Here is a 144179-nt window from a genome sequence, read left to right on the forward strand (position 1 = left end):
AGAGGGCACCTTTTGACTATTCTTCTTCCTCCCCCTCTTCCTTTGTCACTATTTTCTTCTTCAAAAAAATAAAAATAAATAAATAAATCCGCTAGGCTGAAAATCCGAAAAGAACCCCAAGCATTGGAAATAAAGGCTAATGGGTTAAACACCTGAAAGGGACCCCGGAGCGATAAAAAAAAAAAAAAAAAAATCCGTTGCATTGAAAATTTGAAAGGAACCCTAAGCGTTGGAAAAAAAAGGCTATCAGGCTGAACACCCAAAATGGACCCTTGGGCGATGAAAAAGAAGAAGTTCTCTCATTCCTTCTACTCTCCAAAGTCTTTTCTCTCTAAACATCTTCTCTTCCTCCCCCTGAGTCAAAGTGGTGTTAAAAGAAAATCAACAAACGTTAGCATGACGGAACATTGTTAAGAACCTAGATCGTCTAAAACTTCGAAAGGTGAGTGGTGGAGGAACGAAATCGGAAATCCAAAGAGATTCTGAACACTCAGGGGTGGTATCCTATATTTTCAATACCCTGTTTCACTCGAAACTCCATGGAACTCTCCTTGAATTGCAATACAAAAGTTGAGGTTGGAAGATAAAGAAATACTTGATGATTCCTCGTTCTAAAGATTCAAGCAAGGATCCGATACGCTCACATAGGGACCACCAAAAGGGGCCACAGGTGGCAAAAATGTAAAGCTCGACCCTTTTAAAAGTACTTTTTCAATCTGATTGTTAAAACCCTCCATTTTCAAAACCCTTTTAGATAGAACTTCCTCCATCACTACAAGAGGTTAAACTGTTAGTCAATTTGGTCTCATTCTCGAAGCCAACTTCCTTCGCATGTTATGAAGGCTTGAAATTAGCCAGGCACTCTATGGTTGTATGAGTATAACTACCAACTAACATATATCGGAGATGGGTGAACCTCGTCAATGATGATATTGGCTAGTCTGGGAGCATTTTTCTCTCGACTAGATTCCCTAAGGCGAAATGAGGCAAACTCATCCCCGTGTGTCCGTACGATGTCTCAAAGTTCAATTCGAAAAATGTCAAACTCATGCAATGTAAAAGAACCGATATAGGATAAGTGTCAAACTTGTGCGACGTTAAAGAGTCGAGACAGGATAAACGTCAAATTCGTGTAACATAAAAGAGCCGAGACAGGATAAACATCGAACTCGTGCAATGTTAAAGAGTCAAGACAGGATAAACGTCAAACTCGTGCGACGTTAACGAGCCGAGATAGGAAAAATGTCAAACTCGTGGGATGTTAAAGAGCCGAGATAGGAATGACATCAAACTCATGAGACGTAAAAGAGTCGAGACAAGTATCATCTAGCCCCGTATGACGTGAAAAGTTGGGTGTATTCAGGGCACAACCATCATTTTTCAATGGAAAACGTCAAACTCGTACGATATAAAAGAGCCGATGCAGGTAACGTCTATCACCGTATGACACGAAAGGTCGGGTGTATCTAGGGTACAACCACCCTGTTTCAATAGAAAGACGTCAAACTCGTGCGATGTGAAAGAGCTGAGGCAGATACCGTCTATCCCCGTATGACGTGAAAGGTCCGGTGTATCTAGTGTACAACCACCTGTTCAATGGAAAAACATCAAACTCGTGCTACATAAAAGAGCCGAGGTAGCTACCGTCTAGCCCCGTATGATACAAAAGGTCGGGTGTATCTAGGGCACAACTACCCTGTTCGATGGATTCTATCTATCCCGTAAAAGGGTCGGGTGTATGGCCCATCACTGCATGACGCTAAATTGCTTAGAGGGCTCTATAGTTGCAGGAGTCAAAACTGCTAACCTTGTTTTTTGAAATATCTTTCTCTTTTCAAAATTTTCATTATATGTCTTGTGTTTTCAAAACTTTAATTTCTTTGTTAAAATCGTAACATGTCCTTGCTCTGGGTTCTATTTCAAATCTTCTCCTACTTTCAAAAATTCTAAAAAAGTCTTAAAAAAATGAATGAGCTTGGACACCCGTATATGATGATTACTGCATTGCCACATTGTTGCCTCGTCTCTCACTTCAGATTCAATCAGACAAGTCTCTTCCTATATAAAATTTTTTCTTATAGACAACCTTAAGAAACCTTAAGGAGATCAAAGAAAATACCAGGGTTAAAAATTCAAACTACAAAAACCCCTGAAGTTAAATGGCATGGCTAGAAAATTCAACTCGAGTTTCAAGCTTGTGCAACTCACCGACATCTCACGCCGAAAACCTTAGGAGGAAAAATATCATAGGTGGGTGAGCTCAGTGAGCGCATTGACTTAGAGGGATAGTTGGTGTGCCCCCTGACCACGTGACCTCAGGAAGAAATTTAAAATGTCTTCTTTATCTTTGACATTCACCTGCCCTCGAAAGACAGGGAACGCCAAAGTGTCTACTTCTTTGTCACTCACTTGTCCCTCGAAAGACAGGGAGTGCCAAAGAGGGGCAACTGTAGACACCACATTTTAAATTTGGCAAATTATATGGTTTTATGAACCCTTAAGACCACGTTATCCTAGTAGACAATTTAATTACCCCAAAACTACCAAATACTATCCCAATTTAAAGTAGAACCCAAGAGCTTTCCAACGGTCTAAGAATCTTCTAAATCAAACCTACGGATAAAAAGATATAATAAATAAAATTTAGTCCTTGTGAGACCAACTGTCGAGCCGCGGGCCGGGCGATAACAAGCCCAACAGGCCCAAACACAGGCTGATGATACAGTCAATGCATCTGTTGATGCAATATACGCGTTTTCTTCAATTAGATAAGGCCAAAACTTTAAGATAAATCCAAAAAATTTTGAAAAACTCCAAAACATTTAGGAAAAATCACCAACTGAATCTTATAAATACCCCATCTCCCTACCCCAAAAAGAGAGAGAAAAAGAGACAAAAAAAAACCTTAGATATTCTCGAAATTAGGAAAATTATTCAAAAATACCAAAAATAAAAAAAACCCTTAGAAATTTCCTCAAAAATTAGGAAAAATCCCCAAAAACTCCAAAAATGTAGAGAAAATCTCAGAATTCATATTCAATATATGGAGATCACAAAATCCTTAGAAAACCAAGAAAATTCTCCTCTAGGCCCCAAAAAGACCAACGGCTTTAGAAAAATCTCCAAATTGAAAACCCCAGAGAAGATAGAAACCCTAGCCTCTTGAAGACCCTAACTCTCAAGCTTGAGAAAACCTAGACCTAGACCAAAACTAAACTTAGGACACAGCAACCCTATATCTAACCCTTCTACACCAGAGATCTACTGATCAACATCCGAATTAGAGAGGCAAAGAGGACCGGTTCTGATACGGGCGAGCCCTCGAAGGCTCGGGAACCCCGGTCCATCCGACCCGATTTGGTATTGTTTCTTCCTCTCTCTTTTTTATTCTTTTATTGTTTTATTTTTCTTTTTATTTATTTTGATTTGTTAACTTTGTTTTAAAATCTTATTTTAATGCTTTGGATCATGGTTTTGCCATACATCTTAGAGTAGATCTGCTTGTTTTCAGATAGATCTGGCCTCAGATCTAAATTCGATCAGTCTCGCTTTCTCTACCACTTTATTTACATCTATTTTATTAGTTTGAGGTTTAAAATTCAAGAGATCTTCATCGGAAGAAAGATTTTCATTGTAAACAAGGCTCTATGCAAACCGCACCCTAGATCTGAATTTGCTTAACTATTAAGCAAGGGTAAATTTGAAATATTTACAAAAGTACAATGGTATTTTGGAAGTTATTATCCTGAAAGTTTATTTTTAGAGTGCTTTTGGTAAAAATTTCAAATTTACCCTTTATGGAGATGACAAAAGTATCCCTTGTCTTGTAGTAACATTTACAAAAGTACCATTACTTAATGATGAAGTTATAACAAATTTTCTTTTAAAAAAATAAACTACAAATTAGTAAATCCTCCCTTCACAACTCTCTCTATCTTTTAACCTTTGTAATTTGAAGGGTTGTGAAGTTTAGATTATATATATATATATATATATATATATATATAGGAAGATACTACAAAACAGTTATAGGCGAAAATGAACAGTGATTTCGCCTACCCTCATTACCATCCAAACTTCATCGCACAGTCACAGTTGTCTGGTAGTATTTTATTTTTTATTTATTTTTTTATTAATCGGAATGATATAAAATTTGGAGCGTGTGTTCATAAAAAATAGACGAATTTACGAAAAATTTCAAAAACTTATTTTACATGAAATAAATCGATCAAAATACCCCCAAAATATTTTAAGGGTATTTTGATCAATTTTTTTTTTTCAAATTATTTGTTTTATATTTTTTATTAGGTACACCTCACTAATATGTACGCATTCTTTAAATTTCAGATCATTATGATTTGTAGAAAAAACAATAAAAATAAAACACTATCGAACAATCGTGACCGTGCGATGAACTTTGGACGGTGATGAGGGTAGGCGAAATCATTTTTCATTTTCGCCTATATATATATATATATATATATATATATATATATATATATATATATATATATATATATATATATATATATATAAGTAATGCTCCTATAGGACCCTCCTTTACCCATGTGTATAGGACCCCAAAAGTTCACCACTAAAGATTAAAGTTCGCACAGATCTCTAGAAAAATTATCACATGGGTGTGGGACTTAACTTTTTTATATATCATGTCAAATTTAATGGTGATCCTTTGGGGTCCAACGCACATGGGTGGCGGAGGGTTTTATAAGATCATATATATATATATATATATATATATATATATATATATATGTATATATATTCTGTCAGCCTACGGGCTGATTGCTACAGTGTCGGCAGTGGCCCAGACTCAATCTGGGCTGATCTGACGGTTACAATCTCATTTCATATTTGAATATTTCTTTTTTTTCTACAAATCTAAATCACTTGAAATTTTAGGTGTTCATTCTTCTCATCAAGACGCACCTAATAAAAATATAAAAACAATAATTTGTAACTATAAATTGATCAAAATACCCCCAAAATGTTTCATAGGTATTTTGATCAATTTATATTTTTCAAATTATTTGTTTTATATTTTTATTAGATTCTTCTATTTTTGAAGAATAGACAATCCAAATTTCAAGTGATTTGGATTTGTATAAAAAAAAAAAAAAATTAAAACATGAAATGAGGTTGTGACCGTCAGATCGGTCCAGATTCAATCTGAGCTATTAGCATAGCCCAAATATCCTCAAATTGATCATCTCGGCATCAAGATACATGAACATGAGAAAAAAGTGGATTTAAAGTTTTGGAAATAGTGTACTTTGTTGTGTATTTTTTTACCGTCAATTATCAAGATTTCAAGTTTTCATATATATGTTGATTTACACTATTTTTGAAGCTTTAAACTTTATAGATAAATATGAAAATATATTTTAAGGCTATCACAAATATTTTCATTATTGAAACAATATTTCTTGACACTATTTGAAGTTAGGCTCTAATTTGATTGTTTAGAGCCTATGCCCTATACAAACCGCACCTATATATATATAGGCTCCTATACAAACCTCACCTATATATATATATATATATATATATATATATATATATATATATATATATATATATATATATATATATATATATATAGGAAAAGTCTTCCTAACGCCTATAGGCGAATATGAATAGTGATTTCGCCTACCCTCATCACCGTCCAAGTTTCATCGTGCGGTCACCATTGTCAGATAGTATTTCATTTTTTATTTTTTTTATAAATTGGAATGATCTGAAATTTGAAGGGTATGTACATCTTACTGAGACGCATCTAATAAAATATAAAAAAAAATTATCTGCAAAACAAAATTGATCAAAATACCCCAGAAAAGTTTCAAGGGTATTTTGGTCAATTGTTTTCATGTAAATTATTTTTTTTATATTTTTCAAATATTTCCCTATTTTTGATGAATGCACACTCTAAATTTTAGGTCATTTTGATTTGTAGAAACAAAATGAAAAATAAAACACTACCGGACAATCGTGACCGCAAGATGAACTTTGGATGGTAATGGGGGTACACGAAATCACTGTTTATTTTCGCCTATAGGCGTTGCGTAGTGTTTTTCATCTATATATATATATATATATATATATATATATATATATATATATATATATATATATATATATATATATATATATATATATATATATATCAATCGATTGGGGAGTTACACTTTGAAAGTATTAATTGGGGATGTCAGTGATAGGACTGGATACCACGATGTGGTAACCGGGTGTGGATACAACCAACACGACCCCCAACACCTTTCCCTTATGTAATATATCTTATATTATAGTATGTATTATATTTCATATATTATATAGTTAATATAATATATAATATATTACATAGTATATAATATATATTATTTCATATTAGTAAATAAAAAATAAAAAATTTGTAATATAATCTTACATTAATGTAATGAACTGAAAAATAATAAATACATAAATAAAAACTTAAAATTAATGAAAAACATAACAAAAAAAGTAAAAAGGTAAAATTAAAAAGCATAATATATTGAATTAAAATATTAAATTCATAGATTAATATTATATTATCCATAACTTTAGTGCTCTATTCATATAACTTTTGTTTGGATTTTGTTACTCCCACGGGTATATACTGTGATTTATTATATTATAACTCCTTGTAAATAATAAAATTTTAGCGTTTATCTTAAAAATGAGTTCTTTTTTAGTACATTTTATTTAAAAATTACTATTTATAGCGCTTACTATTTTCTGAAAGAGCTTCTTTAAAAATAAATATATGTTTCATATTTCCTATTAACATAATATTATATTTATTTCAAAAAAAATGATCTATAATTAGTAAAAATCAAAAAAAAAAAAAATGGAAACTTCCATTATGTCTGTTGACCCTGACGGCATGAAACAAAAAAAGAAAAAAGCGTTATATGATCTACCATTATATTATCTTTTGTAAGGTACACCAACTCATACGCTAGATACCGACATTTCAATCATATCTAGCAAAATTTCGCTGAATTTCGGAAGCTTTTCAATATTATATGTCTCATGACTTCATAGTAAAACCCTAACGCGTATATGAATAAATTAAATAAAATTTAATTGAAATATTAATAGTAGATCATCATATCTATTGTTAGAACAAGGATTGAGGCAGTGAATTGGTTTGTGACTAAGGTTTCCTATGAGTTTGTTTTTATTAAGGCCTGAGCCATGACTTATTTTTGCTTTGATAAGGAGCTTACCGCGTTATTTGGTTTGGGACATAAGAACTGAGCCCATGACTAACGAATCCACCAACATGCAATATCGAAAAACATAGAAAAATAAGAAAACATATGATTTAAAATCTCATTAAATGCAATGCCTGCATCAACATGTAATATTGGAAAACAAAGTAACTTAGCAAAACGAGTCCCCTATGATTTAAAATCCCACTAAAACCAACGAGTGCATCAACATGTAATATCGAAAAACAAAGTAATTTAGCAAAACTTGTACGAGACAAGTCGCCAATGATGTCAAAATATGCATTCCAATGTTTAAATCGATCTTTACAAGATATAATGTCAAGTGATATTTTGTTTTGGAGGAAAAGCAATTTTACTTCAAAGAGATTTCAGACATGTTCTACCTGTAGTTCCAAAAAGGTACAAGAACAGATGTAGTTAACTCTCATTTAACTAAGTCCTTCCTGTAGCCGAAACTTGAAGTCTCCTCGAACTGAAACAAATAAGTGAGTTGTTACTGACCTTGATTTTGCTTCTTTTTTACTGCGAATTGGAAACAGAACTGAAAAAATATATGATATCCATGTTGTTAAACTACCAAGTCACATGATGTATAAAGATAATAGTAACATTAATACAATGTATAATTTCTCAAAGCTAATATTTAATGAACTCAATACTATAGACTCAAATTCTCCACCAATACGTTTATGAGAAATGAAAACAAAATAAAATTGGTTGAGTACATCAAAAAGGTCATGCAAAGCAGTGCCGTAATCTATTTCTTGCTGGATGAGTTCTTGTATTGTTGCCTTTTTCTTTCAATACTAAAATTGTCCCAAAACATTACGTCAATACAGATCCGAGATCGGCCACCAAAATATAGAATAAAACGAATCTTAAAAATAATAAAGTTGATACGCACTGGTTGTAGTGGAATGAGTTTTCTGAAACTAAGAGTTCTATGAATCAAAATCCTAATGCATATAGTGACAGATCCAAAGGCTCGATAAGTAAGATTGTCTAATCCTAAGAGTGCTCTCTGTACAAGGAGTCTTCTTTACATAGCAGTATAGCATAGGCATCAATGTACTTGTCTACAAATATAAATATCAAACCCCCACACCCCGCTCAACAGAACAAAGCGTTTGTTTAATGGCGGCAATAGAGATGCACACCCTTGATTAATGAATTATCTCATTGTTGTCGTGCTCCTACCGCCCAATCCAAATTCTCCACTACTACTTTCCTTTGTCTTGGCACACAACCTGCAATGCGCATTTCAAAGCTCTCCATACTAAATTTAGCACAAGATGGGAACACCTGCTGTATGCATCGGTATATGATGCTACCCTGTTTCCTCCCTCGGCATCGATGGTGGAGCAATACAAACACACTACAGACACCCATTGAGCACTCTCTCTCTCTCTCTCTCTCTCTCTCTCTCTCTCTCTCTCTCCATATTCCTAAAAGGGCATCATTGTGTTATTCCATTACAGTACATAGAAATGCACAAATTACAAGTCCAGAATAGGACGCAATTCACTTTCATTCCATCTCATTTCATTCAGGTTACAAAATTATACAAGTGGCAACAAATGCCTAATAGAGAAACAAAGCTTACCTGGTCTTGTCTCCTCTCCACACTTCCTCTTCCCTACCAATAAAACCCGCCTGAACACCAACAAATTGGTCAGCAAAGTGCATCTTCATGGCTGCGACCGGATCTGACACTACAGTGTTGTCCCCAACTCCACCTACCAAACCTTGACCCACATTCATGTTCATGCTCATCCCCCTCTTCTTATTAGCCATAGAGCCCTGAAACACACCGCTGCTTCGTTTTTGTAGCTCCGACAAAATAGTAAAGGGTTGCATGGCCACCGAGTCATAGCCCCCCTTATACAATTGATGGTGAAACTCAGCAGCTGCATTCAACTCTTTTTTGGATACAAGCCCACCACCCCTACCTGACGAATCATTCCTATTGACAACCATTGCTGATGTAAAAATGGGCGGTTGCTGCTGGTCATCCAGAGCCACCAGGTACTTCGAGGAGAGCATGCTGATGCCTGATTCAGGAGGCGATGGTGGTGGCACCTTGGCACCCCCCAACCTCGATGATGATGACTCAACCATGCCGGAGAAACCACAACTGCTGTTGTGCTTTGTGCTACTATTAAAATGAGACAGCCCAATCCCATTTTCATGAGCGCGAGGAACAAGAGATTCCGCTGATTTTGAGCCCGCACTCTCGGGAGATGATGACTGTTGTGAGGGGACAAGTATATTCTTTCCAAAGAGTTTCAAATCTCCACTCCGAACCAAATCTTCTCCAGACTCGCCGGAAGAATGTGCTTGCTTGCCTGCCACTTTGGGAGGGCATGTCAACAAGTGTTGTGACCCGCAAGAAGGCACCTCACGATTTGGACGCAAGAACAATGTGTCACTGCTGCTGCCATTGCTTTGCCTCTTGTGATATTGCTGCTGCTGTTGGGGATTGGGAAGTTGAGTCACAGTCCTATCGGTGAATGACAATGAGATCGACGAGCCATTCTCCTTCCTCACTGATTGCAGCGATGGTTGGTCACAGCGTAGGATCAACTGCTTTGGCTTCTTGCTATCTAGGGCCACCATAGAAGAAGCAATGTCGCCATTGCTAGTGACCTGCAGCAGAGGATGGCCTCTGAGGATCATGTGCATTGATGGAGAATCAAGCTGCTGATGATAGGAAGGGGAGCGTTGTTGGTGCTGCTTGTAAAAATCCAGAGACCCCATACCTGCAACTACTGGCTGCTGCTGAACCCTGTCTGATGCATCCTGCTGCTGACGGTGCTGCTGCTTGCTTCCAGCCCCATTCCCACTAGTAGCGGGCAGCCCCTGACAGTTACTATTTTGAGTAGGTGCACGATTGTGGTCCTTCGCCACCGAAATCGCATTACCACCACTAAACCCAGATAGAGAAAAATTCTCCTGCTGCCACGAGATGATCTGAGTCTTGGGCTGTTTTAGATGAGGAAGAGATGTCACTCCCACCTTGAAGATCCCATCATCCAAAACATGGTGTCCGGAGACTGGACCAGAACCAAAAGGAGCAGTGGTTTCTGTGTCGTGTAAGACATTAGAGCAATGCCAGCCAGAGATACTACCGCTGCAGGTTTGCATGTCTGCAACATCACCGCAACTTGAAACACATTTCTTCATATCCCCCACTGGTTGTTCCACAGGAGGCATGGCAGATACCATATAACTCATTGATGGACTACTCTGTCGCAGAGGCGAGTCATCGGTCTTAAGGCCAGAAGGCTTGCATCCATCAAAGTCAATTTTCTGCTTTAGGTCGACGCCTCCATTAGATCCAGATGGGGAGCTCATCATGCAGCTGGATTCTTTGTAACCAACACCAGCACCCAGCTGTGCATCTGAATCACACGCTTCCTCCTCGTGATCAGTTTCTCTCCATTCAGCCTCATCATCAACAGATCGGCCGCCAAGATCTTCATCTTCAGAGTGTTGCTGTGGAGCAGAATGAGAAAAACCCACTTCCTCATTCTTCTGTTCATTTGCAAGACTCACATTCAATTGTTCTTCATCTCCCTTGATAACCAACCCTTCATCCTGATCTGCAAATACTGACTCAACCTGAGATTTATCCAGCACAGTATTCTGCTTTTCCACCACTTCTTCGGCATCATGCTCAGATTGACCCATCTCACTCACTGATGTGGCCTCATACAAAGTCTTGAGCCGAGGAAGGGTGGGTTCCAAGTCCATATCCATGTCCATCTTGGAACATGAACGAGCACTGCCAAGAGCTGAGTCCATCTCGACAGCACAGGTGGTGACACCATCTGTGTCACTGCTGTGCCCCTCTTCCTCCTCTTCATCAGCATCACTTCCTTCATTCCCCAAGCCCACTGGGCAAATCACATCAAGACCAAGGCACTTCCGAGCTTTGCTGAAGAAGATGCGGCACTGATCTCTTGATCTTGAACCCACACAGTGCGAGACACTCGTGAAATCCTTTCCATAAGTTCTCACGGCCGTCACGAAGACCGCCTTCTCCTCATCCGTCCAGTCAAGTTCAATGCAGCTATCCTCAGAGCAAGTGTCTTCCACCTCCTCCTCAATGCTGTTCTGCACTATGAGATCAGCAGTAGTAGTAACAGGTGTTAGAGGCCGTTCTGCTGTTCTAAGAGGAAATCTCCTCTCATGACCACCAGGGGTGACTGAATTGGTGATGCAAGACCTCATGGCCTCTGAGGATAGAGCACAACAGATCCCAGCCAATAAATCTGTGGCAGGCGATTCCCTTTCATTTTTGCTCACAGCCCCCACATCGCCACTCCTTTCTAACAACTTGTCATCTGGCCTGAGTATTTTAGAGGAGCTGTAATAGCTGCCCATAATTGATCTCCCCAAATGTTTGTGCCTACTGCTGCTGCTTGTGTTCTTGCCGTCATCAGCACAAGCTGCTACAATTGAAGCTGCCCCCAATACGTCTAGAGAAGCTGCATTTGCCTCATTATGCCACTTCTTCCCCGATGTTACAAGATAGGTATTGGTTAAGAAGCTCCTATCTTGCTTCTTCAGCTCCAACCTCTTCTTTATCTTCTCAAAACTTTCAGACTTCTGGTTCTTATAATAGAACTCAACACAATCTGCCGTTGTCTTGTGTTCCAAGAAGGAAGCAATCTTGGAGAAATCCTTTCCAAACATGGCCAGCATCTCCATAAAAACTTCCTTCTCCTTCGCAGTCCATGGGTTTATTGTGGCCCTTTCCTTCTCCACTGCTATGGGATCTTCAACCAACCCATTCCAAGAAACAAATCTGGAGTATCGCTTCTCTTTCTCATCCATAAACAGTGCCGGCATCTTCAGATTGTTCCTGTACTTCTTTATCAGAAAATCAGACAAGAGCCTGCTTGTAAAATCTACCACCTCCGATGTTGGAACCAGGGTCAAATTACCTGCTGAAATGCCACCAGAGGTGAATTTGAGAGAAAACATAGTTTACAGCATTTTAAATGATTATTTCCAAGACAAGATAACAAGATGAATTATAAAAGACAAAAAGATGCACCATTGCAGTAGATAACCAGCAACTGCTAAAACAAGAATAATTCTCAATGTACAAGGTAGGCTGACAAATCTAACAGGTATAAAAGCCCAAGCATGATAAATACATAAAAAAGATATTTCCTTGTACTTCAATAAAGTCGAGCAAGTACAAGTCAATATCTAATAGTATAATCACAATACACAATAAAACAAATCAATATAGAACTCTTTATCAAAATGAGTGCATTGATGAAATGGAGAGATGAAACAACAGAGCTGCATATTAAATTGTCAATATCATATATATATATATATATATATATATATATATATATTCTATTTTTTATAGTATCTATAGAAATTCTCAACCCAAATTTATGACACTCCATGAGATAGCTGACATCCTAAACATATTTCATCAAGGCAGCCAGCCCAACGGCTGCTGCTATCCAGCTTTGCCACTTCCATAGCATCATATTCATCACCGTTATGGAGTTTAAAACCATTAACTAGAAGCATGAATTCTCATGCCAAGCAATCTGCACAAATGTCGAGTACGTTCAATGTTCTCTCATATGCACAGCACAAGAAAAATTCACACCAATCACTAAATCCAACAATTTGAAACTTCAGAAGAAATTTTAATCACCATGACATCAGAACCCCATTAGGACAAAGAGACTCCAAACCACTCACTACAAAGCCTATTCTCAATCAAGTATGGGAATCTCACGTTCATATATGGAGCCATTTTAAGAAATTATCAGGACCTTTAGGCAACTGCAATAACACATAAATGTGGATCGTTCTCATCAAGATAATCTGTAAAAGACTTCTGTGACTTTTGGTGTCCACTTGTGTGAATAAAGGTGACTACCTGAACACTCTCTGACATGTTCACTGAGACTTGACTGTCGTCACTCAGCACATTAAAAACCTTTAGACCAGCACAAACTGTGTTAGCGGTCTTTTCTCTCAAGTTCCTCATCCAGAACAGAACCAGGCAAATTCCTTGACAAGGGAGAGAACTAGGACTCCCTCTCTGGCAGTTGAAGAGACTCCCCCTTTGTATCATGAATTTCATGATTAAAATCTTGTTGTAGATCTAAAAACTCAAATTGTTTTCTGATACAAATAATGCTGACAGTGAACTATTTTAATAAACAACCACCTACTAAACCTACAACAAATAACAGACTAGCAACTTCTCCATGATATTAAAATAAAGGGCGTGGTTTGTATTAGGTGTCAGTCAATCTTCAACAATCCAAGTAAGGTGCACCTCTAAATTATGCTAAAAGAATTGTTTCTGGTGACAGAAAACTTTGAGATGGCCTAAAAAAATGTTTTTGCCCCTAATCGGGAAATTTAAAGCTCTAAAAAAGTGCAAATCAAATAAATCTACAAACACTTGAAAATGGACAGTCCATATAGTGTGCTACACGATACACCATATTCAAGACTTGAAATACACTTCTTCCTTTTTTTCCATATCCACACATAACGAGGTCAAGATGAGGATATTGAGATGGATGAGTAGCACAAGAACAAATGAATACATTCAAGGGAACTTAGGTGCGGCTTCAATAAGCGATAAGATGAGGGAAGTAGACTTAGATGGGCTGGTCATCCGTAGGATAGGCCAAATAAAGCATTGGTTAGTAAGTGCGATTTGGTTCAGGTGGATGGCTCTAAAAGAAGGGGAAGGACCAAAAGAACATAGATAGAAGTAATAAGAAAATATATAGTGACTTATGGTCTTACTGAAGGTATGGCCCTTGATAGAGCAAAATAGAGGAACAAGATTTGTGCAGTCGACCCCTAATATAAGGCTCAGATGATGATAAAGGGTGAGAGAATATACCCTCTCTCTAAGTCTGCAGGGGAGTCTACCCCAAAAAATCTTTTCACAAGACCCAAATTCTTTACTCAAATCCCCAAATTCTTTACTCAAATCCCTAAATTCTCTCCCTTTCAAAGAATGGACATCTCCTTTTAAAAACACTTAAAAGAAATAAATAAATAAATAAACCCACAGAAATAGTCTCTCTCAAACCTTATCAAACCACCTCAAGTAAGCCTTATCCTAACTAAACCTAATTAACATTTATCTCTTTAAGACCAACTTAATCCTTTGCCTAATATTAAAACCAACCATATCCCCAAAACAACTCACACACTACCCTATTCACTAAAACAAAAATTAATCCATTAAAAAACTAAATAAAATTTTGATAACCACAATTTTTATTTGGATGCAAATAAAAATAGGGGTTATCAAAATTTTATTCTATTTTTTAATAGATAAATTTTTGTTTTAGTGAATATGGTAGTGCGTGAGTTGTTTTGGGGATATTTTTGGGTATAATATTATGCGAAGGATTAAGTTGGTTTTAAAGAGATAAATATTAATTAGGATAAATGTTAAGGATTAGTTAGAATAAGGCTTACTTGAGGTGGTTTGATAAGGGAGACGTGAGTCTTGAGGTTATTTGATAAGGTTTGAAAGAGAGATTATTTTTGTGGGTTTTATTTATTGATTTATTTTTCTTCTAAGTATATTTAATGGAAGATATTCATTCTTTGCAACGAAGAGACTTTGGGGATTTGAGTAAAGAATTTGGGTCTTGTGAAAAGATATTTTGGGGTGGACTCCCTTGGAGACCTAGAGAGAGGGTATAATCTCTCAACCCTTTTTATTTTTATTTTTATTTGTCTACTTATTATTTTCTCCCTGCATCTTGATGACATCAAAAGGTCAAGATCATCATTTGGAGGGTTTCGCAGTGTCAAAACAATATATTTCGGTGGATTTTTTTGGTGCGCCTTACTTCTACAAACCCTAATTAAACTTTTTCATAAAGTAATACGCCTTTTTATTTAGAGAGCAATTTCAGAGAATTGTATGATCCCCTAGTTACCCTCCAATTACAATAATTGCAAATGCATGTCAAGAGGGTTACTAAGTCCACTAAGGAGCAAGCCACTAAGAAACTGGATCATAGTAGCAAGGACACCGACACTTATGAGGGTGCCTGGCACAAGAGTAACCAAGAGATTAAAAAACAAAGCAACAAGCAAAATACAAAAAAACTCTCCCAATGTTTCCACCCATGCTCCAAACATAACACCTTTTTGGCATCAATTCAAACACAACCCATTCATCCGCCATAACCTCTAGCTTGCGTTGATTCCACAAAACATATATACATACATACATATATATATGGGAAAAGATCCTGTCAACCTACGGGCTGATAGCTACAGTGTCAGCCAATGGCTCAGATTGAATCTGGGCCAATCTGACGGTCACGACCTCATTTCGTATTTGAATTTACATTTTTTTTCTACAAATCCAAATCACTTGAAACTTTGAGCGTTTATTCTTCAAAAATAGAAGAATTTAATAAAAATATAAACAAAATAATTCACAAAATATAAATTAATCAAAATACCGTCGAAGCATTTAGGGGGTATTTTGGTCAATTTATATTTTGTGAATTATTTTTTTTATATTTTTATTAGGTGCGCCTTGATGAGATGAATGAACGTCTAATATTTCAAGTGATTTCGATTTGTAAAAAAACAATGAATATTCAAATACGAAATGAAATTGTAACCGTCAGATCAACCTAGATTGAATTTGAGCCATTAGCTGATACTTCTGTGGCAGTCAGGCCGTGGGCTGACAGAATCCACTTCCTATATATATATATATATATATATATATATAGGAAAAGATCCTGTCAGCCCAAGGGCATACTGCTACAGTAAACACCAACAACCGAGATTGAATCTGAGCCGATCTGACGATCTTGGATGTCCGGTAGTGTTTGAATTTTAATTTTTTTTCGACAAATCGGATTTATCTAAAATTTGGAGCATGTGTACATAAAAAAATAGGTGAATCTTCAAAAAATATAAAAAATATATTTTACACCAAAAAAACTGACCAAAATACCCCTGTAAGTTTTGAGGATATTTTGGTCAATTTGTTTTTTGGGGATTAAGATTTTTATATTTTTTATTAGGTGCGCCTTGATGAGAAGAATATACACCTAAAATTTCAAGTGATTAGGATATATAAAAAAAAATTAAAATTCAAACACGAAAAGATGTCATGATCGTCAGATTGGCCCAGATTCAATCTAGGCCATTGGCGTTTACTGTAGCAATCAGCTAGTGGGCATAAAGAATCCACTCCCTATATATATATATATATATATATATATATATATATATATATAACCATTAGAAATGACTCTCTAAAGCATACGACTGTTGCAAGGAATCTGTTCTAAGATGGCAGGACGTCTCTTTCCCTAAGTGGGATAAATATTGCTTCATAGCTATTTTTTCTTAGAATGTATAGCTAACGAATCTATTATTCTAAAGATGAATTTCGTTGCAAAGTCCTTCGAATGTGTTCACAAATATTTCTTTTCTTTAATTGGTTGTTGTGTAGTTCATTTTTTATCTCGAGACCAAATTATTTTGATAGGTTGCTGCATGGACAGACCTTTTTTATTGTGTTGACAAATATTAGAAGGATAAGCTTTGGGAACAAACTCAAAAGATCACGGGCACCTTGATTGTGACTTTATTTCTCTTTGTTGTCCCACTAGAGAACACGAGGAATGAACTAACCAAAACCTCAAATAGAAAATGTCTCAAGTTTATTAAAAAAAATAACTTAATTGATTTGCCTATGGGGAAATCCCATTTCAGTTGGATAATAATAAGGTGCATTCAACTGTGAGAGTGATTGCTAAGGTAGATTCAACTGTAAGGATTCAACAAATTTTTCAAACAAGAAAAGTACGTTGTTTATTGAACTCCCAACATTCCGCCCTATAAAGTAAAGCTGATCTCATAGCTATCCTGTAAAACTTGCCATTTAGCTTCATCGGTATGCGGCTATCACATAAAACTGAGGTTGCAAATCTTCATTTCACCCACCCAACTCTAATTCATGTGTTACATCCTCCTCAATCTCTCCATTTTCTTGGATTATAGACCCAAGATATTGAAAGTGTGATCATTTTGGTATTTCCTGGCCGTCAATCTTAACTACTTCCTCGTATCTATTCCTATTATTATTGAACTTGCATTCCATATACTCTGCCTTAGTCCAGCTAATTTTAAACCTTTAGATTCTAGAGCATCCCTCCAAAGATCTAATTTTGTGTTGACATCATTTCAGTTTCATTGATCAAAATTGTCATCCGCGAACAACATGCACCATGGTACCTCATCTTTGCCTAGTTAAGTCGTCCCTAACTAAGACAAAGAGGTATAGGTTCAATGTTGACCCTTAATGTAGACCTATTGTCACTAAAAACTCACTCATCTCTCCATTAGCTGCTCGTACACTAGTTAGCACTCCCTCATATATATCTCTCACCAAGTCGATGTAGTGTCTAGAGACTCATTTCTTTTCCAACACCCACCAAATCAAATCTCTAGGTACTCCATCATAAGCTTTCTCTAGATCAATAAAGACCATGTTTTCCCTTCGCCCTAAACTACTCAAACAGTTGCTTGAGTAGGAAACTAGCCTTAACTGTTGACCTCCCTAGCATAAAACCAAATTGATTTTCTGATACATTCGTTTCATGCCTTGGTCGTTGCTCAATCACTCTCTCCCATAGCTTCACAATGTGGCTCATAAGTTTAATCCCTCAATAGATCATACCATTCTGAATGTCTCCTTCCCACAATACTTGTTCTCTATTCGTCTGGCATTTTCTTTGTTCTCACCACCTTATTGAACCACTTGGTGAGTCAATCAAGGCCAATCTCTCTGTTGCACTTCTAAACCTCTATCGGAATACCATTTAGTCCTCCTAAAGCCTTTCATATCTTCATCATCTTCATAGCTTCTTTGACTTCCAATATCTCAATCCTATAAATGTATCTACCACGCCGCCCTCATTTATGTCAAGGGTTCCTTCTACTACTATGTTCCCATTGTGTTCGTCATTTGATATTTTTTAATAAACGCGCCACCTTCTATTGACCTATTCATCTTTCACCAAGACCCTTTGATCCTCACTCTTAATGCATTTCATATCGTTTAAATCCTTACACTTTTTCTTTCTCATTTTTGCTAATTTGAAAACCTTTTTTTCACCTTTTCTTGTTCCAAGTTACTATATAGATTATCATAAGCCCTAAGTTTAGCCTTACTATTTGTTCAGCGTTTTTCTTAGCCTTTTTATATTCTTCCAAGTTTTGATCATTTCTATTACATTGCCAAGTTTTAAGCATGGTCGTTTTTCGTTGATGGCCTTCTGAACCTCATCACTCCACCACCAAGTTTCCTTATCGGAATTTCTTTTTCCTTGAGATTTTCCTAAACTTCTTTTGCCACTTTCTTAACACAATCAGCCATCTCATTCCACATAACACTAACCTCATGTTCAGAGCTCCATTTTCTACCTTTAACTAATTATCCCTAAATAATTTTATTTTCTCATTTTCAAAATTCCACCACCTAGTTTTTTGATACCCTATTAATTTCACCCTATCTCTTCAATTTATTTATGCAGATATCCATAACCACAAGCCTATGTTGGGTAGTCAAGCTATCACCTGGGATAACCTTACAATCTTTACATGATGGTCAATCTATCTTCTTAACTATGAAGAAGTCTATCTGGCTATTATGTGATCCACTTTTAAAGGTTATAAATGTTCATCTTTCTTCTCAAGGAAGTGTTTGTTATTGCTAAGTCATAGGCCATAGCAAAGTCTAGAATAGCATCACCTATCTCATTTCTTTCACAAAACCCATATCCTATATGTACCCCCGCATGACCTCTACTATACTTCCCTACATGTCCATTTACGTCGCCTCCTAAAAACGTCCTCTCTCCATTTATGTCTTGCACTAGTCCATCCATGTCCTCCCAAAATTGTCTCTTAATTTTATCCTCTAATCCTACTTGTGGTGCATAAGCAATAATTACATTAATTATCTCTTCTCCAAATATAAGTTTAATTAAAAAGAGCCTATCACCTACTCTCTTCACATCTACTACTTTATCTTTCAAATCTTTGTCTACTATTATACGTACGTCAATTCTATTATAATCCTTTCCTATCTACTAAAGTTTATACTCATCTATTTCCTTATATTCTCGTAGACAAGCTATGTTTTACTCTCCTTCGTATCATTGTATCCACTAACTTCATACTCTTACCTATAAGCTTTACTACATTCCATGTTGCTAGGCAAATTATATTCTCTTGAACTAGCTTCTTTACCTGCACTAGTCCAAAATGTCGTTGTAACCCTTGACTATTTTTTTCCGCAACCAGGAGGTGCTGCGGCACATTGCTTCTAGGGAATGCCCTAACTGACTCTTACTCATTTCTCATTATACCCGGGTTCCAGTACAATGGGTCGCTTACAGGGAACACCCTAGCATTAGCAGATATCATATACTTTGAATTCATAAGAAGTTTTGGCTAAGTCTTACATTGGCTGTCTACCAAACACAACCCACCCCCTTTACCCGGGCTTGGGATGGGTTAAGAGAAAGTTTAAAGTCCTAACCCTTAGACCACACTCTTATAAAATGCATCTTCCTAGTATGTATGTAAGTATATATATATCTATATATATATATATATAGATATATATATATATAGGAAAACACTACTCAACGCCTATATGCGAAAATGAACAGTGATTTCACCTACCCCCATCACCATCCAAGGTTCATCGCGCGGTCACGATTGTCCGGTAGTGTTTCATTTTTCATTTTTTTTCTACAACTCGAAATGACCTGAAATTTGGAGCGTGTATTCATCAAAAATAGGGGAATCTTAGAAAAATATAAAAACAATATTTTACATGAAAAAAATTGACCAATATACCCCCAAAACTTTTCAGGGTATTTTGGTTAATTTGTTTTTCCCGGATAATGTTTTTTATATTTTTATTAGATAAGCCTCAATAAGATGTACATACCCTCCAAATTTCAGGTCATTTCGATTTATAAAAAAAAAATGAAAAATAAAACATTAACAATCGTGACCGCGGGATAAAACTTGGATGGTGATGTCAGTAGGTGAATCACTATTCATTTTCGCCTATAAGCATTAGGAAGACTTTTCCATATATATATATATATATATATAGGTGAAGAAGACACCTTGCTCTTGACCACCTGTGAGGGTGCTTAATGACACCTCCGGCCACCTACCTCTAGGCGATGCACCTAGGGTCTTTGCCTGGCTAGGAACTGACGCAGCCACCTTTCTTAGCATTGAGATAGACTAAAACAAAGAAGAACATTTACAAAAATAAAAGTGGAACATTATTTCCATGATCACGATAACTGATAGAAAAACTTCGTGTTCAAAGCCACGGCTCCTCCACAAAACTTGAGCTTTGGGCGTATGTAGTGACTAGGGCGAGTCTGAATCAGCTCGTCCGAGTCAATAAACACTAGAAAAACAAAAGTAGCAGATAAGATCAAATAAATTTATAGTGTCGCATTATAACTACTATTGAACTTAAGTTTTCTTTAAAGGCACTACAAGTTACTTCAGCAAAATATCAGCTACTAGAAATTCATAACGGACAGATTTCCAAAAGGTATCATGGGAGAACCCCCAAAGGAGTAGCACATCTAGAAGCACAAACACTATCAGTATAACAATCCGAAACACTGTTAGATTAGGGCGCCTCACCAACTAGGTGGTCGGGACCCAAACTGCATCACACATTGCAGAAGGTGGGTGACTAATGAGCCCATTGCAGAAGGCGGGTGACTAATGAGCCCATTGCAGAAGGCAGGTGACTAATGAGCCCATTGCAGAAGGCACCTCCCTTTTGGGCCAAGGAGAAGCCTAGGTGGCAACTAGCAGCCAACGCACCCAAACTCTCTCTCTCTCTCTCTCTCTCTCTCTCTCTCTCTCTCTCTCATGTTAGAAAAATATTTCCAACCCCCCCATGTCTCTTTTTTGCCTGCTAGAAAACTAGGTATCCACCAAGGCAGCCAATTTTGCATTCTTGAACATTGCTCTGAAACCACAACTCAAGGTTTCAAAAAACGGTCCACTCAACGCCCAGGCGCCCAAGAGACCTCAGACCACATGCTTAGGCCTAGGCGCCCCATTCTGGGCAGTTGTACCTAGGCGAACGCCCAACACCCAACATCATGGGCCTCTTTTAAATTTTTAAAGATGCCCAAAAGGGCAAAAGGGGTAATTGTTTACCCCCAAAACAAATTTAAATAGATTATGGGGGTATGTGGGTTATTTTCAACCCCTCACAAAAATTTAAAAAATACTTTCATAAGCCCTAAATCTCATAGCTATACTTATTTCTGAGAATCAAAAGTATTTTTTGTGGCTTGAAAAAACATCCTAAACTTTTTTTTCTCATATGAATTATTTTTAGGGTACCATTGGAGGTTGGAGAATAGGAGTCCATATTATTATCGAACATGGAGAGTTGGAGATTATTACTAATACATAGACTAGACTTTTAACGTTTTAAAAAAAAATTGTGATTTGAATTTTGAAATTTTGAACAGGTTTATTCCTAACATGCGATATGTTTTTTTTTTGGAGGGGTAATTCAGTGGGGAACAATGTTTCAAAAAGCGCTAGGTGGCACCTAGGCGGTCGGGGGGGTCCAAGCCGCTCAGTGCCTAGGCGGGCGCCCAGGGGGGCTCCAGAACCTGAGTGTCCCAATAAAAAAAAAAAAAATTTTGGGATTCTCTTTCTAAAATAGCCTCTAATGGGTTTGAGGTTCATTTGAAACCCAAAACCCACAATTTTGTACCTTTAATATTAAAAAAAATAACCCAAAAATGGCCTCAACGAACGGCATTTCGGCCCCTGAGCGGGGCACAAGCCCTAGGTGGCCACCTGTTCAGGCGGGTTCCCGGGCGCCTAGGCGGGCGCCCGAGGATACCTGCCTAATTTGGCCGCCAAGGCCTGGGCGATGCGCCTAGGCGCTGGGCGGTCCGCTTTTTGAAACACTGGTGAGGAAGACAGGCCCCTACCCATTTTTTCAATAGATTAGGGAGTTACATTTTGAAGGTGTTAATTGGGGGTGTCAGCGGTAGGAATGGATACCACGATGTGGTAACTGGATGCGGGGATGCTACCACCACATCCCCAGCCCCTTTCCTAACATGCGATATGTTTGTCTTGAAAAAGCATGTTACAATACATACAAATGTAATAAATTATGGAATTGACACAAATATATGTATATATGTGCGTTTAGACAGCACATCTATCTATCTATCTATCTACCTACCTACCTACCTACCTACCTACCTACCTACCTACCTACCTATATATATATATATATATATATAAAGAATTTGTAATACAAGACGGCTGAGGTTCTGGGCACCCACCTAGGCGCTGGCCCGCCACCTAGAGTTTTTGGAAACCTTGCCACGACTTGAATTATAAATTGTAATATTCTAATATTCTTCAATAAACTAGAATGGACATTAGAGTAATTATGTCATTTTTTCCAATAAGATAAGAGCTGTTAACAAGATAAAACTTGAGATGCTGGCAGGAGCAAGATTGATAATTCACCTGAATGGGTTGGAGAAGAGGATGGAGGTTCTATTTTCAAGATTCAGGTAATGGCTTCACAGCATTAACCATTAAAACCCCACCTCCTAGGTTCAAATCTCACACTAATCAACCCAAGAAAGAAGCTGGAATTTTTCTGCTCTCTTTTTTTTCTTTTTTTAAAGGGAAGGTAAACAGTAGAGAAAAAACCAACTCCCAAGGATCCTAGAGGCCTTTTCAGCTGAGTTTCAACCCAAGCCAGGACAGCCCCAGAGATTTCATGTGGAGAAATCTTCTTAAACCAAGAGCAAGAGAAACTGAACCCAATGTTGTAAAGTGTCTTACTGATGCACAAGCCCATGATAAGCTAGTGACGACCTCAGAGGTGATGACCTTGGGTCATTACTTTAACAACAAGCTACATGATGATGGCCAAAGACGTCACTACAGTGAACTGAAGATTAATTTTGTTAATTTTTTATTAAACATTAGTTTCGTGAGTTAGATCACAAATGTTATGACATCTCCTATAAGACATGATGATGGAGCCCTTCAAGGCAAAGAAAATCAATTGTAATAAGAAACTCTAAATTGACAATAACACACTTGTAATATGGAACTAGATGCCTATGGCATAGCTCGGACTTTAATATATTTGCCAGCAGAATAATAAGGAGCATCATGCCCCCATTCATTTTTCTTTCTTTCTTTCTTTCTTCTCATTCCCTCGTTTGTCATACTCAATTTTCAAAATACCAACAGTTGTACTAGTACCAAATATTAATTTCAAACTGTCTAGTACTTTCCCAATATTTTATCAATCAATAATCTTTTATTACCATAAACCAGTGTTTAAAATATCAACTCGGTCCCCAAATAGGACAAAGCCAGAGATAAGCCAACTTGACAACTCAGAAAAACTCAGTGAGTTTATCAAAGATCCTTATTTTGGACAAATAGATCTGAAGAAAAAATTAAATAATCAACAGATTAAAGAAGTGAATTAAAACCATTACATGTACTTCCGTTACAATGTAATTTGAAACAACAAAAGGTTACATATAATAAAGTCAATGGAAATTTATTCAAATACCCATGAGAGATTAACTATTTGATCTTATCCATATCTTTCGATTCACCTTCAACATGCCCATCAAAAGACACATGATCACATGTTGGAATAGTTGCAAAAGGGTTAAATGTCATATAATTAATCTCTTGTGTTTTGCTAAATTTCCCTAAAATATATACCTAAGCACTAACCTAGTGGCTCAACCTTGCTCTTTATCTCTGTGTTTTATTGTGAGAGTAATGACTTTGACGCAGAGCAAGGGTGGGAGAGCGAGAAATCCTCCTCGAATAGGGGTTTGAGACCAGTGTCGTGCACTTTTTAGTACCTCTTTCTACCTTAGAAGAAAGATCATGACAAATAATTAGAGAGATGCAACCCAAATTTACCAGTCAATGAGAGCAACCAAACCTTAAACTTTATAAATGAACACAAAAAATGGAGAGAACCAAAGAAAATGGAGAGTTGGAAAGATTTTAATAAGAATGGATGTAGCGAACAAAAGAAACTCACCCCAAAATTCTAAGGGACGCCTAGCCATAAATATCATGAGAGAGAGAGAGAGAGACCCAAAAACTAGAGAGAAGGGATGAGATAAAAATTAGGGAAATTTTACAAAATGCACCTAAGAGATAAACTATTTAAATTATGTAGATGAGGGAGGGAAGACTCCTACAAATAAAAGCACCCACAAGTATCAAACTCAAGACCTCTTATAGGCCAATGCCACCAAAACGACCAAATCCAATTTTCAGCCAGATTTTCATCAAAGAATATTGGATAAATTAAAAGCTTGCCCCAGATGCTTGTTTTGCATTATAAAACAAGCTTAGTGACTGAGTTGAGTTGACTTGGTGGAATCTGATTTTAAGCTTAATGAGACAATTAACTATATCAAATTGGCGACAACCTACTGAGTCAGATCAATACAAACCTAGGACCATTTAATTAGTCAATATGCATTTCACATGGGGGAATATAGGCAATTAACCATGCAAAAATCAAAAACTAAATAATGTATACTCAATAAATATTTTTCCATATATGATTGGGTGATGATAAATAATTTACATTCTCCCAGAAAAACAATTTGCTAAGAAATAGCAGTTATTAGAATAATACAGTACTACAAACAAAGATTAATTATTGAAAAGTTTTTATTTATACCATCAGGTAATAATAAATGGTCAACATTCTCTCAAAAAAAAAAAACACAAATTGCTAAGGAATTTTAGTATTAAAATAAATACTGAAAGCAAGATTAATTTAACACTTACTATTTTTTTGGTTGAATTTCAAAACCAGAAAACTGTTACAGAACCATCAACTACGACAATGATCTCTTAATACAAAACCCTTAATGCTATAATCTCATAATACAAGTCTTAATGCTATCGACTCTTAATTAAGAACGCTTATAATCTTGATAGTACTTAGACAAACTTATAAGAATCCTTATGTTCAAACTTCAATAACCAAGGATGTGAATACAAATAGTACGACCACACACAACAGAATCTCATAAAAAGTATGGAGAAGTTGGTCATCTAATTCATCCTCCTCCAATATCGAGAGGCATGGCCTTATCCGCTTTTGTTTCATTAGTAAAAGTGATCCACACCATCGCCATAAAGACCAGAACAGCATGTCAAACCCCAGCTGAGAACTCCAGTCAAAAAAGACCCAGCTGGTGGGCTTAACGATAGGACCATTCCTGAAACTCTAATTTAAAACTAAGTAACAATAAATACAAATTTCAGGGGATAAAGAAAACAAGATGTAAAGCCTGACTGATCTAACACCAGTTCTAGCTGGCACCCTTTTTTTTAAGTTGGTTTGTTGTAATATGGCTCAGACCCTCTTTAGGTACTACTTTCGGCAGTCTTGTCCATCAAAATATCTAGATCAGGTCTGTATAATGTTATTCCACCCTAGCACCCACTACAAGTAGCAAGTGGTTTGATCCATCAACTCCAAGCTTTTGCATTAAACCTACTCTCTCCAATGAAATAAAAAGGAAGATGCCTCCTTTGGTTGAAAATCTAGTTTCCAGGTTGTTATACAAGCCAAGAAAGCAACCAATGGCCCAATCTTATAAAGAAAATAGTAGAAGAACATTTGTTATGTGAACTGCCTTTAGAAATTTCCCAAAAATAGAAACCAAGGAACCACAATAGTAATGAAACAGAAGATAAAGAAGCCAACTTTAGAAATTTCCCCAAAAAAATAAAAGAAGAAAATGAAAAAAATAAGAAGTATGAACTGCAATGCTAATGCAATATTGTGCAACCAAGTCACCAAAAAAAGTGAGAGCAAAGTCATTGAACAGCTTGAGACCAACTCAAAGTGGAAAGTAAGTCATATACAATTATTAACCTATGTCAACAAAAAGTACAGAAGTTCTTTTTTCCTTTCTGTTTTGAGGTTTATAACACTAGCATTACTATTTGTCAAACTAGAAATTTATTTTCTCTCGGCTTATTTTTCTTCGTTACTTCTGAAGTTTAAAATTGATAAGAATAGAAAAGCAAAAAAAAAAAATTGAAAGAAAACCACCACCAAAAAAGTTAGCCCAAAAGGTTTAAGCATGTAACCATTAAAATTCCTCTCAATCAGAACCTGCAAAGAAAAACTTAACAAACAATAAGGAATACATCTGAGCAAATAAAAAACAGTAAAACAAACAATTTAGCATTGCAACAACCTATTTGTAACTTTAGATCAAAAACAATGTCACCATCATGTAATTGGTGATTGCCAATGTAATTCAAGAAAGAAATTTCAAAAATAAAAATAAAATATAAGTCACGAATGCAAACGGAAGAAATGTTAAGTTCAATAAAGTTGGGATGAAGCCACAGAATCACACAAGATGTTCCAATTGGAGAATTACCCACAATAGTTGCTCTAAACTATATAACAAAAACATTACGCAAGTCATTCTGAACTGATAATTAACATAAACAACCCCAACACACAACCGGGGTGCCACACTAGCTTGGGATCAGACATGAGAGCAGCAAGACAATGCAATTTAAATGAAATAATGGAATATCTCATGGTCAAAAGACAAAATAAAAAGTAACTATCAGGGAAGTCAAAACAAAAACTAACCAGGTGATGTAAATCGTGATCGAATTGATGACCGGTGCTTTTGAAGCCCACTTTGTGACGAACGGCAACTCAATTCAAAGCGTTTTTGTGGTTTTGCCCGATGCTTTCTAACAGACAGCAGTCGCATATCCTCTTTCCACAGATGGCGTAGAGACCGAAATTTGAGTGTCAGAATCCGTTCCTTAAAACTCAAAAACCTCTTTCGCCTGGCCAGCCTTTCCTCTATTTGCTTCAAATCCCTTCTACTTGACATGCTACTGTCAATCTCCAAGGACTTTCTGACTAAAGGAATATCACATGGTAAGGGACCACTAGGCAGTGCTTTGGCTAAGTCTTCCGTAGCTTTTCTTGCTAAATCTTTGTTAGAAGAGAATATCAAAGCATTAAAAATATTGTCATCTCCACAATGCAACTTGACATCACAACTAGTGTTCACAACGTGTCCAACCATATCTACAGCAGATGACTCAGAAGCAATCCCCTTTGGACTTGGTAACCCCACAGGCTCCTCTAAATCAACAACACAACCTTCAGGTTGCAATTCTGATGCATCAGATCCCAACAATTCTCTGTCAGTACAGGGAAGTCCACAATTTTTTGATATGGAAAAATCCAACTCATCATCAGCGACAGTCTCGCTTGGAAGGTGGACCTCTTCGTCCTCATGCCTGGTCACCTCAACTACACCTGGAACCTCAGCAGAAACATTCAAATTAGGCATAGAGTCAGACATCATCTCCAATGCAGCATTATATTCTTCTTTCCTTGATTCTGGAACACAATCAAAAGCAATAGAACACAGTTGCCCAGAATCAATCTCTGTATTCAATGACCTTAATTCATTTTCACACACATCGATCTCGCTCTCCGTCTTCTCCAATGCCTTCAGAATGTCATTTTTCAACAGAAGCATCCTATTTATGGCAGTAGTCCTGGTGAAGTGAGAATCACCAAAGCACAATTCCTCAGTTTGCAGCAAGTCAAGTGCAAGAGAGTTCACATCAGAGATTGGATTAAGCTCCAAATGCTCTAGTTTCGCAGGGGATCCATCAACAACGCCTAGATATTCATGAGCCGGCGATTCATTAAAATGGCCGGTCTCAGTACCAGAGAATTTCACAAAGGATTTGTCCTCCAAACCTGCTTCCAAACATTTAAAATGAACATTCACAACAGCTTAAAAAACTGAATGCAAGAGCAGCATCTAATTATCAATTCTAGTACAACAACTAGCAACTGTAGCTTTATACCCGAGGAAAAATTAGACTCAAAGCACTAAAGTAAATCCTCCAAATTATAGGAGGAATAATTTGCCAAGCTACCAAAACAGTGACACAGAAAGAAATATTGCAAAATAGAATCACTTTAAAGAGCGACAGCAAGAGTTTAGTGCAGCCAAAACACAAAAAGACTTTGTACTAATGTGCGTGGCACCTGACTACAGATATCAGTGTGCAAAAAGGTCCCATATAAGGAGACATAGACCACGAGAGAAGAAGTCCTAAAACAGCAAACATAAGCAGTGTCCCCAATAAAGCGAGGACCATGATAAACCCCATTTCAGTAATTATGGCAATTCGATCAGGTTAGATTGCCCAAAAAGAAGGATGTGCGAAACAGAGACCCACAATCAGAAAGAAAGATTGCAGGAATGGCAAACTAAGAAAGCAAAGAGTAATACTTTGAAAGAGATCTAGCCAGTGAACCAACCGACCAACCTGGGGAGGAACTGTAGGCAACAGAAGATGATGGAGTTGCAGGAGAAGCACACCCGGATCTATCCACCAGTCTAGGACTGCTATCTTGCAAGTTCAACACAGATGTGTTAACAACAACCATCCCTTGTTTATTTGTTGAGTCATTCTTGTTGCCAATACTATCATCTGGACCCTCAACCTTCTCTTTCTCATACTTTGCCAGGCCCTCACCCCAACCAAGCCGTGGTTTCTTCTTGCTAGGGCAAGTCTCTTCCAATGGTGCAGAGGACGAAGAAGCCGTGCCAACAATCCCCGAAGGCGACTGAAGAGGTGGAGAGGATTTCCCTCGAGAGAGATTCTCAACCCCCATGTCCGTCTCTAATTTTATACACTTGGAACTATTTGAATGGTGGCTAAGTATAGATGGGCTCCGAGAAGTTAAGCTTCCTGAACGCGTCCATTTCAGAGGTTTCCAACCGATCGAGCTCAGTGAATGGTCATGCTCCTGTGAGTGACTGTCACTACCAAAGCTCCCGAGCCGCTCAAGGTGGGGCTCTAAGGCCGCCTTCTCTGAATATCTCCTGGTGTTATTGTTATCCAATGTCTTGTGGCCAATCAATAAACCAATGCTCCCCTTGCTGGCATTCTCCTGATCTTTAGAGTTAGACTGATTGTGGGTCTTCTCCAACGAGCTCCCAATTTCAGATGATGGTTGGTGAGTTAGCATGTCAGCAACAGGCCTCAGATCAGGCCTAATCTCCGGGAACCCTTCCCACTTGAAATCCCTATGTTGTTGCATAGACCTATCGTCATTCGTCTTGCTATTAGTATTATTGCTATTACTCCTGTGTTTTGCCTCTGCTGCCCTAGAAATGCAAAGCCTCTCATCCTCTGGATGAGGCATGAAATCAGTGGCCGTTCTTGATGAGCAACCATGATGAGATTCTTGGGGGGAGAACTGATTGCGGTGGACACCTTGCTTGTTTTGACCTTCACAAACCAGTGAGAATGGATTCATATCATCATGTCAGCACACAAAGTCGAGAGCCCAACTACTGGGGATGCAAATCACTAGTGTAGAGAGATTGGAATATAAATTCAGGTATGAAAGAAGCTAAAGGCAAATATTTAGCCTAATTAGGAATACATGCATACATGCATAGAAACCCCAAGGAAATTAATGAGACAAAACACCACAACAAAAATAGAACAAAATGGGTCGATGTATGGAAGATACACGATCAACCTAAAACCATAATCATAATCAGATGATTCAGATCAGATGTGATTTGCCTTTTTTTTTTTTTTTTTTCTAGAAACCAGAATGCAAAGAGGGTTCCAGCTCAAGAGACGTTTCAACAAAAATCACAAGCCAAATATCAAAAGCAATCATTGAAAGAAATAAGAAAATAAAAACAACAGGAAGTAACAAGATTGATCTCAGAACATCCAAGCCCTAAAACTTAACTGAAAAGAAGAAACAATGGAATCAAAAGAAGGAAACAAAAAAAAACAAGGAATAGGAAGGCACTGTTAATACCAGGAGGGCGGAGGGCCTGGGCAAATATACGACTATTAAAGGAGGTGGTGGTGGCATCGGTCCTCTTCTCCCTCAAGTATTCCTTCCGATCCCAAGGAGAAGGTTCTGGAGGCATGTGCAGCAAAGGGCATCTGCACCAATGCCCACTACCACAGACACACGTTGGAACGAAATCAACAGCTCCTAGGGTTTGTAATTATGCCGAAGGAGAAGGGAGCAAAAGCTAGGGCATCAAAGAGCAGGGCGACCTTCCAAAGGGCTTTCGTCTTCTCCGTATAGAATAGATTGAATGAATGAAAGAGAGAAAGAGAGAGAGAGAGAGAGAGAGAGAGAAAAATATGCAGGCCTAGAGTTGAACTGAAAACCGAGAGGGCCTGCAATTTTCCATGACCTTCTCTGGCCTCTCAGAATGATAGAGAGAGAGAGAGGGATGGATATATGCCCTACAGTTAGAATCGAAACCCTGCAATTTTCCTTGACCTTCAAAACTGTCCACTGCGGCGTAGCACAAAACGAGAATCGAAAATGTAGGAGAGCGAGAGAGACCAATGGTGGAAGCAAGACTCGATAATAGACAGAGAGAGAGAGGAGGTGGAGTTGGGAATATGAATGGGGATTTCAATGGAGGGTGGATACATGTGCGTGCGTGCATAGGGTTTCGGTTCCTGAAGGCGCAGCGTAAACCGGATTTCAATGGCTTCCGGAGTCCGCTTATTTTATTTATTTATATATTTTCAGCTTCACGTAACGCCTTTGTAATCAATATATTATGTACAAATTGACGAAAACGCCGTTTTTTTTTTTCTAGGCTTTGACGACACTTTTGAGTAATGATTGTAGTTTTTCGGATATATAAACTTATACTAATGTACGGTACTTAAGCAGCAAACTTGCAAGTGTGAAGTTTTAATTTAGGGTGTGGTTTGCATGAGGTTGCAAAATTAAACAATCCAATTAAATCCTATCTCTAATTTTTTTTGTTATAAATGAAATTTTGAGTTCAAAAATTCTTAAGATAGTTTAAAAATCTATTTTTATCTCAAATTATATAATTTTAAACTCTAAAAATGGTTCAAATCAAGTAGATATTTAAACACATAAAAATCTTGAAAATTGACGGTCTTGATAATGTGTTGCAAGATACACTATTTTGCGAATTGAAATTTTTTTTCTTTTTATATTCGTACATCTCGATATCTAGAAGATCAATTAGACGGTTTTTCAATATCCAAACAACCTTTTATGATGGACTTTTGAGATGCATCTTTAATTCTACATTTTAAAATAGGAAGAGAAGGTTGTGGTTGATTTAATTAAGCAAAGTTGGAACAATAATGTGATTATCGGGGGCAATGGATATAGGGTACATAAGAAATTGGTGATTTTGAAGCATAAGGTGATTAAGTGGAAAAAAGATATTAAATACCATATTAAGCAAAAGATAGAGGAGACTATGCTGAATTTTGGTTTGATTGAGCAGTCTATTCAAAATGAGGGGTCTTTACACTCATCAGCTAAAAGAGGAGAAATTTAGTTTTGTTAAATTCTTTACAGGAGCATCTTAGGGCAGAAGAAATTAATTGGAGACGGAGATTAAGGGTGAAGTGGTTAAAAGAGGGAGACTTAAATACTAAATTTTTTCATGCTATCGCAAACTAAAGAAGAATACATAATGATATCTCAAGGGTCCAGTTTGGTGGAATTTATAATGATAATAAGGTGGCTTGGGAAGAAAGCTTTATTCAGCATTTTAAAAGCTTGTTCACAAGGGAGCTTAATTTTACACTGAATTTGTTGAGTTTAACCTTGAAAAGGTTCTCATAGGAGGAGGTATAATCCCTAGAGTTTTGGGCTACAAAAGAAGAAGTGAAGCAGGTCGTTTTCTCTTTGCCTGGGGATAAATCCTCTAGCCTGGATGGTTATCCTTTGTGATTTTTTAAAATTTTTTGGAACCTTATCAAAATGGAAATAATAATGATAGTGAATGAGTTTTTGGATAAGGGTTCCCTTAGCAATGTGATAAATTCCACAGATATAGCACTTATCCCGAAAAAACACTATGTCTCAAGTATCTCTGATATCCGACCTATTAGTCTCCTGACTAGTCTGTATAAGATAATTGCAAAAGTCCTGGTAGAGATATTGAAGGGGATTCTCAACAGTGTTGTTATAAGTTCACAAACAACATTTATAAAAGGACATATCATACCTTATGGAGTGTTGATAGCACAGGAGTGTATCCATTCGAGGGCTTTGAGTGGTAAGTCAAGAGCCATGATTAAGCTAGATCTGGAAAAAGCTTAAAATCGGGTGGATTGGGATGTTTTATTGGGAGTCATGAGTTGTATGGGGTTTGGGAAGAAATGGTGCGGGTGGATAAGGGGTTGTTTTAGTAGCACACATTTTTCGATTCTGGTGGAGGGAAGTCCCAAAGCATTTTTTAAAGCAACCCAAGGGTTGTGACAAGGTGACCCTCTTTTCACCTTTTGTCTTTACAATCATAAATGAAGCCTTTAGTAGATGTATTCAAATTATGGTGTCACGGGGTAGATTTAATGCCTTTATGGTGATACCGAATGGACAAGAAGCCTCTCACTTGCAGTATGTTGATGATACACTTTTGTTTTGTGTTATTAATGTGGATCAGATTGTCAACATCCGCAGGATATTACTTTGTTGCGAAGCTAGGCTCGGCTTAAAGGTGAACTTTGAGAAAACTTCATTTATTGGAGTAGGGTGTGAAGGGAGTATTATTCCATCCCTTGCATTCCATTTAGGGTGCAAAGTGGAGAAGTTTCCTATTACCCACTTGGGTTTTCCCATTTCGGATGGGAGGCTGCCAAAGTCGATATGAGACTCAATGATACAAAGGGCTAATATTAAACTAGATATGTGGAAAGCTAGACACTTATCCCAAGGTGGACGTACTACTTGGATAAAATCTTCCCTGTCTAAATTGCCAGTTTATCAAATGTTTTTTCTTATGATGCCCTTGTAGGTATCGACGCAGATTGAAAAACTTATGAGATGTTTCTTATGGGACTCAGGTGACTTTGGGAAGAAATATCACATTGTCAACTGGGATATAGTGTGCACATCGGTAGGGGAGGGGGGACTGGGGATTAGCAGATTGAAATATACAAATTGGTCTCTACTAGCAAAATGGTGGTGGAGATCGAGACCATGGAAAGAGGCTTTATGGATCTCTATTCTTAGAGAAAAGTATGGTGTGGATTGGTCAAACCAATGGATAGGAGAGGGGAAGGTGGGGAGCGAAGGTGGGGAGCAAGATTCCAATCCTTTGTATGGAAAGGGATAGTGCAAAGTAGAAGGTTATGCTACAAACATCGAGATGGGAAGTTGGTAGAGGATCAAAATTCTCATTTTGCCATAATAAGTGGATTGGTGATTGCCCTTTGAAGGTTGCCTACCCATTGGTTTTTTATGCCTCAGTGAGTTCTAGGGATAAGGTGAGTGAACTGTATGATTAGGATAGGAACACTTGGGTGGTAAGGTGTCGTTATAATATAGTCAATGATGCATTTATAGAGCAGTACTCAGTGCTCCTACAATAGTTAGAAGGGGTAAGTTTATTTCATAATGCTGATGACGAGATGGTGTGGGAGGCTGAGAGCGACGGTTGTTTCTCTGTCAGATCGGCTTATAGAATACTGTATCATAATCAAATTAGATGGAACAGAACCTCCCTAAGAAAGATTTGGGCATGGAATATTCCTCATAAGGTGAAGTTGTTCTTGTGGATACTTTTTCAACGTAAGACCTTAACTTTGGATAACTTCATAAGGTGAAGTTGTTCTTGTGGATACTTTTTCAACATGAGACTGGAGATCACTTGTTCCTCCATTGCTCGTTTACATATGAACTATGGTGTTGGCTATTTGGAAGATTTGGAGTGGTAGACTCTTTGCCTCAACATCATACTCAGATTATTGATTTTTTAACATTTCATGGGTTACCAAAATTTGGGGTCTTAATTTTTCAATTTGGGAGTTTGCCTAGAGGGGAATAGGCAAGTTTTTGAAGGAGTGGCTATGGAGATCTCGATGATTAAAAGGAGAATTATGCATACCATATGGAGTTGGTTTCCAATCACAAAGGAGGGGTTTGGGGTGTCCAAAGTTCATGTAGAAATGAACCTGCAAAATCTTATGTTGTAGAAAGTTATCAAAATGAGACCAAAAGGGTGATGGGAAGCTCGGGGAGAGGGTAATTTGAAATTGAAGTTTGACAGTAGTTCATTGGGGAATCCGAGTCTAGCTGAGATGGGAGGTGTAGAGAGAGATTCTAGATGAGTAGTTATCCTATGCTATGCTGGACCATGTGGTGAAAAGATGGTAAATGAAGTAGAAATCCTAGCAGCTCTTCAAGGTTTGACAATTCTAAAGGAGAGGAAACTGCAGTAGCCATGTGTTGGGTGTACTTTTATCACAAACAAGACTAAATACATTTATCGAGTTGCTAATGATTCATACTTTGCCTTCGGAAAGTATGAACACTTAGTCCCAATGAAAGACTAAGAATAAACCACTTGGAGATATGTAGCGAACCTATGGAGGATGGGTAGTGTTATCGTCATTTAAGAGTGCCCCGCTTTTGATTATAATCAGAGTATGGCTTAGTCTATGGATTTTGATATTAGACTAAGGATTACGGCAGTTTAAAGCTGCCTAGAGATGGCTTAACCCATCTCAGTTTGAACGACAGTCTAAAGCTGCTGAGAAATGGCTTAACTCATCTCAATTTCAACAGCAATCTAAAGCTGCCCAGAGATGGCTTAACCCATCTTAGTTTCAACAACAGTCATGAACTGTCTGATGATGGCTTAATTCACAGTCAGTATCATTGTCCGGCACTTAAAGCCTTAAAAGCTTTACGGATTGTACGGCCAATCAGTTTGTGCAAAAGGGGAATTGTTTCTTCAACTTCTCAATTGAAGATGAGGTCGCACTTTGGAGAGACACAGTTTAGAAGAGAGATAAAGAGTTCTTCAGAGGTTGTGCCTCAGTAGGAATCAAGAGTAGAGAAGAGAGTAATATTCAAGACACAAGAAGAGAGATAATCATCTCCTACTATTCACTTGGACCCGTTCCCTTTTGAAGACTAGACTCAAGGATAACAAGTCCCTGCTTACAGGTATATGGGCCAATATGCCCTCGACGTTATCTTTTCTCTTTAACATATTTGTATTTTCTTCTTTAAAAATGGATGTATAGGTTTCAAAATCAAAATCAAAGGTGTTCGATGTATTTTAATTGTTTAAGTCGATGTAAATGTAAGAAAGGATAAATCTCTGGAATTGCTCAGTACCAAGTATAAATAATAAAGCATGTGTTTCTGATATTAAGTGCACGAATGAATTTGGCCTCGAATGTGATGTCCTATGGTTTTCTATATGGAGTCTAATGTTTGTTTAAACATTATGTATTTCTCTTAACGCACCCACATTTCGGAGCGACCAAATCTCTAGCGACTCCATTGGAGAGTAATTTACCTCTCGTTTATGATAGAGTTTAGGAAGTCGAAACTCTCTCTCGATAGGTCTCGATTCACAATCTTTTCTACTCTACTCTTGTGTCTTCTCTATTTACCCTGATGAGCAAATCCATGTGTTAATCACCGATCATCAAAGGTAACCATGACTGCAGTAATGACATCTTTATAGGTGGGAATAATGGAGGTTCCATTGCATGCCTCCCCAATCAGGGGTGAACTTGTTTTCCTGAGGTCGCGGCAACCCCACATGTTGAAAAAGCAGCGACTGGAGTGTAAGAAGCCAAGTCATGAACCTTAAAGGCTCAGGCAATGAGGAAATCTTGCCCTCAAGTGGATTTAGTCCTGGGTAGCAGACATTTGAGAATGGTTTTGACTTACCCCAACCAACATATGCAAGCAAAGCGCAGTAAGATCGCTAGCAATATCTTAAGAGAAGCACGTCTATTGCGGTCTGCGAACCCAGTCATCCTTGCACTAGAGAAAAGCGGTTGACCCATTCCTGCAAAGGCTAAGTCACAATCTAAGCCATCTCAATACCGCGCAACTCTGCCTCGCGGCTCCCATTTCTCGCCTTTGATCATACGAGTTCCATGCTCAACTATCACGGATGCCCAGACATCGATGGTTAGATGCTCTTATGAAGCTAACTCACTCAAGTCATGCGACACCCATCGGCTGGCGGTTAGAAATCTGCATGATGCTAACTTGCATTGATCGTTGTATGCAGCTCAGATGCCGATGGTTAGACATTCGTATGGACCTAACTCGCCCAACTCACGTGATACCCATTGGTTGGCCGTTAGGAATCATCACGATGCTAACCTGCATAGATCACTGTATACAACCCAGATGCCAGCGGTCAGACGATCTCATGATGTCGATTCACTCGATTCATGTAATACTCATCGGCCAGTGGCTAAAAGTGGTTAGATGCCTCGATCTCACCCTCAGGTGTTGATGACCTAGTGGCGTGGCTCTAGGTTCGAGATGGAATCGGGACCTGAGACCACTCTCTTAGGAACTGTGTGTGGAAAACACGGGCAGGGATACCAACCGGCGAGAGAGGAAATTAAGATGTGAGGCAGGACTTACCTCACCTGGGTCTATGACACACTCTGGCTAACTCGCGTGGGCGCCCTCTTAGATCACGTTGGAATGCGCCCCTGGCCTATGGCCCGTTTCGAATTCGTATCATTTGATCTCGTTTCTTCCTTCCTACAAACACACACACACATTAGAGTACAGACAAGTGGGTCTGAGGATCCCACCTTACCATAAGGTGAGCACACACATGTGTGTGTACTCAAAAGAGGATGAAAGAATAAGGTCTGTGTCAATTCAGCAGCCTCATGGCATCTCCTTGACAAGGGACTCTTAATACGCATTTTATAATGACGAGAGAGAGAAGAGTGGTGAAAGAGAAAGAAGAAATTGATCGGGTGGCAAGACTGGCACATCGACTGGCCTGGCGTGGTAGGTAGACAGGCACGGTAATTAGATCGGCACGACGGCTAGGCTGCTTGATGACAAGACAGGCGCAACGGCTAGTCTAGTGCAGTGGCTAATTTGACACTGTAGTTAGACGGGCACGGCAACTAGACCGGCACAACGGCTAGGCTGTTCGGCGACAAGACTAGCACAACAACACAAGGATCAGCCTCCCTTCTGGTCAAACAAATAAACAGAAAGGAGATAGGAGGAGGAGGTCATGCTCGACAGTATGCATGCCATGCAAGACAGAGGAGAAGAGGAAAGAAGGGTCACACCCATCAGTGTGCGCTGCCACATGGGATGAAAGTGGGAGAGAAGAAAGGTCACACTCGGCAGTACTTACTATCGTGTGCGACAAAAAAGAATAAAGAAGAGGGAGAGAGTTATGCTCAATGGTGTTCAGAGCCGTCTGAGATGGAGAGAAGAAAGAGAAAGTCATGCTTGACAGTGCTTACTGTCGTGTGTGACAGAAAGAGGAGAGCATAGAGAGTCGTGCTCGACAGTGTTCACTGTCGTGCATAACAGAGAGAAGAGAGAGAAAGAAATGAGGGAAAGAAGTGACAGAAAGAGGAAAGAATAAGAGAGAAAGGAAAGAATTAGAGGGAGAAAGGAAAGAATTAGAAGGAGAAAGGAAAAGAGAAGAAAGAGAAAGGAAAGAGAAAGAGAGAGAAAGGAAAGAAGATGAAAGATAAAGGAAAGAAAAAGAGAGAGAAGGGAAAGAATAAAGAAAAAAAAAGAAGAAGAGAGAGGGAAGCTCGTGCTTGGCAATACTCATTACCGTGCACGACAGACGAAAGAAAGAAGGGAAAGAAAGAGAGAGAAAGAAAGAGAGGAGAAGAAGGGAGGAAGAGAGAGGGCGAAGAGAGGGAAAGAAGAGAGAAAGAGGGAAAGAAAAGAGAGAGAGAAGAGAGGGAAGGAAGAGAGAAATAAGAGAGAGAGAAGAGAGAGGAAGAAGAGAGAGAAAAAAGAGAGAGAAGGTAGTGCTCGACAGTACTCACTGCTATGCACGGTAGATGAAAGAAAGAAGAGAAAGAAAGAGATAGGACAAGAAGGGAGGGAGAAGAGAGGGAAAGAAGAGAGAGAAAAAGGGAAAGAAAAGAGAGAAGTGAGGAAAAGAAGAGAGAAAAAGGGAAAGAAAAGAGAGAAGAAAGGGAAAGAAGAGAGAGAAACAAGAGAGAGAGAAGAAGAGAGAGAAAGAAGGGGAAAGAAGAGAGAGAATGATGAGAGACAGAAGAGAGAGAAATATGAGAGGGAAGGAAGAGAGAAATATGAGAGGGAAGGAAGAGAGAGAAAGAAGGAAGAAAGAGAAACAGGAGGAGAGAAAGTTACTTAAGGGTATCTGTCAAAATTTTATCTCTCCTCTCTCTCTCTCCAAGCCGTGAAACTCAAGAAAAGATGGAATTTTATATTGATCAATCAAGGGTCCTTTACATGTAGATGCGTGCTTGTTTATATAGAAGCGAGGCCTAAACATGGGTGGATGATCAAAACTTAACCTAATTGATGAAAATTAACAATTAAATAAATTAAAAAAAATAAGAAAATACGAGCAAAATGACAATTTTCCCCTGCCTCAACAATTTGTGAAATTTCAAACAGGTCCCTACAATGGCCATGCAATCTTCATGATCTTTTGAGATCTGTTTGGGGTCCTTCTAGTCTTCATTCAACCAAAAGATCATTCTTTTCTTGATCATCTCGAAAAGGTGATCATTTTGATACCCATTTCAAGCCATGGATCAGACTCTCGGGTCATGATCATGAAACGACAAAACATGAGAAAACGTGCAATCTTAGATTTAAGATTCATCATGTTTCTCAGTGTTTTTCTTCGATTTCTTCATCATAGCATGTTGAGCATGTTGCCACGATCATTTTGCAAAAAGAACGGCCCGATTTGGTGCCTAGATGACCGTTTTCCAAGTTGGGAAACTTTGGTCGAAATTTGGATTCCGGTAGCCAGAATTATAGCAAATTCAGACTCTTTGTGTGTCAAATCTGACCATCCATTACGTGCGAGTTTTGGCTCAAATGAAGCCTCTGACATCATGCTATTAGTGGGTCTGGTTTGAGGTCGATTCGACACGCGAGTGTCGTGATATGGCCATTTGATCGAGGAGACGTATTGCTAGAAATTTCCTTCTACTTTTGGAAGTTTTCAGGCGAAATTCTCTCTCTGATTTCTTTTGGCTTGGGTCGTGTTATCATGTGTGTAGTATATCAAATCGACTAGGTCGACGTGAGAACGTGCTCCCAAAATTTGGGCACATTCCGACCTGGGATGAGGAAGATACGGCCATGAAAATTTTACCCCTGAAATTGAGAACCATAGTTTCCATTAATGGAAACTGGTTCACCGAGGGTGCACCTTAATAGTGTACGACCTACCCATTTTGGGTAATGTAGTCATAACTTGCTCTAAAAGCATCCAAATGTATTGAAAATTGGTACCGAGGAGTTTTTGACCATTCTGAATCCAAGGACAATGGTTTGGAGACCATTTAACACTTTGATGATGGTTCTGTTGTTCAGAGTCCATTTTCAACATGATAGAGGCAAAATTTCTCGAAACTATTTTGTTGTCTGTACTTCCTAAAACTTGTCGGATTGTAACAAAACTTGGAAGGTGTTCTTAAGAGATTCTTATAAATGATCATGAACCTTCTTGAGCCATTCTGAGACTATTAGAAATTCACTTATGGATCAGGGCTTAGTGACCTACGGCTTCCGTAGTCCAAAGGCATTTTGATACCTGCGGACCTAGGTCACAAACTGTTCTCTCCTTATTTGCATCGGGGATACAAGTGATGGAAAATGACCTCAAACAGCTTGCCTTGCCGAATGTTGTGCTTTTAGAGAAGCGAGAAGTACAACATTCAGAACAAAATTGTTCCTTCGACTTCAATTTTCTTAATGGTCACCGGACCACACAAACGTCAAATGGATATTGGTGCAAAGCTGCTTCCCATAGGGGTGACCAAGGTGCTCAGATGGCTGAGGGTTTTGTTGGCTTACCCCCTATGTGGATACTTTTAAGAGATGTGTTTAAAGTCCTCACCCATGTTGGACGTACAAGATGCTTTTAAAGTCTTCACCCTCATTGGACTTGTTGGTGGCATTTTTTGCTGCTACATCAAGTTTGCTTTGACAAGAAAGATACCTTTGTGGGCTCCATCTTACTGAGCCCAGTCGGGGGTTTTTGTTGGTGTACCCCGAATGTCTGGTTCGGTCAGGGAGGTATTTTGGTGAGGCGGCCTTGGATGGCTTCACCCTGGTTGATGTTGGCAGGTATTGACCTGATTTGACAATTGCTTACTTGTGTGAGATCTGGAGGGATGATTTTAATGCCTACGTTGGATGTGTGATAAAATGATTTTGTTTTTGAGTCTCGATAACAGGGTATTCTGCTACCGAGGAGTTTTCTTGAAATGCTGGCTGAAGCAACTTATGGTGGCAGACGTTGCATCAACCTGCTTATTGGTCCGAGCGCCCATTTGGGATTTCGCTTGGACGGGAAGTGGTGCCGTAGAGACGGTTTTCGCCAACCTCCTTTTTATTAGGCTCCTTTGCCCATGACATGAAGGCTATGTCTGCCCTTTTCCATTTTTACTCACGGTGCCCTTTGCAGGATTTCACCGTGCCCAGTTTTTATTTTACGAAACACTCTTACTCATGGTTTCATGACCATGCCCGTTCGTCATTTTTACTCATGGTGTTCCCTTTTTGGGTTTACACCATGCCCTTTTTTTGTTTTTGTGGGGGTGTGTTTAACGTCATGCCTCCGGGACTTGGGCAAAGTAGTTTAACGTTATGCTGTCAAGATGTGCACTATAGTTTTAAGGTCATATAGCTGGACCGTTGTGGAGATGGGTGACAGTCTGTGGAGGTCATAGGGTGAGTATGATGGTGGTTTGACTCACTTGAGGGAGATGGCATGAGACCGTTTGTGAATGCTGGATTGTGTTTGTATGGATGGTGGATAAGGGGTGACCCACTAGCTATTGGTGAGTATGGATGATGGAATGACTCACCACGGTTTTGTGAGCATGGGTTCAACTCACTGGGGAATGTGGCGAGTTCATAAAGGGTAATGGAGATGGACTCACTGGGGAGAAAATGGAGATGGTGTGGACGTGTATGGTGGCATGTTTAAAGTCATGCCACGTGGACCTAGGCTAAACAGTTTACGTCATCCGGCCAGGACGTGCATTATATTTTAAGGTCATACAACTGGACTGTTGTGTGAAGCAGTTTAATGTCATGCTGCCATGACATGCACTATAGTTTAAGGTCATACAGCTGGACCATTGTGCAAAGCAGTTTATCGTCATGCAAAAAGACGTGCACTATAGTTTACGGTCATATAGCTGGACCGTTATGCGAAGCAATTTAACATCATGAGGCAAGGACGTGCACTATAGTTTAAGGTCGTACAACTGGACCGTTGCTTAAAGCAGTTTATCGTCATGCGACCAGGACGTGCACTATAGTTTAAGGTCATATAGTTGGACCGTTGCGCAAAGCAGTTTAACGTCATGCGGCCATGATGTGCATTATAGTTTAAGGTCATATAACTGGACCGTTGCGCAAAGCATTTTAACATCATGTGGCTAGGATGTGCACTATAGTTTAAGGTCATACAGTTGAACCGTGATGGGAGTCGTCATGGATGCGGGTCGCCAAATGAGGGATGGACCCACTGCGAGGTGTGAAATGGATGAGGTTTCATGGGAAATGGGCTTGTGGATAGTGGTCTGACTCACTGGGAATGAAATGGCGGAGACCATTTATGGGCAGTGGGTTCAGATGGTGAAGATGGCTCAGTGAGGGATGGTAGGCAGTAATGGACTCACGAGGATTAGGAAGTGGGTATGACTCCTTGGGGATGAGAGATCAGGGCATGAATGTGGCTCTCATGGGGATGATCGGACCTTGCCGATGCTCTCATGAATGGGCCAGCTAGGGAAGGCATGCGTGCGTGGAGTGGCATGCAAAAGGTATTGGCAAAGAGGCAGAAGGGGCACTCTCAGCAGAGGAAAGTGCACGCGGCAGCATCTCATGGGGGTCAGTTGCACTTGCCAACAAAGTGTGCATGACAGTGATGCGTGCACAGTGGTAGAGTGTGCATGCTTGCACACATGGTGAGAGAATGTGCTTGATGACAACAGGCGGCGAGGGTACCTGAACACTCTCAGCTGCAACAGGTGGCAAGGGATTTCGCTCGGTGACACATGCGGTGAGGGAATGCGCTCGACAGTGGTGTGCCGGCCTGTCGTTGTTTGACCTTCTAGACTTGGGTGGAATTTCCATTTTTGCTAGAGGTAATTTTGGGATGCCCCATGTATAAAAGGGGGTGAACCTTTTACCATTTTTACCTTTGTAAAAATATTTTGGTGTTTTTCTTACACAGCAGCACATGGATCTTGGTGAGGGCACAGTGTACCGGAGAAGCTTTTAGTAGGGAAGCTCTGCCGGAGGTCCTTCTGCTAATTGTAGGAAAGCTCCAAGGGAGTGGGAGTCTTTGCGGAGGTTTTTCAGTGGGGTGGACGCATCAGGAAGAAGAGGGAAAGGCTCGGCAAGGCTTTTCGACAGGGCTCAGGGGTTTCCGGGGGAGGCATAGGTCTTGCGGAGGTTTCTTGCTGGGAAGTGAGGAATTCCGACAACCACAGAGGTTTTTTCGGTGGGAAGTCTTGTGAAGACTTTTCAGTGGACTGTCGGTGGTTTTTCGGCAGGACTCAGGGGTTTCCGAGAGTGATCGAAGGGTCACAAGTAGCCGATAGGTTGCAGGGTAGTCGAGGGGTTATCGTTCGCACGTGCGAAGGGAACAAACATGCTAGCAAGGTGTTGTGCGTACAACGCTTAGCAGCCGAAAAGACAACTTTTGCAGAGGCATATGTGTGAGGGTGACATGTGGGAGGGTGACAGTTAGCATGGGGCTGTAGGGTACGCTCGACAGTGAAGAGCGTGCACGACAGCCGGCTGCGCTTGATAGTGAAGGGCGCACACGACAGTGAGAGGTGCTTGGCGGTCTAAGTGATGCGCTTGGTAGTAAGTCTCGCACAGCATAAAGTTGGGCACGATAGTGGGTTGCGTGGCAGAATAGTGTGCTCGGCGGTCTACGTGACGCGCTTGGTAGTAAGTCACGCACGTCAGTGAGTTGCGCACATCAGTGAAGTTCACTCGGTGGTAGAGAGCGTGCACAGCCACTGACTGCGCTGGTAGTGGGGCGCGGGCACGATAGTCAAGCCAAACATTTTGAAGGGACAAGTGTATGCACTCAATGGCCGAGTCTTCAGGCAGCCAGGGTCCTGTCGTCATTTCGAAAGTTAAGAATCTTCCAAGAGCGGGGGAGCTAGGGACCAGTGATTTTACTGGTGAAAGTTTGGTTAGAGGGGACCCCATCTGGCTCACGGAGCATTCATGTAAACTGGAGTGGCCTCTGAGTGACACCTTTATCAGTGAACCAGTACGCTTTGAGGCCCGGGAAAACAATGATGGCACAATTTTAGTTGAAGAGGGTTTTGCACTCCTCCACTATCTTCATAGGGAGATAGTTTCTAGCGAAAAACTACTCACCCTCGAGAAGAGGATGGTTTAGACAACGGGGTTGGTTTGGTCCTCTGCTAGACTCCGACTGCAAGGGGAGCATCAGTTTTTGAGAGGGTATTCTTCTTGGACCCTTAATGTGCTGCAATTATACGCAGACACACTCGAGCGCGCTTGCTTGGTAGCAGCAATTCAATGCTCTATAGGATACTTCGACTGTTGCTCAAACACCATCAAGGTTCTACTGGAGACTTGGAGTCACGTTAGTAGCACGTGGCTCTTTGGCCATGGCGAGGCAGAGATCTCTCAGGTAGATCTTCACTTTAGTCGTGGGCTATCATTGATGGGAGCACTGTATGATGAGTTCATGCCTAAGAACTCAGTCATCTTTTGTGGGGCATCTTTGGGGACCGAAGTGCCTCCTATTGGGCTTAAGGAGATTTTTTAGATCTACCAACTCCTTAGCTCCCAATCTAGTGGTAGCCGTGTAACCTTCACCCAGTGGGTAAGATTATTCTATGGTGAACACCCTAATGCGGTCGAGTTTGATTGCTATTTAGGGAGAAAGGGGATGTTGTTACAGAAGAAACCCCCCTGGCCTACAAATCCCAATCTCGGGATGTTAGCATTTCATGGCTGCCTACTTGGTTCGCTCTTCCAGGGGCAGCGAGCATAATTTGTATAGGCACACTTTACATAGCCTATGACAGGCAAGGGGGCGCCAATATGCCCTTGTGCAGCCAATCCTGTGCAGTATCTACTATGGGCTGAGTGCTGTGTCATAGGGAAAACCTTACAAAGGGAAAGAAGGTGGTCATGGGCTGGTAGGCGGTGAGGCCTTTCCTAGGGACACACCCTTCCCCATTCATTATGTGTTCGGGTGGCTTGCAGCCTACTTTCCTATCACATACATCAGAGACCTATCCTTGGAGGAGTGAATGTCTCCTCATCTGGTGAAGATCGCAAGGCAAAGGGCCATTTTCCATACCCCTGGGCATGGACAAAATTTGTTCGGGAACGAGTCCTCTAGCATGCGTCGAGTCCCTTTTCCAGTGGGGGGTTTCACCGACCGTGCCTTTGTGGATGAGCTTCATAAGGAGCTGGATGGTGCTCCCACAGGCATCCGAGAGCTCATGTATATCCTTAGTATCTGTGGAGGGATCTTGTCCTATCGGACACCATATGGTGCAAAACTTGAAGGGTATTATCCCCACTGCTTTGCTTGGCAGCATGGACGTGATCAGGGTTGTTCCTTCTCAGTTTTGTTTGAGAAGTGTTATGAAGACTGAGATGTTGGGAACCATCCGCAAATCATGGAAGGCGGCCCATGTTTGCACTGCTTGGTCAACTTGCTTGGAGCTTACTGAAATAAACAAGTTTGTCGTACCGCATTTTGACAGAGTAGTCCAAGGAACCGAGGCACATGAGTGTTGTTGGAGGATCACCTATCATGGATATTGGGAAATCGACCACCCTTGGAAAGGGGAGAACAACAACTGGTGCCAAGAGACCAAACCAGGGAAGAATTTCAGACCCCCTCCTTTTGGTCGTATCCTAAAACTTGATTATCCCAGGAACTGGAAATCTCTTGGAGTGCCTCGAGAGATAGCAGCAGATGAATCATCACCGCAAGTACTTTCTTTAAAGGAGAGGACATGAACCCTCTCTGACAATCTTAGTTCCATTTTTTAATGGAAAGAAGGTTGAAAGGTTCCCGACCACGAAGGGCATCCGATGCAGGATCTTAATGCCTTAATAGGAAGTGGTCCTCATAGTGCTCCTCCCACAGGTTCTTTATGTGGGGAGGGCTCAAGAAAGACTGCACCTTCACACGAAAGAAGAAAGAAGAGGAAACGATCTGCACTTGCTGATACTTCTAGATCCCGGTCTACTGCTGCACCTCTTTGAAAACACAAGACTGCTAGACCATTTGTTGTACCTGAGCCAGCAGTTAGCTCCCTATCCCCTACTACTTTAGACACTGAGGGTGGAGATGTCAGGATCTCAGAGCCCATCATCATTCCTTCAGATCAAGAGATGACTCCTGACCTTGGAGTGGTGTCCTAGGCCTCAGAGGTGGGTCCTGCGACGGTCAAGCCAATGAGTTCCGATTCAGGTCCATGCCCCGAGGAGAGTGCCTCTTAAGAATTGAGAGGGGCAAGTGGGCTGCTGATGAAGGCCCAATTATTGTTCAAGGAGAAGAGTTTGAAGTTACTAAGGAATCTGAGCCACATGAGGCCATTGTGGGTGATGGGGGTCCGAGAATTGTTGGAGAAAAGAAGCTAGATGAGAGGTCTGAGCAACCAGTGGCAGTTGCTCCTAGTGATATGGATGGGGGCGTGAGAGATGAAGACCCTGAGATTGCTCAAGGAGATGAGGCTGTCCCTAGTGGGCAACTTGAGGCAATTGCTCCTGATGAGGTGATAAAGGCCTTGGTTCCTGGGTCGCCAAAATTCGTAGCTCGATCAAGGCTTGAAAATTTTGGCGACCTGGGCTTCGAAGTTGCTCCCTAGGAGGCGGCCATAGCTATGGCCATTGTCCCTTCAACTTCGACTCACCACTTCAGTCATGGTGACCTCATCTTTTGAGTTATCCCCGCCTAGACATACTTTCAGCGGGGCATCTGGCATGATTGCGGACATGCTTCGTGCAGTTCTTCAGCGATTAAAGGAGCAGCCTCTCGTCGAGCTGGGCGAGGCATTGACCAAACTCAGGGAGTTTGCCCTTGCAACCACTGTTCTGGGGAACACGTCGCCGTGAGGGGGTGGATTCCTGTGCACAGAAGAAGGCTGCCATGGTCACTCATCAACTCATTCTCAAGATGGAACGAAGAGCTTGTTTTAAGAAGAGGATAGCCATAAGGATGGAGATGCGGAGGCTGAGCAGCGAATTTGATGATCTTGAGCGGGAAATAAATAAGAGGAGGGCCCTGGATGCCTCTTTGGCTGAGGATCTATCAGACCTCATTTGCACCATTTAGTCAGAAACTGCCTCCATGGAACATGAGGCTCAAATGTTGATTGAACTGAAGGAGCGTATTCAGGGTGCTGAGGCCACTTCTGAAGAGTCTAGGGTGAAGATCATTGAAATAATCCATCGATTTTGAGGGTGACTTCACTTGTTGTTTTTTGATTATACACAGACAATTTGTACACACATTTTTCTAACATTAATGAAGTTCCTATTTTACTTTTGCTTGTTTAAGACCAGCATCTCTTTGTTCTTTATTACTGCCTTCCAGGAAACTGTATGATAGTAAGAAGCCCTTTCTCTGATTTTCTCGCGGAGCCTTTTTGGGTTTTCATTGTGCCCCATTTTTTTCTTTTTTTTGACAACTTTTGGCCATGATAGCCAGTGGTGCTACCATGCCCCTCATTTTTGTTTCTTTTCTTTCCTTTTGACACTTTTTTCCATGGTGCCCTTTTAGATTTTTACCGTGTCCGTCTTTTGATGTTTTTGCCCATGGTGCCCTTTTCGGGTTTTCACCACGTCCGTCTTTTGATATTTTTGCCTACGACGCCCTTTCAGGTTTTCGTTGTATCCATCTTTTCAGAGAGATGAGAGGAGGTAGAGTACCCGAGCCCATGTCTCGTGGTGTGGCAAGCAGCTGCGGCCTCAATGACCTCGAACGGAGCAACGATTCCCTTTTCGCCTCTTAGCCCTTGATTAGTCAGTGACTCATAGTTCATCATCCTCATGATGTGATGAGCTTGTTAACTATAGCGACTCCATTCAGGGGAGGTTGTCGCCTCCGGACGAGATGGGTTCTTTGAGGTCTGTTCTCCATCATAGCTTTTAATTCTGGCATGAATCCCTTCTGGGGCTTTGAAGCGATCTGTACTGGAGGGGCTTCTTCTACTTTGGCTCTCCCTTTGCACAAGGCTTCTAATTGGTTTTGAAGGTCTTGTATTTATTTCTTTAGCTCGGCAAGAGCATCTTGATCTTGATGGTGAGCTGGGCAGTTTGCATTTGGCTCCTTTAGCACCAATTGGTTACGTGCCTCGATCTCGCCCTCCGGATCTTTTGAGGATCGGGCAGCATGCATCTCGGGTTTCGAGGGAAGACTCGGGACGTTCTTGAGATCGCTCTCTTGGGAACCTCATCCGAGAATAGGGGCAAGTGTTACCAATCGGTGAGAGAGGAATTTAAGATGGGTTCGGGACTTACTCGGGCTGGCTCGCATGGGAGCCCCTCTTAGATCATGAAGAAAGCCCTCCAGTAATACAACTGGTTTGAAATCGCCTCCATTGGCTTGTATTCTTTTGTTATTTGAAATCACACACATATGGAAAATATTATAAGATAGGTGGGTCAGACCTCACCCTATTCGTCTTTGGTGAATGTACACAAGCCTACGCATTCAAAAGAAGAAGAGAAGAATAAGAGAATAAAGATGGGGGAGAGAAGAATTCGACTGAGTGGGAAGATCAGAGCAGTGACTCAGCTGGTGAATAATTGGCCTGACGTGGTAGCAAAACGGGCTCGGTAACTCAAATCGGCTCACATGATTACTACTAGACATCATTACTAATACCGACTAGCTAGGCACGATGGTTAGTCTGTCATGGCAATAAAGTGGGCCAAGTAATTCTAGCGCAACAACATTACGGCTAGATGATAGGACTACCATGAGAGGTTAACCTCGATCCCTCTTAGTCGAATGAAAGAATAACAGAATGAAGGTCATAAGGAAAGAATAAGAAATGAAATAAGAGAAGAAGGGAACAGAAGGAAGGAGGGAGAGGAAAGGAAGAGAAAAGTGTGAGAGACGAGGGAATAAAAGAGAGAGGGGGAGACAGACGCAGTCGACGTTAGGCATTATCGACTGTGTTAAAAGGAAGAGAGAGAAACGACAGTCGGTGATAGGCTTCGCTGACTGTGTCAGAAGAAGAGAGAGACAGTGCAGTCGACATTAGGCTTCGTCGATTATATTAAACAAAGAAGGGAGAGGAGATGCAGTCGACGCTAAGCTTCACTGACTGTATTGAACATAGAAGAGAGAGGAGATACAGTCGACACTAGGTTTCACTGACTGTATCAGATATAGAAGAGAGAGGAGATGCAATCGACGTTAGACTTCACCGACTGTGTCAGACAGAGAAGAGAGAGGAGATACAGTCGACGCTAGGCTTCACCGACTGTATCATAAAATAAGAAAGGAGAGAAACCCAGCCAGAGCCAGGCTTGCACCGGTTGTGATGGAAAAGAAGAAAGAGAGAGAAATCGAGTCGGCGCTATGCACTGATCATGACAGATGAAAGAGAGAGGGAGGGAGTGAAATCCAGCCGGCGTTAGGCTTGCGTCAGTTGTGACAGAAGAAAAAGAGAGAGAAATTGAGCTAGCGCTAGGCTTCGTCGACTTTGACAGAAGAGAAAGAGAGAGAGAAATCGAGCCGACGTTAGGCTTCACCGACTGTGACAGAGGAGAAAGAGATAGAGACGAGCAGAAGGGAGAGAAAGAGATACAAACGAGAAGAAGAGAGAGAAAGAGATAGAGATAAGAAGAAGGGAGAGAAGAGAAAGAGGGGACGAGAGAGAAAGAGGGGATAGGAGAGAAAGAGGGGAGGAGAGAGAAAGTTACATTCTCTAAGGGTACCAACCCTTTTCTTCTCTCTCCTCTCTCCCTCTCCAATACACCCACAAGCTTAAACAAAATCAGAACTTTATTGATTGATCCAAGAAAAATGAATCCAGCCTTTGTACAATGAGGCATTGCCTGTTTATATAAAATTGGGCTAAAACGTGGGTGTACGGCCAAAAACTAACTAGAATTGAAGATAATTACAATCTAATAGAATTAAAATAAATTCTAAAAATGAGTGAAAAAGGATTGTTTTGCCCCTGCCTAACAATGTGTAGAATTCCAGAATAGTTGCTGTAGTTGCCCGGGAACTTGCGTGATCTTTCGTGACTGACCCGGCGTTGTTTTGATGCTCGTTTGATCGAAAGATTATTGTTTTCTTATAAGGCTCGGCATGGCGATCGTTTTGATACCAACTTCGAGTTATGAATAATGTTTTTGAGCCATGATCATGAGACTTGAATTTTGGATGAATCTTGAAAACTTTGGATCGATTGTGTGCTCCTTTCGTAATGTTTCTGTGTGATTTCTTTGTTGAATTACACTGAGCATTCCGTCACGATCATGTTGCAACAAACACAGCCTGATTTGGTGTCCAGATGAAGATTTTGACGTCTTGAGTTTTTTATTCGAATCTTGAAATCCGGTGGCCAAGATTTACAGCTGCTTTGACACCTTCATGTGTGAAATCCAATCATTCATCGTACGCGAGGTTTGGACCAGAGATAGCCTCGGACCTCACGCACATAATGCAATTGGTTTCGTGCCGATTGGGTATGCGAGCGTCGTGATTTGGCTGTCGAACGAGGAGTGCTGCTACTGAATTTTTTGCAACTTCGTTCACAGATCAGCTACGTCCATTTAGTTTTTCTCTCTGCTCGGGCATCGTCACGGGGCGTACCACATATCGAATTTCTCATCTTGATGGGACGAACACGCTCACCAAATTCGGGAGCGATCAGACTTGGAACGAGTGAGATATAGGCCCCAAAAGTGTCTGCCCATGATTGTAAAAATAGCCACCTTTAATGGTGTTTTAATGCAGGGTGGCCACACGGGAATAATGTGCGACCTACCAGTTTTTGATATTTTACGCATAACTTTGTCTTGGAGTGTCCGATTAAGCTGAAAATTGAACCATAGGGGTTTTCGATCGTGTTGGATTTAATGGTGGTTGTCCCATAGCTCTTTGACACACCAAAAGTATGGCTCTAGTTATGGGGTCCATTTCTGGGTGCTAGAGACCGATTTTGCTGAAATTGTTTCTTTGTGGTCACTGCCTTAGATATGTCTAATCGCAATGAAACTTGACAAGTGGTCTTTTGAAGTATTGATGAAGATCTTGACCAATTCTGGCGAAATTCTGAGACTGTCAAAATTTCCACTTTTTTGTAGGCTTTATTGACCTTCTTCTTATCAGGGACCAAGGTGATGAAAAATACGTTCAAACAGGTTGCCCCATTGAATGTTGTGCTTCAAGAGAAGTGAGAAGGGCAATCATTCAGAAAATTTCCTTCGGCTTTTACTTTTTTCCTTCCTAGCCACAGGACCACATAAACGCCGAGGAGATTCACGTAATGGTGTAACTAGGATGCTCAGACGTAGGGATGCATTGTTCGCGGGTCCGTCCGTGGAGACTTTTGGGGGGAGAAGAGACTTTGTGAGGGATCTTATCGAAGTCCTCACCCTCGTGTGGATTGTTAGTGATTCTGAAACTGAGGATTTTGTATGGACCTTGTCAGTCAGAATCATGCCCGTTTGGCAATTGAGTGACATGTCGAAGGGCATTGTTCCGATTTGGTCTGGGTTTGTTTGCTTTGGTCGGTGTTGTTTGCTGTTACACCATGTTTTCTTTTGATAGTCAGAATACCACTGTAGGTCTCGTCTACTGGGTCCAATCGGAAGTAGTTTTTTTAGCCGATTCCGAAGGTCTAGGCCTACCGGTTAGGCAAGTTGAAGTCTCTAGTAGGTTTCACCCTGGCTTTGTCAGTTTCTTGCCTTTGTAGTGTTTATTTTTAGAGTGTGTTTGTGATCTCGTGGGAATAATGTTCTTCCTCATGAGACTTCTCTTGCCGTCTTGACGAGTCTTTTGTCTTTTGAGTTCTTTTTGTAACTAGACTCAAGCTGTCGGAATCTTTTCCTTGAAGCTCATATTTTTGGATTCTTGGCATGTGCCATCAAGAATTTTCTTTTTTTTAAGTGAGGGCTGAAGTCGCCTGTTGAGACTAGTGTTGCATCAACCTGCTTATTGGTCTAAGCATCCTTTGTGGATTTTCGCTTAAACATGGGAAGCTGCATTGTAGAGACGATTTTCACCAACTTCTTTTTATTTTGGGGCTTTGTTTTTTTACCAATGGCCTTTCGACCATGTCCCCCTTTATTTTCCATTTTTACTCACGATGCCTTTTGGGTTTTCACCGTGCCCGGTTTTTTATTCATGGAACTCTTTTACACATGGTTTCGTGACCATGCTCGTCCGTCATTTTTACTCATAGCGTTCCCTTGTTAAGGTATACACCATGCCTGTTATTTCATCATTTTTTTTTATAAAGGCGTGTTTAAGGTCATGCCTTTGGGACCTGTGCTAAACAGTTTAATGTCATGTGCCCTGGACGTGCACTATGGTTTAAGGTCATACAGCTGGACCGTGGTTGTGCAGTTTAAAGTCATACAACTAGGACAGTGCAGTTTAAGGTTGTGCGACTAGAACTCCGCTACTGTTTAAGGTCATATAGTTTGGACCGTGGTTCGAAGCCTTTCAAAGTCGTGCGGTCAGGATGTGCACTATGGTTTAGGGTCATACAGCATGGACCATGCAGTTTAAGGTCGTGCAGCTAGACCTCTGCCACAGTTTATGGTCGTATATTTTGGACCATGTAGTTTTAGGGTCATGCAACTAGGCAAGAGCTGTGCGGTTTAAGGTCATGTAGCGCGGACCAGGGCTGTGAAGTTTAGGGTCGTGCAACGCAGATCAAGGCTGTACAGTTTAGGGTCATGCAGCACAGACCAAGGCTGTGTAGTTTAGGGTCGTGCAACACAGACGGACCAGGGCTATGCAGTTTAAGGTCCTGCAGTGCAGACCAAGGCTATGTAGTTTAGGGTCATGCAGTGCGGACCAAGGCTGTGCAGTTTAGGGTCGTGTAGCGCAGACCAGGGCTGTGCAGTTTAGGGTAGTGCAGCATGGACCAGGGCTATGCAGTTTAGGGTCGTGTAGCGTGGACCAGGGCTGAGCAGTTTAAGGTCGTACAACATGAACCAGGGCTATGCAGTTTAAGGTCGTGCAACATGGACCAAGGCTGTGTAGTTTAGGGTTGTGCAGCACGGACCAAGGCTGTGCAGTGCGGACCAAGGTTGTACAGTTTAGGGTCGCACAACGCAGACCAGGGCTGTGCAGTTTACGTGCAGCATGGACAAAGGTTGTGCAGTTTAGGGTCGTGCAGCGCGGACCAGGGCTGTGCAGTTTAGGGTTGTGCAGCGTGGAGAAAGGTTGTGCAGTTTAAGGTCGTGCAGCACAAACCATGGTTGTGCAGTTTAGGGTCGTGCAATGCGGACCAGAGCTGTGCAGTTTAGGGTCGTGCAGCGCAGGCTAGGGCTGTGCAGCACAAACCATGGTTGTGTAGTTTAGGGTCGTGCAATGCGGACCAGAGCTGTGCAGTTTAGGGTCGTGCAGCGCAGGCTAGGGCTGTGCAGTTTAGGGTCATGCAGCGCGAACTAAGGTTGTGCAGTTTAGGGTCGTGCAACATGGATCAGGGCTGTGAAGTTTAGGGTCGTACTGCATGGACCAAGGCTGTGCAGTTTAGGGTCATGCAGCGCGGACTAGGGTTGTGTAGTTCAGGGTCGTGCAGCACGGACCAGGGCAGTGCAGTTTAGGGTCGTGCAGCGCGGACCAAGGCTGTGCAGTTTAGGGTTGTGCAGCATGGATTAGAGCTATGCAATTTAGAATCGTGCAGCACGGACCAAGGCTGTGCAGTTTAGGGTCGTGCAGCGAGGACTAGAGCTGTGCCGTTTAGGTCGTGCAACACAGACCAAAGCTTGGGTCGCCGTGTAGGCAGCAGTCTGACTCCCCAGGGATAAGATACGGATGACTGATGAAGGGTCCAAATATGAAGGCTGACCTTATTGGAGAAGGGGTGACAAATGTGGTCCAGAATAATTAAGCATGAGGCAAACCACTGGGGGTTGGAGCAACGATAATGACCGTAACTCTACTGAGGATAATAAACTGTAGTAAAAATGTGGGACTCTTAAAACCTGATTTTGATCTACCTAGGCTCCACTTTGCTATGGATAATAGATCAGAGTCAAGGTACCATCTCAATGGGGATAATGCCATAAGACACACAAGGGTTCGGTCTTCGAAAACACAACAGTCGATGGGTTGTTAAAACTCAGCTGATGCTGTGAATGAGCCGTGACATTGTTTGAACACAACCGGTGCTAAGTAAATGGACGCTAAGGTTGTTGAAATTCACCCAGCGGCAAGTCACTTCAACCGAGTAGCCGGTGATGGGCATGGAATGATACTTGAGCCAAGACCCGAGCCTGATCCGGTCCAGCCCATTTGTTAGAATTTTACAGGAGGCGATGAGTGTTGCCTCGAGCTTTGGGTCAAAGCCTGACCCTGCTCATCGTCGTTTGGCTTCCCTTGGACATGACTGGGATTCCTAGTTTGTGACGGGCGTTCGAGGGTAGTGCAAGCTATATAAGGGGGTAAAACCCCGTTTTCCCTCACTTTTCACTGAAGGTAAAAACTTAAGAAAATTTTTAGCGGTGAGTAAAGGGTGCCCGATAGAAGTTCCGGCAAGTGGCAAGGGAGATTTCGGCAAGAGATCAAGTGTTTCGGGAAACCTTACAGGGAAGGTTTCAGTAAGCAAAGGTTTTTGCAGGAAAGGTTTTTTGGCAAGCAGGACTTGCCCAGGATTTGCAGGAGTTTTGAGGTTAGCACATGGAGCTTTCCGGGAAACAAAAGAACTCTGATGTGGGTATTTTGAAGGTGGAAGAGGCGAGAAGTGTGGTGGTAGGCATTTCCTCAAGTCTTGGGAAGTTTTCAGGAAGTTTTACGAGTTTATCGAGGGTACTTCCCTGCCAAAAACACAGTTGGAAAAATCTCCAAGTGAGTTTTCCAACATTGTTGTGAATTTGCAGAGGTTCCCAAGGACTTAGGGAAAGTTTGCAGAAGTTTTTGGTGTGGTTCTGGTGACATCCTGGCAAAAAACGTAGGCGGGGCAAGTTTTTTTTTCAGTGGGTTTTCGGCCGTGTAGGAGAAGTTACGACAGGAAACTAAAGGGACAAAACGATTGCAGGGAAGGTGAACAGTCGTGGGAGGTGAGCCGTCACAGGGAAGGCATATGGTTACCTCGTTCGTGTGTCAGGCGGTGTTGAAGGACATGGTGACGGTAGGCATTCGCTCGTGTGTCAGGCGACGTTGGAGGATGTGGCTGGTTAGGTGCCTCGATCTCGCCCTCCGGATGCTTGGAGGATCGGGTGGCAAGAGTCTCGGGTTTCGAGAGAGACCCGGACGTTTGTGAGATCGCTCTATTGGGAACCTCGTTCGAAAACGGGGGCAAATGTTACCAACTGGTGAGAGAGGAATTTAAAGGTAGGTTCAGGACTTACTCGAGCTGACTCACGTGAGCATGTCATTCTCACGTTCAGAATCACCGCCCTTGGCTCGTATTCTTCTTATTTTCTGCTTTCCTGCGATCACACACATATATGGCAAAGGTTATGGAACAGGTGGGTCAAGCCTCACCCTTTTCCACTTTGATGAACATACACATGCACGTGTTTTCAAAAAGGAGAAAGAAAAATGGGGGGAAAGAAGAATTCGACCAAGTGAGAAGGTCAGAGCAGTGACTAGGCCGGTGGATAATTGGCGTAACGTGGTAGTGAAACGAGCTCGGAAACTGAGACTGGCTCACGGGATTGCTACTAGACGTTATTGCCAATATCGACTAGCTAAGTATGATGGTCGGTCTGTTGTGGTAGTAAAGCGGGCCAAGTGAACTTGGTGCAACAACATTGTAGCTAGACGACAGGACTGCCATGAGATGCTAACCTCAATCCCTCTTGGTCAAACGAAAGAGTAGTAGAGGAATGGGTAAAGAAAGGCAGGGAATAGACGGAAGGAGAGAGAAGAAGGAAGAGAGGAGGGAGAGGAAGTAAGAGGAGATGCAGTTGACACTAGACATTGCCAACTGTTTCAGGAGATGATAGAGAGAGGAAGCAGTTGGTGCTAGGCTTCACCGACTGTGTCAGATGAGAAGAGGGGAAGAGAACCAACTGGCTCTAAGTCTCGCCAACTGAAAGAAGAAGAGAGGAAAAACCAGTCGGCGCTAGGTCTTGCCGACTGATAGAAGAAGAGAGAGAAGACAAATTGGTGTCAAGTCTCATCGATTGATAAAAGAAGAAAGAGAAGGCCAACTGACGCTAGGCCTCGCCAACTGATAGAAGAAGAGAGAGAAGACCAACTGACGTTAGGCCTCATCGATTGATAGAAGAAGAGAGAGAAGACCAATGGGTGTTAGGCCTCACTGACTGATAGAAGAAGTGAGAGAAGACCAACCGGCGTTATGCCTCGCTATTTGACAAAAGAAGATAGAGAAGACCAACAGACGTTAGGCCTCGTCAGTTGACAAAAGAAGATAGAGAAGACCAACTGGTGTTAGGCCTCGCCAATTGACAAAAGAAGATAGAGAAGACCAACCGATGCTAGGTCTTGCCAATTGACAGAAGAAGATAGAGAAGACCAACATGCGCTAGGCCTCTCCAGTTGACAGAAGAAGATAAAGAAGACCAATCGGTGCTAGGTCTCGCCAGTTGACCAACCGACGCTAGGTCTCACTAGTTGACAGAAGAAGATAGAGAAGAGCAACTAGCGTTAGGCCTCACCAGTTGACAGAAGAAGATAGAGAAGATCAACCGACGCTAGGTCTCGCTAGTTAACAGAAGAAGATAGAGAAGACCAACCGGTGCTAGGTCTCATCAGTTGATAGAAGAAGATAGAGAAGACCAATTGGCACTAGACCTTGCTAGTTGACAGAGGAAGATAGAGAGAAGAGAGAAAAAGCGAGAGAAGAGAGAGGGAGAGAAGAGAGAGAGGGAAGGGGAGAGAAAGAGGAGAGAGATAAGAGAGAGAAAAGAAGGAGAGAGAGGGAGGAGAGAGAGAGGGAGGAGAGAGAGAGGGAGGAGAGAGAAAATTGCCTATCTAAAGGGTATCAGCCCTTTTCTTCTCTCTCCTCTCTCTCTCTCTCTCTCCAAGACGTAGTCATAGGCTCAAGCAAGGAATCAAAATTTTTATTCAATCTTCAAATCATTAATTGAAGGTCGAAGGGTCCTATTTACAATGAGGCAGTGTCTGTTTATATAGAATTGTGCCCAAATATGGGTGGATTGATCAAAATTAGATCTAATTGCTGAAAATTAAGATTTAATTGAATTAAAAGAAATTCTAAAAATGGGTGGAAGTGGACTGTTTTGCTCCTGTCTAACAATGTGTGGAATTTCAGAACAGTCCTTGCTGCTGCCTGAGAACTTGCGTGATCTTCCATGGCTGACACGAGGGTGTTCTGATGCTCGTTTGATTAAAAGATGAATATTTTCTTGTAGGGCTCGGCATGGCAATCGATTTGATACCAATTGTGAGCCTTGGATCGTGTTTCGAACCACGAGCACGAGACGTGAAATTTGTTTGAATCTTGAAAACTTTAGATCGATGATGCACTTGTTCCTTGATTTTTTTTTTGTGATTTTTTCATTGTAGCACACTAAGCATGCTGTCACGATTGCATGGCAACAAATGGGACACAATTTGGAGTCCGAATGAAGATTTTGTAACTTTTGAGTTTTGGCTAGAATTTAGAATCCGACGGTTGGAATTTCAGTTACTTCATCGGCTTCGTGCATGAAATCTATCTGTTGATCAATTACGAGGTTCGGACCAATGATAGTCCTAAACCTTACGTACACAATGGAATTAGTTTCACGTTGATCCGTTGCGCAAGCATTGTGATTTGGTCCATCGAGTGAGGCGTGTCGCTGCTCAATTTTCTCTAACTTCTTCACGGATTGACAACTTCTCTCTAGTTTTTCTCCCTGTTTGGACATCGTCATGGGGCATACCACTTATCAAATTGTTCATCTTGATGAGACAATACACTTACCAAATTTGGGAGCGATCCATCTTGAAACGAGTGAGTTACGGGCCCCGAAAGTGAGTGCCCGTGACTGTAAAAACAACTGCCTTTAATGGTGTTTTGGTGCAGTGAGGCCACACAGGAATAGTGTGTGGCCTCTCCTGTTTCAACGTTTGGCTCATATCTTTGTTTTGGAGTATCCGATTAAGTCGATATTTGGCCCATAGGAGTTTTCGATCATGGCGGCTTTAATGGCGATGATCCCATAGTGATTTGAGACACCAAAAATGTAGTTCAAGTTGCAGGGTCTATTTCAAGGTGTTAGAGACAGATTTTCTGAAAACTGTTCCCTTGTGTTCACTGCCTTAGACATGTCGGAATGCGACGAAACTTGGTAGGTAGTCTTTTGAAGTGCTGATAAGATCTTGACTAGTTCTGGGGCCATTATAAGACTGTCGGGAATTTCCAATTTTTTGTAGGATTTATTGCCCTGCTTCCTACTTATTCCTAATCAGGGATCAAGGTGCTGAAACATACGTTCAAACAGCTTGCCCTGCTGAATGTTGTACTTTAAGAGAAACAAGAAGGACAATCCTTCATAAAGTTTCCTTCAGATTTTAATTTTTTCCTTCCTAGCCATAGAACCACGTGAACGTCGAGGAGATTCACATAATGGTGTAACTAGGCTGCTTAGACGTAGGGATGCATTGTTTGTGGGTCTGTCTATGGAGACTTTAGGGGGAGAAGAGACAAATTGAAGGTGCTGTTTGCTGCTACACCAGTTTGCTTTTGATGATCAGAGTACCACTTTGGGTCTCGTCTATTGGGTCTACTCGGGGGCAGTGTTAGCCGGTCCCAAAGGTCTAGGCCTGTCAGCTAGGCGAGCTAATGTCTCTGGTAGATTCCGCTCTGGCTTTGTAAGTTTCCTACCTTGGAAGGATGTTGACTAGGCTACTTTGTCACCTAGCCTCATGGAGAGAGGCATGCACATTTCATTCATGGGGAGAAGGTCCCCGGAGAAGGACAAGGCATGCACATTTCATGCATGGGGAGAGGGTCCTGGAAGAAAGATAAGGCATGTGCATTTCATGTATGGGGAGAGGGTCCTTGAAGAAGGATAATGCATGCACTTTTCATGCATGGGAAAAGGGTCCTTGAAGAAGGATAAGGCATGTACATTTCATGCATGGTGAGAGGGCCCTTGAAGAAGGATAATGATTGGCGATGTTGTCACCCAGCCTTGAAGAAGAATATCGGTTGGGCTACCTGTTCACTTAGGACTAAAGAAGGATGTTGACTGGGCTACCTGTTCACCCAGGACTGAAGAAGGACGTCGACTGGGCTACCTATTCACCCAGGATTAAAGAAGGATGTCGACTGGGCTACCTGTTCACTCAGAACTGAAGAAGGAAGTCAATTGGGCTACTTGTTCACCCAAGACTGAAGAAGGACGTTGACTGTGCTAGCTGTTCACCCAAGACTGAAGAAGGATGTCAACTGGGCTACCTGTTCACCCAAGACTGGAGAAGGAAGTCGATTGGGCTCCCTATTCACTCAAGATTGGAGAAGGAAGTCTACTGGGCTACCTGTTCACCTAGGACTGAAGAAGGACATTGATTGGGCTACTTGTTCACCCACGACTAGAGAAGGAAGTTGACTGAGCTACCTGTTCACCCAGGACTAAAGAAGGACGTCGACTGTGCTACCTGCTCACTTAGGACTGAAGAACGAAGATGAGGGATGATTTTAACGTCTACACCCTGCTGGACATCTTGATGATGAAGGGAGTGCTGGCTGAGGCCATATGTGGAAGTGAATGTTGCATCAAGCTGATTTTATTGTTCTGAGCACCCTTTGTGGGTTTTCACTTAGACTGGGGAAGCGGCACTGTAGAGATGGTTTCACCAACTTCTTTTTTTTTATTTGGGCCTCTTTTACCCATGACCTTTCGGCCATGTCCACCTTTTTTTTTTCCACTTTTACTCACGATGCCCTTTCGGGTTTTCACCGTGCTCAGATTTTATTCACGGAACTCTTTTAATCATGGTTTCGTGACCTTGCCCGTCCATCATTTTTACTCATAGCGTTCCCTTGTTTAGGTATACACCATGCCGGTTATTCTTTTTTTTTTTTTTGTGAGGGTGTGTTTAAGATCATGCCTTCAAGTCCTGTGGAAAACAATTTAATGCCATGGGGCCTGGACGTGCACTATGGTTTAAGGTCATACAGCTGAACCGTAATGGTGATGGATGGCAGTCTATGAAGGCCATGGAGGGAGTATGGTGGTGGTTTGACGCACTTGGCGAGATGGCTCGAGGCTACCTATGAGATGGACGATGTATGAAATGTGAGTGGATGATGGTGACCCACTAACTTACAACGAGTATAGATGGCGGGATGGTTCACCATGTTGTGAGCATGGGTAAGACTCACTGGGGAATGATGTAGGATGATGAAAGGAATGAACTCACTCGGTAGGTAATGAAGGTGGTGCGTGCACCCTAACAGGTAGGTTAGAGAAGGCATGCGTGAAAGTGAACAAAAAGGCATGTGCGCGTATGTGGTGGCAAGTTTATGGTCATGCCTCTGGGACCTACGCGAAGTAGTTTATCGTAACTTGGGCAGGACATGAACTATGGTTTTAAGGTCATATAGTTGGACCGTGGCTATGCAGTTTAAAGCTGTACAACTAGGACCATGCAGTTTACGGTCGTGCAACTAGACCTTCGCTACAATTTAAGGTCATATAGTTTGGACCATGGTGCTGAGCAGTTTAGGGTCATGCAATATGAACCGAGGTTGAGCAGTTTTAGAGTCATGTAGTGTGGACCGAGGATGAGCAGTTTAGGGTCATGCAGTATGGACCGAGGCTTAGCAGTTAGGGTCATGATATAAGGACTGAGGCTGAACAGTTTAGGGTCGTGCAACATGGACCGAGGCTGAGCAGTTTAGGTCATGTAGTATGGACCGAGGCTGTACAGTTTAGGGTGGTGCAACACGGACCGAGGCTGGGCAGTTTAGGTTTGTACAGTATGGATCGAGGATGTGTAGTGCAGCACGAACTGAGGCAGTGCAGTTTAGGGTCGTGCAGCATGGATTGAGGCTATGCAATTTAGGGTCATGAAGCACAAACCGAGGCTGTGCAGTTTAGGGTCGTGCAGCACAGACCGAGGCTGTGCTGTTTAGGGTGGTGCTGCACGGACCGAGGCTGTGCAGTTTAGGGTCGTGCAACATGCACCGAGGCTGTGCAGTTTAGGGTCATGCAACATGGACTGAGGCTGTACAGTTTAGGGTCATGCAGCATGGACCGAGGTTGAGCAGTTTAGGGTCATGGAGTATGGATCGAGGTTGTGCAGTTTAGGGTTGTGCAGCATGGATCTAGGCTGTGCAGTTTAGGGTCATGCCACATCGATCGAGGCTAAGCAGTTTAGGGTCGTACAGTATGGACCGAGGCTAAGCAGTTTAGGGTCGTGCAGCATGAATCGAGGTTGTGTGGTTTAGGGTCGTGCAACATGGGTCGTGCAGCATGGACAGAGGCTGTGCAGTTTAGGGTCGTACAGCACAGACCGAGGTTGAACAGTTTAGGGCCATGCAGCACGGACCGAGGCTGAGCAGTTTAGGGTCAGGCAGTATGAAGTGAGGCTGTGCAGTTTAGGGTCGTGCAGTATGGACCGAGGCTCTGCAGTTTAGAGTCATGCAGCACAGACCGATGCTGTAAAGTTTAGGGTCCTTGAGCACGGACCAAAGCTGAGCAGTTTAGGGTCATGCAGTATAGATCGAGGCTGTGCGGTTTAGGGTCGTGCAGCACGAACCAAGGCTATGCAGTTTAGAGTTGTGCAGCACAGACTGAGGCTGTGCAATTTAGGGTCATGCAGCACGGACTGAGGCTGAGCGGTTTAAGGTCATGCAGTATGGACCGAGGATGAGCAATTTAGGGTCATGCAGCACGGATCGAGGCTGTGCAGTTTAGGGTCGTGCAGCACGAATCGAGGCTGGGTCGCCATGTAGGTGGAGCTCCATGAGGAATAGGTTTGTGGATGACAATCTAACTCCCTGGAGATAAAACGGTTAACGCCATACACAAGCAGAGCTCTCAGATGGAAATGATGACCCGACGAAGGATGGCCAACAGAAACAGACTTCACTGGGGATATGGGGGCAAGTGTGAACCCGTGAGGTGAAAGATGAGACTCTATGGAGAATTGACTTATGACAGGTAATCCAACTCCCTGAGGATAAGATAGCTTGGTGTAAAACAAATCCACTAGGGATTAGAGAGGTAAGAATGACCCTAACTCCACTGGGGATAATGGGCTGCAGTATGGGTGTGACTCCTACTGGGGGATAAGGGACAGCTCGAAGTCACGGTTTGGGTGCAACAGCCCGTGTGTAACTCCACTAGGGATGACACATCATCGCTTGGGTGCAACTTCACTAGGGATAATGGTAGGGCATACACTGCCTGAAATACAGCATGCACCATTTGTAGCACTGCTGGTTTACTACGAATATTCAATCGGCATTGAGTTCTCACAACACAATCGACACTATTCAGCTCGCATTTTGAATGACCCGTGATGTTATCTGAATTCAACTGGTGCTGAGTTAACTAACGCTGGGGTCGTTGTGGAGACACACCCGGTGCTAAGTCAATTGGCGCTAAGGTTGTATTTGGAAACAAATCCAGCGCTAAGTCAATTGGCATTAGGGTTATTTGGAAATTCACCCGACGCTGTGTCAACCGGTGACGGCGATGGATCAATGAGAGTTACCTCGGGCCTTGTGTCAAAGCCCGACCGGGCTCATAGTCACTTGGCTTCCCTTGAACGCAACTGGAAATTCGAGTTTGTGAAGGGCTTTTGAGGGCAGTGTAGTCTATATAAGGGGGTAAAACCCCGTTTTCCCTTATTTTTCTCCAAGGATAAAAAAAAACTTAAACACAAGTTTTCTTTAACCGTGATGAGAGAGTGCTCGGTTGAAGTTTCCAGCGAGCAGTGGGACTTTAGTAACAGTCTCTGCAGGGAAGGTTCTTCGGCAGGCAGCAGGATTCCAGCAAGGGTTTTGCAGAGAAGACCTTCGACGTGTGGACTTTGCCTGGAATTTGGTGAAGTTGCAAAGAGAGTAGCAGGGAAAGAAGAGACCTCCGGGAAGTTTTCGGCGAAAGAGAGGAAATTTAGGATGCAATTTTCCTTTATGGTAAGGATTTTTAGGGGTTTCTCGACCATTGTGGAAGTTTTTCGACACTGCTCGTGGTGTTGCAGAGGTTTCCAGGCAGTCAAGAGTTTAACGTGGGTTATCTCCATGTTTCGACAATATTAGTGGTGTCGCAAAGGTTTCCCGGCGAGGTTTTGATGAAGTCCAGGCCAAAAGACGTAGGTGGGATAGTTTTCCTATGAGTTTCCAGCTTTGTGGGAGCAATTCCGACGGAAGTCGAATGGTCACAGGAGGTGAACCGTACGGCTGCAGGAGGTGAACCATCGTGGGGAAGTCGTACGATTGCCGAAGACATGGTTACGGTTGGGCTTCGTCCTTGAAAATCATGTGACCATTAAGGAGGCACGAAAACTTAAGTTTTGAGAAACGGGGAGTCTCGAGAGGCGAACAGTCACGACAGGGCCGACGCTAACAGAAATGCAATTGGCGCTGAAACAACAGATGCCAACAACACTTGGTGTGATAGTGCTCCCGATGCCGACCCTTAAACAAAACAACCGGCGTTAGGGGTTGGGCACGCAACCGGCACTGACCTCTAGAGGACCCAACCAGCTTTGGCTTCAATTGGCGCTGATTAACACGTGTGGCTTATCACGATGCGAAGAATGACGCTCGCATGTGTCGGTAAGTTGTGCAGGGTTTGCAGCGTTCGGCAATGAGCTTCATGCGGCAATGTTCATGGGTCGACAAAGAGTGATGAAGGATGTGGCATGGGCTACTTGTTTGAAACCAAATCCAGCAGTACAATAGTGTCGTTCTGTGGAAGGGCCTTCACTGTGAATAGGTTGTTCTTTCCATCATAGGCCAGGTCCTTGCCAGAGGAGCCCATCTTGTATGTTTGATACACACATCGAATGGATCATATGTCGTATGTTTGATATACACGTCAGATGAGGTATCTGACTTGTATGTTTAACATACGCGTCGGATGGACTGAGGCTATCTTCTTAGAGCGGCTTTGCTTTGTCTTTTAGCCTATAATCATCCTCTTACTCAGATAAATTAAAGCTAACTCTCCAAGTGGTTTAACTTCTTTGCCATGAGGAGGTCCTTCCTTTCGTGGGTTTGCTTCTTCCTCATGGGACATGCATTTGTTTTGGCCTGTCACCATCCTCTTACTCTCAGATGCAAGATCAAAAGCACAAGTTTTTGGTTTGTAACTATACTCTTATCTTCAGATGCAAGAGACTTGTAACCTCCCTAGTAATGGGTTATTGTAACTTGTAACTCATTTTTACTGCAATAAACATAAAAAGAGTTAGCTTTTTGTTTGGACTATCTTTCTTGTTTTCACGTTGAGTCCCTTTCTTTTGAATACACATCATGGATAGTACTCCGCCCGTTGATAGGGGGCATTGCTTCTTCTCCATCAAGATGTGCCAATATGTAGGCTTCATTGGGCGAGACATTTTTTATTGTAAAGGGACCTTCCCACTTATGCTCAAACTTCCCTTTACGTCGGCCATGCATAACAATAGGCCTCTTGACAGCTAAGACTAGATCACCACGGGCGAATGATTGGATCTCGACAGACTTGTCAAAAGCCCTCTTCATTTTCCCTTGGTTGAGTTCAAGGTTCTACTGAGCCTCTAGCCTCTTTCCGTCAAGTGCATCCAATTCTTGATATCGGAGCTTGATCTCTCATCTTTGTTTATTCTTTGGTGAATAGCAACTTGCAATGAAGGGATCTGTATTTCGAGAGGTAAAACTGCTTCACCCCCCATAGATCAGAGAATAGGGAGTGGAATCAGTTGCATTTCGTGTAGTAGTACGATAAGCCCACAGTGCTTTGGGCAGCTTCTCATGTCAGTTCTTCCTTGTTTTTGATATTAACTTTCTTATAACATTGCATAGAGTGTTATTGAAAGCCTCAGCTAATCCATTCGCCCGAGGGTGGTACATAGTTGAGTACCTCCACTCGAAACAGAACTAGTTAACTAAGCGATCAATGTGATAACTCCTAAATTGAGGGTCGTTGTCATATATGACCCGGTGGGGCACTCCAAAGGGGTATATGATATGATATCGAACAAAGTAGGACACTGCTGTCCCAGGAACTTGCTTTAGAGGGACCGCTTCAGCCCATTTGGAGAAATAATCTGTTGCAGCTAGGATGAAAACATGGCCCATTGCGGAAGGGGGGTCAATAGGCCCTAAGATGTCCATACCCCATTATGAGAAGGGCCGTGATGCAACCGTAGGGTGTAAGGGCTCTAGAGGCTGGTGAACTAGGCTGGAGTGTATTTGGCATACCTGACACTCTTTAGTAGCTTAATGAATCAACGATTATAGAAGGCCAATAGCATCCCAACCTGCATATTTGTTCATAGAGCTTAGGACTGGGGTGTAGTCCACAGATGCCTGAGTGGACTTCTTCTAACACTTTATTTGCTTCTCGGATGTCGACACATCTAAGAAGAATTCTGTCATACAACTGTCTAAAGAGAACATCTCCTTCGAGGAGAGTATACTTGGTGGACATTCGACGTATGCTGTTGCGTTTGACACAATCTTCTGGAAGCCTTCCATGTTTTAGGAAATTGGTGATGGGCTATCTCCAATCTTCTATTTGCTCAATTTCTGTGCACATTGGGTCAAAGAAATCTGGTTCCCGATTTCGACCCTTAGCTCCTTGATTATGTACAATTTCTTGTTTAGTTTTGATAACTTCTTTGGCTGATAGAAGTGCTCCAAATGGATAATGGGGACACTCGGGGAAGATATTTCTCTTGAGATGGCGGCTGTGCATGGCCTCGAACTCGGGCGTAGGACAACGACCCAATCCGGCCTAGCCCACCATGTACAAAAGGGGGAGGAGAGAGAAAATGGGTCCATCATGCCCTTAATGAGCTCAACGGTCCACCCCGACGGCCTGTTTTGGAGGGTGAGTGTGGCCCTTCTTGACCGGCAAATTTTTCTGCTCGTGATGGCATTGGTTTCGTCCAATTCCGACACCGTTTGACCCTCCATTGACCATTTTTCCCCCGACCCATTTTTTAGCCAAAGAAGGATTTCAAGGGAAAAATGGTCTTTTTTCTTATTGCCTTCCCAAAACATCTTCCTACTTTCTTGAAAATGACATGGAGGTGCACATGGATGTGGGTAGAATACTGTATTTGTGAAGGGCGATAATGAGAAGGCCTTTTTGGATGGGGGTATAAAAAGCTGAGGGGCCCTCAAAGTAATTCATGCTTATGCATTTTTTAAAAAATCATAGAGGGAAATTGGGGGAACAGCAAGGTGGGGCGCAGGCGACTAGAGGACTTCGCAGCGAGCTTCTTCTTCGCGCAGATGGTTGAGGTGTCAAGCACCTGGGAGTTCAGTAAGTTCCTCTCTCTTCCATGCTTTCTTTTCTTCCATGCTTTTTCCTTGGTGCTTATTTTAGCATGATTAAATCTATATTGTTTTTTACCACTGAAAATATCTTTTTGTGCATTCTAAGCATTCTTGCACATCTTTATACACTTTGTAAGCAGTTGTGATACCTTTTAAGTATTTTTAGCACTTTTGGCATATTTAAAATTCTTTTTTGAGCATTTAAAGTGCTTTTGTAGCATCTTCAAGTGCTTATTGAGCATCTTGAGCACTTTTTGGACATCTTAAGTGCATTTTAGGCATTTTTTGAGCATTTTCAATGCCTTTTAAGGATCTCAAGTGCCTTATGAGCATTTTAAGTGCCTTTCGCATTTTTTAGTGCTTTTAATATGTTTTAAGAATTTTTGATCCGTTTTAGGCATTTTTGATGCTTTCCTAAGCATTTTTGCATGGATTTCACCTGATTGGAAGGGGCTCTGTCGGCATTCGCCTGGCTTGGGTGCGTCCCATAGTTTCGTTCCCTAGGCATCCTTTGGGGTACCTTGACTCTTTTTGGCACCTTCTTTGTCAAAAGTCCAGTTTACAAGGGAGATCCAGTTTACAAGGGAGATGCCCTGTGTCTTCCTTTTTGTTGACTCTTCTTTGAATTTTTGCTCACCCTTGACTTTATTCTCCCCATGCCGTTTCAGATGACATGCCCCACTGAATGTCCACCAATCGAGTGGCCAGGACCCTTGGAGTCTAAAAAATGAAGAGTCCAGGGGGAAATAATACCGTAGAGGATGCCATTGTTATTGAGGAAGATGAATCCCCTGTGCCAATGATTGAGGATGAACTGGTTGACATGATTAACGTCAATCTGAATGAACCATCATCTACATCTCGCCCCCCTCAATCGAAGGGGGAAGTTAGACCGCTCCCCCATTCCCATCGGGTGCTCTCTGCCTCTACTTGGTTTACCAATGAGGGTATTGTTTCGGAGCAGTTGAGGATCCCTTTTTCCGTGCAGATAGAGGGGTTGGACTACCTGAGTGCCAAGATCAGCTTCATGGAGTATGTGATGGAGCTCTGGAAGGTTGTTCCTCATCTCATAAGCAGGTCTTCCCATGAGGAGTTGATACAACTTCCTGAGCTCTTGTTGAGGACTGCGGTGAATTTGACAGTTTTCAGGGTTCCCGAGGCTTATAAGCTCAAGGGAATCATGGAGGAACTGTCTCAAATGGTGGGGGAGATCTTGAAGCTGGAAGGGCTAATTTTGCCACTACTGAATCTGTCCGTCGGTCCTCTACTTGACTTTTACTCGGATCAACCCTCTATCTTTGGTTATGCCGAAGGTCTCTTGGAGAAGGTGAAGGAAGGAGAGTACACTGCTCTTGGGGGAATTTCACTATGAGATAGCGAGGCTGGTATGCTTGTTCTTTGACGTCAAATCACCAAGATAGAGGCTTTACTATCGCGGTTCCTTGAGGAAATGGGTGACTTCCCACTGACTAGTTTGGAATCCGACGCTTTCCCTTTGTTAGCAAGGCAAGCAGTATTTCTCAAGGTAGCCGAACTGAAGGATAGGATGGCGATTAGGCAATGCATATCTACCGAGATCTATGCTCACAAGGAGTTATTGGCAGATCATCCTTGCATACTTTCACCCTCACTGCCAGTGCTTGATCAAGACTCTAGCCTTTGTTTAGTTTTGTTTGCTTCCTTTCTTGCGAGGCTCTAAGTTATGCATGTTTGTTCCTTAGAAACAGGCTTTGAGATTTCGAGCCTTCAGCTTGTAACCCTTATTTTGTGATGGAATGAAAGTCTTTTTCTTTTTGCTTCAATTCTCATAGCTTTTCTTTCTTACATGATGTGCACATTTTTACTTCTAGTTGCAGTCTCTTTCAAAGTGATGAGCTATTTCAGAGCCTCTTTTTGGACATGTCCACCCCCCATATGAATTTTACTTAAACACCCTTTCGGGTTTTCATTCAAGCCCTTAGGGTATGTACCATTTATAGTTTTCGCATACCCCGTGAGAGATTTTTTGTTGCACTTTTGCCCATGGTTTTTTACACCATGGCTGCCATTTTCTCATTTTTACTCATGATTCCCTTTCGGGGTTTTCATTGTGCTCAATTTGAATTCTATTTTATTTTTGGCGTCTTTTACTCACGATAGTTGATCGTGCTACTGTGCCCCGTCATTTTTCTTTTTTTTTCTTTTGACTTTCATGCTCATGACGCCCTTTCTGGTTTTCGTCATGTTCGTCTTTTAAGGAGGTGACTTTTAGGGTCATGCCGTCAGCACCGTGTTGATAGTGTGTTTCTAAGGTCGTACACTAAGTCGTACACTAAGACCTGAGGGCATGTTTAGGGTCATGCCTTCGAGACTGTATGTTAAGGTGAGTGAAGGTAAAAGGGGGTGATGGTATTGTAGAGTCCATTGTCAATTTGGCAATCTTAGGGTGTCATCTTAACAAAGGACTCTATGGCGATGGTGGAGATGATGGTATAAGGATCAGGGGTGGGAGAAATGACAAGATAAAAGGAGAATGAGAAGACAAAAAAGAGAAAAGAAGAGTGAAAAATAGAGAGAGAGAGAGAGATCAGTAGGGGAGAGAAAGAGAGCGGGAGGGAGAGAGTGAGAGAGAAAGAGAGCGAGAAATAAAGAGAGGAAGAAGAGCAAGAGATAGGTAGAGGTAGAGAGCGAGAGAGAGTAAGAGAGAGAAAGAGAGAGAAAGAGAGAGTAAGAGGGCGAGAGACCAAGAAAGAGACTAAGAGGGAGAGAGAGACCAAGATAGAGAGAGTAAGAGAGAGATAAAGAGAGAGTAAGAGAGCGAGAGAGAAAGAGAGAGAGAGTAAGCAAGAATAAGAGAGAGCGAGAGAGAGTGCAAGAGAGTAAGAGAGAAAGAGAGAGAAAGAGACAATAAAAGAGAATAAGAGAGAGCAAGAGAGAGAGAAAGAGAGAGAGCGAGAGAGTGAGAGAAAAAGAGAGAGTAAGAGAAAGAGAAAGAGAGATATAAAGAGAGAGTAAGAGGGAGAGAGAAAGAAAGAAAGAGAGAGTAAGAGACAGAGAAAGAGAGAGAGCATAAGAGAAAGAGAGAGTAAGAGGGAGAGAGAGACCAAGAGAGAGGTACGATAAAGTAAGAGAGAGAATGAGAATGAGAGAGAAAGAAAGAAAGAGAGAGACCTAGAGAGGAAGAGAGAGAGTAAAGGGGAAAGAGTGGCTGAGAGAGAGACCACCAAGGCGGAGATGGGTGTGTGGTGGCTAGTACGCCACCCATGCAAGGTGCATTAGTCGAGAGTCCACCAAGGTTAGGAGATGGGGAGTGAGGGACTTTTAAGTCCCTCCTCACACTAATCCAGGTGAGGACTTGGGAGGGTGATACTAGGTCAACGCTCAGAAGGAAGGTTGGGAACGAGGTTCGTGGAACCAGTTCCCGAAGAGGACTCATGAGTGCAGGGATCAAAAAATCCTCGACTCAGATGAAGGAGTTGACCAACCCCATAGTCATGTGTGTGTGTCATAAAGCAAGAACGAGAAGAAAGGAAAGCCAAGCTAGAACAACTCGACGATGGTGTAGCGTGTCTCCAATGGAGTTGTCAAGCTGGTTACGCACCTTGATCTTGCCCTTAAGGTTAGGATGACCTAGTGGTATGGCTCCAGGTTCGAGATGGACCCAGGACCTGAGAACGATCTCTCGAGAACCGTGTATAGAAGACACGGGCAGGAATACCAACCAGTGATAGAGGAATTTGGGTCGTGAGGTGGGACTCACTTCATGGGGGTCCATGACACACTCAGGCTGCTCACGTGGGCGCCCTCTTAGATCACGTGGAATGCCCCCTGGCTTGTGGTCGGTTCGGAATCGTCTCCCTTGACCTGTTTCTTCTTTCTTATGATCACACAAACACACATTAGAATACAGACAAGTGGGTCAGAAGACCCCACCTTGTCTTTGAATGAATGCACACAAATGTGTACATTCGAGGGGAAGATGAGGGAATGATGCCATTAGGTCCATGTCAATTGGACAGCCTTCTGACGTCAACAGGGGACTTACAACATCATTTCCTTGGTGGTAGAACGAAGGAAAGGGGGTAAGAAGAAGAAAGTAAGGGAAGAAATATAAGAGACAAACAGAGAAGAATAATGAGTGAATAGAGAAATGAAAAAACGAAGACTGGATTGACTTTCACCTGGTTCTTCAGAGAAAGAAAGTGGAAAAAGAAAATAGAGACAAAGGCTAGTATGGCTTTCACCTAGCTCTTCAGAGAAAGAGAATAAAAAGTAGAAAGAGAAAAGAGAGACGAAGATGATTTTGGCTTTCACCTAGTTCTTCAAAGATAAAATGTATTTTTGGAAAAGAGAGAAATGAGAAGCGAAAGCTGGTTTGGCTTTCACCCAACACTTCAGAGAAAGAGAAAAGAGAAACGAAGGTTGATTTTTTTTTTACCTAGATCCTTCAGAGATGAAATGTATTTTTTTGGAAAAAAAAAAAACGAGAAAAGAGGGACGAATGCTGGTTTGTTTTTCACCTAGATCCTTCATAAAGAAGAAGAAGAAAAGGGATGAGAGAGGATGAAGGTTAGCTTGGCTCTCGCTAAACCTTCCAAAAGGGAGAAGAGACGAAAAGAATGAGAGAAGAGAAGAGAAGAGAAGAAAGAAGAGAAAGAGAAGAGAAAGTGAGAGAAGAAGTTTGGCACGACGGCGTGACTAGCACGGTGGCAAGATTAGCACGGCGGCTAGTCTGGCGCGAGAGCTAGACAAGCACGATAACTAGACTGGCACGGCAGCAAGACTGGCACGACGGCAAGACTGGCTCGATGGCAAGATTGGCACAGCGGCAAGATGGCACAACGGCTGGTTTGGCACGGCAGGTAGACGGGCATAGTGAATAGATCGGCACGGCGGCTAGACTGCTCGACAGCAAGACTGGCATGGCGGCAAGACTGACACGGTGGCACAAGGCTCAACCTACCATCCTGTCAAGAAAGAAAAAAAGAGAAAGAGGAGAGGAGAGAGAAATGTCGTGCACGGTGGTGTACCCCACCATGCTAGATAGAGAGAAAGATGTCTCGCACGACAGTGTACTCCATCGTGCCAGACAGAGATAAAGAAGATAGGGATACCGCACATGGCAGTGTACTCCGCCGTGCCAGACTGAGAGAGAGAATAGAGAAAGATGTCGTGCACGGCGGTGTACTCCACCGTGCCAGATAGAGAAAGAAGAGAGAAGATGTCACATATGGCATTATACTCGTTGTGCCAAACAGAGAGAAACATGTCGTGTACAACGGTGTACTCCACCGTGCCAGATAGAGAGAGAAGAGAGAGATGTCACGCACAATGGTATAGTTCACCATGTCAGACAGGGAGAGAAGAAAGATGTCGTGCACGGTGGTGTACTTCACCGTGCCAGACAAAGAGAGATGAGAGATAGATGTTGCACATGGTGGTGTACTCCGTCATGCCAAATAAAGAGAGAGAAGAGAGAAAGATGTCATGCATGATAGTGTACACCGCCATGCCAAACAGAGAAAGAGAAAGAGAGAAAGAGAGTAAAGAAGGGGGAGAAAGAAGAGAGAGAAAGAAGAGAGAAAGAAGAAAAGAAAAGAGAGACAGAGGAAAGAGGAAAAGAGAAAGTGGAGGGAAGAAGAGAGAGAAAGGACAAAAGCAGAGAGAAAAGAAAGAAGCAGAGAGAGAAAGGAAAGAAGAAGAGAGAAAAAAATGAGAAAAAGAGAAAGAAGAGAGAGTAAGAAGAGAGAGAAAGAAAGATTAGAGGATAGAGAAAGAAGAGAAAGAAAGAAAGAGAAGAGGAGAGAGAAAGTTACCTTTATCTCGTAAGAGTACCCATTCAAATCTTCTCTCTCCTATCTCTCTCTCCTTCCTCTCTCTTTCTCTCCAAACTGTGACCCAAAACTCAAGAAAAAAGCCAATTTTTAATTGATGAAGAAGGGTCCATGTACAATAACATTACGTGCTTATATAAAGCTTAAGTCAAAACATGGGTGGGTGCTCAATTCTTAACTTAATTTTTGAAAAACAAGAATTAAATGAATTAAAGAAAATTAAGAAATTAGGGGAAAAATGACGATTTTTTCCCTCACCCACAAATCCTAAAATTTCAATTAAGTCTCTATCATGGCCATGCTACCTTTGCAATCTTCCAGGGTCTGTTCAAGGTCCTTTAGGTCTTTATCCGACCAAAAGATCAATCTTTTCTTGATCGGCTCGGGAAGACGGTCGTTTTGGTACTCATTTCGAGCCATGATCACGAGATGTGAAAATCATGAGAAACGTGCAATCTTTGATTCAAGATCACGTCCATTCTCAGTGTTTTTCTATGATTTCTTCGCTGTATTTTGACAAGCATGCCGTCATGAGCGTTTGGCGATTAACGTGGCTCGATTTGGTGTCCGAATGACAGTTTTCCAAATTTGGTATTTTGGCCAGAATTTGGTTTTCGTTGGCCGAAAATTGCAACAACTTTGACTTCATCATGCGGTGAATCTGACCGTCCATCACATATGAGGTTCGGCTCGAATGAAGCCTCTGACCTCGTGCTCGTAATGAGTCTACTTTCGGACCGATCCTCTATGCGAGCGTTGTGATGTGGCCACTCCATCAAGGCACACTCTTGTTGGAAAATCTGCAACCTTGCCTTGGGTCGCAATCTTCTCTCTTATTTTTCTCCAGGCTTGGGTCGCAACATGAGTCGTACCACATATCAAAACGCTCTGGTCGACGAGATAATATGCTCCCAAAATTTAAGCTTGATTCGACCTAGGATGAGAGATATCGCCTTTCAAAATTCATCCTAAAACCCAAAAACGCAGTTTCCATTAATGGAAATTGGTTCACTGAGGGTGCACGGTAATAGCATGAGGTCTACTCGTTTTGAGTAATTTGGTCATAACTTGGTCTAGAAACATTCGATCAAGCCGAAACTTGGTCTCTAGCAGTTTACGGCGTTTCAAATCTAATGGTGATAGTTCCATGATCATTTGATGCTCCGATGATAGGGCTGTAGTTATAAGGTTCATTTTCAGGGCGATAGAGACCGTTTTTCCAAAACTTATTCTGCATTTGCACTGCCTTAAACTTGTCGGATCGCGACGAAACTTGGCAGGTGTTCTTAAGAGACCCTTAAGAACGATCTTGAACCTTCTTAGATATTCTAAGACTTTTGGAAATTTCACTTCTGGATCTGGGTTTATTATCCTACGGCTTCTGTAGTCCATAGGCATTTTGGCACCTGCAGACCTGGATTGCAAAATGTTTTCTCCTTATTCGCATTAGGGATATAAGTGTTGAAAAATACCTTCAAACACCGATAGCTTAGCCGTCGGTCTGGTTGACACGAGAGAACGAGAGAGAGTGAGAGAGAGAAAAGAGAAGAGGAAGGCGAAGAGAGGAGAAGAAAGGAGAGAGAGGGGAAAAGAGAGGAGAATAGAAGAACAGAGAGAGCAAGTCAACAGCTTAACCGTTGGTCCACTTGACTGTGAGAGAGGAGAGAGAAAAAGAAGAAGAGAGAGAAGAGGAGAGAAAGCAAGCTGACGGCTTAACCGCTGGTCCAGTTTATGTGAGAGAGAAGGAGAGAGATAGAGGAAAGAGAAGGAGCCGACGACCGTCAGCTCGATCAAACCAAAAGAGGAAGAGGGGAGAAGAGAAGAAGAAAGAGCGAGACAGAGAAAGAAGAAGAGAGAAGGGGAGAGAGAAATAAAGAAAAGAGAGGTAGCTAAGAGAGAGAAGGGGAGAGAGAAATAAAGAAAAGAGAGAGAGCTAACGGCTTAGTCGCTAGCTCGTTCGAGCCGTGGAGAGAGAGAGAAGGGAAAGAGGGAGTGGGGAGAGAGGAGAGAGGAAGAGAGAGAAAGAGGAAAGTGAGAAGAAGGAAAGAAGAGAGAAGAAGAGAGATAAGGGAGAGAGGAGGACGAGAGAAGAGAGGAAGAAAGAAGAGGGGGAAGAAGGAAGGGGAGTAAGCCGCTGGCTCGGTCGAGAGGGAGGGGAGAAGAGAGAAGAGGGATGAAGAAGAGGAGGGAGCCAATGGCTTAACTACAAACTCTAAATGAATGGTTTAGATTTAATCCACCTTATAGCTAAACTTAAAAACCCTAGCCTCTCACTATATTTCTCCCATTATGGAGCCTATGTTGCTAGTTGGTCTTAAAGCTTGAAAGGAAGCTTTTGGGTGAACTGTAGGCTTGGTTCTATTCCTGTCTCAGACCTTCATATACCAAGGTATTTTGGTCCCTACATCATTTTTCCTTGGTTAAATCATTCCCCCTTTCATGAATAGAACATGCATTGACTTGAGTCCTTTTTCTCACCCCATGGGCTAGTTTTCTTTTTGCTGTAAATTTCTGCAACTTTTAGAAATTAAAGAAGGTACCAGACCGATGCTCAGATTGTACAAACAGAAATTCAAGAAATCTCCTATCAAGAGGGGGCAAAGGAGAAAAAAGTAAAAGAAAAGAGATAGGAGAAAGAAAAGAAGTTCACCAAAACCAGAAGAGGGTTGTGGGGTAGAGAAGAGCTTTACTCAGTGCTAGGCAGCTAATAAAATGAGAAACCTTGAGATAGAGTAGACGGGTGAGGGAAGAAAAAAAGAGAAATTCCAGGGAGTTGTGAAGTAGGATGCACCGAGGTGGTAGGTTGTGAAGGGGAGGGGAGATAGAGGGGGATAGTGAGATACAAGAGTTACACGTGAAAGAGTGAGAGAGAGTAATTAAAAGTTGTAAAGATCTGAAGATGAGATGGAATTTGGTTCAGGGGTAGAAAGAGAGGACAAAATGATAGAGGTAGAATTATTAGACATAGAAGAGAAAGTGACAGGTGGGAATGGTTGCCCGGTCAAAGCAATTGCAAAGCAGCTATTGCTTTGCTTTGCAATTGCTTTGACCGGGCAACCATTCCCACCTGTCACTTTCTCTTCTATGTCTAATAATTCTACCTCTATCATTTTGTCCTCTCTTTCTACCCCTGAACCAAATTCCATCTCATCTTCAGATCTTTACAACTTTTAATTACTCTCTCTCACTCTTTCACGTGTAACTCTTGTATCTCACTATCCCCCTCTATCTCCCCTCCCCTTCACAACCTACCACCTCGGTGCATCCTACTTCACAACTCCCTGGAATTTCTCTTTTTTTCTTCCCTCACCCGTCTACTCTATCTCAAGGTTTCTCATTTTATTAGCTGCCTAGCACTGAGTAAAGCTCTTCTCTACCCCACAACCCTCTTCTGGTTTTGGTGAACTTCTTTTCTTTCTCCTATCTCTTTTCTTTTACTTTTTTCTCCTTTGCCCCCTCTTGATAGGAGATTTCTTGAATTTCTGTTTGTACAATCTGAGCATCGGTCTGGTACCTTCTTTAATTTCTAAAAGTTGCAGAAATTTACAGCAAAAAGAAAACTAGCCCATGGGGTGAGAAAAAGGACTCAAGTCAATGCATGTTCTATTCATGAAAGGGGGAATGATTTAACCAAGGAAAAATGATGTAGGGACCAAAATACCTTGGTATATGAAGGTCTGAGACAGGAATAGAACCAAGCCTACAGTTCACCCAAAAGCTTCCTTTCAAGCTTTAAGACCAACTAGCAACATAGGCTCCATAATGGGAGAAATATAGTGAGAGGCTAGGGTTTTTAAGTTTAGCTATAAGGTGGATTAAATCTAAACCATTCATTTAGGGTAAAAAGGAGAAGGAGAGAAGAGAGAGAAAGAAGAGAGAAAGAGGGTAAAAAGGGGAAGGAGAAAGAAGAGAGAGGAGAGAAAAAGAAGAGAGAGAAAGAGGGTGAAAAGGAAAAAAGAAAGAGAGAGAGGATAGAGAAAGAAGAGAGAGAAGTTACTAGCTTGAGTGACTGTGAGAGAGAGGGAGAGAAAGAGAAAGTGAGAGGGGAGAGAGGAAGAGAGAGAAGCCACTGGCTTGAGTGATTGTGAGAGAGAGGGAGAGAGAAAGAGAAAGGGAGAAAAGGGAGAGAGGAAGAGAGAAAAAGAGGAAAGAGAGAAAAAGGAAAAGAAGAGAGAAGAAAGAGAGAAAAAGAGAAGAGAAAGAGACAGGAGGAGAGAGAGAGAGGATAGAGAAAGAAGAGAGAGAAGCTATTGGCTTGAGTGATTGTGAGAGAGAGGGAGAGAAAGAGAAAGTGGGAGGGGAGAGTGGAAGAGAGAGAAGCCACTGGCTTGAGTGAATGTGAGAGAGAGGAAGAGAGAAAGAGAAAGGGAGAGAAGGGAGAGAGGAAGAGAGAGAAAGAGGAAAGAGAGAAAAAGGAAAAGAAGAGAGAAGAAAGAGAGAGAAAGAGAAGAGAAAGACAGGAGGAGAGAGAAAAGATGAAGGGTTACCTAGTGGGGTCCTTGGATCGAACCGGTGGTTAGGTTGGGAATGAAGAGTTCCAAGTGAGAATAGGGAGATTTCAAGCGAGGAGTGAGAAGTTGCAATGGTAGTGGTTTATGGGGAAAGTTTTCTCTATCCTCTTTTGGAATGGAAATGGGGTAGAGAAAAGTATTGCAAGTCATGGGAAAACTCAAATTGAAATCCTTAAGCTTAGGGGGTAAATCTCATTAATTCCTCCTTTCTTGGACTTAGGGTTACAAATGCTTATATAGAGCTCCCCTTGAAATAAGAGTGGATGCTCAAAATTAACTAAGATTGCTAGAAAGTACAATTTTCGTGAATTAAATTTAAATCCCGTTTTTGAGAAAATGACCATTTTGCCCCTACCCACAATCTTTCAAATGACAAGATGGTCCTCAAAAAGTGGTCAAGAACCATGATGTTCTTTTGGGGTTCGTTTCGGGTCCTTTCGATGAATTTTCGGTGAAAAGAATGTCGCGAAAGTGACGGTCTCAGTGAGGCAATCGTTTTGATCCTCGATTCGAAGCATTGAGCTCTCAACAAGATTCATCAAAAGATGAGATATGTGCGATCTCAGATCTCGGATCTTGGCCATCCTTTGTCATTTTTTATCAATCTTTTTTATCGTGGAACGTAGAGGAAGTCGTCACGATCTTTTGTCGACAAGAATGGCTCGATTTGGTGTCCGATTTGCCACTTGCTGAATTGGGGAATTTGCCGAAATTTAGATTCCGGTCACCAGAAAATGCATCTTTTGCTACCTTAAAATATAACCCTTTTAGCCATTTATCATGTGTGATTCTTAGTTTGAATCGAAGTCCTTGACCTTGTGGTCGCAATGGACTCGGATTCAAGCCAATCCGATATCAGGGCTTCATGATGTGGCCATTTGATTGAAAGGATCTTCTTCTTCCAAAAATTTGCAGCACACAAGTTACCTTGGGTGACTTCTCTCTAAGATTTCTCTTGTCTCGGGCCGCATCATGGGTCATGCCACATATCAAAACGTGCGCGTCGACGAGACAAAGGTCCTTGTGAAATTTGAGCTTGATCTGGCTTAAGATGAAGAAGTTATGACCCTTCAAAGGTGATCTCGAGATCACATTACACAGTATTCATAAATGGAAACTGGTTCAACGAAGGTGTACCAAAATAGTACGTGACCTACCCTTTTTGGATAAGTTAGCCACAGAATGGTCCAAAAGTGTCTGAATGAGCTGAAATTTGATATCTAGGGGTTTTCGGACTTTCGAAATCCAATGGAAGTGGTCTGGTATTCATATGGAGCTCCGGTGATAGGGTTGTACTTATTAGGTGCATTTTTTGCATGCAAGAGGCCGAACCTGAAAACTGGTTTTGTATCTTATCCACCTTAACATCGTCGGATTGCGACAAAACTTGACGGGTGTCCTTAGGTAGTCAAGTGATACCTCCACATGCCTTTTGAGAACAATCCATTCTAGAGAGGGGTTTATTTTGACAGTGCTTCCTTGGTCTGTAGGAATTTTTAGGAACCGATTGGCTTCCTCCTTATTCACATCGGGCATACGAGTGTTGAAAAATACCCTAAAACACTCATTTGCCTCTTAAATTTACTAATTGAAGAAGGATATTTGAGCACTGACTCTACAAGGCTCTCGGCGTCTTCCGCAAGCGCAACCAAGTCCTATAGGGGATCATTCTGCGAAACCTCGACGACTGTGGTAGTACGTGATACTTTGGGAACCTTGGTCTTGGCTTCTCCTGATCCAGTACTCGAGAGGTGAATTGTAGAGGTCACAGCTTCAGCACTTGCCACAGTGGCAGCAGCATCGTCCGTTGGAGCTCCTTGCGGCACAACAGTATCAAGACAGGCTTGAGTGGTCAGAATCATAGTCCCGTCCACGGTCTGAGTGAACACCGAACCTGGAATCATAATGAAAAAGTAAATAGAAAGAAACTGGACCAATTCGGTACTTCTCAAAGAAGAAAGAGGATTTCTTTTTTAGTACTTGGAAGTTTGGTCCTGTCAAACTTGATTGATGGAGCTGGAAGTCCGGACTCAAGCAGATCACCATAGGAGAACTACCTTTTATCCAATAGACCGTGGACCATGGCAAGCCTTGCATTCACGTCAGTTGGGGTGAGTAATGACGTAGCTAACGAACCCACTTTCAACACAACAACTACAGTGGATGAGTCAACCATCGGAGGATCTTTCTCCTCGTTGCAGACTTTTCCTTTTGCCTTCCTCAATTCATCTACTGCAAGTTCAGCCTTCGGTGCGAAACTTTCTGTCCTACTATGATCAGAAGAAGAGCTCTCAGTTGACCCTGGGGAAGGGCCAAGTCCCTTCAAGGCGCCAATAAGCCCCTCTTCTTGATCCACTAAAGTCTCCATTTTCTCGACCTCCATTCTCTCCCCAATAACTGGAGAACTTTCTCCAAGCACCTCTGAGTTTAGAGCTAGAGAGTCAAGAGAGGAGAAGGGGTCTATTTCAATAACCTCTGGCTGTTTGGACTTTCTAGCTGCCACCTTGTGATGAAGCCCTGGCTTAGAAGGAGACACCCTAGCTACAGAGCTCCACGTGATTCTGCTAAGAATGGCTAAGACCGAAGCAGTCGGTGGCAGAGGAGTAGCAGATGTTTCAATGGTTTCTTCCCGAAGGTCTGAACTCTTTACCTTCTTGGAGGACATCTTCAAAGGAAAAGAGTCATCTAGCTTCCTTTCCCTTGAGAGTCTGGATCGGCAGACTCTAGAGCCTCCCACAGGATTATGTCTGATATAAAAGCCTTTTTGGCTAAAGGAACAATATCACGAGCCACGCTAGACCTTTGATCTCTTGATTTTCGAATTAAATCACGAGCACCACTGGTTTCTTTCAGATCGGTGAGAGAGGGAGAATGTCCCCTCCACGTTTTCCTTACCACCAAGCTTCCTCGAACAGAAGGAGGGCTCGACCCCTCTTCCCTTCTCTCTCTCCTGTGCTCAAATGGAAGTTCGCTTGATGGAGCAGCTATACCCTTATGTGACCTATTGCTCTTAAGTTCGACTATTAATCCAAGAGATTGGAGAGGCCCACCAAATCCTCTTATCTTCTCGTAGTTTCGAGACTGATGAGAGTGCCCCGAGGACTTCAACTTAGGAGCCAATAAGTCATTAATGTGATGATAGAAGGAGGTTCGAGTTTCCTCAAGTACCCATCTGGAACAACCTCAACCTGGGGATGATCAGTGCTTATCGCATTCCAACCTTCGACGAAGCGCAACCTGGGTGCCCAACTTGACGATACTCTCTCGCATTTTGTTTTAAAGCGAGTTCGAGAGGATTCATGATTTTCATCTTCTCAAAAGTCAGGCATACCATCAATAAGATCTTGGACGGAGCCTTGCTGATGGTCCTGATACCAGGCACAGTAGTTGTGAGTCATGAAGAATTTTTTACAGTTGTCAGGAATGATGAACAGACAAGATTAACCCAACAATGTGTAGGAGTCCCATGCCGACTTCACATGCAAATTTGACTAGGACCCATGCCTGGTGAAGTCATAGAGAATAGGAGAACCTTGGTCCTACTGTCTTGTCAAGTGATGAGGGTTGTAGGGCTTGATCAACCTATGGTTGTCCACTCTCAAAGGAAGAAGACACCCTCGAATGTTCATGAGGGACATAACCTCCCAGTCAGTACTTGGGGTCCTCTTATTAATCTCGAGGGCACTCTTATGTGAAGAGTCCTTCTTGAGTACCCCCAATGGGAAAAAGCTTGAATTGAAAAAAATTATCCTCCCAAAACAGTTGCCTTGCTTGGACGAATAAATGGAAGATCGCCTTGCAGGCCATTAGGCGGAGCAAGAAGGGGAAGGTATCGATATTGGAGGTTAAAGAATATTTATAAGTGCTTGGAAAGTAGGCATCAAGCCAACCTTAAATGTAATGGATGGGCAAAGGAATCCGGGCATCTCCCAGAACTTTCTCAGAGTCTGTTGTAGTGGTAAGCCCACTGTAGATACAACACAGCACGAGCTGAGCTAAGGCATATATCTATGGCCTTCGGCCATATTGCAAGCAGCATATAATCACTTCGGCTTGACCACATGGCCGCTTGAATCCAAAAGTACAAAGTGGCACAAGAATAAAGCGATGTAGGATGCTAAATAGGTTGGTTGGTCCCAGACGTCAAGGCGACGGGGCATCTTCGTAGTTAAAGGGGGAGAAGTTTCAGAACCATTAAAGAGGGGATTCTTTAGCACCCCTTTAGCCTTCTCCACGTTGAAGACGTGGTTGATCCAGATTTGAAAAGGGATGTCTTTACTCCTGCTCGCAGCAGTCAGTTTCACTTATTCTTTGAAACAACTGGGTCTTCGAAACCCAGGGTAAGAACCATCTTCGAAGATGATCTCATTTGGGGTAAATTCCTCATAAAGCTCTCCCAAGAGGGAAAGGCCACCAATGAAGTAGAACTCTAAGAGAGACATGCTGCTCTCACCATAGCCAAAGAAGTTGGTGTTTGTTTCAGCACACCAGGTCTCCAAGAAGGTTTGCACGACATTTGAATAACTGTTGTATGGGAAGACCAAGCACGCGCAGGCACCAAGAAGCCCTACTCTTTCAAGAATAGCCGGACATTGCTCACATACATTTGGGGTCCAGGAGTAGTTGTACCAGATGAACCCATTCTCGCCATCACATGTGAAGCCTGCTTCTGACTAGGAAGCCTAATAGTCATGGATTTCATGCCCTAGAAATGGAAAGGTTTTGGGTTCAGTGGTATCCGCATGAGCAAAATGAAGCAGGTGATCTCGTCGAGGGAGGGCATGGTAGAAGTTAGGTGTCAATGCCAATGCACTTTTTCTTCTAGAAATGAATGGAACGCATGATGCCCACAACAAAGAAAAGAAAGGAGAGGTCATATGATCGAAAGAATAAAGATATGACTCCAGAAGTTTTTAAGCCTATGGACGATGCCTTTTATGGCTCGGATTGAGGTTGGACCCTTTGGTCCCACTCATCCCAATCAGGATTTTCAGACCTACGCCTGATGCCTTCATGTCTCAAGACGAGGTCTAAACTTCTGAACTCACAAGGCAACAGATGATCCTCTCAGACCAACGAACAAAGGTAACCAAGAAACATCACAGGCATAGATCTAAAGCCTAATGCATTAAAAACAAGTGGCCTCAGTGGCAGAGTCCATCCAAACGACTCATTGGAGGTCATTGACTCCTATATCAACATCTTAGGAAGGTTGATTCCGAAAGAACACCGAAAGGGAGTTGAACAGAGTCTGGTGAACTCACTCTCTAAGAAGCAGTGAAAACCAGGGGTAATCCCTTGAGACCAGAAGATTGAAGGTCGAATTATGCTCTTAGAAGCATCCAACCCGAATAAAAAAGGAGAATGACTGATACTGGAGATAATTAATCTTCTTTCCCGAATAAGCATGTGCTGAAATAAGCAAGTTAAATTCATGTTCAGCTGACCTAATTCAAATATTCAGAACACAATTAAACACAAAATCTCAACTGAATAAACCACGAGGGAATGATTTGCTGCTTTATCTCAACATAAGGGAAACATAACAACATATTTCCTTTTTTATCACTTCCAAGCTTGCCTTTCATACTCACTAGCAACTACAAAATTTATGATTTCATAAACACAGCTAACAAATCAAGATATTCACGTTGAAATTACGAAGGAAAAACAAAACCCATGATGCCATATGCAATTTGCTTTTTTGTAAAAGCAATAGTTGAATTCACAAAATCAGAGGAAATCACAGACAAACTATAGCAAAATCATACCTTCGGAATTGAGAGAAATCGAAACAATGGCTACCCAACAAAATATAACCAGGCAAGGTTGTGCCAAGAAATAAAAAAACAAAATCAGCAAGAGCAAGAAAATAAAAAAAAAAAAGAAAAAAGAAAAAAATGCGGCCATAAATTTTCAGGTCCAAAGTTTAGACGATAGAAGAACCATTTATTCTAAAAAATCTGACTACAAAATCCACAAAATGGAGGGTTGTGCCAAATAAAAAAAAACAATCAGCAAGAGCAAGCAAACCCAAACAAAAAAAAGAACAAAAACGCGGCCATAAAATTTCAGGTCCATAAAATTTCAGGTCCAAAGTTTAGACGATAGAAGAACCATTTCTTGTCACAAATATGGAGAAGGAAAAAATGGGGCCATTGAAACCTACCTGATCTCTCTCTGGTTTTCTTCTTCTCTCTCTCGGTGTTTCTTCTGGTTTTCTTCAGCTGAGTTGATCTCTCTCTCTGGTTTTCTCTGTGACTGAGTATTGAGATGAAACCTACATTTTGGTTCCTTTTTGTGGTTACACAAAACCACGTTTTGTGGCAAAAAAAAATGCCAAACGCGTTTTTTCCCGGAATAACCTGGGTACACACAACCATGTTTTCTTTATCCTAGGATCCAAACGAACCCTTACTGTTTTGCTATTGGTTTAGAGCAGTGGTTTAAAAAGCGGATCGGTGACCTGGATCGGGCATCTCAACAACCTATTCGGATCGACAATCCGGATCGAAAATCGGTCTGACTAAACCTTAAAAAAAATCCAAAAAAAATTATTTAAATTCATTATAAATATTGCTTTTTAGGAATTCATTAAGAAATGATGGTACTTCATTAAGAATTTTTATTTCTTTGCATGAATATGCGAATATTGATATGTTCTTTTCCTGCATGAACTACTGTTTACCATTTAATTTACATCACACAAAAGGATAAACATAGAATTATCATGGATTAAGTATATCATCATATATGGACTACAATAAAGCATACAATTCGTAACATACGATCTACAAATAAAATGACAGACGACATCGTTCTTCATCTTGGTCACGCTGGTGCCATTGATTGAATTCGCGTGACAATTTATTGACTTGTTCTAAAAACGAATCATCCAAATTCGTGGGCACCTGACTATACCCAAATCCCTAAGTGTTAGTGTTTTGTTGTGGTCTTAATCCAAAATCCCCGAAGCTTGTCCATCCTTCATGCCCACCTACATTATCATGCACATCCCTACCCTCTTGTTGCTGGGACTCGATTTGTGAATAATTTGGTTGAGATTTGGTGGCCTCAAAATTATCATCTCTCTCATTTTCCCTTAGACCCCCTTCCCACTTTCCCTCATTAGGTGCAATATCACCGACATCTCCGACGAATTGTGGATATGTTGGCGGGCTCCTTCATCTTTCATGTTGCTTATCACCTTCTTTAAGATCTTCCTCACCGATAGCCTCAAGGAACACTCTCTTGTGCAACACTGGCTCCTCTTCTTCTACTACCCATTGTTCTGTTGTGTCTGTGACAAATATTGTGTCTAAGTCTATCGGCCCATAGTCTTCAAGCTTCCTTTTTATTTGTCGCTCTTGGAGGTTTAAGTTGTAATGAACGTAGACTAGTTTATGAAGCTTCTCTAAAGCGAGTCGATTCTTCCTAGTAGTGTGCAACCATTGGAACGTACTCCAGTTTCGCTCACAGCCAGTAGCAGAACATGTCTGGAAGAGCACCTTGATTGCTATCCTCTTTAGGTGAGGTACATCACTACCATATATCTCCCACCATTCAGCTGGATTACAATGTAAAAAGCATTGTACGGGCAAGAACAATTCATAAGATTAAATATATGAATGAACAAAATATTACTTAGGGGATAACCTGGATACATCTTAGTTCGAAAATTCCTTGCAAGTCTAGTTCCGAACGATCCTATAGCATCCCTATACATAGCAAGCTAAAACAAAATATTTCGTTTTAGTGCATTATTCCTCACAAATATAACAACTCAATCAAGTTCTTACCCAAATATTAAATAATACCTCTTGTATTGCTGCTACCTAGTTTCGTTGACTTCTCTCCAACCTGGCAATAATGTATCTGACCCCTTCCATAATCTTGTGGGGATGTTCAGGTATCCAATAGAAAAATTTTGGGTTGAAGTAGTAACCTAGAAAATATATAGATAGAGAAATGTCATTTAAAACTTCATAAAAAAATAATTTAGAATGAAACATTTTAATGATATAAATATATATTTACCTACATAATGAATTGGACGTCAAAATTTGGTGTTCCACCTTGTTTCTATAATATCGATCACTTTACTAACAAAACTACACTTCTCTCCAATAGCTGATTTGGCCCTCTCGATACCTTCATAAAGGATGCCCATGGTGGCTGTCTTGTCTGCATCCACCATTCTTAACACCGTAGCATTGGCCTCTACGATATAAGAACATCGAGACCAGAACCTCCTATTTGAGACTATGCCGTCCACTTTAGCCCGGTACTGGACTTCGAGAGGCGGTCATGTAACCACTCTTCACTGGGATCTCTTTATTGTACCTTAAGATTCTCGAATGGAGTCCACTGCCAAGTAATCTGTCGCAAAGCGAGCTATGGCAGGCCTGATTATCTATTTTTTCTTAGACTGTTCTCTGAACAAAAATAAAATTTTAGAATGGTTATATATAAATTTTGACACCAACCTCGCTTCCTGTAGAGTCTCCTTCACAATTTTGATCTCACTGATCTCTTCTAACATAAGATCGATGCTGTGTGCAGCATACAGGGTCCATACTAGATGCTTCATCTTATCCATCAACTTGCTGCCCGTAGAAACACATGCACACGTATTGTCCGTAATAAACTGGGCTACATGCTTATCTCCCACTTCCTCCACTATCTGATCATATAGTCATACGTAGAAGTTTGTATCATTCTTCATCCCTGATATATCTTTGCTAGACAAAAAAGCTGTACCTTTTGGGGAATAGGCTAAGAAGTTTACAAACTCCTTTTTACTAACTTTATTCAACCAACTATCACTCATGAGAGTAATGACTGTTCTTGGCCTACTCTGTTTATATTCTTCAATCCACTTTCTAACTTCCTCTACCTCTTCATCCAATATTTTTCTAACTTTATTCAACCAACTATCACTTATGAGAGTAATGACTGTTCTTGGCCAACTCTGTTTATATTCTTCAATCCACTTTCTAACTTCCTCTACCTCTTCATCCAATATTGGCCCATTGAGCTCATATGTCGTCGGGGGTTTTACCCTTAGCCCGACTCTCTGGATTGCGTTGACCATAGGTGGAAAATATGGGCTATTGACTGCATCAAAGGGGATCCCTTTATTGTAGAACCATTTACCAACATATCTGCCCAACATGTTTCTCATACTTTTCACCATGCATTTGAGGGTCATCTTTTCTAACTTAGGCTTTGAGATAAATGAGTCTATACGACCATGACTTGCAATACTCACACTCCTAGATATTGATTCCTCTTTATACATATTGCCACTAACGCCTCCATACATATTTGAGCTGGGCCCGCCATACATGCTCGAGCTGAGCCCGCTATGCATGTCTGAGCTAGGCCTACCATGCATGCCCATGTCATAACCACCAGGCATTCTAAACCTGCGCTCCCTCTGGTATGTTTCCTGTAAACTCATTCTTGTGGCCATTATATTGCTCTTCTGGATCATTCTCGCTTGATGGCGTACATAAACTAGCTCTCTCCTCATCCATCCTCTGCTTTGTAATTTTCTTACCTTTGGTAGCCTTGAGAAATGTCGTCATCTGCTTTCTTACATTATTAGGGACACTATTGTACAGAAACATCTCCCTTAACCCCTGCCAAGTGTTGCTTGAACCTAGTACCCGACTACTTATCACTCTTTGGTAGTAATTACAAATAATTTGTCTTTTTTGTTGAGATCAAGTCTGACCTCATGTTGCCATGCAGGGTCTTCCGCAGATCTTGTCATGGTTCAACTTTGATATGTAAATGATTAAAAATTAACCTGACAGTTCAACATGAAAAATAATCACCATGTGTAGTGATAATATGTAGGGGTAGTTCATGAAGTTATATTTGTTGTTAATGCAAAATACTACTATTGACAATAATATTTTAGTTCCTACTGGGAAAAATAATTTATTTATGCAATATTATAGATAAAAATAGCCTATATCAGCCACTACATATAGAACAAAAAATTTATATTGATATAGTATCAATAAAAATATTTTTACAATGGTATAGTAATTCATAATGCCAATACATATGGACTTGTCACAAATCTTCATTTCAACAAACATGAATTAGTTCTTACTGAGAAAAAAAAAAATATTTATACAACATTATAGATAAATAAAAGTCTGTATAAGTCACACTTAGAATCACGAAAAAAATTACATTAATATAGTCATCCATAATGCCACTATACGTATATTTGACACAAAAAACATCTACAATGATATAGTCATTCACAAGGCCACAAATAAAATTTACAATGATAGAGTGGGTACAATCCCAACTCGATTGAAATGATTACAAATAGTCGTACATCTCAATTACAAATATGGAAGATAATATAATAAAAAATGTAAGCTTCAGACATGGCTATAACTCAATTATCAAGAACATACATTTTTTGCATTAAAAATTTAAAAATAAAATTGGAAAATGCAAGATAATATAATTATCATACATGCCATGATTTTTTTACAATGATATTCACTTTAATTCCTCATGATAATACAGTTTAACAACATATATTTTTTGCATTAAAAATTTAAAAAATTAAAAATACATTTTTAATGCAAAACTGCATTAAAAATATAATATAGTTTAACAACATGTATTTGTTAATGTATTTTTTTGCAATAAAAATAAATTAAAAAATACAGCTTTGCATTAAAAATATAATAACATATATTTTTTTGCATAAATAATCTATCAACATGCAATTTTTTGAACTAAAACTTTAACAATAAAAATTAAAAATATTGTTTAATTTCTCATGATAATCAAATCCTGGTCACCATTTTCACAATTTTTTGGAAAATCAAGATGTTTCAAAAAAATTAATCATGAATTAAAAAAAAAACAAAAGGCAGTTCTGCACAGACCCACCTAACATCAGTCATTCCAACTCAAAAATCCGCCTCAAATCGAATAAATTACATCAAATTGAATACATGTTTTGATAAACAACACTATAAGGAATCAAAGCCCTATAATATTAACATATTATTATTAAAAAATTAAATAAAATTGATTGAATTGAGGAAAAAAACAAAAAAACGCAGTACTTCACAGACGTTAGTCATTCAATCTCAAAAATCAAGCTCAAATTGAATAAATCAGATCAAATTGAATACATGTGATGATAAATAAGACTATAAGGATTTAAAACCCTATAAATTTAATACATTCTTTGTAAAATATTGAGTAAAATTGATAGAATGGCAAAAAAAAAAAAAAAACAGCAGTCTATTTTTTCTTCACAGACATCAGTCTTTTTTCTCAAAATCAAGCTCGAATTGAATAAATAAAATCAAATTGAATACATGTGATGATAAACAACACAATAACGAATCAAAACCCTATAAATTTAACACATTATTTGTAAAATATTGAGTGAATTTGATAGAATGGCGGAAAAAAAAAAAAAAACACAATTCTTACCTATTTTTCATACATCCGTGCCTTCAAATTCAAAATTGATATATATTCCTCCAAAATAATCACAAATTATGAACAAAAACTTCTAAACAAGACTCTTACGATCAATTACCCTGAAATTTTACAAAAAATGATGCCCTCTTTGGCTTGAAATTAGTGAAATGGCGGAAAGCCTAAAACTCACTCTTTGATCTAAATTTTTTTGATCAAAATCGGTAATTTTTATTTCCTTTTACTGACTGAAATGGCTGAAAAATTCGAATTAAAGCCTGCAAGATTCGATTATAAGGTTGAAAAAGATGAAAAATGATAAGAAAATGACAAAAAAGAATGAAATCCGTGAAGAACACTGTACAGCCCGTGTTCTTGGGCGAGTCAATGGTGAGACTCGACAATTCACTATTGGAAATCCCTCGGTTCTATCTAGACATGGGCGATTCTCAGTATTGAAATGGAACCGGTACGGGGTATGCCGATTTTCGAGTCAAATCAGGCGAGTTCAGTTCGACTCACCGAGTTTTCAAACCCTGGTTTTAGAGTATTTGTGTGTCCTCATGAAACAAGCACTTTTGCTTGTATCTGGTTTAAGTAAAACTCTTAGACTTTTTGTCTCCAATAAGTCCTAATCAATATGATTTCTTGCATATATAATGAAATTGAAGTCCCAGTCTCTTATAACTCCTCAATTTTTTATTTCCAAAGTTGAAAGGCACATGAAAGTATACCATTTCCTAATTAATTTACAAATTTTAGGTTTCAAATATATCATTTCTAGAATTTTTTAATAACATTTCAAATATATATTTTCATAACAAATTTTAGGTTTCAAATATATTTTTTAATATATCATTTCTAAAATACTTTAATACCAAATTTAATTTTGGAAAAACAATTTATGTCCATTTAAAACATTGATTTTGGAAATGAGCAACATATGTTTACAATTTATGTCCATTTAAAACATTGATTTTGGAAATGAGCAACATATGTTTTGAATTTTCAATTGTACACAGCCATGGTATGCATGATCCCAGGCTTAACATTCTATTTTTATATTTTATGCATACCTTTTATCTATTATCTTTTATACAACCATTCATAAGAAGGGTGTGAGTAAAATCAACTGCCATAAACAAGACTTGTTAACTTTCTCCTCTACTCATTAGCTGCCATTTCATCAAACACAATGTGGGTCGGAGGATACCCACCGTTTAAGAAAAAAGACCAAAAAAACAGATTGTATTCCTTTATTTGAAGTTACATTGTTCAATTTTATTTTCTAATGTCTTATATAAATTCAGCACAAATGTTTTTTATAAACATAACTTTGTAGCAAAACGATTTAAAATTTAGGAAGGTAATATACTACTCAAATTCCTTTTACTGTGCAAAAGAAAACTTGAGGAGCTTTACACAATTTGGGCTCTGTTATGTAAGAAAATATCATTAGGACTTTGTTATCCAAAGGATGCTAGTAAAATCACTTGAATTCAGAGCCTTTATTGCATTTACCCAAACAAATATCACATTATGATAATAATGAGACGATCAAGCTCTCGTTCATATGTGTGGATCATGATCCCCTTAGCCTCAATTCCACTATGAGAAAAAGGTGGGATTTTACTGAGAATTGATTTTATAGGAAACTAATTTTTGAGATGCAATTGTAAATTGATATAATCGTAACTTAATTGGCTTAAATTAATTATAAACAATAAATGTTTATTTCAAATAGCAAGGTGTCATAGTCCCCATTTTCTGATGTTGCACAAAGAAACATTCGGGCCTAAGTAGTAGAGTGAATCGCAATACTATCACAAGTGAACTTTTTTTTTTTTGGGATAAGTCAGTGGGGGAGAAGGCCTCTACCCGTTTTTTTATTAATATAAATAAAGACGATTACAGCTCATCTCTTTACAACTTTGGAACAAGGCACTTCTGACAAATCATAGAGTAAAGCAAGAGAAATGAAATCTGGTGGACGCGAACGTCAAACGGTGGCTTGTAAAACAGAAGTGGCCCTCTTTTCAAGAACGTCGGCCATTATATTGGCCTAACAAAAAATGTGGAAGATGGACCACCTACGTTTAGAAAGATGTTGTCTACAATTTGCTGCAATCACATATAGCTTCCAAGGAGATCGACATCGTTCATGAATAACATTAACAAGTAAAATTGAGTCACTTTCAATCTCATTGGCTAGGTGTGTTAGATACAAGACTTCTCTAGAGATCTACCGAATATTAGTTTAGCACCAGAGTGTGGCAATCGGTTTGGGAATGGTATGCAGTACTAAAAATTATAATTGGATTCTAAGTTTTCACCTATAGCATGTGGTAGAAGTGGCTCACTAACCACATCTCTCAATGTAAAGTATTGTATTAGGAAAACCCTGAAAGCAGACAATGTTAGAACATAAAAATTATCAATATTTGTAGCATCTAGGGTTTTGACATTTTCCTCTCACTTCGAATTCTCAGGAAATTCATAAAGCCTTGTATGTCTCATGGCCTACAAGCCTCATGCTTTTGAAATTTTATATCATCATGGCATATGCATTATATAGCTTAGAAGCTTTGCATCGGATATAGCATACATTTGCTCAGTGACGGCTCATGGGCTATGCACTTGATAGTCCCTTTGATTACAACTAGACCGACCTACACTTTATTGTTGACGCTTAATTCCTTATAATTTCACGCCTCACACATCTTGTGTTTGCACTGCCCTCAGATTGTAGTCTTTAAGGCACATGCCTCTTATTTGGGTCATATCTCTTGTGATTCATGATTGGTATGGGTCATACCTAGCACCACTTGCGCCTGGAGATAGCTCGTGCCCCACATGGTTTATGTTTCACATGACGCATGATCTATGAGCTTTTTGAATTTTTTTGCTTATATTCTGAAGACACCATATTAGTGCGTTGGATTTGGAGTCCGCCCATATGGGTATAAAGATGTACGTAAAATAATCTATATTTTGGGTAGTTAATAGAAAAGAAGATGTCCATGGGATTATTCGACTTAAGGTGGTAAAGAGAAAGGATAAGGGGATCCAATATGATATGAAATTTTCAATTTGGGATAAAGTTGAGTTGAGGGAATAGTATTCAAAATAAAAAAGATAATTTCATTTTTTTAGTAGGATTCCCTCGTGGGATAGTTTCTATATAAAAATGTTAAGAGAGAGTAAAGTATAGAGAATTCTCATGGGATGTGCATACCTCCCATAAAGAACTCCTCTCTACACCTAAAAGTCTCCTCTTTCTCTCTCTCTCTCCTGGTTTTCTCTCATTAAAAACTTAGAATAATGAAATCTTATAGGTGATCTAAGAGCTTTCAAGCCTTTTATCAAAGGCTCACGATTTACACTGTGTATACCGCATTGTCGATTCTTGCAATCGGTAGTTGCCTTGAGGTCGCGAGCATCAAACTCTCAAATGGAAGGAGATGCACCCAGAAAATATGGGAGCAACACATCAACCGCACGAAAAGAATGAGATCTAGAAAAAGGTATGTGATTTTATCTCATCTGTTTATTTTTTGTGTTTTCCCTACTTTCGGGATTCATGTTGGAATCCTTCATTGGTATCATAGCCATTACAATAACAAGTAAGCCTTTCGGATTTGATAACCAGTGCAGTTGGTGCTCGAAAACAAAAAAAAACCATATTTTCTGAAAGTTTTTTGTCCCTCTTTGTACTTCTCTAGGATTTTTTGGGACATTTATAGGCCCATGAAGGTGTTTAGAGTGGTTCCGGGACGCGTTGCACACACATGCAAAATCGGGATGTGCAAGACTTTCTTGAGCACCCTGAATGTGGCAAGTGCGCGCCTGAGACCCTAGATGGTCATACGAGAGTGTGTACAGCTACATTTGGGATCGATCTTGCACAAGATCAGCAAAAAAATCCACTCTTCAGTGGTTAATTGAACTCAAGTTGATCAGGGTGCACTCGAATTCCAATCCCAAGGTGATATGATCTCATACCAAAGATCCAAAAAAGTGAAATAGAATGAAAGATTCCAAAAAATAAAGCAAAATAAAATAATATCTAACAAAATGATAAGATCAAATTAGAAGTCGAATTAACGCTAAAGAAAAGAGGAGTTACGAACCACCCGGCCTATGATGGCCGGACACTTGGAGCAGATGCCTTGATCATAACATTAAATTGACTTCATGAACTTCTTTTGATGAAATAAATGTTAGTATTTTTGGTTTGAAAAATACTTGAGTGTATTTCAAAACAACTTTGGTTTTATAGTTCTTTCCTAAATTGCTTTGTAGGGAGACAAAGATGTGGGTTTGAGTCCCACATTGAAGAGAAGAGAGTTTGCTGAGTTGTATTTAAGAGCACGCATTCCCATGCAATATACGTTAAGTATAAAGGAGAGAGAAGGTGAATGTGTAGAGCACGCGAAGTGTGTGACGCGCATGTGCACATGCGTGTGCGTGTACGTGTACATGGACACGGCGAGAGAGCTTTGGAAACTACTTGAAACCAAGTACCTCACAAAAGAGTCTGGTAACAAAATATTTATAATCTCTAATTGTTTTAGATTTTAAATTTATTCAAAATAAGCCTATAATCTCTCAAATATATGAGTTGTAGCTTGTAGTCAATGAACTTAAAGATTGTGGTATTTCTTTGGATAAATATTTTCTAGTAGGCTCAATAATTCATAAGTTACCCCTATCTAGGAGAGAGTACCTAAAGAAGATGAAACACAAGAAAGTTGATCTTGATTTGGTCTAACTTGAACGATCTCTTCAAATTGAAGGAGAGAATAGACTTAGGGAAAAGAAAGATGAATCAATTAATTTTCACTCTAAGTCTAACCTTGTTGAGTAAAAATCAAATGCTCCATATAACAAGAAACATTTCTTTTCTAGGGTCCATAATGAAAATTATAAGGACCAAAAGTCTATTGCTAACAAAAATAAAAAGAAAGCCACTTGCTATGTATCTGGAGAGTGCCGACACCAGAAAGGGCTCAAAAGGCCTAAAGACCAAGTGAACTTGACTACTAAAGAAATTTTTTTCGCAATAGTTACCGAAGTAAATATGATCGGTAAAGACAATGAATGGTGGGTCGATACCGGCATTACCATTCATGTGTCTAGTAATCGCGACATGTTTAAGACTTTTGAACCAATGGGTGATGGTAATTCGGTTCAACTTGGAACCCAAGCTATGACAAATATGCTTGGAAAGGGTATAGTGGATCTAAAGTTGAGTTTGGGTAAGTTACTCACCTTAAAAAGTGTGCATTACGTACTTGAAATGAGAATAAACCTTGTTTCAGAATGTATCTTGAACAAAAAAGGCTTTAAATGGTCATTGAGTCTGACAAACTCATTGTGACAAAAAATTGTGTATTTGTTGGCAAGGGATACTCATGTGATAGGATGTTTAAATTTGATCTTGTTAATGAAATGAATGCTTCTGCATATATTGTGACTTCTTGTAATGTATGACATGGTAGATTAGGACATGTTAATTATGCTTCTATTATATTTTTCGTTAAATTAAGATTAATTTCTAATTGTGATGAATTAACTAAAGAAAAATGTGAAGTATGTTTACACACAAAAATTTCTAAAAAACCATTTGCTTCAATTGAAAGAAATAGTGAATTGTTAGGGCTTATAAATAGTGATGTATGTGATTTAAATAATAACTAGAGGTGGTAAAATATATTTTATTACCTTTATTGATGATTTTTTTAGATTTTCTTATGTTTATTTGCCTAGACATACAGATGAGGCTTTTGAAAAATTTAAAGTTTTCAAAGCAGAAGTTGAAAATCAACTTAGAGCAAACATAAACACAAGGGTGGAATGATAAAACAACTACCAAAATTGTGAAAAAATACACATTTTATGAATTAAAATATTAATCCCGTTTTTAGACCAAAATACCCCAAGGCACTTTTCAACAAATGACAAGACCATCCCTCCATGAGGGGCCTTTTGTCATTGCTAAATCTTGGGAGCTTTTTTGGATGCTTATGGTGGTATACGACCTCTAAACCGCTGGCACAAGTCCTGGCCCCATGACGTTAAACTGCTTCGCACAATGATCCAAGTTATATGACGTTTAAATTGTTAGCACATGTCCTGACCATATGACGTTAAACTACTTCGCACAGTGGTCCAACTGATACGACCTCTAAACTGTTAGCACGCGTTCTGGCTGCATGACGCTAAACTGTTTCGCATAATGGTCCGAGCTACATCACCCTAAACTACTAGCACACGTCCTAGTGGCATGACGTTAAACTGCATCACACACGGTCTCGAATGCATGACCTTAAAAATTGCCTTCCCTCGGTCTTGGTGAATGACCATAAAACACATCAACTCTACGGTCTCGAAGGCATGACCTTAAAATTGCCTTCGCTCGGTATTGGTAGAAGACCTTAAAACACACCAACTCGACAGTCTCGAAGGCACAACCTTAAGCACGCCTCTCCATGGTCACGGTAGTATGACCTTAAAACTGCTTCCTCAAAAAGATGGACATGACAAAAACTCGCAAGGACGTCATAGGTAAAAAGACGCAAAAGAAAAGAAAAAGAAAAAAAATGACGAGCATAACTAACTGTTACGAGTAAAATGTCAAAAATAACAAAAAACTGGGCACGATAAAAACCCACAAGGGCGTCATGAGTAAAAATAAAATAAAGAAAATGACAGACATAGTGTGGGCAAAAGGAGCCACAAAAAAATATATACGAAGTTCTTGTGAAAATCAGAAATGGTGCATAACGACTTGGATGAAAACCTAAAAAGACATTCAAGTCACGTGAAGCTTTCATGCATAGCAAGCTTCCAAGACTCACCTCTCATTCCTTTCCAAAAGAGACGGAAATTGATCATGAGATAGAAGAGAAAAGAGCAAGCCATGAAGTGAAGAGAAACATACAAGCCAAGGATGAGAGAGAAGAAAAATTTCATTCTATGTGCAATTCAAAGGTTACAAAAAAAAACTATGGTTAAAGTCATCAGTTATCTACATAAGGAATGAAAATAAGGTAGAAAAAGGCAGAAAAGAGTGAAGAATCCATGGACCCCTAGAAGTTTTCGAGGGCCTCATGAATTTTGGTCTTTAGTGCTGCCGACGACTTCAGGTCCTTCTCCATCTGCTCCTTCAGGAGGGAGATTGTATGAGTGACTTGGCTTGACATGGTTTTGGTCACAACTACCTTGGAGTCCAAAGTCTCCAATTCCTGGGATTGGCTTTGAACCTATGCTCTCCTTTTCTCTTGCTGGGTCTTCAGCTTATTGATATCGGCATCCAATCTGGCCTTTTCTTCTTCCAAAGCTATAATTTCCGCAGAGTATATTTTATCTTCTTTCTTAAGACGAGCCTGGTTGGAAAGGAGGATGCTCTTCTCCTCTTCATAGCCTCTTATAAGACTTTGATGTCAGGCTAAAGTCTCCTCCGCAGAAGCCAAATGAGCCTTATATGTTGTTTTTATCTCAGACTCACACCGAAAGGCTTCCATCCCCCATTGTACAAGATTCTTCGTAAGACCTTTGAACCTATCAAAGGTCTCCTTATCATAATGAAATAGTCTCAAGGTAGCCGCACATTCCTTAACTAGACCTATCTTGACTGCCAGATTGGAGAGGGAGCACTCCTTCACTCCCTGGAGACTCGATTGCAACAAGTTTCTTACAAGTGAAGCTTTTCTAGTCGAGGCCAAGGAGGTCGCAAGAGAGGAATCCGTTGAGACATGAATAGGAACCTCAGTGATGACAGCTGGTTCATGTGGCATAAGAGCTAAAGACTCACTAGGAAGGATGACGGGCTCAGATAAAAACCCTTCCGCTCAAGGCATTAAAGAAGATGCCTCTGAAGCAGCAACTGCTATAAGCTCCAATCTAGCAATGGAAGAGGCAGCAGGTCGAGGCTCTACTTCTGAGGTGACAGGGCCAGAGGCTGCAAGAATGACAACTTCTTCAATGATTTCAGCTTCAAGAATATCCCCCTCCTCGGTAATGGTGCAGAAGAAATCTCCCTGACTCAAAGAGGAACGAGAAGGAGATGGCACCGAAACACCCTCAATAATATTTTCAGTAGGATATGCCTCTATCTCTACTGAAGGAGGGGGAATGTTCTCTGATCCACGATCAGGTGCACTCGTTTGAGCCGCGTTAGTTTCAGCAATGACTTCTTGAGCAGGGTTCGCCACTACTGATGGCAAAATAGAGCTTGTAGAGGTCTGGGTCTTTGCTCGTTTCTCAAGCCGGGGAGGCGCATCGGTCCCCTTTCTCAAAGTAGGTGGAGTTAAGGGAGGTGCACTTGGGCTTGATGCAGCCCTCTTACTCAGACGAGTACCCTTCTTTGTGACTATAGGTTCTGTAACCATGCTGGGTTCAGAACTTGTTGCAGCTTTCTTTCTTCTACCCCCTTTCTTCTTCGCCCCTTCTTCTGGGATGACTTGAGGGACATCTTGGGCTTTCTTGCCACGGCGGGGTCTGGCAGCTAGAGCAGAATGAGGCCCACTTCCTATCAAAGCATTCAAGTCTTGAACTAGATGGCCTTCATGACCAGGGACTTAACGCCCCTTGGCCCACTCAAAGATGGAACAAAGGTCATCGAACAAGGACCTTGTTTCACCTTCCAGTGAAAGGTAATCCATGCCAGTAATGTCCAAATTCAAGAACCGGGGTCTGACAAGTTCTCTCCACTCATCAGGGTAATCTAGCTCATAAACCCTAGGGAACGATGGGGGAGCAAAGTGTTCCCCAACTCTGCTGTCATGTTTAGCACTGTTGACAACCTTCCATGGATGGTCCAGTCCCCCTGCACCACCATAATGAGAGATCATGAATTTGCTCAGACCAGTGAGACCAAGACAGGCCACCCAAACCATCCTCATATTGATATCGATCCAGCACTCGCGACTACCCCCAGGAGCCTCATGGTCTTGTTGCGCTCGGTTTTCCCGTACTTCTTCTCGAAAAGCACGATGAAATTGAACCCCTGATCCAAGCCATGTTGGCGTGCAAACCTGTAGAGGAAGTAGCCTTCCAATTTCTTGTCCTCGACTCCCCTGTAACGCAGGATACAACCTCTCATACTTAGGAGATACATTAACCTCCTTGGCTTCAGTGGTACAACCGTCAAAAATCTCGCCAAAAGCATCTACATAGACTTGATAAGTGGGACCGCCTCCAGGAAAGGGGCTCCCACGAGAGAAGAAAGAAATTTTAGCCAAAAACTTACGAGCTTCCCTTGGCCATCTAAAGGACGCCTTCATCCCTGCAATCCTTAGCATGTGAGGGCCAGAGTACCCCAGCAAGACTCTCATTTATTTCATATGCCCTAGGGGTGTAGGGTTCAGTTCCCTTCTCAGGAAAATAGGCATAGAGCCAGCCGAAGACATAATGAACTGGGAAGCCAGTTGAAAAACGTCCAGGCAAGACCACGCCAGCAAAGGATTCGCTCATGTTGTCTCTTGAGAGAGCCTTACCACGCATAATAGCCCCCAGGCTATGATAAATGCTACGGAGAACTAGTTGAGCTACGACATATTCACGCCCTTGGGCTAGCTTGCAGGCCACAAAGAAACAGCTTGGTCGAATGATGTTGCTTATCGACCCTGGTAGAGCAAACTTGCACAACAAGAGGGTCAAATAAGCGGCCAACTATACACGGTTCCTCTCAAGTCTTCTAGGGGGAACAATAGGCCTCTTGGAATCCTTGATTGCGTCCGCTCTTTGTTCTTCATCCCAGATGGTGCTAGAAGTCGTTTCCCCTATATCTTGGCAGTTTCCATGTAAGTAATCCATCCAAGCGTCAAAATGCACTCCCTTGGACTTAAGCTTGGTCTCCAAGTGCAAGAGTTGGTAAATCTCAAACAACTCACGGAGACCAGGAGGGGGCAGCTCGTAATTGATCGGCAAGTATCCAAAAATTACTTCATTGTCCGGTATGAATTATTTGTACATGCCTCCTAGCATAGGCAGTTCGCCAATAAAATACATATCCAAAAGGGTGATCCCTGGTTCACCCCCATCAAAATGCCAGCTAATAGTTCTTTAACACCATGTCTCCAACAAAGCCTTAATAGTGTTGGGACATCGATCGTAGCAGCATTAGTATGCTGCAGCCAAGCCACATGCCTTCAAGACCTCAGCGTGTGACTCAAGGACATCAAATGTTCAAGTGTTGTATCCACTCATGTACTGATGCTCTCCCTCAAAATGGAGCCCACCAGTGGCCCAATGGAGTCCGGGCTTCTCTAACATCCTCTTCCCCAGTGTAGGAAGATTTTCACTAGAATCAAAATTCATGTGAAGAGCGTGATAGATGAGGATATCGTCTCCTTCGACTATAGGTTCCCCGTCAACATCCTCATATCGGTACAGTCGAGAATCCTCCCCAACGTAAGTGATGCTCAGGGGCCATTCTAATGACTAGGTCGATTCAAAAATACCAAGGGTGGTAGACCTGGTGAAGGAGGCATCAGTATAAGAGTTGGCTTCCAACTCCCCAGCATGAGGCAGCTGGTTTACATCAAGTATTTCCACTGCAAAAGCAGCACAAAGAAGAAAGTCATGTGAAAAGGTGTATAGAGATGCATAAAAGCATTACAAGATTCTTCACTCTGAAAAAAGGGATGCTCAAGCATGTAAATGATGCAAAAAGTGGCATAAGAAGTGCTTCTTGATGCCAGAACATGGTTCGTGATGCCGAATCGTCACCAGATGGACATGCAAGACATGCAAAATTGATACGCAGGAGCTCAAAGATTCATGCAGAAGGATGAAGCACTTGGTGCATACACGCACAAATGTGGGCATGACTGAGTCTGCTCAAGGCATTCATGTTGCATACGCATTGAAATGCCTCACATAGGCATTCCTGACGCAGCCGTGCAACCGAAGATGCACGCGCATGCACGCACAAGCTCAAGCAAGTCATGGCACACATAGTGCGTATACACGCTGAAAATGGTGTGTACGTGCACAAGTTCAAGCATGGTCATGGCGCACATAGTGCGTATACATGCTGAAAATGGTGCGTGCGCGCACAAGCTCAAACATGGTCATGGTGCACATAGCTCATATACGCACTGAAAATGGTGTGTGCAAACACAAGTTCAAGCACAACCAAGCTCAATAAGGCACTCATGTTGCATACGCGAAACACCTCACCTAGGTGTTCATGGTGCGTACACGCGCAAGGCTCAAACAAGACACATTGAAGTGTTCACGCTACTCATGGTGCATACGCACCAATAACACCTCATCTAGGTGGTCACAGCGTATGAACGCGCAAGGCTCAAGTAAAACGCATTTAGGCTACTCATGGTGCATACGCACCAATAACACCTCACCTAGGTGTTCATAGCGTATGCACGCTCAAGGTCCAAACAAGATGCACCTAAGTGCTCATGACGGACATGCGAACAAAGCCTTGCCTAAAATGCATATGGTGCACGAGCATGAACAAGTCTGCCCAAGCATAGCAAGCCTCACCAAGAGGCTCACGGTACATATGCTCTTTGTGTTATGACCAAACCGGGGCAAAGCTCATCAAAACATTTGCGAAAATGGTTCACGAAGAAGCAAGAAACATCAAACAAGTGAAGGCATGGTCAAGCATGTTTGAGAAACTCAAAGTGCATCACAAACTGCACAAAAAGACTCATTGGGGCATTGACCCGAACACTTGGTGTGCGCTAAAAAGGTCAAAGAAGAATATCAGGTTAAGAATGCTGAAAAAATGACATGGATGATGAAACAAAAAGAAAAAGATACCTTGAGGAGCAGCATAACCCGTGCTAGCCATGGCTTGCCAATATGCTCTTCTTGATGAAATCTATTGATTTTGCTACATCTCAGGTGCAAAAATGGAGGTGGTAAGAATGAAGAAGTAAAAAGCCCAAATTACCTCGGGTTAAAACTCTCTCTCTCCTTATATGGGTGTCTTTTCGTATGCGCATCAACCCGTGGCCCCGTCACGTGTCGCTCCGGCTTCCTCCACTAAATTCTTGAGTCCGCGCCATCGCGCGGCTACAACTTAAAGTTTTCTCGTCCAAACGATCGGTACACGCGTAGTCGCAGGCCCGTCAAACCTTCTTCTATCTTCTTAAAGCGTCTCGACGATCGGGTACGCGCTTAGCCGCTGCCCCGTCAACCCTTATTCTCTTGTGCAAACATTCAGGTACGCGCTTAGTTACGGGCCTGTCAACTGTTTTATGTTTTCCTATCTCAAACCATGCAAGTACGCATACACGCGGCGCCGTCCAAACACTTTCAATCCTTCTCTCTTGAGCCATCAAGAGTTCTTGGACATGCGCATATGAGTGGGTATAGACAAAACCGCCTTCTTCCTCTCTTATTGGTTAGGGTTCTAGGTCCGCACTTGAACCTGAACACTTGTCTCTTGAGTCAATTGTCGTTTCTATTCTTGTGCATTCAAACATATAGATTCATTCGCAGACGCAGGTTAACCATGGGCTTCACCTGGGTAGATAAATGAGCTATGCTCTTTGCACTACCTACACACTAGCCCTTCAGTGGGTAAATTTTTGGCTAAAGTGAAGCCCAAAAAACCTTGAGCTCATTAGCCCCCATTCCAAACCCTCTTATTTCAAGCTATAGGCCCACTAATCCAGTACAACCTTGGATCAACCCAATCAATCTCGAGAGATCTTAAAGATAATTATTACCTCAAAATAATTATCCCTAGGGAGGAAACCATCTTCCTTACCGTCGAAATACATATTTGTCCCTGTGGAGTCTTTATATGTCAGTTAACCACTGAACCATCTAACACCCCAGACCCAGCAAATATGAACAATACACTACCTTGAAAAGGACCCAAAAATCCCTAACGTGGTTAACTTCCAAAATAAAAGCCTCACTCATGGTATTTGTTACCCCAGTGAGCTTTATCCGAACATAACCCCTCAGTCCTATACCTTATTAAGGAAAAAAGTTTTTTTGAAAAGAAAAGAAGCCGAGTATGATAAGCATATGAGGATCATCACGAGTAAAAGTGAGAGCTTCAAGCAGACATAACTACGAAGCTATATGTAAAATTGCCAAAAGAAAAAGAATTGGGCATGGTGAGAACCCGCAAGAGCGCCATGAATAAAAATAATAGGTGGGCATGGCCATGCAGTCATGAGTAAAAGTGTCCTAAAAATAAAAAAATTAGATAATGGAGATTCAATTAGAAAATTTTTTTACACTCTTGAATTTTTTTATGAAAAAATTTGGAACTCCAACATTATAGCACATCTAATAGACTCGTAAAAACCCTTGATAATCGAGAGTTTGTATAATGTGCATAAGATGCACTGCTATTACAGCTTGATTCTTTCAACCCTACTTTCTTATATAATATGAATGAAAGCTTGACCATTTTGATTAAAATTAGTTTGTTTCAAATCCATTTCTTTTAACTTTTTTTTTCCATGTAATAAAAAAAAACTTGAAAAATGATTTTTATTAAAATGTTGCATTAATTTGAACCACTGCAGGAACTTCAGCCACATAACCCCCGCTTTTTCTAAACTTAAAAACATATCTTTTCACTAAATAATTTTATTTTTGGTTCCAAACTTTGAACAAATTGAGGTATTTTATTAATTTGGCCGCACCAAGTGATCCGTTCCAAATCCCAAATAAGATTTTTAACATAATCAAAATAATTTTTTTAAGTAAACCACATCATAGATTCAAAATATGGAGTATTTATATGTACTTAGGCCATATGGCTTAAGTAACTTAAGTAATTAAATCATGATAACTTATTATATACCATAAAACCATTTATCCGTGTTATAGAAAGTCACATCATTCTTATCTCTCGATGTAAAATTTGACAACTTGGTGTGCCACAAAAGATTGAGAATTTTCTTAAGGTCTTATCGTATGCTTTTCCTATCACCGTGTCCTCTTGCTCAAATACAAAATTCCCTCATCTATTTCTGACCCAAAATAAGGGGAGTTTGAGTCTTTTAACCAAATAATTCAGGATGGAGTTTCCATAAGGTTGCAGCTCTATTTATTGAAGTTGGCCAGTGGCCAAAATAACCGTCCATTTATTTGAACGGTTTAGATTTAACAAACAAATAAAGAAAAAAATTGGGGCTTCCTGGTGCCCAATTATCGTAAGTATTTTCCCAGTCTCTCCATTTTCTCTCCTCTCTTCTCTGTCTAGAACAAGTCTTTTCGAGTCTCTCCATTCTCTCTCCTCTCTTCTATCTCTGGAACAAATGGTATCAAAGTTGAGAAAAACGTTCCACTTTATAACCATGTAAAAAAATTATCCCTTGGTAATTATTCTTCCCTTGAAGGTAGTTAGATGGTTAATTTTCAAAAACAAATAATTCTTCATTTACGCACCATCGAAAGAATAAAAATATTCCTCATTTGCAGGTGAAGTATAGGCTCACAAATGAAAGAATTACATGAGATCTCTGTACTGAAGTCTATCACTGGTTTGAAGCATCTGGGCTAATTTCTCTTGTTCTCTTGCTGAGAAAGTATAAAAACAAAATAAATAAGAGGGAGATAGAGGTTAATCAATTTAAAGAAGATGAAATAAACAAGAAAAAACCCTTTTTCTGAATACACAGTCTCTCTCTCAAATGGCTTTAAACAATCTTCTCCAACACATCCACCATAATCTCCAAGAAAACCAGCCAAGAAAGGCATTGCCCTAGAATCATAATCCCCTAAAAAACCAGCCAAGAAAGGCATTGCTCTAGAATCATAATACCCAAAAAAACCAACCAAAAAAGGCACATCGCATGCCCTAAATCCTCTCTATATGCAACAATCAACAAACTTTTTATTTGCATTTTCATGACCAACATCACTCATCCACTGGGAGGAAACAAGGAACACAAGGCAACACTCTCTGTCTTCTCTCTCAATCAACGGCCATGATTCTCTCTCCAAATATCCACATCCATAATTACTCTACGCCTCATTCCCTCTCCCATATAACCTCACACATCATTCCCTCCATCCCCTCTCCCATTTCTCAGACACCTCAGGCAAACCTACATTTCTCTGACAATCTCCTCCGAACCCAACTCCAATAACTACATACACGAGTAACAAACGGGCAACTGTAGATACCTTATTTCCTGCTGAGGGAATTCCTAGAAACCATAGGAACCTACTCTAGAGCCTCCCTAAAGCTATTCCAGACAAATCCTAGATTTTTTCCCCAAACACCCATTTTTTCTAGCCTAAACCACACTAGGGAGTAAACTATAGTTGTACTCCCTCATTTACCCTACTCTCATGATCTATACACCCCACCAAACACCATAATTAATTATAAATCAATTAGTTAACCCCTTACGCGCCTTCACTAGAACTCATACTCAACTAGTTAAACTCCTAAATATACTTAACTCTCTTTAAACCTTTCGAAATAAGCCTAAGCTACCCATAAACCTGCCTAACTAGGCTAACCCACCTTACCAACCTTGAAACCTACTTAATTAGGATAACCTACCCCTTAAGGACCTTATAAATTTGCGTAAACTTTAGATTACGAGCATACAAACCAAATTAGACTGTTGACCCACCATAAACTCTAGTTTGATCCATGAATAATAAAAATGTAAATTCAACTTATTTAAACTGGTCTCAATTCACTCAAATCGTCCCAATAATGCCCCATTTTTACCTAAAACAAACACCCTTTAGCCCTTAGGACGTGGGAAATAGATGGTACGAAGTTGCCACTTGTATAGGGCCCGACATTGTCGATGTACACTGCATTGCACAGAGATGGATTACTTAGATTGAGTTGTCATCTCCCAAGAACGTTTCCCCCTCTTTTCCCTATAAATAAGACCTTTTGATCCTATTTTATGACCCAATTTCCAAACACTACACTAAAACTTTTTCAATCTAAGCCCGGACCTCTACTTCCCTCAAAACCTAATTTTGACCTTGCTCTAGCCGTTAGTCTTTTAGCTCTGATTGCAACTACACCAGCATTATCTAAATTATTCAAAAACCTAAAACCAATACTCTGGCTAATCATGATTCACAAGCTTATCTTCTCCTTAACTATCACTCTGAATTTGAGTATTTATGGCTCAACTCTCCAAAAGACAATGGGAAGGGTCCCCTTACACCAACATCTCTGCCTTGAGCTGCATGTCTAAGTGGTTGTGGGCCCGACTTCTTTCATTTTTCCTCTATTTTCCTTACTTTCTCTTTGCATTTTATTTTCTTATTCTATGTTTCTAAATCACCTTTCCAAAATCCCTTGTTTTCCGTAAGATTTTTAAAATTTTATGATTTTTTGTTTTAAGGAGAATTTTAACAGGCTTGACAAGTGATCTGTGCAAATATGCCATTTTTGATTGATCTGCTCCCTCCCCCTCCGCACACGAATTTCGTTTGACTTCTGAATTCTTAAGCCTTAGAGTACACTAACCTATTATACAATAATAGCACACATAAAATCATAGTCCATACCCAAACTATAGTCCATCCTAGAAAAAAATTTTAAAAAAATTGCAATTTTTTCCTCCTCAATCGAGAAACATTCTCATCTTATTTTATTATGTTGGTATACTATTTGTGTATACTATTTGGATGTATTATGTGTGGTCCCTTCCCATTTAACCAAATCATAAGCGGCTAAGTTTTTACAACAAGTTGAAGCCTTCAACCGAACTGTAGGCCCTCTGGATGGAATCATTTCGTAAACCCCTTGGATAAGCTACTGCGTATTTTTCTGTAACAGTGAGCTCTTCTCCTAGTATTTCTTGTCCTCTACCCCATCTTGTGTCTTTAAAAATATTGATATTTGGTGCCCAAAATGTTAATCTATCAGCTTGTTTGGCGTTGTATATTGCTCACCTCTTCTCCGGCTGCCTGAAAACAATTTCTGTTGACCCCAACAAGAGACGAGAAGAGAAGAGCGAGAGGGAGAAAGTGTTGGAGAGAGGATGAGTTGGGTCCAAGCCCAGGGCTCAAGTAGTGAGCATTATTGTTGCAAGCTTGAGGTTTTGAGACCCAATTTAAAAAAGGAATGACAGCGCTAGAGAAAAAAAGAAAGGTGAAAAATGTGAGCTGAACAATGAGCTTGTCTGTCTACATCAATCATACCTGTCCAAAAAAATAAAGGGAGAGAGAGAGAGAGAGATATGGAGTTAGAGAGAAAGAAAGTTATAGTTGGGTTCAAGCTCATAGTTCGAAGGCAGCTGTTGTTGCAAACTTGAATTTTGGGGATGGACCTATCTTACCAATCTAAAAGAAAAAACAAAGAGCTGGAGAGGGAGAGGCGCGGGAGGGTAAAGTTTTAAGATAAACATGACTAAAGCCAAAAAGATTTGAGTCCCACTTGAATTTTTTTGACGCATGGTTTTGGGGGTTAAAATGATATTTTTTTAGATGATCTGGAAATTCATATGGGATTATCTAAACGTTTCTTACCTTCTATCTTGATCTTTTTCTCTTGACATCTGAAATATTGTAATTTCGGGTACATCTAAACTGGTACTTAGATATTCCATATTCTCTAGATATCCATTTTAGGAAATTAATATCCTTAGATATCCCAAATATCCAAACTCAAGAAACCCAATATTTCTCAAATATTTCCTTAATGTTCCCAAGATCCTCTATAAATACTGAATATCTCATTTTTTTGGAGCTAAATATTCCAAACTCCCAAAAAGGCAAATAAGTCTCCCAATAAAGAAACCAGATTTGCAGGTTAGGCAGTTTCTATAACCTAAAAAGGAGAAATCATGTCTCGTGACCATCTAGAAACATTCAAATTCGATCAAACCACCCCCATTACACTCACATCAACATTCCAATCAAAATTGTCAAGAAACTGGGGAGAGATGGATCAACATTGTAACATTTGGCGTGAATGGTAAAAGATCTACACTAGTTGTAGCGTAGGATACATGACATTTTTGTAGTAGTTCGAACCAACGCCTTCATGTTTTGGAGTTTATTTTTCCTATAAAAGGCATTTTTCCAATCATTTCAGTAGAGCTAGATCTGACATTAGACTCACATCGATGTTCTTATCAAAATTATCAAGAAACAGGGAAGAGATGGATGAACACCATAATATGTGGCCCGAAAGGTAAAAGATCTACTCAACAAGATGTAGTGTGGGATACAGGCATTTTTGTATTGGTTTGGACCACAACCTTCAAGTTTTGGAGTTTATTTTGCCGATAAAAGTGTCATTTTAGAAGAGCTAGATTCGAACAAAAACTCTAGACCTAATTCCAATCATAGAAATCTTGTAGCCGTCAAACCCTAGCCTTAGGCCATTCAAACCCTAGTTGTGTGACTCGGCTCTAGCCAACTTCAGAGACCAAAATTAACGTCTTCGACAATTCCTAGGCATCTCTCTTTATCCCTGGAGTTAATCAGATTATCAGGTGCGAAGATCAAGGAGTTTGGATTTCTCTTTACCATCTGGCTTCCAGGTTCTTTCTTTATCTTTTATTATTTTAATCTGTTTTACTGCTTTCATTCAATTAGTTTATTTTATTTCTTATTAAATCTGCTCTTCTTATTTTTCTTCTTTTTCTCTTTATTTTCATTGTTATTTTCCTTTATTTTCTTTTATTAGTGTCTTTATTCTTTGCTCATCTTTATTCATCTTTCCTATTTTTCTGATTTCATTTATTTTCTTTAAGTAGTTTGTTTTTATGATCCTTTTAGTTTTGTTTCTTTTGTGTTTATTTCGGATTTCACACTATCTAGGCTGGCTCGGCCGTAAATCTGCAAAGAATAGGTCTTTTAAGGTTGATTTCTTTCTAGATCTGAATTTAACGGGATACACCTCTCTCGACTCTTTTAAATAATTAAGTTTGTGCAGGGTCTTAGACATGGTCTCAGATTTGTATGCATACAGGTGTCTGGTGCCCATTGTCCAGCTTAGATTTACTGTGAAATCCAGTTATAAATACATCATTTTCGGCTCTATAGGGTCACTGGTTATGCAACCACCTTGTAGAGGCCCTCTGAGAAATCAGGAAATGTCCCAGCGCACTCCAAGGATTTGATCATTGTACTATCGGAGGTAGAGATCCCTTTCGAATGCTTTGCATACCTTACAAGGATTTAATAATTGTACAATCGGAGGTGGAGATCTTTTGTGGGTGCGGTTAAGTCTCAAAAGGGTGATCCCAGGCATTTTCTTTGTATCTTTGGCTTCACCATTGTTGATATCTTGGCTTCACACCTGGTAAATGTTTGTTTTATAAGCAGAAAAGTGCATTGAATTCTTACGAGATGTAATTTTTAAGTATTTGATGTACTTTTGTAGTTCTCAATGAAGCAGTGCAAATTTTTTCTAAATTGTACATTCTATCGTATTATTGCAACCTTCACTTATTCAAATGAATGCAAACGGGTAAGGGGTTAAATTGGGGAAAATTATTGATACCCAAAAATGAACTTTATAAATATCTTATCTATCAATATTTTTAGCATCACACTCTAGATCTCAACACTATTTTTTTTTATATTCACCCTAAATAAAAAAAGTAAACAAAATTGAGATTAAAATGCCCTTTTAAACTCTCTCTATGCCCTCACTCTCTCTCTCTTTCTACACCGTTGAAAAACATGCCTTACTTTTTTTTTTATTCTCTCACTTTCTCTCTCTCTACACATCAGAAAAACAAGACCTATTTTTTTTATTCTCACTTTCTCTCTCTACCGGCGCTCGTTCACTTTCTCTCTATCCACCATCTCTATCTCTCTTTCTCTCTCTACCCCATCCTATTTTTTTCTCTCTAAGTGCCCTCTCTCTTTCTTTCCTTGTCTTTATTTGCAGTTTCCCCCTTTTCATTGTTTCATAAATCCCTTTCTCTAATCCCTGATTTTTAAGTACAGTGAAGCTCTTAGATCCACAATTTTCATCTCTAAAACATAATTTTTTTTTTTTTAAACAAAGTGAAGCTCTTACATCCACAATTTCGATCTCCAAATCCTTCGATCCTTCTCAAATAAGCCAATTTAAGGCTTTTGTCTAAGCTCTAAGGAGACATTCTTTTAGGTTTTGTGGTTTATATAACGTTTTTAAAAATTTAATGTAATAAAAAGAGCAAGAACTTATTAAATAACACATGAGAGATATACTATTTAGGGGTTTGACAATTAAAGTAAAATGCACCTTCAAATAGTGTTGAGAAATGTGGTTTCAATACTGGAAATCTTGGTGATAGACCTAAAATATATTTACATCTTTAGTTATAAAATTTAAAGCATAAAAAATAGTGTAGATCAAGCAGATATATGAAATCTTGAAAATTGACCATTCAAAAATACGTTACAAGATACATTATTTCAAAAACTTGAAATCCACTTTTTTCTCATGTCCATGCATCATGATGTCAAATGATCAAGTTAATGATATTTTGGCATCAAAACAAGCTCTTCTAGGAAAATTTTTGAGGTGGGCTCCTCGACTCTATATAAAATTTTTCCTTTAGTATTAGGTATGTGACACATTTGTAATTATTCGATTTCATGATCATTTCTCTTTTGATGAGTATTTTAAAATTAAATAACAAAATATGTGGATAAAATATCAAATAGTTCATCTCTCATTAGTATTTTGATAAATTTCTTTAAAAAAATATATAATGTCTAAGCTCTATGAGAAAAAGTAAGAGAATATAAGAGAATGGATTTTTGAGATCCAGCTAGAAAATTTATTTCCACTCTTAATTTTTTTTTTTGACTAAATTTGGAAATCCTAGATTAGAGCACATATAATAGATTTGTAAAAACACTTGAAAATAGAATTTATATAACGTACATGAGATGCATTGTTTTCATTTCCCCGCATGAATTTCATTTCATTTCTGAATTCTTAAGCCTTAGAGTACACTATCCTAGTATATAATAACACATTAAATCATAGTCCACACCCAAACCATAGTCTTTCCTAGAAAGAAATTGCAAGTTTGGATGCTAAAAAAAAAAAAAAAAATCCACATAGAAAAAATTTGTAAGCCTTTTCCTCCTCAATTGAAAAACATTCTCGTTTTATTTTATTATGTTGGTAGACTATTTGGATGTATAACCTACGGTCCCTTTCCATTTATCCAAATCATAAGCCTTTGTTTACAACAAGCTGAAACCCTCAATTGAACTGTACACCCTTTGGACACATCAATGGACTCACTCTGTAAATCCCTCACATAAGCTACTACATATTTTCATTTAACAGTGGGATCTTCTCTTGGTGTTTCTTGATCTCTACCCAATCAATGGAATTACCCTGTAAACCCCCTGGACCCAATAATAGAATTACTCGATGTTTAGCAAGAACTTTTGAGCAAGAACTTTTGAGAGCAACCAAGACTTTCTTTCATTAAACAGGGAACCAAAATTTCAATAGAAACCGCTTCTCTACAAGAAACCAGCCTCTCAATCTACATGATGTACATCGTGGTGTTTCTATAGGAAGCTCTGCTCACTAAGGGGACGCCTTGTAGTGGTGTTTCTTTCCATAGGAAGCTCTTTTTTCTGCATGGGGTGGTCTTACCTCTCATGCACAGGAGGCTTCTGCTTCTCTCTTTTAGAGGAAGCCACATTTCCCATATAGTAACCCAAATAGGGCACACTTAACTATTTCGTCTTTCATCTCATAGATATAATGTTTAGAATCCACACCATATAGTAAACTAAAAGCTGGACTATGTGATCTAACATGGTGTATACAGTTTCTATTTTTTTTTCTCCACATCGATTAGAACACTAATAATCGTCCAATTACAGTAAATTCAACTAATAACAAATAAATAAATAAATAACATTGTAGGCACCTTATTTTGAAAACTGGTAAATTCAATAGTTTTTCTAAACCCCTAGAAAGCCTTAGGACCATACTATCCCAATAAACCCCTGGACCATAGACAACCATAGCCCATATTGCTTACCCTGTCATTCAGAATCCTGCAGAACACCCTGTTTTAGTAAAAACAAATCATTAAAAATAGCAAAACACAACGTTTTGAACCATAGAATTGGAATATGCCAATTTTGAGCAGAATTGGTAGGGACGACACCACAGGTGCCTATGAGCCCCGACAGCTCCCAAATGTTAGTTTTCGCATGTCAGCCACACTTGGACCCCTGGCCCAACTGCCCCGATTCGAGTGTGTGTCGACTATAGAGACATAAACAAGGCATGTCCCAAAGACAAGTTTTCCCTACCAAACATAGATGCCTTGATCGACAATGATGCAGGGCACAAGATGTTGTCATTTATGGCCGGTTTCTCGGGTTACAACCAGTTCCTCATGGCAGAAGAAGACCACCATCGTTTATAATGTAATAGGGAACCTACTGCAGCTGTGTCATGCCCTTTGGCCTAAAAAATGTAGGGGCAACCTATCAATGGGCATTGACTAACATTTTCCATGACTTAATGTACACCATCATGGAAGACTACATCGACGACATTCTGGTCAAATCAAAGGCTAGGTTCGGTCACCTCACTAACCTGACATTTTCTAAAGACTCAAAAACATCAACTCAAACTCAATCCACAAAAATGTGCATTTGGAGTTGAATTCGGAAAATTACTAGGCTTTATAGTAGGCCAAAGGGGCATTGAGGTGGACTCGTCCAAAATACGAGCCATCACCGAAATCCCCCATTCTTGGAATATCAAAGAAATCCATAGGCTTCAAGTTCGCTTACAAGCCATAAGGTGTTTAATCTCATAACTGGTAGAAAAGTGTGCATTCTTCAATGGGTTCCTTAAGAACGATACCCCATTCATATGGGACAATGAATGCCAAGAGGTGTTGGACCAAATCAACGAGAACCTAACTAGACCCCTGTCCAATCCAAACAAACCCTTGCTCCTATACATATATACGAAAGACAAAACCATGGGAGCAATGTTAGGACAATATAATGACCATGGAAAAGAATAAACCATGTACTACATCAACAAAACCATGGTCGACTATGAGACGAGGTACATAGATGTTGAGAAGCATTGCTTAACGATTGTATGGGCTATGCAAAAATTAAGACGCTGTCTAATCTCATACAGTCAAGCTCTTTTAAAAATAGATTCACTCAAGTACCTATTGGAAAGACCAGTCCTTAACGGATGTTTGGCGAAGTGGAGAATGTTACTGAGCAAGTTCAATTATGTCACTCAAATATTAATCAAAGGATAAGCCATTGATGACCAATTAGCTTAACACACACTGCTAGATAACACTCCCATTAACACGGATCTCCCTGATGAGGACCTCTTCACAATTGAGGACTCAACTTGGATACTATACTTCGACGGTGCAAGGCACGAATATGGGTCAGGTGTAGGGGTTATATTATGTTCACCCGAGAATATTTTAATGCTAACAATCATCAGATTGAATTTCCCATGTACCAATAACATTACTAAATACGAAGCCCTGATAGTCAGGCTCGAGAATACCGTGGAACTGAAAGTCAAGAAAATATGAGTCATTGGTGACCCCTTGCTTATAATAAAATAAGATCAGGGGATTTGGAAGCTTAAAGAAGAAAAGCTCAAACCCTATCAAGAAAAGGTGGAAAAGATGAAAAAATATTTCAAACAAATCCCCTTCCAGCACATAATTAAGGTAAAATAATCGGTTTGTCGACACCTTTGCAACCCTTGCTTCGATGGTTGACATCCCTTTAAAAGTCACCACACTGCCATTTTACATCAGGCACAAGCATGACCCTTCCCCCCCAAAAATTGAAGAGAAAATAGAACAAGAAAATGAGAACGGTGAGGAAGTGTCTTTTGTGGCCACAGATGTACTAGTCAAGGCAAAACCATGGTTCCATGATGTGCTGTCCTTGTTGAAAGATGGGTCATCCCCTGACAGAGCTACTAAAAAGGATAAGGAAGACATCTGAAGGTTTTCTATGAGTTTTCTAGTAAGAGACGACGTTCTGTTCAAGAAATCCTTTAACGACATCAGCTTGCGATGCCTTAATTAGACAGAAATTGACCAAGTGTTAATAGAATTACACAATGAAGGAGGTAACTCTGAGGTAGCTGCTTTAGCTCAGAAAATTAAGCGTCAAGGCTGTTATTGGACCACCATGGCCGAAGACTATTGGAAATTCGTTAAGAGGTGTCTCAAATGACTTTTTTATGGACACCTCATCCATGCATCGTCTGTACCACTTAACTTAACATTGTTTGTATGGTCTTTTGCCATGTGGGTTCTTGATATTATCATGATGATCTCACCAAAAGCCTCGAATGGCCATTGTTACATACTAACATCTATAGAATACTTCACAAAATGGGTAGAGGCAGCGTCATTTGAAGATCAACCTGTTGTCCGTTTCATAAAAAATAACATTGTGTCCAGATTTGGCATTATAAAGTCAATCATCACTGACAATAGAACCAACTTCAAAATGAAATAGTCACTAAGGTATGCAAAACATTTGTGATAACGCATAAATTATCCGCACCCTATTACCCTCAAGTCAACGGACAAGTAAGGGCTACAAACAAAGGACTTCTCATAATTATCAACAGAATGATAGAAGGTGGCAAAGATTGGCACGAAAAGTTAAATGACGCACTATGGGACTATCGAACAAATGAGAAGACTTCTACTGGCATGACCTCATAGTCATTAGTGCATGGTAAGGCTGCGCTACCCTTGAATTTGAGATATTGTCCCTCCGAGTGTTCATTCACAATGATTTAGATGAGGAACAATTGATCGAAGCACAAGTCGCTGCCCACGATACTCTGGATGAAAGACGACTACGAACGACAAAGAATATCATAGCTTACCATAGTAGACACGGTACTCAAGAAGATACTCTACACTCCTGGGAATCCACACCCATTAGGCAAATTAAAACCTAATTGGGAGGGACCATTTATGGTAATCTGAGTGCATGCTGGCAATTGTTATAAAATAAAAAATCAGAAGGGGTATGAACGCAACGAACCCATTAATGCAATGTATCTCATAAAATACTAGCCATAACGGGCTTAAAAAAAGGAATGACGTGGTGAAAACCTAAAAAGACACCACGAAAAAAACAACTGAAGGATGTGGCAAAATCCTGAAAAGGCCACCACGAATAAAAATAGAATCAAGAAAAGAAAATCCTTTAGAAAAGATGCCCTGATCCAAAACCTTAAATATAAACTGGTACTTTCAAGTCACAACAATACTGCATAAGCAGACCTTGAGGATGGAGACTCCTCCTTATCCTTACATGTTCCCAACAGAACCAACCTCGGGAAAGTATGGAAAGGTGACATGAATTGAAGACCCAAGAGCCTTTAACGACCCTGAGAAGAGTGTCGAGACCTCTCCAAGAAGGAAGCCTGACAAGAACCCAAAGAACTCCTCACGGTTCTGTGAAACACATAATGGGAGCTCAAAAGGCCAAGGGAAAAGTCAAGCCTCTTGGGCCCTCACGATCTCACAAGGAAATCCATTTCATCATATTTAAATAAATAAATAAATAAACAAAATGACCACCAAAGGGGCCACAGGTGGCAAAAACTATAAGGCCCGTCTCTCTTTCAAAAATGCTTTCCAAGTAATCTTTCATTTTCTCATTAAAAAAAATCATTTTCAAAATTCCTTTTCTAAAACCTAGAAAGGACTACCTACATCACTACAAAGGGTTAATTGTTAGTCATTATGGCCTTGCTCTCGAAGCCAAGTTCCTATGCCTGTTTTGAAGGCCTGAAACTAGTCAGGCGCTCCATGGTTGTATGAGTATAACTACCGACTACGTAATTTCGGAGATGGGTGAACCTCGCTGATGATGACATTGGCTAGTTTGGAAACATTCTCTCGCTCTCTCTCTCTCTCTCTCTCTCTCTCTCTCTCTTTCTCTCTCTCTCTCTCTCTCTCTCTCTCTCTCGACTGGATCTCTTGTGGCAAACCCATCCCTGTATGTGTGTATGAAGGTTCGATATCCAAAATTTTGGGACAAGTGTGTAGGAACTTTGTCAAAATTCAGTTCGAAAAGTGTGTGCAAATAAGTGTCCCTCAAATCTCGATGAATCAATTGCACACGTAAGATTTCACACATCATTCATAGATAAAAAAGCGAAAATCAAAGCCAAGTATAAATTCAAGAAAGGAAAGCGAGTGAGAGCAAGAAAGATAAACAGAAAAAAGGAGAGCAATATATATATGGAGGTCAAGATTGGTCTATACAACACAAATATATATATAAAAAATTTATCAGGCAACACTACTTGTGTCGCCCAACCCATGAGCACACCTAAGGTGTCCCCCCATTTTCCTTCAAAATATATATAAAAATAATAATTTGGGTGACATAGCTCATGTCGCCCAGCTTAGAAAGACACATGATGTGTCCTGGCCATTACCCTGCATAAAAAAATAAAATAAAATTTTTGGGCGACAATGCCTGTGTCGCCCAAGAGGACTATCCTCCCTTAAGTGGCACTACTAGTGTTGCCCAAAACGTTTTGAAAAAACAAAGCCCTTGCTCCAATTTTGGAGCCTTTCGAGGGCTGAAATAGGTTTTCTTATGGATTTTTCTTTCGAAAAAAGATTTTTTTCGAACAGTTGATTGATTTTCAACCAGTTTTCAGATGCTCTTCGGTGGCAAGAGCCTAAAATGCCAACCAATTTTGAAAAAAAAAACTCCTTGGTGGCAGGAGTCTAAATAGCTAACCACATTTCAGTTCAAAATATATAACCCCATATGATGTTAAAGGTCGGGTGTATTAAAAAAATTTCTAGCCCTGTATGACATAAAATGTCGGATGTATCCATTTAGCTCCGTATAACGTAAAAGGTCAGATGTATCCATCTAAACCCGTACAACGTTAAAGGTCGAGTGTATTAAAAAAATGTCTAGGCTCGTATGATATAAAAGGTTGGATGTATCCGTCTAGCACCGTATGACGTAAAGGGTTGACTGTATTTGTCCATCGTTGCGTGATGTTAAACTGCTTAGAGGGCTCTATGGTTGTAGGTGCTAAAACTATTAACTAAAAATTTGTTTTTCAAAATATCATTCTCTTTTTGAAATGATTCACTATATGTCTTGTGTTTCCAAAAACCTTAATTTCTTTGTTAAAATCGTAACCGGTTTAAAGGTCTTGGCTCTATTTCAAAACTCTCCTTATTTTTAAAATTTCTAAAATATATTTTAAAACAAAGGAGCTTGGACAACTATATATGATGTTTACCGCGTTGCCGCCTCATCTCTCTCTTCAGAATTGACCAGGCAAACATTTTCCTAAACAAGTAAAATCTATAAAAGACCATAGGAAACCTTAAGGAAATCAAAGAAAATGTTAGGTTCAAGAATTTAAAAGTGAAGACCTTTGAAGTTAAGTGACATGGCTAGAAAATGCAACTTGAGTTCCACGATTGCGTAAATCATCAGAACATCTCACGTCGAAAACCTTAGGATAAAAATTCTCTCACTAGGTGGGTGAGCAGGGAGCACATTGTCTTTCAAGGAAAGTTGGTGTGCCATCTAATCACATGACATCAGATAATTTAAATGTTAGCAGTGTCTACTTCTTTGACACTCACCTAACCCTCGAAGGATAGGGAGCATCAAGGAGGGGCAACTATAGTCACCTTATTTTGAAAACTAGCAAATTCAATAGTTTTTCTAAATTGTAAATAACCATAGGACCACACTATCCCAGTAAACCCCCAGACCATTGACCACCGTAGTCTATAATTCCAACCATGTGATCCAAAATCCTGTAAAATACTTTGTTTTAGTAAACAAATCAGTAAAAATAGAAAAACACCTCGTTTTGACCCAAATTTTGGCAAGCAGCATCGTAAGAGCCTGTAAATCACCCCAGAATTGGAATCTACTAATCCCGAGTAGATTTGGTCTGGGCGACACCATTGGTGCTGCACAGCCCCGACTGCCACAAAGGGGCAGTTTCCGCATGGAAACCACTCCCAGACCATTTTTGGGCGGCAGATTCATTGAATCTGGACCCTATTTGAAATAGGCAGTTACCTATTTCAGTCGATTTTCAGCCTTTAAAAGATCATTTCGGGATCATTTTTAGGGTTAGATTTAATAGATTCTATGCTTAGAGAAAACTTTGAGATTGTGAGACTTGAGAAAAACCTAGATCTAGGAACACCTTAGCATTAGGGTACCTACAACCCTTAGATTAAGAAATCCATCCAACCATGCCTAGGCTTGGTCAAAGTATGAAGAGAAACAAATAGTACACAAGACATAAACTCAACCAGTTCTAATACGGCTGAGGCCTTGAAGCCTCAGGAGCCCTAGGTCAATTGGCCCGATCTGGTATATTTTTACTCTTTCTTGCATTTCCTTTCATTTTTGTGTATTTTATTAGAACTAAATATTTATTGTATTAGTGCTTCATAATTCGGATCAATGCTGGCTCTGCCATTGATCTGAGAGTAGATTTCTCTCACTTCTGAGCACATCTGGCCTCAGATCAGAATTTGATTGCCCCCACTCTTTATCACTCTAAAAAAAATTAGTTGGTGATTTTGATCTGGCCGAATCTCATCCTGAGATCGTCCCAATATGCATCGTAAAAAAACCCAAAGTGGTTATCATTTGCTGCCAGTAATTACAATTTATTTCATTCAATGAATAAAACCAACACAATGTTTGGGGAATAAGAAAGCATAAGAAATAAAATACTAGCATAAGAAATAAAATACTGCAAACCACAAAGCAGGATGTTGGAAGATTACCTCAATTGGTCTTAGAACACCCCACATCGAGACTCCTTCCTCCAATGGTGCATGAGATCAATGGACTTTCTCACATCTGTTAAATATGAGAAAGCACTGGCTCAACCCCTTCACAAATATGAGAGCAAGAATCTTATGAAGGCCTCCATGCCTTAGATCTATTGAGTGGAGCGTACCCACCTTTACGTTCTCTTTGGGGCATACCCCTTATCTCTCCTTGGAGAGATGAGAACTTGAAGAGAGAGAGCGAGAGAGAGAGAGAGAGAGAGAGAGAGAGAAAGAAAGAAAGAAACTCCTTAAAGGTGGCATGTCACCCTAAATATCTTAGAGAGAGAGAAACTTAGGCATAGAGAACGAGAGGTGAGGAGGCCCCCTTTTATAGACTTTTTCAGGGGATAGCTACTTTTAAATAGATTTAGTCCAATTGTTCTTAGGAGTCCTATGGGGTGAGAGATTTGAGCCTTTCATTCTTAAAATCAGCCATCATCATTTAAAAGATGATGCACAACATTATCCTCCAGTTTCCTAAACCTTTATCCGATCAAAATATAAGATAAGTAAAATACTAGATACAATGCTACTGGTCAAAAACTCCTTTCTTTTTTATAACTCCTTAAGAGCACCGAACCTCTTTATTTCTCATAGAGCATATCATATTTTCAATTGTGACTTGCTCAACATGTATTTTATTTTCAAACAATATCTTAAACAATAATTTAAAATCCACAAAATTTGGGTTGCACAAAATATTAGGTGTACCATCTTTGGCCTCCCATAAAATATGGCGTGCAAAATTTTGGCTCCACAAAATGTGGCGTGCCATCATGGGGCTCTTAAGTGGGCCCACACATATACCATATAGAACCATAAAATAAGTTGACTTCTTAAAAACATTTTCAATATTTAGAATATGTGAAACAAATTCTATGTTCTCTCTAAATATTTAAATATGAAAAATTGAATCGTTTTTTTATTTTATAAATTCATTTTACAAAAATAAAATATCCAAAGAATTAGAAATTCAAAAAATCATTCTAAAAATTAATTATTAAATATAATCAAATAATTTTGATGGGAATAAGATCCTTCTAGGTCTATGAACTTTTAATTTATTTTGAACCACTCCATCGTTTACTTTGAACTATAATGCATTTTTCAAACTGACTCAACAGTTTCCTTGAACAATAGACCACTGCAGGGTTTCATAATTGGGAGACCAAAGTCAGCCAATAGGCAAGAAGACGTAATCTCGTTTTATGGATTACATGTTCTCCCTTAGAGATGAAACCATTGGTTGCAAAGACCGGATACAACCACAACTATATGGTGTATAGGGGTAATCTCTCGCTCATATGCACGCCACACCCCCAATGATCTCTCGCATTCCCACTGATATCGGGTGGTCCTAGTTTCCCTCCAGCCGGGGAGGTAGAAACCCTCTCTAGAAACACCGCTGAGGTCTAGTTCGTGACGCACGCGCGGGCCCTTGTGCTAGCGGACAGGAGGCCGACAGTGAGAGATTTTTGCGACTAGAGCGCTAATGCCCTTACGCCGCTTTGGGGGTTCGAGGACATGCTCGGGTGGATGGCCCTCTTAGAGCAATTACGTAGCCCTCCGACTGTTCGTCAGTGCGGTTTGGACGGGAACTCTCTTCAGGTTTACAACCTCTCTCCTCTCATCCTCTCTGCGCTTTTGGGGTGGGATCCGAGTGTCCCTCTTCCTTGGCCCCCCCTTTCGGAGGGGATCTGCAGGCCGCTGTAGGGGATATAGGGAAACCTAAGAGACGAGACTCACGGGTTTGCTCGTATCTGCGGGTTCGCGGGTGGACACGGCCTGTCTCACGGATGAGCGTCAGACGTCCTCCTCATGTTAATCCATGGCATGGCTATTGAACTATGCTTCACTGAATCCGGAGCTTACTGAACTTTGTTTTTCCCTTGGTTTCTTCGGCCACCTTCTTTCTCAAAGCAATAAGGGTTCTTGATCATGCCATAGCATGCCCCATAGGTCAAAATGTTGGGGCTCGCATGATCTGGAACATGTCAACATTCGAGCTCTGTCTAGTTTCAGAGGAAGGCGACATGGGTTAGCGAAGTTATTGCTGAAAACATCGTAGCAATCCCCATTTTCGGGACTGGTTTGGTGAAGCCGCACCGAGCTATGGTAAAACCCATAAGTTACGAGGCCGCACGAGCGTAGACCCCTCTAGGGAGGTCCGATAGAGCCCAAATTTGGTCTTCGGGGGTTTTTCGACGTTCTGAGCGTAATGGCAATGGTCTGGTCCCTTGTTGCAGCCACTAGCATAAGGATACAGTGAAGGGTCCTTCTTTGGTGCGAGGGAACCGCACTTAGGTCATTAGGTTGAGGCTTATTTTCGGCACAATCATGGTCTACAGGTGTTTCGTGAACTCACGAGACCAGACTATCGCTGGCTCTCTCCTTATTCACATGGGCTCATGGAAGTATGTTAAAAATGACGTACAACAACTTGCCCCACCGGATGTTGCGCTTCAAGAGAAGCGAGAAGTGCAACATTGGGAAAAATTTAACGGCGTAGCTCCTCTGACGAATTCTCGCCAACACGTGTTTATTTGGTTTCGATCAATTTCTTTTTCTTAATCACTGGCAAAGTGCAATCCTTGAGGGGTAGACCTTGTTGAGCTTTTCCCTTGACCAGGGGGCGACCAAAGTGGTTTCTAGTGGTTCGTTGAGGGTCTTTCTTCTGATCCCGGTAGAATCCAGTTTTTTTTTGTGAGATCACGCTGATATTCTGCCGTCAGCGGGCTTACAACTTCTCGATGTGAACTCCTGGTTTTCCAGCCAGTGGGGGCTTTTCTTGTGAGCTTTATCCCATTCTAACTGGGGAGGTCCTGAAGTTCCACTTGGCGGGGGCCCTTCTTGTGAGCTTTATCCCAATCCAAACAGAAATGCCAGGAGCAAACAAGGTACCTCTTGGCCCTACAGGTCCAATTGGGGGTCTCCCAAATTACCCAAACATGAAAGCAGGATGGCCTTCGAGGTGGTCCCATTTTAGGGGACTTCACATTGGATGCTTGAAGATTGGTGGAAGAGAAGAGGAGGAGAGGATTTTTTTTTGTTGCGGTAGCACTAAGGCCCTGGATAAAATCGTGGCACCGGGGCACTAAGGCTTCGGTTCCTAAAATAAGGAGGTAGCACTAAGGTGCAGGATAAAAGGGTGGCACCGGTGCACTAAGTCTCCAGTGTTGAAAATAAGGAGGTGGCACTAAGGCCCGAGATAAAAGGGTGGCACTAGGGCACTAAGGCTCCGGTGCCGAAAATAAGGAGGCAGCACTATAGTCCAAGATAAAAGGGCGGCACCAGAGCACTAAGGCTCCGGTGTTGAAAATAAGGAGGCGGCACTAAGGTCCAGGATAAAAAAAGGTGGCACTCACAGGGGCCAAAAGTTTCTCTTTGGAAGGCATAGGGGTCGGAGTTTTTCTTTTTGAAGGCACAATGGCCAGATTTTTTTTTTTTTAAGGCACTGGGGGCAGAAGTTTTTTTTTTTAAGGCATAGGGGCCAGAGTTTTTTTTTATTTGGAAGGCACTAGGGCTGGAAGTTTTTCTTTTTTGGAAGGCACTGGGTTGAGGTTTTTTTTTTTTTTTTTTGGAAGGCACAGAGGCCGAAATTTTTTTTTTGGAAGGTATTGGGGCCGGAATTTTATTTTGGAAGGCACTGGGGTAGGAATGATTTTTTGAAGGCACTGGGGCTGGAATAAGGAGGTTTGGTCTAAAGGCCGAAAGAAGGAGGCTCGGTTCAGGCGCCCTTTGTGGGTTTTCACCTAGACCGAGGAGATATGGCGTCAGCAAAGTGGTTTTTACCATATCCTTTGTTGGGGCGTTTTTACCCGTGACTACGAAGCCACGTCCACCAGTTGATTTCTTCTCTTCCTCATGGCGCCCTCTACAGGTTTTTGCCATGCCCAAATTTTTTAGGACTCTTTTACTCATGGCTTCGTGGCCATGCCCACCTATTATTTTTACTCATGGTGCCCTTTGCGGGTTTTCACCATGCCCCTAGTTTTTTTTTGTTGGGTGATTATACCCATAGCCATTTTGGCTATGTCAGGCTGAAGCACTTTTACTTTTACTAGCGATGGTTGCCATCGCGCCCGGCTTCTTTCTCTTTCTCTTTTTTTTTTTTTTGAGGGGGAGGAGGGGTCACTAGTGTAGTGAGCCTTGGCAGAGGAGTCTTGAGGGTGTGGCGCTGCCCCGGGTCGATTGTAGATGCTAGTGGCAGAGGTAGGGGGTCTTCTCCCTTTTTGGGGTATTGCCTAGAACAGTAGCTTTATTGTGACTAAGGCGGTTTGTGCTCGAGTGGGGTCGCTGATGGTGGTGTCTGCGGGAGGTGTCGAATGGTGCCCGCGGTGGTGGGATGCTGGAAGCACCAGCGGGGAGGTGGAATGATGGAGGCACCCGCGCGGGTGGTGTGAAGAAGGTACCCGCAGGGGGTGGAATCCAAAAGCTACTTACGGGGGGTGGAAAGATGGAGGCACCTGTGAGGGTTGGTGTGAAGAAGGTACCCGCGGGGGGTGGAATGATAGAGGTGCCCAAGGGGGGTGGTATGATGGAGGCACCCGTGGGGGGTGAAGTGAAGAAGGCACCCGCGGGGGGTGAGGTGAAGAAGGCACCCGCGGGGGGTTGAATGATAGAGGCACTTGCGGTGGGTGGAATGAAAAAGGTACCCACAGGTGGTGGAATGAAAGAGGCACCCGCGGAGGTTGGTGAAGTGGTGGGCTGCTCCGAAGAAAGCTTTCTTAGAGAGGCGACACTCGGTTGATGAGGCGCCTGCATGCTAGGGCCAGGTCGGGTGGAGAGTTCCACGTGGACGACGATGCCTCAACGCAAGATCCGTTTCAGTGATCTACTAATAACATCAGGCTGACAGTAGGGTGGCATGAGATTTGAGCGTGACGCTTCGTGAGCGACACCTGGTAGGTGAGTCGTGAGAAGGTTTAAATGCCAAAGTCAACGAGGTTCCATTGTGGTGACACATGGTTGAGCAGCTAAGCGGCATGCCGCTCCGGAAGCAGCAAGCTTTGATGAGACTAGGCCCTTTAAAAGGGGGTTAGGCAGGAGACCGTGAGGGCAGATTTTTGCCCTTTTTGCGACGAAACGCCTTTTCTAGATGATCCTTTGTGTGGAGGCATGGCTCTTCACCTTCGTAAGGTGATGGGCAAGAAAAAGGAGGAGCTCACACTCTTCTCCAAGGCACGCTTGAAGAGGGTGACACCCTCTCCTAAAGGAGGCCACTGTGATGAGGAGGTGGTAGAGTTCGTGGAGGGATTTACCCCAGAACGGATGTACATTTGGTTTTTCTTGCGGTTACAAATTATAACCCCAAAGTTGTAATCCTTTTGTTCATGGAATAAAACGAAGTCCTTCCTCTTTACTTCGCCCCTTTGCTTGCAGCTCCTCTCGTGTTTTTGTGTGGGCCGGTGCAGTCCTTATCCCTACTGATGATGGGGATAAGGAATGGCTGATGAAGTGCCCATTGTGCCCGTGGGGCAATCACTGGTTACTGTGTGATGGTTGGGACTCCCTTACTCGTTTTCACCCCAACCCGGGGATTATGTCATCATCGATTTTCTTAAAACCTTACTCTCTTTTTTTGGCGGGGGAGGGGTAGAGGGTCCTGCATGTGGGCGAGACATGGAATGAGATTCGCTTGCACACGAGGGAGAGTGGTGTGGGGGCGTGCCCTAGGTGCTCTGAGTGGGCCCGAGTTGCAGGCAGGCCAAGTGCAGTAGGGTTGCACGCGTGAGTGGCATTTGGATGACAATGGGCATGCCGTTTTCGACGGGCTATTTGTGCATGCAAAACAGTTAATGCTCGGCGAGAGAGGTGGCGTCAATGTTCTATGACGATTAGATTACGTACCCTTAGTGCTTCCTTGGGACTGAGCGCAATCTTTCGCACGTGTGGAATGTTGCTTCGCGTGCTGTTTGTATGACTATACCTTCGAGGCGCGTGGCGCTTGCTCGTGCAACGCTACGATTTGCACGCTGGCGGCGCCTCGGTGCTCGGCATCCAATGCTTCACTTTACGTACCGTCAACATTTTTCTGTGATTTGGGGACGGGTTGCACGTTGATTGGCTCTTCTGTTGCCGAACTTATAAAAGGAGGGGTGCTTGCTTTTCACTTTTACCTAGGTCAGCATCCTGAGTAAGAGAAAACACCATTTGTGCCTTTTGCTCAGGCCTCCTTTTCGACGTTCGCCTCCTTTCGAAGCAATAATTTTGAGCAGGGACCATGGCCGGGAGGAGTCCGCCTTCTCCTCTAGGTAATGCTGCTTTCTTGGGTCTAGGCGTGTGGCCAGTGCACCATTTTTTTTTACCTAACCCCACCCCTGTTTTCTTTTTTTTGCCGCAGCAGCTAAGCGTGTGAAATTGGAGGCCTTTCCTGTTTCAACCTCTTTTCTCACAATGAAGCCATCAATCATCGCCATAAGTGAAGGAGAAGGATTTGAGGTGGACACGGGCTCCTATCCTAGCCGTACTTGGGTCATCACAGGGGACAGGGGCGGGCTCAGCGGCCTTTCCTCTGCGGTCATTGGGTCTCAAAGAACTTATGTCAGCGACGCATGTGGGGGAGTCTTCATCCGAGAACAATACCTCCCATCCGACAACCCTAGTCCATGCGTGTAGGGGTCCCCTGGCTAATGCTCAGCCCCGTGTTTCTGTTGGCCCCATGGCTCTGGCCTCCTCAATACCCGATGTTAGGGAGTTAACCATGAGGCGTATGATCTGAGCGGGCCTCCAGGGACTGAGAGAGTGTGCCCCCCTTGACCTGAAGAGAGGAATTTAAGCTCTTAGGGTTTGCGTGGAAAGCTTAGAGACCGTGCACCCTGAAGAGGAAAGTTCTGTTCAGCTGAGGCAGTTATCTGAGGACCTCACAGGCTGGGGATCCGCAGCTATTATGAGTGGGACTGCTATGTCGTGGGCTCTAGATGCATGTATTGCTTCCTTTCAAGAGAAATTGGTGAGGGAGCACACCTGCTTGCAATTGTATGAGGAGGAAAGGGAACATCTTTCCGTCATCAATGCCCGTTCCCTCGAGGAATAGGTCAGTTACTCTCATCAGATAGAGGCGATAAGGAACGATATTTCATCCCAGCAGGCTTGCGCAGCTGACCTAGGAGTTCACCATCAGTAGAATTGGGAGGTTATGACCGAGAGGTCGCGGTGATTCAGACACCTGATGTTCGAGATAAGAAACGCCTCGGCACATCTGAAAGGATTGCAAAGAGCATCTCGCTTTTTGAGGCACATAAGCATGCGGAGCTAGACGACATGTTGGCGCTGAGGGAGAAGATGCGCTGCGCACTTGACCTCTTTTGATGGCCTCTTCCCCTTTGTCTTTCTCCGCCCCTCTTTTTTTTGTAGGGCCAGTGGCCCATCCAGACTTTGTAACACCATTTGTATGCGAATAAGACAACGGTTTTGTCTTATTCTTTTGCATTGATGCTTTTGAGGTTTATTTTTATTTTTAATTTTATTTTTTTTCCGCGTCTTTTGGTTTTTAATTCTAAGTTTTCCCCCCTTTTTTTTTTAGAGAGGGGCAGCGATTGGTGAGAATTCATACGCTCATCAGGAGGGTGTTTGTATGCCTTCTCGGGGTGTCACTGACTCCTGCAGGTGCGTGATTCTGTGTTTAGGAGGTAGTTTTAGAGTTGTACGCCCATGATTGCATTAAGGCTTGCTTAAAGTTCCGCCTTTGGGATTGATAGTAACGTGTGCCTTTAGGACCTTGCACTCGTGTAGCGAGAACCCTAAGGGGTTCTTGTGGTGATGCACCAACTTCCCTTGGCATACAGGGCCTGCCTTGGGTGAAGTTGTACAACGTAGGTCGAAGAGATGAGGGAAAAGGCTAGCAGAGTGGAGACTCAGTCTCGGGGACTTCGTCGTTCAGCTCTTCGTGGAGGGTGATCATGGGGCAGGCTTCGGGTGCTCTAAAAGCTTTTCCAAGGTCCTCTAAATTGATCTGCCCTTTTCGGACCAGTGCTTTGATGTAGTTTCTCAACTGGAGGCGATCTCCAATGGGGTGTCCCAAAATCCAATGGAAAGCACAGTAGTTGGGATGATCAACCCATTTTGCGTGGTTGGGTCGCTTGCTGGGAGGGAGGACCACCATGTCCTGCTCAATCAGCATTCCCAAGAGGGTCGGCACCCACGATCTGCGGATGGTGCGTTGTCGCCGGAACCCCTGCTTAGACCCTTCGGCCCGCTAATTGCTTCCGATGGGGGCACCCTACTGTAGTCCCAACTTAAGGGCGGCTATTGTCTCTCTGGCCCTAGACTTCGCGGCCATGAGGCCTGAGAGGCATCCAACGCAGGCAAAGGGACTACCTTAGGCTGGGTTCGGGAGATCGTTGGCATCGTCGCACTGATTATGTTTGTCGACTGATCAGTGCAGGGGTTGATTTGGCTGCCCCATGGTTGGACCGCTTCCAAGCTTCGGTTCGGATCCGTGGAGGTGGAGGACACCGCCTCCGTTGCGTGGAAGTGAAGCTCCATTTTCGCAGCCCGTTCGAGCCACATGCTTCGTTAGACCTTTCGGCTGTGGGTCCGATCACTTTATCAATGAGCGGGTAGCGATGACGAGGTCAACCAGAGTGAAACACCTGTGGGTAGGCATTTCTACCGTCAATGACGCAAGCTGAGAGCCTGTGGTGGGAGGGAGAACGTGGCTGATGGGTGTAATGATCACCGTTCGCCCTTCTCTGCTGCCGAGGATTTCTTCGGCCCTGCATGTGTGTGTGCGATCGATAGTGGTATTTGGGGTGGCCATAGGGCTAGCCCCTTATGTGGTGAGGGGCGGAGTGCATGTGACAACAGCCTGTTTAGCTGGTGAGGCCGTCGGGCCTCTCGGATGCACGTACATTTGTTTGGTGGACTTCCGATTTATCTCGGGAGTCGCGTGTTGGTCGAGGATAGACTCTCAAGCTGCCTCGAGCCATGAAGCTGACATGCATGGTGCGGGTGGTGTAAGAGCCACCAGCACTAAGCCCGAGTCGAGAGCGACCCAAAATGGTTTGAGAGACCGGGGGAGGCTGCTGCCTGCCTCAATTCATTATCACGACGGTCAAGCCGCTAGGGAGTTTGTAGTCATAGGTACGTGTGGTAGAGTAACTGCGTGAGCTAGCATGGTGATTGTCAGCGGGTGATATGCACATGAGGGTGCCATTGTTGGCGACACCCCTGTGTGATGCGGACGAAGATACCTTTCGGTTGTCCATGGTGACTGCAATCTCATTAGGACCGACCGACTGAGGAGGAGTGGTGGCACAGGGGCCGCTTTGGGGCCTGTGGCTGGTTGGGTGCCCGTCAGCAATAGGGTGCTTTAGTGAGGGGGCAACAACAGTGTCGCTGCGCAGTGGGCATAAAGGGGTCTTCCCCCAGCGTCGGAAGAGGTGGGGCTAGGGGCCTGAGGGTCCATGCCTTGAACTTCTTCAGTCGAGGCCGGGATGGCCGTGCCAGCATGGCCGCACAGAGGACACGCATGGGAGGGAGGACCAACGGTCGAGCCTCCCCATGACTAACTGTGTGGTATGACATGTAGAACTCCCCAACCCAGAGGAAAGAAGGATAAGCGGATCCCATAGCAAAAGTGAAAAGAGGAGAAAGAGAGGTTAGTACTTGGAGATGGCTCAAGCCAACAATAAAGTGACGTGTCCCCAATGGAGTCACCAGTTGATATCGGATGGTCCGGGTTTCCCTCCGATCGGGGAGGTGGAAACCCTCTCTCGAATAACCATGGAGGTCCGGCGCGTGACGTACATGCGGACCCTCATGCTAGTGGATAGGAGGCCGACAGTGAGAGAGAATTTTGTGACTGGAGCGCTAACGCCCTTGCACCGCTTTGAGGGTTAGGGGATACGCTTGGACGGATGTCCCTCTTAGAGAAGTTACATAGCCCTCCGGCTGTTCGTCAACACGGTTTGGACAGGAGCCCTCTTCAGGCTTACAATCTCTCTCCTCTCATTCTCTCTGTGCTTGTGGGGTGGATCCGAGTGTCCCTCTCCTTGGTCCCCTTTTGGAGGGGATCTGCGGGCCACTATAAGGGATATAGAGAAACCCAAGAGACGAGACCTGTGGGTTCACGAGTGGGCACGGGCTGTCACGCGAACGAGGTCACGCATGTGGAGGAGAGAACGAGAGAGAGAGAGAAGAAACGACTCGGCTTAGGAAAGGTGGGGGGAACGCGCGCGACTGGGGTACCTACGGGGCCATGCACTCAGGGGTATCCCCTTTCTCTCAAAAATTTCCATCTCCCTCTTCTCTCCCTCAGGGGCTCATGAAGAAAGACAAACCAACAAACAGAGTCTAGCCTTGATTCTTCCTAGCCTTTAGGGGTAATGAAACTTGAAAAGAGGGGATCGTGCCCTCCTTTTACAAGTGACTTAAGTTTGCTTATATAGAGGATTCACCAAACAGAGGTGAATGCTCAAAATTCAAGCTTAATTACAATTAAACAAATTCAAAGCAAATCAAAAAATTATGTGCAAATGATCAAAATGTCCCTATGATCTTTTGCCCAAATGACGAGACCATCCCTGCTTCCAGGTTGATCTGCCATGGGAAGACCTTGGAAGCTGGTTCTGCAACTTGTGAAAACTGTTCGGTTGTTTCAGAAACATATCTTCATTCTTCTCTTGATTGTGAGCATTTTAATGCCCTTCAATCATGCTATGGTGGCCTTTTTCCTCGGGATGAAAGTCTGGCAATTTTTGCGAACTTTGTTTGCTAATGCATCTTCAAGCTGCGTCGTTTTGGCTTCTGGCTCTGCTTGCAAGTTAGAGAGGAGACTGCTACAGTCGTTTTGCACCAAGTTTGGGCTGATTTAGTGTCGATTTGTGTATTTTTCTAATTTTGAAGGTTGTTGGGGAAAGGAATTCCAGCAACCTATTGGATTTGCTTATTCGGTGACCTGAGGATTTGCATTCATCAAACCATGGATTGATTGCAAGAGTTGTACCAGAATGTAGCTGTTTGTGAGGGGAATCTATTGAACTTTTCCTCCCGTTAATCCAAAAATGACATACAACACCCACCACAGCTATCATATGCACATGTCGTGTGATGGTCCAGTGATGAAGCTTTGGCCCTCGTCTCTAGAGGCCAACCATCACACACAAGGGTCACATAGTCCTTTGGGGAGCAACTCTGACCTCATCAAGGGATAATTCATGAACCTTGCTTGGTTTTATTTTCATGCCTAGTTAATAAGGGTTTTCCAACTTGACTAGTCTAGCTCGTAAAACCTAGCTTGAATATCAACAAATAACATTTGCCTATCTTGGTTTCTCTAGATCATAATCTCTTGGTCCCCTCTGGACCACAATCTCTTAGTCCCTTAGGATTACAATCTCTTGGTCCCTAAGGACCATACTACCACTGGAGTTCTTTGACCCACTATATTAGATATTGATTACATGCTCTCATAAAGCCTTTAATGGCCATAGAAACCCTACATCTCCCATGTGGCATTAGAAGGCCTTATAATCTCTCTTCTTCACATTCTCATCCCCCAATTACAAACTCTCTCTCAAGAATTTCTCACATATTCTCTCTCATTACATTAACCATTGCTTTCGCCATCAATTCTTTCATAAAGGATTTAGAGAGGCAGTGCCTCTTTCTCTTCGTTGCTCGGATCTCATTCTGAATGTAGTTATAGTTTAACTTATAAGTCGCATTGCGAATCATGGACCTATTGTCGTCAAAGATCGTCATGTACCATCATCACGTGGGGGTGTATCTTCAAGGGCTCAAAGGAGTTCTTCAATCAAGCTGATCCCTTTTGTAACCATATAACTAGAGTTCCCTGGGTGAACAACATTATAGTATGTTATTCCGCTGTCCGTCAAATGCAAGTAGGAGCTCTTACTGGAAAGTTGAGTTTATTTGGATCTTTCATAATATAATACCTATATATTTGAATATCTAAGCAGCTAAAATGAATTGTGGGACTATAGTAACTCCCACTCAATTATAACACATATAACATATACTTTCTCAACATTCTCATATCTATGTTATGAGGTAGTATAGCAAGTCTTATGCAAAAATAAATAACTTGATGCACAATATCGAAGACCTTCCTGAACCATAAAGGTTCAACTGCACTGGTCTTTTTGGTAGTAAACGCAACAAATCAAGTTATCTTATGCACACAACATGTGTCAAAAAGACCTACCAAGATGGTCTTCCTTTGGAATTCCCTTTGGTTAATGGCCATAGATAATCAAGGATTCTAAATAACTGAAAAACATGGGTCAAGGCATATGGGGTTTCTAAAACCAGGGCATAGATAAAATGACACTTTTTTCCCAAGTTTATTAAAAAGCTCTTGAGTTAGTATGGATATATATATATATATATATTACAAGCAATATTTGGAAAATATAATAGCGTTTAGAATGATTTTCTATAAAGGCTTAGTGGACCTCACAAGACTATGGGATTTTCTCAAAACCATATTCAAAGACTTGGGTTTTCTTATTAATGGTCCAATTTAATTTTAAAATCTTTGTCCTTATAAATCATTTTATGGCATTCACCTTTAATTACTTACCAAGTCATTTTATAGCCACAAAAACAAATCATAAAGTCCATCTTATGATTTTATCCAAAATAGAGCTTGGCTAAATAATGGTTATGAAGACCTGACAAACACTTCTTCTTGGCGAATATGGAGACCTAATCATGAGATTATCATCACAGGCAGCACATCATATTACTCGACACTATTAGGAGGATGATTACTAAGACTGGGTTCCATCAGAACTCTCCCTTCGTGTTTACATATTTGAATGAGATAAACTCATCTCTCATGATTGATACCTCTTGTTTTTTATACTAAGGTCCATAATCCTTGATCAAACCACATCTCCATGTGTATTACTACCTTTAGTAGTTCATACAAGTACAATAAGGTACTAAAATACAGGGTATTAAAAAAAACTGGCTATTTCAAACATTGTTAGCACATATCAACCAATGTCCATATGCTTCATACATGTTCAAATAATAAACAACAAAGATATAATTAAAGAAGTATAAAAGATATAATAAAGATACTGAATCCTCGTTCCTTATATGACCTTACCATGTAATGTGGGATAAATTTCACACCTCAAAACCATGTAGTGTGCTATCTAGGTTGACTTGATTCTTGTCTTTACGTGTTGACGAACTTTTGTTATATTGGAAGAGCATACATCTAATGAAGAATCACTTGGTCATAATCTTTTACATGTTGGTGAAGCATCTACCTCTGGGGCCTTTGGATTCTCCCTTATATGACAAATACTCTTCTTCATGTCATCACATCAGAAAAACACTATCTTGATTTATTTTATTGATCGCAGGGTTTCTATATTTCCACTAAGGCACTCTATACATCGCTTCATTGTGAATAGAAACGAAGATGTTTTCACAAGTATTGTGTTTCTTCTTCTTTCTGCAATTCCAAGATAGAGAACTCTCCACATAGAGTGTCATTTCCCCAACTTTGTATTACTTTTCTTTGAAGTTTTATTGTTATAAACCATACTCATGCCACACTATAGAACTTTTGAATGAGACCTAAAAAGGCTTCCATTATAAGGAGTACAAAGATGTGTCCTAACATGCCACATCTTTTAATTTACTGTAGAATAGAAGATGAGCATCCCACAATAAAATATAATATCTCTCAATTCATAAAGTGTTTATTTCTAAAACTTTTTAAGCATTGAAATATACTAAAAAATATAAAATAGTGCTCAATTTCATTCCTAAATCACACAATTTAGTGAGTCTATGATTTAGTGACATTCACATCACAATATAATTTTCTCATTGTGCACCTGTCAATAAAATAATTGTTTCTCTCAATTCACAAAGGATTTCTTCCTTAAACATTTTCTGTTGAAAACCAGACTCAAAGTCAAACCTTGAAAATCATAGTGTGAGTTTCTAATAATATTATTCTTCATGAAAATAAATAATTTACGTTCATATCACAAAACAAGTCATACAGCAAATCTTGGACTTGTTCTTTAATCTCATTGATCTGGGTTTGCCTTTGTCATTCAAACTGATGATCTTAAGTGTTCGTAAAGGTTTTATTGTAAGACGAGGGGGCGCTGCGCAGTATCCCTTGTGAGTGGAAGAGACTTAGGGTATTTCTAGGATCGGAGGGAACACTTCAAGGCGTTTGTTGGATCGGAGGATAATAGTGAGTGTAGCTGGTCAGAGAAGTTAGGTGAGCATCACCTTCCTCCTTATAAGGGATTGAGGTGTGCAAGACCTTTTGGCTAGGCATCTCTTCAATTCAGGCTCTTCGGGTAGCATTTTCCTTTAGGAAGGAGATTGGGAGACAGAGTATTTTCATGTTTTCAGGGGTGAAGGTGACTACTAGAGTTTGAGGAATGGGATCAACTGACTTCTCTTCACTTGGGATTCGTTCTATTTGAGCTATTACGAGGACAGGTTCTTGGGAAGGCAGGGAAGATGATGAGGTTTCTCCTTCATGGTACTGGGAGGTTACTTTTGATAGGGTGAAAAGAAAATTAAATTTTACCCATACAAGAAGGAGGTTATAGGGAGAAAAGAAAATTCAATATTACCAAGGGTAAAGGAAGTACCTTGGCTTCTCTCTTTTCTTCTTAGAACATGCCCATCAATGACCTAGCCATATCTTCTACATATTCATGAGAGATATTGGCAATCCTTCTCATGGTATGGTTAGTCATAGGTTCTCTAGGTGGCTCTGGCTTTGAAGGTCGTACTGGATCCATGAAATAGTATTTTGTATAAGCATAATGAGAATCAGCAGTGGGGAAGGGCCTCTTATCTGCATAGACTGTGTATTGCATACCCTCATGGTTATACTTGAAGCATTGATGGAGTGTGAAAGGAACCACCCCATGATCTTGAAGCCAGGGCTGGCCAAGAAAGATATTGTTTGATGCGTTAGTTTCGATGACTTGAAACATGGCATATTAATTTAGATCCCCAATCTTGAGGCAAAGGTGAACAGTGCCGGCTAGCTTTTCTCCTGATTGGTTAAAGCCTTGAACCATCAATGTGTGGGCTGTAAGTCTGTATTACTCAACCCATTGCTAGCAAGAATTCTCCTTGGGATTAGGTTTACAGTCGAGCCTCCATCCAACATGATTCGATTAATTAAATGGGCATAGGGGTCTCAAGTTACAAACAAAGGCTGGTTGTGGAACGTTTACCCCAGCTGGAGATCATCATCTGATAGTGATGGCCATGCATGCATTGAGAATTGCCGAATCTACTTCAATTAGCTCCACCTCTATTTCATAAAATTCTAGACAAGAGAGAGCCTGTATTAAAGCCATACGAAACTCGCTTGACAACATTAGAGCATCATAAATGCTCAAAAGTGTCAGTAGCTTCCTTAAGTGCGCAAGCATGGCATATTTGATCTTGTCATCATTTGGAAGAAAAACTCTTGGGACCACCACTGTTTTTCATGGGACTGGAGGTGGTGGAGTGGCTTTTGAGATTTATGGTTGTATGGTAGGTGATGGAGACAAGGGAGAGACTCTTGTTATGAGGGACTCATGTATAGATGGAGAAGGGTATGTTGGAAGAAGAAGATTTTGGAGAGTCAGAGATGGAAGAAGAAGAAGAGGAGATCAGAGAAATGGTGTGAGAGGAAGACTAGGGGAATTTAAACAATTAGAGGAGGAAGATTAAGATTTTGAAGAATTGGGTTTAGAAAAATAAGAGGGAGAGCTTTTGGATTTGTTACTGGTATTAGTCTCAAAGATTCGTTTAATGTCTTCGCTTTCATTGGACATAATCAAGGAATTTTTTACGTCGTAACCCTTGTTAAATGTTTGTAGGAATCTCTAAGGTCTTCACCTTATGTAGACCGCGAAAAGGTATTTTTAGAGTCATTTCCTTCATTAGACTGACCTAGAGGTTCTCTTGAAACGTTTCCCCTTGTTGGAACATCCCGGGTGACTTTAGGAACCACCGTTTCTAGTAAGATTTCTTGGCTTGTTTCTTGACTATCTGTGACTAAAATCATTTTCTTTCGAACAAAGTCATACAAGGTTGGAAAGGGAGGAATGGGAGGGAGAAAGACTGCTTCAACTAAAGGATGTGGTAACCTCCTTCTCCGGGGTTGAGCCTTTGAAGGTCGATTACCCTTTACTTTCTTTTTGGCAGTATAACCTTACAAGGTGGTTGTGGGATAGGTATAAGTATAGCTTTGGCTTTGGTTTGCCGAATTGCTTCTCTCTTAAGGCTATTCATCAAACCATGCCCATGATACATTGTTAAGGCTCTAATGTCTCTACAGGTGTTTTCAAGGTCATAGGTTTAAGAGGGATCACTTCTTCAATTGTTTGAGGGGAAAATTGACCGATATCATGTATACTCTTTTGATATTGTGGTGGTAAGCCAGTAACCACCACATCACCATTTTTCATAAGCTTCTCTAAAATTTCTCTGAAACCATAACATTGAACTAAGTCGTGTCCTCTTATCTGGTGATAAGAACACCATGAATCCCTTTTGATCTGAATAAGGTGTCCTTCCTTTCTAGAGGAACACGGATGAATCATTTCTTGTGCCACTAGTATATCAAAGATAACAGGAAGGAATTCGAGAGATATTTTGTCTAGATGTACCCCTTGGAATTGCACCTTAATGTCTGTGATCATATTAGAGGTTTCAGCTACTTCAAACACTTTCTTAAGATTACCCAAGTGAATCTGTGCTCTTTGAATCAAAGCTTCAATATGATGCTTGAGATGGAAGCGATCTTGAACTGGATGACTCAGCATCTGATGGTAAGTGAAGTAGTTCTTATTGTTGGTAAGTCCCAACAGATCCGATCTTTTAAGTTCTAGCAATGTTATCATTCCATGTTCTAGCAACATATGTAGAATGGTTGGAACCCAATCTTTATGGAAACTGTAATGCTTACTCATCCTTTGCTCGAATGAGCTGAGCTAATAGGGATTTTGAGGTAGAACCTATCGATAGTCTCGAGGCTGTTGTGGTCTGGGTTAAGGTTGCCCTTGCTCTTTTAATTGCGGTAACCCTTGGGAGACATCTAAGGTTTTGAGGGGCACTGAGCCAGTGAGAGGTCTAGGCTAAGTTAGGGTAACCGTCATCGCCCCACTGATTGTTTCTCTTTGTTGATTATTGCGCGGACTAGGCCAGTTCTTGTTGAAATTTTAGTTTCAACTATTTCCAGTATTTTGCACTTGAACATCACCCTGGTTTCTAAGCAAACTCTCCATTTGTACTGACTTGGATAGTAGGTAGTGGGGTTTGATGCATCAACATGCAGAGATAGTTCTCTTTTCATGTTTTGGATGCATGTTTGAATTGCATCAGCCTCTGACATGGGATTGGCCTGATATAACGAAAGGTCCATCTTTGAATGAACTTATCTACCGGTTCATTTGGTCCATGGGTCATTGTGAGAATTATGCTGCATGTACATCCCTGTCTACTTCATAGAACGGTTTATAGAAGAGTTCTTCCATCTCTTCCCAGGTGAACATGAAATTGGGTGGAAACTAAGAATACCATTTAATGCTGGTTTAGATAAGGTTTCCACAAACTGCCGTAGTAATAGCGTGGAGTCCGAAGCTGATTCCTCACATGTTGACACGAAATGTGCCACATGCTGTTCAGGGGAGCCTGTACCATAAAAGATAGGTAATCTTCCTTTTTGATAAGTCGATGAGAAAGGAAGCTGGTTAACGTATGTTGGGTACGACTTTTTATAGCCGATTGTTTCTTGTAGCTTAGAGGCATGTAATACTTAAATAGCCTTGTTAATCATTCCTGGATGTCCTCATGCGTTACCACAGGTGAAACAACTTGTGGGGCTGTATATCCCTTAGAATTTGCATGGCCTGAGGTGGTGGAATTCGAACATGGAAAATGTGGCTGAGCCCTGTGCACCTCTTCTTCAAATGGTGGCATAGGGGGAAGACCTGCCTCCGAGTGTGAAGATGCCACTGGTGGTCGAACATTCTCCAAAGCTTTGAGTATGTCTAAGATTTGGTTGCGAATGGGAACAAAATGAGCCATTGGGTTCTCCGGTTCGTCACCGGTCAGGCTCACTATCATAATGTTGACATGTTCTTCAAGGATTAGGGTTTCCATACCATCCGTTTGTTGACCCGATCCAGGAGTCCGGTTATAAGAGGCTTAGACTACCCCGATTGGGTATGGATTTGTCTTAAAGCTCTAGAGACTTGCTGCTCTTGACAGCCTTGGGGTTGTGATCCATGTAATGATGGTTTGTGACGACATTGGGGCCGTGTATTCGACAAAGCTAGATCTTCTCTGAAATGTTTACCACTGAATATTGGGCTACACATTCCGCTTCTCTACCTTAGTCAGTAATGGGTAAAATGGGTTCCTTTTCAGTATATCCTCCAGATGAGGAGGACTCGAAGTGTCTGGTCATTTCATGCTCTGCTTGTATTCCTCTTGGATATTTGGAGGGATTGGGAGGACAAAGGGGCTTTGCCGATAGCGCTCCAAGTGTCAGGTCAGTTCATGCTCTGCTCGTACTCCTCTCTTTCTTTGGTTTTTTGATGCACAAGAAATGAAGTAGTTGGTGACATGGTGGTGGTTTTTATGTGTAGTTTATGGATGGAAAAGAGGAGCTGTGACTGGTGATGCATTTTCCCAAGAACAAAGGAGAGGTAGAGGAACCTTTAATTCTCTCTCTTGGTGCCTTATTGTATAGTACTCAGGTTGAGAGACATTGCCTCCCTTAACTCTATTTTATACTGATATTGTTGGAGAGAGGTGGGAGAGTGTACACGCTTTATCTCTCTTTCAAATTATTGGAATCTCTCTCTCTCTCTTTCCCACGTTTTTTAGTGTGAAATCAAATCAATTGAAATTTGCTATAACTGTCATGTTTTTGTGAGCGGTTATATATGAAAAAGCTATCTTAATTACATAATGAATATGATAGGTTTTCGCTCTTAGAACTCGTTGGCTCTGCCTAAATTTTCTCCCCTGATTTTGAACAACATTATCTTAGTGTGAAGATATGCAAAGGTGGGGAGTTCTCTTACACAAACGTCCTACCTAAATCTGAGCCGTTCAAACTACTGTTTCAAATTAGAAACCCATTTCAGATTTTCACTTAAATCTTTCGATGTAGCTAAAATTCCTTACCAATTAGAAGTCCCCAAAAGAGTTGCAGTCTTAATGGGATCCTCCTACAATGTATCCTAGGGGTTATGGTAGTATATATTGAGATTTTAGATTTCATCCCATCTCTCTTTATCTATGGCTTTGAGGGATGAACATGCGGTCAGCATCAAATCAGACTATGGAAAGGTAAGCTTCGTGGTTGCTTTTATTTTTCAGAGGATTTTAGCCTCAAATTTCTAGTCAATATTTAAAACTTTAATTGAGTTCATCACCTTCTAATCAGTCTTTTGGGTTTCTATTTATTAACTTTTTGTCATAATCAGTCTTGTGGGTTTTCTTTGGTTCTACTGTTTTCTTGCAATCGAAAAAAAAAAAAATTATGATCTATTTCTTTGAAGTTCTTGGTTGAATCCTTGCAGTAAATCTGAAACAATACATTTGAATTTCTTGAATGTACCCCACTATCATCTCTGTCAATTTTTTCACATTATTGTCTCTCTCTTTAATTTCAAATAACCCACTCTCACAAAATAACCACCAGCAACAATAATCAAGTTGGGAACGCCGCAAGTGGATTCGTCTTTATAGAAGGGAGACTATCATAAAGTATTATTATACTTTTTTGTCATTAATGTTTATATTAATATTCTATGGTTTTTTCAAATCAATGGATTTATTTGGTAGAGAGAGAATAAGAAAGGAAACGGGAGAGGCATACATTGTGGTGGAAGGGGGAGAAAAGGAAAATGTAATGGATTTAAGTTTCAAGCTAAGGAGAGTAAACAATAATTGGACTATGCTTCCAAATCCAAGAAAAAGGATGTACGAGTTGATGAAGGAAACATATGAGTCTAGCAGTGGCGAAAAGCCCGAAGGGGGAACTTCGTCTGAGAGTTCTAGCTATGGGAAAAGCTGGAGGTCAAAATTTGCCCCGAACGTTTTGCTGAGATTGTTGCCAACCAACCAGAGCAGCCGATGAAACTAATAGATGAGAATGAATTATATATATATAGAGAGAATGGATCTGATTTCATGTTACTTCCTTTCAAAAGAGAGATTCATATACGAACAGATATTTATATTCATTTTTTATATTTTTTGAATGCAGTGGACTTGGTGAGAAGATACTTGCCTAACCCTTCGTTTAGTAAGGTGATCATGTCTGAGGGCGTCCTCCCATGCCAGGATTCCAAATGAAGGTGTGGAATCTCTAAGGTGGATCACAAATCGTAGGGAGAGAAAGGCTATTAAAGAAGGGATTTCCATTGTAATGATCATAGGAGACTTGGCGAGAGTAGTAGGGACAAAGTGAGATTTGTGAAATATCACACAAATTGGTGATCAAAGAATGTTGGAAGGGGATCACCAAATCATTTAGTCTGAAAGTAGCGGTGAAATATCACACAAATGGGTGGTTTCTAGGTCACAGGTTTAGGAGGGATCACTTGTTCAATTGTTTGAGGGGAAAATTGACTGATCTCATATATCCTCTTCTGATATTGTGGTGGTAATTCAGTAACTGCCACATCGCCATATTTCATAAGCTTCTCTAAAATTGCTCTGAACCCATAACATTGAGCTAAGTCGTGTCCTCTTATCTGGTGATAGGAGGACCATGAATCCCTTTTGATCTGAACGAGGTTTCTTTCCTTTCTAGGAGAACACAAATGAATCATTTTCTTGTACCACCAGCATGTCGAAGATAACAAGAAGAAATTCAGGAGATATTTTGTTTGGCGTGATCATATTAGAGGTTTCAGCTGCTTCAAAAACTTTCTTAAGATTACCCAAGTGAATCTGTCCTCTTTGAATCAAAGCCTCAATGTGATCCTTGAGATGGAAGCAATCCTGAACCAGATGACTCAGCATCTAATGGTAAGTGCAATAGTTCTTATTTTTGGTAAGTCCCACCTGATCCGGTCTTTTAGCTTCTAACAATGCTATCATTACCTGTTCTAGCAACATATGGAGAATGGTTGGGACCCAATCTCTATGGAAACTTTACTTCTTACTCATCTTTTCCTTGAATGAGATGGGCTGATAGAGAATTTGAGGTGGAACTTGTTGATAGTCTTGAGGCTGTTGTGGTCGAGGCTGAGGTTGTCCTTTCTCTTTTAATTGCAGCAACCCTTGGGAGACATCTAATGTTTTGAGGGGCATTGAGCCAATGGGAGGTCTAGGGTGACTTGGGGCAGCTGTCACCACCGTACTGATTGTTTCTCTTTATTGATTATTGTGCGGACTAGGCCGGTTGTTGTTGAAATTTTGGTTTTGACTGTTGTCAGTATTTTGCACTTGAACATCACCATGGTGTCTAAGAAAGCTCTGAATTTTACGGACTTGGATGTCATCTTGGAGAAGGTAGTGGGGTTTGATGCTTCAACATGCAGATGTAGTTCTCTTTTCATGTTTCAGATGCATGTTTCAATTGCATCAGCCTCAAACGTGGGATTGGCATGATACAATGAAAGGTCCCTCCATCTTTGAATGAACTTATCTATCGTTTCATTTGGTCCCTGGGTCTTTGTGAGCATTTCTATTGCATGTACATCCCTCTCTACCTCATAGAACGGTTTATAGAAGAGTTCTTCTATCTCTTCCCAGGTGACCATGATATTGAGTGGCAACTGGGAATACCATTTAAATGCTGATCTAGAAAAGGTTTCCATAAATTGGCGTAGTAATAGCCTGAAGTCCGAAGCCGATTCCTGACATGCTAACACGAAATGTACCACATGCTGTTCCTGGGAGCCTATACCATTGAAGATAAGTAATCTTCCTTTTTAATAAGTTGATGAGAAAGGAAGCTAATCAATATATGTTGGGTACAATTTTTCATAGTGGGTTGGTTCTTGTAGCTTAGAGGCCTGTAATCCTTAAAAGTCTTGTTAATCATTCCTTAGATGTCATCATGTGTTACTACAGGTGAAACAACTTGTGGGGCCTTCCATCCCCTGGTATCTGGGAAGGGTGGAATTTGCACGGCCTGAGGGGGTGGAGTTCAAACATGGAAAGGTGGTTGAGCCCTGTGCACCTCTTCTTCAAATGGTGGCATAGGGGGAAGACCCACCCCCGAATGTGAAGATGCCACTGGCGGTCGAACATTCTCCAGATCATTAAGTATGTCTAAGATCTGATTGAGAATGGGACCGAAATGAGCCATTGGGTTTTCCGGTTTGTCACTGGTCTGGCTCACTACCATAATGTTAGCATGTTCATCAAGGATTGGGTTTTTTATACCATCCGTTTGTTGACCCAATCTGGGAGTCCATTTAAGAGAGGCTCGGAGAGCCCCAATTGGGTCTGGATTTTTCTTAAAGATCAAGTGACTGGTGACTCTTGACAGCTTTGGGGCCGTGTATCCGATAGAGCTAGATGTTCTTTGTAATGTTTACCCCTGAACACTGGGCTACACATCGTGCTTCTCTACCTTAGTCTATAATGGGTAAAATTTTCCTTTCAGTATATCCTCCAGATGAGGATACGATGGCATCTTCTTATTTCTTATGAGGGGAACTTTCATCCTGTTTTGATGTTTAATCAGAAGGCCCCAATATATATCTTCCCATAACTGGAACTCAGCCTGAGGCCCTGTTTGATTGGTCTTTCTTAAGGGGACTAGGTTTTTAGGAATGGGGTTCGATAAGATGGTACTGGAGGGAAATGTTTCTGAGTACAAGGTTTTGAGGGGCCAAAATGGAATAGACATGCATTGCTGGCTCTTTTCGTCAGAGCCAAGGGCAGCATTGTACCTGTGCGTGTGTGCACCAGCTAGAGATGTGCTTGGGGTGGTCTAGTGACCAACTCACAGTGCAGTAAATGTTTCGGCTTTCAGAATGCTTGCATTATTAAATGACATGGTCTTAAGACCACCCGAATTGCATGCATTAGTCGTCACTTGGGCCTGTGACTGGGTCGTAGGTCATGTGCCTTTTGGGGTGCAGTATATGGACTGCCCCACTCCAAGGGATTAAAAGAGTGCAATGCAACTGACATAACTTAGGAGTTATTTCCAAGTGTGCGTTAGAATCTATGGAGACCCAGAACAAAAATGGATCTCAAGTTTGCAGGCTACTTGCCCCGAGTTGATGAACTAATGGTGAGCCATTAGTCGTGTGCATTTGAATGTGCCGAATGGTCTTGCGATCATTCGAAATAAAGGGGCTAGCGACCGAAGTACCTGCTCGGTGTGCGTGTGATGCGCTATCGGATAGGTAGCATATGTGTGGCGAGTATTGGGAATACTCTTTCGAGTACCCATAAGAGCAATGGCTGCAGTGAAGCCATTTGCAGAAGAAGGGAGAGTGCTTTTAGAGCTCCTCTCGAGCTTTAAACTGGTGGAAGACCCACCAATAATAGTTTGAACGTGCAAGGGAGTGGTTTTCGTACCACTCATGTGCTTGACATTAGTGGTCAAGGCACTAATGCGGTTGGAAGAGAAGGAAGGGATCTGAGATCCCTAACTTGCGGTTCCATGGGTCTGAGCTCGAGCAAGAAGGGGAGAGTCCCTTCGCAGCAAAAAGACTTGGGCACCAAGATGAGGAACCTAGTTACCCGAAATAAAGATGTTAAGGGTAGGGATCATGAAATCCCTTGCCATAAGCAGAGCTAGAAAACCCTGAAAGAATGTTATTAAAGGAATTTAAAGCAGTAAATGAAGGAAAACAAGCGGAACCAATAGTGAGGAGGTATGTCCCTATTGGAGTTGCCAGTTGGTTGGGATTGGATTTCTGCGGGTCCTGAAAAGGTCTCAGGTCGAGGACCCGAGTTTCACAAAAAACCCTCTTTCGGACAACCACAAGTTAGATGTGAGGATAAGTACCAACAATAAGATAATTTTAATATGGCAAGAGGGGTGTAAGACACTTACCTTGCCGCTTGGGCTTCGTGGGATGCGTCCGGGTATATCACCCTCTTAAATCACTAGAGAAAGCCTCTTGAGCTTGTTTTGTCACCTCGATCTGAATCCAGCTCCTTTCTTGGTTTTTGTCTTCTTTTAAAAATCATGTATGGTCAGCTTTCAAGCATCTCCTCAAATTAGGCTCGATTAGGAAATAATATTACATCATTTTATTTTATTTTTGAAAATAAATGAATGAAGGGATGATGAAAAGAGGGCAGCCTTCTGACGTCACCTTTCCTTAGAGGTATTACTGAATGACAGGGAAAAGGTATTCAACTTGTAGTCAAAATACCCCGAAGGATTCAGGAGAATGGAGTCTTGAGGGTTGAACACATCACGAATCGTTTTCGAATAGCCCCATTATGATAATAATAATAATTTGGAACTTTTATGTGACGTCCCAGACTTTCCCTGCCAATTAGAGTGCATGGCAGGATAAGGTGAAATGGAAGAAGTAACACCGCACGCGTCAAGAGAAGGAGCGTCGCTTCTGTTTTCACCGACTGTGTAGTATGCTGCCACCGACAGTGTCGTTGCCGCCTATGTTTTCACCGACTATGTAGTATGCTTCCATTGGTTATGTCATTACCGCCTGTGTTTTTGCCGGCTGTGGTGTGCTTCGGCCGGTTGTGTCGTTGCCACTTGTGTTTTCGCCGGTTGTGTAGTGTGCTTCTGCCGGCTGTGCCGTTGCCACTTGTTCTTCCGTCGGCTGTGCAGAGAGCGAAGGCCAGCACCGTCTATGAATGAAGAGGTGATGCTGTGAGTGTATGGAAAGAAGAAATTTCACACACGACAGTAAGATGGAGCAATTGGAGTGACACCGGCTGTGTAACACTGTGTTTCGCCGTTTGTGCAGCGTCGGCTGTATCACTAACGTGCATGTGTTGATGGTGCCACTTATTGAGTGCATGCTTCTTGAGTGCCACTTGTCCAGATTTTGAAGTCTTTTGGCGCCACTTGGACAGCCACCCCACCCTCATGGGTACTTAAGCCTCCTCTCTCACCCATGCCACTTACTCTTCCCTCATCTCTCTCTCTATCTCTAAGATAAAGTTTGAAGAAGTAGCTTTGGAGGGTAGCCATTGTTGAGATGGTGAGAGCTGTGAAAGGAAGTTTGGAGAAGGCACCATTGTTGTTTATGTAAGTGGATCCATCACCATTGTATTATAGTCATAAGGATGCATGAGTTTTAAGCTTGTGAGATGAGTAATGAATGTGTGATTGATGTAGAAATTTTGTATGCCTTGTTCACTGAAATTTGGGGTTTTTGTTCTATAATGGAAGTGGATACTGAGAATAAATGTATGATTCTTAGATTATGTAAGAAATGCATGTTATGTGTGTACATTGTGAGCGGATGGTTGTTATCATGTCCTTTACCATAGAATCAAGGTTATGGAATGTGTTCTTGAAACATGTCATATGTTACTGTGAAATTCCAAAAATATGTGTGTGCTTGAAAAAGACTTTTGAAAGGCCGACGAGGTCCCATTGATCTCAAATTACTGCCATTGGAAAGATATGTGAGTCTAGTAAAATGTCCAGTTTTGCCGACTACCGAAATTCTTTATGAAAATGAAGTTATGTTTCAAATTGAGAGTGTATATCACTGTTAATTGTTTCCTAGATTTTTCACTATTACTACTATGGTCACTGATTTTAACTAACTAAACAAAGTTCATTTTTGATCAAAACATAGCCATTTGAAACTAAAATTTTCATGTAAAAACTATTTTGAAATTCTTCTTAGATTGAAAGTTATACTACGTTTTATGAAGGATCACTGTGGGCAGTGTTGATAAAATTCATAACTATCACCTTGTTTGGCATAAAACTTTGAACCAGAAAATGGGATCCAAATGCTTTCAAATTAATTTTGTTAGAAATATATACGTATTGGCTTAAACTTTGATTTTGAAACCATCACAAGTTGCTTCACGGTTTGAAAGTTATAGTGATATGAAGCAGGATATGTCGTTGTCCCCTGTACACAGTGCAGCTAGGGAACCCTCACCTTGTTGAACCTTTAAGAGGTCAAACGGGGTCCAATTATCTTTAAACAACCCCAGTTTAAAAGATAGGTATGTTTAGTACAAAATTGGTTTTTAGAACTGTCTTCAAACTCTAAACGGTCCAAAAGTTATGACCCTAATGGTAGTGCACATCATTACCCTTGATGGCAGAAATTGAGAGGTAAGGCTTAACTGGAATAATGTTACTATTACTATGGTATTGTCATTGTGATACTGTTTAAATGTGATATGCCACTATCAAAATGCGATATTGCTACTATCATGTTGAGGTACTGATATCGTCATAATGTGATACTAATACTGGTTATATGATATGTGAATGGGCACCTACTTTGTGAATGATGTTGCCTTGCTACTTATGTGGTATGTGAATGGGCACCTACTGTGTGAATGATGATGTCGTGCTACTTATGTGATATGTGAATGGACACCTACAGTGTGAATGATGGTCGACAACTGTGATCTTTTCCTAACTCTTCATGATAGGACGGGAGTCGGGATGTTAATGTCAATATTTGAGAGGGTCGTGCCCTACAGATCTATATGAGCACTACGCATTAGCTCACCCAATGGTAGTGTAACGCTCTCTCGTCAGAAAGGCATAAAGAGAGGTCATGTTTTGCAAGGCCACTGCCTATCGAAAACCCCAAAGTGCACTAGGGATGTATGTGTGAGTGAGAGCATTACGAAGTGGGACACCCACGTGTCATTGTCCTCCCTCATGAATGAGGGTAGAGGTTTCAAACAACATGATTGGCTTAGCCTGAGCGATGGAAAGTAGGCCTTACTAGTTTTGTAACTGTGATCTGTTGTCCTTACTGTTCTTCTGTAAGTAAGGTGATTGTAACTTTTGCATTGTATATTAAACCTCTTTTATCCTATTACTGTTAGAGCATTGAGAAGCATGTTTGGGGACTTCCTTGATACCTTGTGAATATGTGTACACTGCATATTGTTATCACTGTTATATTAGTTGGAATGCAATGGTGTAGATCTGCTTACGGGGCTATTAGCTCATCCCGTCATATTACATAACTGTAGAGTGAAGGGTGTTGGCATTTGTGCTAAAGGTGGGTAGCCGTTTGGGGGTTTGAACCTCGAAGTTTAGAAGTTTGAGAAAGTCGTTTTCCAAAGACTTTCATAGTATGTTTTGATAGTCTCACCATTATGATGTATAATTTTTATTTTGTGTATGGCCAATAGTGCCTTGAAGGAATTGTAAGAAATTTTGGATATTGAATGAATGAGATAGTTGTACTTTTGAATTGATATTTGTCTGTTGAATGAATTTATTCTAGTTTTCTTTTATGGTTTGCTCTTGATTCTGTGTTTTTATGCATTGAGCCACTCCCACCTGAGTGACGTTCGCGACCTCCGGTTGCGATCCCACGCTCTGTCGCCCTCCGACAGGGGTCA

General features: G+C 41.2%; 2 protein-coding genes and 3 long non-coding RNA genes across 10 annotated transcripts; 2 read left to right on the plus strand and 3 right to left on the minus strand.

Moving 5' to 3' along the window:
* Window positions 1–7507: 7507 nt before the first annotated feature.
* Window positions 7508–82853, minus strand: LOC18427375 (Duplicated homeodomain-like superfamily protein). 4 transcript variants are annotated; one of them, XM_088874417.1, is made up of 5 exons: window positions 82601–82853; window positions 28773–29741; window positions 27055–28194; window positions 8878–12223; window positions 7508–7746 (listed from the first exon to the last, which is right to left on the minus strand). In XM_088874417.1, exons 1-5 carry the CDS (start codon window positions 82812–82814, stop codon window positions 7707–7709), a joined length of 5709 nt encoding a protein of 1902 aa, XP_088730543.1. In that variant the 5' UTR covers window positions 82815–82853; the 3' UTR covers window positions 7508–7706. The 4 variants fall into 4 exon arrangements, with proteins under 4 accessions (XP_088730543.1, XP_088730542.1, XP_020518724.1 ...); XM_088874416.1 differs by having other exon boundaries at window positions 8878–12226; window positions 82601–82852; XM_020663065.2 differs by lacking the exon at window positions 82601–82853 and adding an exon at window positions 30292–31023.
* Window positions 82854–94856: 12003 nt separating this feature from the next.
* On the minus strand, window positions 94857–100661 carry LOC110006685 (hypothetical protein). 2 transcript variants are annotated; one of them, XM_020663107.2, is made up of 2 exons: window positions 99697–100661; window positions 94857–98462 (listed from the first exon to the last, which is right to left on the minus strand). In XM_020663107.2, exon 2 carries the CDS (start codon window positions 96294–96296, stop codon window positions 95757–95759), a length of 540 nt encoding a protein of 179 aa, XP_020518766.2. In that variant the 5' UTR covers window positions 96297–98462; window positions 99697–100661; the 3' UTR covers window positions 94857–95756. The 2 variants fall into 2 exon arrangements, with proteins under 2 accessions (XP_020518766.2, XP_020518767.2); XM_020663108.2 differs by having other exon boundaries at window positions 99830–100497.
* A 4434-nt stretch (window positions 100662–105095) lies between these two features.
* LOC110006681 (uncharacterized) lies at window positions 105096–107256 on the plus strand. 2 transcript variants are annotated; one of them, XR_016039715.1, is made up of 2 exons: window positions 105096–106379; window positions 106811–107256. It is a non-coding gene; the product is annotated as an uncharacterized LOC110006681 (long non-coding RNA). The 2 variants fall into 2 exon arrangements; XR_002279831.2 differs by having other exon boundaries at window positions 105366–106379; window positions 106775–107256.
* A 9253-nt stretch (window positions 107257–116509) lies between these two features.
* LOC148780964 (uncharacterized) lies at window positions 116510–123848 on the minus strand. Its single transcript, XR_016039717.1, has 2 exons — window positions 122544–123848; window positions 116510–116721 (listed from the first exon to the last, which is right to left on the minus strand). It is a non-coding gene; the product is annotated as an uncharacterized LOC148780964 (long non-coding RNA).
* On the plus strand, window positions 122810–124141 carry LOC148780965 (uncharacterized). The gene is made up of 2 exons (XR_016039716.1): window positions 122810–122947; window positions 123037–124141. It is a non-coding gene; the product is annotated as an uncharacterized LOC148780965 (long non-coding RNA).
* The last annotated feature ends 20038 nt before the right edge of the window (window positions 124142–144179 follow it).

This window comes from Amborella trichopoda, chromosome 8 (assembly GCF_054954075.1).
Source record: "Amborella trichopoda isolate Santa Cruz 75 chromosome 8, AtrichopodaSantaCruz75HAP2 v2.0, whole genome shotgun sequence".
NCBI lineage: Eukaryota > Viridiplantae > Streptophyta > Magnoliopsida > Amborellales > Amborellaceae > Amborella > Amborella trichopoda.

Bases quoted from the DNA above. Each gene is read 5' to 3' on its own strand.
- LOC18427375 (XM_088874416.1), bottom strand. From the start codon at position 82,814: ATGGTTGTGTGTACCCAGGTTATTCCGGGAAAAAACGCGTTTGGCATT. The intron at 12,227-27,054 runs GTTAGTTTTTGT...GTGGCATTTCAG, and splicing joins ATCACGATTTACATCACCTG to CAGGTAATTTGACCCTGGTT. The intron at 7,747-8,877 runs GTAAGCTTTGTT...TATTTGTTTCAG, and splicing joins TGGAGAGGAGACAAGACCAG to TTCGAGGAGACTTCAAGTTT.
- LOC110006685 (XM_020663107.2), bottom strand. From the start codon at position 96,296: ATGGTTACAGAACCTATAGTCACAAAGAAGGGTACTCGTCTGAGTAAG.